Source organism: Ambystoma mexicanum, chromosome 3p (assembly GCF_040938575.1).
Source record: "Ambystoma mexicanum isolate Mex_15411 chromosome 3p, UKY_AmexF1_1, whole genome shotgun sequence".
NCBI classification, from domain to species: domain Eukaryota; kingdom Metazoa; phylum Chordata; class Amphibia; order Caudata; family Ambystomatidae; genus Ambystoma; species Ambystoma mexicanum.
The window spans coordinates 60,040,164-60,184,342 of NC_090925.1; positions in this window are offsets into that span (position 1 = coordinate 60,040,164).

Below are 144,179 nucleotides of genomic sequence, written 5' to 3' on the forward strand. Positions count from 1 at the left end.
TGAGAGGTGGGGTGGATGGAGCCGCAGCTGCTCCTGCAGCCTCCCCAGCCTGCCTACGCGGGGCAGCAGATGACCTAGCTGCCCCTGATCCACGTGGCCTGGTGACCTGCTGACCTGGAAGTCAGCCATGGAGTCACCCTGTGCCAGGTCTGGTTCCACAGTGGGCTGGTCCAACAAGGGCTGAGCATGGATGGTGTCAGCCACATTAACCTCAACCGGGGGGGCATGGATGTCCCTGACTGCTCCTCCACACATGGGGGGCTAGGGGCACCCTGCAAGTCACGGCCACGTCCCCTACCGGATCCACCAGGGCCACCACTTGGGGCTCGGCCACCTTTGCCACCCTTAGGGCTTGTTCGCCTCCCAGCCATGGCACTGATGTTATTGTGCGTATGGGAGTCAATGTGAACTATTGTCCTGGGCAATTGGGGGTCAAAGGGGTTGGGTACCAGATGGTAATCATACCCTAGTGCTCTAGCAAGGCTGTATGTCAACCCTGGGGAAAGATGACGGGTCACGCAACGCACAGGCACCCCAAAAAAGGGAAGTGAGGTGCACTCAACCCCTCCTAGACCACGTGTGTGGAAAAATAAACCTGCACTACGCTGTGGCACCCAGAAACACAAGAATGAACATATGCGTGTCACACGCAGCCTAGAATGACCTCTGAAGGGGTACGCGACACACGGGGCAAGCACAGATGTTAAATACGTGCGCGACTCACCGTCTGCCAGGAACAAAAGCGTGAAAAATATGCACGTGTGTGCGTTGGCAACACCCGTGCCAAAAGTAGAATTGTACGCTGTCTAAGGAGACAGGACAACAGTAGAAGGGAACGCTGTTTGAGGAAACAGGCCCAGGAAAAAGAGGAAAATAGAAAAAGCTGTCAGAGGTAACAGGGACTACGAATTTGAAACGCTGTGAAGTAAATCGCGTGTGAACCGACAAGAAGTACAGATTTCACCCACTCGCTCTCCACGAAAAGCATGCACAAGGAAATGGTGTTCTACATGTACCTTTTATACACACGTCACAGACGCGCATACGCGATGAGGCCATTTCCACCAATTACATGCTTTGACACTCAGACGTGTATCTTTTTTTTTACACGCGCCATTCTATACGGCCATGCGCATGACGTCATAGCTGCGCATGGGGGCCTTTGGGCCAATGAAATCGCGTATGCGTGCAGACGTGCTTACGCGCGAAGGGCCTTTCCTCGAATTACACGCAGACGTGCAGGACTTTTCACTTGCCAAATCACTCCGTATCAAGCTGGCCACGCGTAAGCACACGGAAGACCACACTCCTGCCCAGAAAGCCGATTTACTGCCCCCCAGAGTCCCGAGCACGCTCCCACTTGCCATCTGCTGCTGCCTGACTGCCTGCTGCCCACGTGCCCTGCCATTTGCTGCCTGCACATCAGCCAGGGGTGCTGTTGCTGTGACCACCCCTGCTGGAACCGAAGACTCCCGACTGGGATTCCATCGCTCCACAGTCCAGCCCCAGGACCCAGTTGTCCACCCACTCCTGCCTCTGGGGTTGCAATGTCGGGCACTGCAACATCTGGCACCACTGACAACCCCCGGCCAGAGAGGCAGAGGGGCACCAGCTTCAGTGCCAGGGAAGTTGGTGTCCTGGTGGAGCAAGTCCTGGGGCAGTATGATGCCCTCTACGGAAGTGTGCTTGCCGACAAGGAAGGACAGACTCGGATCTGGACGGACATCGTGACTGCCATCAACGCGGAGGGGGTGGCAGTCCGCCACTTCCAACATGTCAAGAAGCGCTGGTAGGACTTCAGGTCCAGGACCCTGAACAAGGCCCAGCACCTCTTGAAGGCAGCGGATGCTAAGGGGCGCCGGGGCCACTTGTCGGAAGATCAGATGAGGGTCCTGGAACGCATATCCCCAGCGCTCCACGTCCAGGTCCTTGAGAGGCAGACCCGTCTGGAGTCAAACGGTAAGTGTACAAGCATCATGATTGTAAGCTGTGCGTGTGGTGATGTGCCAGTAGTGTGCCGGTTGCACATCTGTTTGTATGGGGCCGAGTATGGGTGGGGGTGTACAGGACTTTGAGGCTAACACATGCGAGGGCTGTCATGTGTGAGACATGGATGGTGCTTGTGTGTGTAGGCTTGCATGCCAAATGCAGTCGTGTGGGCACACATGTTTGGATGAATGTGTATGTAAGTAGGCATGTTTGTGATGTCACGCATGTATGTTGTTTTCAGCTACATGTATCAGCACTGTGTACATGTGCATGTGTGTGTATTTGACAAGGGTGCAACAGTGATGCAACATGGATGCATGTGACAGAGGGATGTGGAAGCCTGATTGGCAGATGTGACATGGATGCCCATCGGAACACTGCGACAGTTGGCTGAGGTGTACACATGCATGCAAGCGTGGTGGTGTGCGTGCATGTGTAGTGCACTCCCTGTGTTGCATGTGATGTCTGGCTCACCTTTGTCTGCTCATGCTGTTGTATGTGTATGGTTGGTGCTGGCAGTTGCGATGTGGCTGTGGTATGGCTCATGTGTGCAAGTTGAAATGACATGTGTGTTGCCAATTGTGATGCCATGTCTGAGGTTTGCCAATGCCACTCATGTGCAACTGTCATGTGTGTATGTGTCCATTGTACAGTGCCCTGATGCCTGTGTTTTATTTCTCCCTGTCTGCAGCATCAACTGATGAAGAGGGCGGAGAAGGTGCTGTGGAGCACAGCGGCGGTTAGCGCACCGCCAGCCGGAGACGCAAGGCCCGGCTCCCCTCCTAGGTTGTGATCTCGTCGGGGAGTGAGGAGTCCGGTGCCGCGTCCCAGGCCGCAGCTGCCGGGGGGAGGTCCAAGAGGCAGAGGTCGGAGTTGGACTCCTCGGCAGCAGAAGGGGCAGCTGGGACTCCACAGGGCCCAACGGGGGAATATGGCACAGAGTCATCCAGGTTGGTGGGGGGTTTGGTGGAGGAGGAGGCTGTGCAAGCAACAGAGATGGGGTCTGGAGGTGGGGATTCAACTGGTGCTAGTGGTGCAGTGCAGGACCAGGGACAGGAGGCAGCACAGGTCGCCGCGGAGGTGCCTGTGTGCAATCCTGTCCCTGATCCTGTCACTGCATCATCTTGCACCAGCAGGGTTGCCTACGTCCAGACCCGTTTTCAGGCAGGGGATGAGCTCACGACAACTGGCCTTCCTCTGCCTGCGGAGGTGGCTATCCGGGTCCGGGTTGAGCCTGTCCTGACTGGTGTGGCGTTGCGTTAACGGGCCATGCGAGGTGATCTGCAGTCTTTTCATGAGGAGATTGCACGTCATCTCGAATGGCTCGTTGACCGCGTCCTCCGTTTGATGGGGCTTGCTCAGACCCCCTCCTCAACTGAACCCCCTATGCGCCAGTCGTCCTCCGTGCCATCTTCCCACCCATCAGTCACATGGGTGCCGTGTGGAGCTGCCTCTGACGGTGCGGCCAGGCTGGTGGAGGAGGCATCCCTGCCAAAGTTGGGAGTCGGACGTCCAGCAGGGGTGGCCACATCAACGACTGCACCCCAGCCAGCGGAGGATGTGCAGGCAGCAGGAGGCAGTGCACGGGCAGAGGCGCAGCAGCAACGTGGTGGGAGCCATGATGGCTCGAGGCCTTCGACATCGGAGGGGCAGGCATCGGCTGGAGGGCAGGAGGACCCAGGACGGGAAGTGTCTTCCGTGTGGCAGCGGTTGGGCCACGCCATAGATGCGGAGCGGCAGCGGGTGAAAGAGGCACGGCTCACGATGGTCAGGTCAGAGAACTCCATGCGGAGGGCCCTGAGGCGGGCCGAGTGCCTCGAGGCAATCCGTAGGGAGTTTGGGGTGAACATGTGGATGGCCCTGCGGACCCTCGGGGCCATGGAGGAGGACCGCCTCCGGGACATTGAGCAGGAGTTTGATGATGCCCTGGCCCGGAACATCCCAAAGTGAGCCGTCGGACTAGCCCGCTGCCCTTGTAAATAGTTCTGTAGTTAGTGTTAGGTTTCCTTTGGTTTTGCATTTTTTTTTTAACCTTTTGGACAATGGGCCACATTTATGTATATATTTTCTTTTTTTAGGTAGGGTTATTAGATAGGTTTCATTTCTTCGGTTGGGATCATGGACCCTGGATTGTTTATCTGTATATAGTTGACTTTTGGATTTTCATTTCTTTTTATGATTTCCCCATGGAGCAATGGTTTTTGATTTTAATTTTCCATTGGATTTAGTTTTGTGGACTGTGACTTTGGACACCTTTCCTTTGCATTATGATTTGTGGTTTTGCATTATTTCACGTACCTGCTGGGTTTTCTTGTTAAAATGTCCATTATTGTTTGTTTATTTTTGATTCAATTTATGTTGCTTTTAATACATATTTTTTCTTCAGACTTCAATGTGTAGTATCATCTCATTGGTTTCATGCATATCATGATATGCGTTTTGACATTCACTGACACCCATTGGGTGTATGTGAGGGACATGTGTTCATTTCCAAACTTGCAATTGTGGTTCTATCATGTTTTTGCCATTTCTAAGTGGGTTGATGCAATACTCAGGTGGATGTTTGGCATTTGGAGGCTGACCATAAGGGCCGGGGATCTAGATTGTGGTGACATGTTGGCTGGGGGACATGAGTGGGGGTCTGGTGGAGGGTGCCCCTGCACTGCTGGAGGGTGGGGGTGCAGGGAGACATGAGTTGGACATGAGTGGGGGCCTGGTGGAGGCTGCCCCTGCACTGCTGGGGGGTGGGGGTGCAGGGAGACATGAGTGGGGGCCTGGTGGAGGCTGCCCCTGCACTGCTGGGGGGTGGGGGTGCAGGGAGACATGAGTGGGGGCCTGGTGGAGGCTGCCCCTGCACTGCTGGGGGGTGGGGGTGGTGGGAGACATGAGTTGGACATGATTGGGGGCCTGGTGGAGGCTGCCCCTGCACTGCTGGGGGGTGGGGGTGCAGGGAGACATGAGTGGGGGCCTGGTGGAGGCTGCCCCTGCACTGCTGGGGGGTGGGGGTGGTGGGAGACATGAGTTGGACATGAATGGGGGCCTGGTGGAGGGTGCCCCTGGATGCTGGGGGGTGGGGGTGCAGGGGGACATGAGTGGGGGCCAGGTGGAGGCTGCCCCTGGATGCTGGGGGTGGGGGTGCAGGGGGACATGAGTGGGGGCCTGGTGGAGGCTGTCCCTGCACTGCTGGGGGGGGTGGGGGTGCAGGGGGACATGAGTGGGGCGTGGTGGAGGCTGCCCCTGCACTGCTGGGGGGTGGGGGTGCAGGGAGACATGAGTTGGACATGAGTGGGGGCCTGGTGGAGGGTGCCCATGGATGCTGGGGGGTGGGGGTGCAGGGGGACATGAGTGGGGCCTGGTGGAGGCTGCCCCTGCACTGATGGGGGGTGGGGGTGCAGGGAGACATGAGTTGGACATGAGTGGGGGCCTGGTGGAGGGTGCCCCTGGATGCTGGGGGGTGGGGGAGACATGAGTGGGGGCCTGGTGGAGGCTGCCCCTGCACTGCTGGGGGGTGGGGGTGATGGTAGACATGAGTGGGGGCCTGGCAGAGGGTGCCCCTGGATGCTGGGGGGTGGGGGTGGTGGGAAGCATGAGTGGGGGCCTGGTGGAGGCTGCTCCTGCACTGCTGGGGGGTGGGGGTGCAGGGGGACATGTGTGGGGGCCTGGTGGAGGCTGCCCCTGCACTGCTGGGGGTTGGGGGTGCAGGGGGACATGTGTGAGGGCCTGGTGGAGGGTGCCCCTGGATGCTGGTGGGTGGGGGTGGTGGTAGACATGAGTGGGGGCCTGGTGGAGGCTGCCCCTGCACTGCTGGGGGTGGGGTGGTGGGAGACATGAGTGGGGGCCTGGTGGAGGGTGCCCCTGGATGCTGGGGGGTGGGGGTGCAGGGAGACATGAGTGGGGGCCTGGTGGAGGCTGCCCCTGCACTGCTGGGGGGTGGGGGTGATGGTAGACATGAGTGGGTGCCTGGTGGAGGGTGTCCCTGGATGCTGGGGGGTGGGGGTGGGGGAGACATGAGTGGGGGCCTGGTGGAGGCTGCCCCTGCACTGCTGGGGGGTGGGGGTGATGGTAGACATGAGTGGGGGCCTGGCAGAGACTGCCCCTGGATGCTGGGGGGTGGGGGTGGTGGGAAACATGAGTGGGGGCCTGGTGGAGGCTGCTCCTGCACTGCTGGGGGGTGGGGGTGCAGGGTGGACATGTGTGGGGGCCTGGTGGAGGGTGCCCCTGGATGCTGGGGGGTGGGGGTGGTGGTAGACATGAGTGGGGGCCTGGTGGCGGCTGCCCCTGCACTGCTGGGGGGTGGGGTTGTGGGAGACATGAGTGGGGGCCTGGTGGAGGGTGCCCCTGGATGCTGGGGGTAGGGGTGCAGGGGGACATGAGTGGGGGCCTGGTGGAGGCTGCCCCTGCACTGCTGGGGGGTGCGGGTGATGGTAGACATGAGTGGGGGCCTGGTGGAGGGTGTCCCTGGATGCTGGGGGGTGGGGTGGTGTGAGACATGAGTGGGGGCCTGGTGGAGGCTCCCCCTGGATGCTGGGGGGTGGGGGTGGTGGGAGACATGAGTGGGGACCTGGTGGAGGGTGCCCCTGGATGCTGGGGGGTGGGGGTGCAGGGGGACATGAGTGGGGGCCTGGTGGAGGCTGCCCTTGCACTGCTGGGGGTTGGGGGTGCAGGGAGACATGAGTGGGGGCCTGGTGGAGGCTGCCCCTGCACTGCTGGGGGGTGGGGGTGGTGGGAGACATGAGTGGGGGCCTGGTGGAGGGTTCCCTCTGGTGGCTGGGGGTGCAGGGGGACATGCGTTGGTGGGCAGTAGTGAAAGGTGACATGTGGGTTGGCTGGGGGGCATGGCCATGGTGGATGTGGTGCCTGCGTGACATGTGCAGGGTTCACGTGTGGTGCTCCCCGCGCACCCCTGGAATACACGTACCCTGATGGAATCGCGTGTGATACTTCCTGCGCACCCCTGAAATACACGTACCCTGCTGCTTTTGCGTGTGATACTTCCCGCGCACCCCTGGAATACACGTACCCTGCTGCTTTTGCGTGTGATACTTCCCGCGCACCCCTGGAATACACGTACCCTGATGGAATTGCATGTGTTACTTCCCACGCACCCCTGATGTACACGTACCCAGGACAATCGCGTGTGGAACTTCCCGCGAACCACTGAAATACACGTTCCCTGCTTGGCGTTTGCTGTTTGGCAGCCCTGTGAACTGGTCCAGGGTTAGCGCAGCCCTTTGCGATGATTTTGGGGATTTTGAAGGCTTTTCCTTGCGCGAGGGCGTTCTTGGGAGCGTAACTGGCGCTGCTGCAGGGTCGCTGCGCCACTCTGTGCCACGGCTGGTTTCGGAGGCTAAAATCCATGAATACGCTGTGCGATGAAAAGGATTTTTTCGCACGCGGCTGGCGCAGTGTATCGCACGGGGACACTGTGCGCCAGCCGCGTGCGCCATTTTTGTGCGAATTTCTATGAATTACCCTGTCAATATATACAGTCTCTAGGACCCAAGGTAAAGCAGGGTGCATAGGAATTCCTTAGTCGCCTTTGGTGGATCGAAAGCATTCGGCTGGACTTTTATACTTTTTTTCTGTTGTTCGAGTTATGGTTCAAAGGAGGCAATCTCGCTGGGATGGAATTCAAGCACTGCCGAGAGGTTCAAGGAGATGACAGGAGGGCCCAACAACAATCAAGTTCAGCAGGCAGTGGTTTGAGATGGCTCAGTTTGAAGCTCTTGATAGGCATCTGAAAATTAAACAAAGCATGACATTTTATTGAAAACTGTTGATGGGTTGAGTCCCCCAGAAGCGTCTCAGAAATTGAAGGATGGCTTCAAATAGGCATCTCAATTGTGACTTGGAGTATCTCGATGAGTCAAAGCATGGACATGGCTGGTTAAATATCAGCATCTCAAGGTCACTTCATCAAAAGCTCAACAAGCTTGCTTGAAAGTGTCTTGTATGCAGTTGATGTAATGATCACCAACAGCAATGCCAGGGCTAATTCCTTTGGACTTCAAAAGATGCGGGGATGAGGGGTGGGCTCAGTTCAGGAAAGCTACAACTGCTTCAGCCTCTTCAGCTCTTTCCAATGCAGTGAAGTATATGAAGTCACCTACATGAACACTGTACCCTCATGGAAGTGAGTTCCTGGTCCAGGGGTCCTTATTTGCAGTCAGGCTTCATAGTGCTTTCACCTGTAGTCACTTTACTCCTCAGAGATCATTGAAGGAAGACGCTTTCCATCCTCTGATGAAGGCCTTGCTCCTCTGGAAGGGGTCTTTCAACTGTTCACAGATCCAACAAGAATCAATTGAATAGTGGGTTAAGGGGTCATATAGAATAGAAGGAAGACAGAGGATTGGTGGATTTTCTTTCCACTGCAAGAATCCAATAGGAACTAGTTTTCAAGGACTTGTCCACACCCGTATGGTGCAGTTCTCAGATGCCTCAGTCCACAGGAATTCACTTTGGGGCTGAGAACAGCATGATGGGTAATATTCAGCATAGTGGAAACAAGCTTTCCTTGATCATCTCTTCTTCGGTACCTTATTTCTTCCCACGCCCAACCTCCTGGAGACCACAGGGCCTCTGTCACTGGTTACCTTCCCTTGAATCATCTGTGCATTGGTCAACACAATGGTCAGATAGCACTGCAATTAGAACGCTCGCTTTGATGTCTTTATTGAGCCTACTGATGCAGGTTTGAATCCCGGCAAGGCCAAACTCAGCCTTTCATCCTTCCAAGGCCGATAAATTAGCACCACGAAAAGTGGGTAAGCATCGCTCAGATGCCTGAGGGTATATATAAATGCAAATTATTATTATTATGAATGCTTACAAAACAGCCAGCCCAACTGTTGGTTTGTGAGTCTTACTTGATGCAGAACAAAGGAGCCACTTGCTTGCTACTCAGAAGAGGGAGAGGGCATACCCAGCAAGAAATGTTATCTGATCAGCCAATGGTTTATAGCCAAGGGTTGGTAACAAAAAACAGTAAAATCAGTTAACCAAGGGTCGGTAACAGAAAACATTGATACCAGAAATCACCAATACATCATTAATTTCCACAACAAAGTATTCTTCTTTGGTAGGATATTGTTTGAGATTTTGTTCCATCAAGTTTGTAGGATAATAGAACACTGCAAGCAGATGCAAGAGGGCCATGGACATTCCAATGGCAGTTAACAATGCGCTTTATATATTAAAAGTAAATCCCTATTGCTGTCAATTGAATTTATGCATTAAGAGGCTTTATTAATTGATAATAAACACTTTCCAACAATTTATTTAACATTATTAATTTAGTAGGGATACCATGGAAGGAACCAATCGACAACTGTACATTATAAGTCACTTTTCCTAACGCCAGTAGGTGTCTTGAATGATAGTACATGTGTGCAGATTTTATGGCACGTGCACATTTTCTCTGCTTTATGTAACTTCCCAGCTAGGTAGCCACATTGCCCAAGAGCTGCTGAGATGTCAAATCGTGCACAGCAAAAGTATACATAGGTGTCCTTATATGGAGATGAATCCCATAGGTAGTCATTCGCACCTGGGTAGACACCACTAACATCCCTCTTTAAGAATGTCTTATGAAAGTGAGGCTCATTAGCAGACCCCACTCCCATGCAGAATCTGTTGAGCTCTGGATGTGTTCAGAAAACCCAGAAAGATTTCATCAGGCAGATGCACTTCCATCACACCTGTTGAAGGACACAAGTGTATGTTGGTTAGGACCCCAACGTAAATGCCTAGACGGTGGTTGTGTTTCTCTTAATGAAGAGCTTGGTACAGAGATATTAGCATCTAGATGATATGATCCTCTAGGGAATAAGGGTATTTCACCATTGCCATGTTTCTCATCATCTTCCACAGCCTGCAAAGAGTGTCTTCAGGGGGCGTGGCTTGGCAGGCGCAAGATGGAGACATGAATCTCAACGCCCTGCCGACACCGCCAGACAATATGCCATAAAGATCCTGTCATATGCACAAGAACACTTGCAGCAATCGCCTTCGGAGTGCCCCTGCAGTGTGCAGGCAACCTTTCATGCAGAACCACTGTCGTGAATACCTGACCGACACACCAGAAGGAGAGAAGGGGCACAAGCACGCCATTTTCCCCGCTGAGCTGGCGACCTGAGTTGGCGGAGAGGGGGAGGAGCACCGGTGCCGGAGGGGCAACAGTGGAGAAGCGCTCCTGGTCCTGGGGAACGGCGGAAATGAAGTGAGGGACACAAAACTGCCCACACGATCCGGCGGTGCATGGCCCAGAGGGAGTTCTGGCATCTGGTGGTGCCGAATGGACTGGCCGATCATGGAGGTGACCCCCACACAGCAGCGAGAGGTGCTGCACAAAACGACAGGAGAGTAAGTGCCAGAGCGGGGGAGCACCATGGAGCTGTCCCACGACACAGCAAAACAAGGGCGCAGTGGTACAGCAATGGACCTGACCACGCGGGAGGGTCTGAGGCGGCAGTTTGAAAGGTTGACCCGAGATAGTGAAACAGAGAGACGCAGGCCACAAGAGAAGGCCCACCACCCCACCTCCCTCCCGTCTGGACAAAAACAATATTGTGCCAGGACCTGGGGGCAACAGCGAGAAACAACTCCTATAGTGGGCATACTGGTGGAGCACACCAGACCTATCCAGACGAGAGGATCTGGGCGGAATCAATCAACACCCTGTGGGGCGGCAAGGCAGCGTACAAGGGCAACCTCACCCCCAGCAGAGCAGGAGGGGTGTACAAGCAGGAAGACCTATGGGGCCACTTGGGAGAAGACGGCCCACAGAGCAGGAACACTATTTGACGTTGGAACCAGAGAGGGGTACCCCTACAGGGCGATAAGAGACAACATAAGAACCACCCTGGGGCCACGCTCCCTGGGTCTTGACTGCCCATGACTTAAGGGAGAGCATCAGAAAAACAAGTGGAGAACTTACTACGTTTACTTCAACCTATTGCCAATCTCACTGTTACTAGCCCAGACCCTGTAGAATTAGTAGAATTATACAACTACACAATTAAACAAGCTACTGATAAACTAGCTCTGTTAAAAATGCGTAAAAGTAAGCCCCAAGCACACCTAAACTCTTGGTTAACCCCCAATCTTAAAGCCTTACGTAGTGAAAAAAAGTGCAGAATCTTTATGGAAGAATAACCCTACAGCGCTGAACAAGGAAAAACTCGCTAACATTTCTAACAGATACAAATCTGAGATCCTTCAAACTTATAATGACAGGATCTATTAAGCCAACTCAAGTACTAGAGACTTTTTCATCATTTTAAGAGAGTTGGAGTCCCCAAAACCACTGACAGAAACCTGCTCCAAGGACAAATCTTCGTGTACAAATATTCAAACCACGCTCCTGAATATTTTTACGCTTTTACAAGAGAAAATAGAAGCCAAAAAATAAAAACTCTCAGGGAACCTGCCATTACAGGAGTCGCAGACGATTCCCACTAAACCATGCAACCCCTCCAAATTCACCCCGGTATCCATCCACGATGTAGTGGACCTAATAGCCACTCTCAAACCATGAAGATGCCAGGGGGACATATGCCCGGCTCCAATAATTAAAGAGGCAGCTCAGGAACTAACACCATTCATTGCTACTTTAATAAACTCCTCCTTCGACACTTGTTCCGTCCTGTCCAACTTAAAAGATGCTTGGGCCCTCCCCCTCTTATAAAAAAGAAGCCTGGACCCTAACATCCCAACTAATTACAGACCCATAACTACTGTGCCATTCCTCTTGATAATTCTAGGTAGGGCGGTCCATCTACAGATACACGCCTACCTTGAAACTAACAATCTCCTTGGTCTGCGACACTCAGGTTTCAGACCTAAACATGGCACAGAATCTGCTTTAACAGACTTAAAAAAATCAAATGGACGAGCTAAAGTACAAAGGGAAGCCTACCCTCCTTCTCCTACTGGATCTCTCGGACGCATTTGATTTAGTCACGTCAGCTGCCCCCCCTATTCTTTTTCTCTTTTAGAGGCGGAGGCACAACACCTGTATGGATTTAATAAGAGGTGTGGATAAGGGTAGGCGGTTCAGAGCAGGAAGGGTGCTTTGCCTGCCTTGACACTGAGATCTCACTCGCCACACTAACACACAGGTGTGGGATGAGAGGTCTCGGTGAGCGTTGGTTGGGTTTATTGGTTGGGGGACCGGTTTGGGGGGAAGAACTGCGGGAGAAGGTGAGGGGTCGATAGGGAGGTGGGCGGGAGCGGTGCGAGAAGGTGGAGAAATGGTCAACAGGGGCACATGGTTAGGGCCTGGTTGGTTGAAAGTTAAGGTAAAGTTTTCGAAGCAGACTAAGATGACACTGTGGGGCATTTGGGGAATGTCAATAAGCGGAATGGTGAGGTCTAGTTATTCTAGTGGTTGGAAGTTATGGTTCAGCTATAAGGCAGCCTCAGACATCACAGTGGGGACACAAAAGGGAGGGGGCAAGTATGGGGGGCAAAGAATCAGGTAGCTATGCCGGATATGCAGGGTGATGGATTGACAATCAGGACCTGGAATGTGCGGGAATGGGTAAGAAAGTTTAAATGTCAGCCAGTGGGGGGTTTCTAAAGTGACAAAGGATACAGTTGGCCCTGCTACAGGAAACCCATATGGTGAAGAAAGATTTGGAACTGCTTAAGAAGTGGTGGGGAGGGATGGAGGTAGGAACGGCTTACTCAAAGTATGCTAGGGGATTATTGATCTGGGTGGCAGCAGGGGTCCTGATCCAGGTGAACAAAGTAGTGACGGATGATATTGGGAGGATGGTGGTGCTCTGGGGGATCATGGAGGGGAGGAAGATTTGTGCAGTAAATACCTACGCCCCCAATGTTGAGGACAAACAATGCTTCCCATCGGTGCTACATTTACTAGGGGATCACCAGGAAGGGTTATTTGTGTGGGGAGGTGATTTTAACTGCCTACTAGACCCAGAACTAGATTGCACGGGAGGTGCGGTCAAACAAAACAGCAGAAAACAACATCCTTGCGAAAGGTGGTTAGAGACCTAGATTTGGTGGAATTATGGCGACACTTGCATGGACAGGAACAGGGCTACTCTTTTCTTTCTGGGGTACATGGATCCTACTCGCACCTAGATTATATCTTCGTAGGGGTGGAGAGCACGCACAGATTTGGTCAAACGTCATACTTTGGAAGGGTCCTCTTGGACCACTCACCCTTAGTGACACACCTGGAGGGAATGGAGATTTTCTGTCCAGGCACTAGAGGATGTAGCTTTTAGGGAGACTCTACACAAGGAGAAAATACGCTTCTTTGAGGAGAAAGAAGGGTCAATAGAGGGACTGGGGACCCTGTGGGAAGCTCTGAAGGCAACGGGTAGAGGGATATGTATATCCAAGGTAACAGGGGAGAGGAAAAGATTACAGGAAAAATTGCGGGCACTTGAGGGGACAGTAGCCAAATTGGAATAAGAAATTGCGTAAGGGACAGAGAAAGGGAGGGAATTGGCTGACGTTTTAGGGCCCTACTGGGGGACACAAGATGCCCTATCCAAATTCGATGGGAACAGATGGGAACAGATGGGATGTGCGAATACATGGAGAAGGGGAGAAGGCAGGGAGACTACAGGGTTGGTTAATTCATTGGGAGTAACCCCGATTTATCATCACACAAATCAGGGGGGGAATCGAGAAGATAGTCACCACACAAGAAGGGATCAACAAAACCTTTTGTAGCTTTTATCAGTCCCTGTACACAGGTGGGGAAATAGAGGCAGAGGACTTGTTAGATCTGACAGAGCTACCAACCGTAAAGGGGGAACTGAAAGATAGACTTGAGGAACTAATAACGGAATCGGAAATAAAGGGGGTGTTTGGGTCCATGGGTAAAGGCAAGTCTCCAGGGGGTGATGGGTTCCCGGTGGAATTGTACTGCCAGTATGAGGATCTTCTGATCCCCTGGCTATATGACAAAGCATTTGAGACAGGATCTCTCCTAGCCTCTATGAGGGAAGAAGTAATAATGGTCATCCTAAAGGAAAGGAAGGACTTGTTGGACTGGTTCCATGCCATTTCATTGCAGGATGTTTTTTCGCAGGGTTTTTTTCACTGGGTTTGGTTCCACCCCAAACCCCCGATTTTATTAAAAATGTGATGTTTTTTTTTTAAAAGAAATTCACAGTAAAAAAACCTGCGAAAAAACATCCCGCGACGAAAGGACATTGTACCGTTGGACTGTGCATCCTACCGGCCAATTTCACTGCTAAATGTGGACACAAACATTTTGGGCAAGGTCTTAGCGTCTAGACTGTCCTCAGTAGCTCCAGTATTGATACACCGGAGCAATGTGGATTTATAGAGGGGCGCAGCACCATGATAAACTTATACCGTCTTCATCATGTAATGGACCAGGTTAAGGATTCCGCAGAGGAAATGGCGGTGGCCTCCTAAGATGCCATGAAGGCCTTCGACTCTGGAATGGGAGTGGCTGTTTAAAGTATTAGAAGCCTATGGGTTTGGAGAGGACATCAGATGGTGGTTGTGACTCCTGTATAATGAGCCAGGGGCGAGGGTTAAAACAAATGACTGGGTGTCAGCAGAGTGGACATTAGGAAGAGGGACGAGACAAGGGTGCCCGGTTTCCAGGATACTATTTGCACTGGTGGTGGAACCACTAGCATGGTATCTTATGAGGGAAATGAGGGAAACAGGGAATGAGGCAGGGGGGTTAAGACATATTGTTTCCCTGCACACAGATGATCTACTGTTGTATGTAGGTAAGCCATCGGTGAACGTTCCAATATTGTTGGAAGCATTATATCATTTCCGGAAACTGTCGGGCTTATACATAAATAAAGGCAAGTCTCTGTTATTCCCACTAGGGGGGCTGCGAGGCCGGGACCTCGGCACACTACTGGACTGGGGGATACTGTGGGATGTTTTCACGCATTCAAGCCCTACAACATCGCTGGCAGCAGAAACATTAGAGCGGCCACCGGAAAGCATGCTGCTTGCCAGAAATCATCCAAAAATGCACAGTAAAAATCAGAAAAATAGGCTGCCACCCACTTTTGTCTATATTAGTGAGCACAGGAGGTCACTGCCTAAAAACCACCATTGGGCTAGACACACAGTAGCCTGAAACCATTTGGGAATAGCAATACTGATTGCCAAAAGCAACCCAGAGCTGTTGGGAATTCATTTTCTTGATGTCAAAAATTGCTAAAATTCCGGCTCACCAAAACCACTAAAAAGGTCCCACGTCCTTGTTGGGGGTTCAACATCATTCTGCCGCAAGAATCTACATGAATCTGAGGTCCACAGAAGTGTATCTATATTTGAACAAAGTATATTTTGAGGATTCCTTACTGTTAAGACAACTGTCAAAAACAGGTGCAGTACTGGTGCTCGCCACTGACTGGTGCTGGTGATCTCAATTGAGACAGGAGACCTGTATTTCAGAAGCTAAACAGTAACCTGAGTTAGCTGAGACTTCAAAAGGCTTGCTTTTCTATGAGAACTCTTCACACTTAGTCTTCTCAGCAACAAGGCAGGAAATCGCATGGTCCTGTTAATCAGATGGAGAGTGGCACCCTGGTATGCTAGCAGGAACACAAGACAATGGATTCTTTCATTTGATTAGGATATGCTGATTTGGGTGTAACTGTCCACACTGCTCTAGGAAAAACAAGACATGTGACCTCTGAGTCAAGCCAAATTTCTAGTGGCGGGCACAAACCAATGGGTGTACTGAAGTGAAGGCAAATATATGTTTTATAAGAATACTGATAACTAATTGTAACCAGCTGATAGAAATGTACAATTTTGAGATTCTTAAAATGACACCTTCACTCATAGTTGAAGACAAAGTTGGACGCTGTGGGATGTTCTGAGTCCAAGCCCCGTAATAATTAATATTGTAGACACTGGGTTTATACTAGAAAAAATGAAAACATACAGTAATATGCGCAGAGCCCAGAACTTAGACTCCAGATAGACTCCAGAACCAAACTCTAGAACTAAACTCTAGAAAATTGGAGAAAAGAGGCCTAATCCACAAGCTGAATCCTTTTCAAAGGCACCAGAATCCAGCAGCCTAACCAAACTATTCAACAGCCTTGCCATGCTGTTCGCTTCTGGCCCAGAACCCCGTGCCAGAACCGAGATCCAGAGAGAGCAGTGCTGTATCCAGACCGACCAGACCAGACCGCTGTGCAGTGCCGATAGCAGACCAGAGAGCGTGCTGTGAGCAACTAGTGCCTGACCGCCCGGTGGCGAGAGTGCCGTCCCAGGCCCATTCCAGTCCAAAACTAGGAGTGATTATCCAGTCTAAGAACTGTACAGAACCAATCTCTTAGTCTAAAATAATCTTATTTAAACCATTTCAACCTGTCCAGAACTGCATAGAAATCGTGTGTCCATTCTGTGATTTCAAATCTGTAAAAGCGTCATCTGTCATTCTGAAATCTTGACTTTATTTTTGAAAATCTACCTCCACAAAAATGTCTGTATCTTTTGAACCGCACGTCCTAGAAGTGAAATTTAACTGTCATTTTAAAGCGAAGATCCTAATCTTTCCAACAGACCCAAAATCCCAAATTCCTTATAGTTTTTCCCTAATCGCGCTTTACGCACTCGGAAAAAGTGCCGCAAATTGAAAAATGAGCTCCTGTCAAAATTGCTGTCTTTTGCTTGCAACTGCTGAATTTCGTTTTCAACCTGATAATCACTCATGAATCATTTTTAGCATAATTTTCACTACATTGCAATCACATTTAAAAGTATTTTTGCCTGTTTAAAAGCAAACCGGTTTTCTCTAAGCTTGCTGGGGGGAACTGGCATTTGAACTGCATTTTGATTGTATCCCTGAAAACTGTGTGCTCTCCTTTCCATCTCTTTATATTGCCTAAGGGGGGGAGTGAGTTGTCACAAGGGAAAAAGTGATCATATTATCTCTTGCTGAAACCATATCAAGTTTATTTTTTTTGCTGCATTCTTTCCCATCTTACATTCCCTTGAAACCATACAAAGCATTCTCTGCTACCTTATTCTTTCCATACCAACTCCTAAGTGATTAAATAATCGTGCTATTGTAATATTACCCATTGTTGATCAGTATTATATTCATAAGCGTGCTATCAAATATTAATTTATTCATAAAATTGTGATATATATATATTGTCTTATTCCTCAAATAAATATTTTAATTTGCAAAACAAACCTACTTCTTGGCTCAGTGAGGTCAAGGGGATTCAACGAGAGGGGCGTTATATAAGGGTTCATCATCCAGATTTAAGAACTTGACATAGAAATATATAAATAAGGGCTTCCATTGGGCACCCCAGACTAGGCATTGACTTAGTTGGATTGCTGGATTGAAGTCACCTACAATACGGTGGGAGGGAGAGTCGTTCAGGTATCTGGACATCCAGGTTTTCCATAAGATAGAAGACACGTTTGTGCACATGTGTAGAGCCCTATCGGGAATAGGGTAGTCGATTCAGTTTTGGAAGAAATTATCGATATCATTGATGGTGAGAGTAGCACTGTGCAAAATGGTCATTCTCCCAAGACTCCTCTACTACTTCTCAACATACCCTATAGTATTAAGAAAGTGTTATTATATTATATATTATATTATAGGACACAGGAAGAAGGAGGGTCTCGTTGGCAACATTAAGACACCCACACAAGGAAGGAGGCCTCAATTTACCAAATTATGAATGGTACTTCATGGTATCACAATTACAGTCAGTACTGGTGTGGGTAGACAGCATGGGGGAACTTGTGTCAAGCTTAATAGGAGACTTCCCAAACCACCGGACGGGAGTAGAATTGTTGTGGGGCGTGGTGGGAGGGAAAGGATCCACTGTCATATTCCAAGTGGTGTGAGAGGTCTGGATAAAGCTCCAGGGGAAAGAACAGGGGTTGGGGCTGTACAGTGCAGACATACCATGGAGCGCAGACCAAGAATTATGGACAATAATACAGGAAATGGGGTTTAAGAACCTGATGGACAAGGGTTGCCAGACAGTGGGCGATCTGTTCAAAGGAGGTAAGTTATTGCCGTTTGAAGAATGGAAGCAAAAGTATGGAATGTCGAAGGGGCAGTACCTCACCAATGGGGCAGGGGTTAAGCGATTGGCATCCAACTGGTCGGACATTCCGGAGGAACCCACAGTGAATTCATTACTGCAGTAACTCCTGGTGGGAGGAGAGGGTAGGGCCAAGGTCACCCGACTCTATCAAGCAATAAAGGGTCTATCTCCTTTGGAAAAGTTGACGGTTAAGGCCAAATGGGAAGGCAACATGGGAGACCAGATGCCAGAGGCAGATTGTGACACAATGGCCCTCATTACGACCCTGGAGGTAAGTAAAGTACATTACCGGCATGGCGCAATTAACGTGTCCGTGCTGGGCCGGAACCGTAAAAAGCGGCACATTACGACCCATCGGGCACGAGCATTGCGCCATGCCGGTAATGTAAACTGCGCCATGCAGTTAATGCCCCCAAAACGGCACCTACCGGCATCGTATGCCGCGCAAGGTGCACTACTGCCACCCCGGCCACCGATATTAGCGGTGACCGCAATTAGCGGTGACCGTAAATGAGCGGAACTGGAAGTTGTGTCATCGCGGCGGAACGGGAAAGAGCACGGCGGCCATCTTCAAAAACACAATCCATTGGCATCCTCCGCAACCAGTGGACATCCAAGAAAACGCTGCTGTGGTCTTTTCTACCCAAATGACCAGACCGGCAATCACAAAGAAGAAGGCCATATGGGCCCCAGTTGCACAGCGGGTCAGTGCTGTGGGAACAGTACCCCGCAACGCGAGACAGTGCCGTAAGTGGTGGGATGATCTCCGGCTCCGCGTTAGGAGCATCCTGTCTGCCAACAGGAACATGGGCATGGCAAGCGGCGGAGGATCAGAGCCCCCAATAAAATTACAGCCCTGGGAGGAAATCTGTGCCACTACAATCGGCATCAAGAGCATTGAAGGGGTAGGAGGAATGGAGAGAGGAGCCCCGACATCAGGCGATGCAGGTAGGTGCCTCAAATCAAGCCATGCAAAAGTCACTGAAGTCCATTCATGTGAAGCACAATCTTGCCCAATAGTGTAAATACAACACATCAGCAGAAGACTGCCTACAGCCATATCTAACCTCCACCCTGGACACATGCAGTATGCACACCCTAACTGTAGGCACCCACATACCCCCATGCTACTTCCACACAAAAGGGAGACAACCTGTATGTCCCTGCCTCGAATGTGCCGCATCTAGTAACCAAAATGATGGCAGTCATCACAATGCCCACTCAATGTCTGCAGACCCATCAATAACACTTTCCCTCCTTTGATCCACCACAGGCTCCAATTCCGACCTCGACGAGGAAGACACTACTGCCACCACACCTGCCAAGAAGGCCAGGACCACAGTGCCAGCACACCAACCCTCCACCTCTGCTGTACAGACCAAAACCCCACAGCAGCCCAAATCTGTGGGAAAAAACACAGGACAGGGCACTGACAGGCACCCCAGCAGGCAGCAGGGTACCAGCAGCAGCAGCAGACATACCCCGACTGGTGGCCACAGAAGGGACTGGTCCTGCAGGAAGCAGCGCAATCGGGGCAACTGCTGCCATTGCAGCTTCCTCTGACAGTGATATGGGGAATGATGAGGAGATCAATGTAGGACCCCCCACTGCCCACCCTCATTCCCCCTACCTCTCCCAAAGCAGCCAGCATGAAGATGCCACACAGGGGCAATTAGATGATGAGGATTGTCCAGGCTCTCCATGCTCAGTGCAAGATGTGCTGGAGGTGAGCAGCCCAATGGATAGACCACTGGCAATATCCATGGCCCAGAAAAATCAACAGTCGGAGGAGATCATCACACGGCAGCACCAACTCTCCTCACTCCTGACTGAGCATGTGGCAGATTGTGGGGGTGCAAGGGCAGGAATCCAGCAATGCGCAGAGACAGTGAAGGCTGCAATACAGTCCTCCACAAAGGACATCTGTGCTGAACTCGCCGTGGTGCGGCACGTGATCTCTGAACTTGTTCAGTCAATTAGGGACATGCGTCCCAATGAGCAGCCAGGGACCTCCTCGGCTGCCAGTTCAACACCAAGCAGCCCCGTCCGCTGATCGGGCAGGAACCTGCGGAGCACAGGCAGGGGTGCCCTGGGGGCCAGGGGATGGGGCTGCCAATAGTGGCCGCCCAGTGGAGAAATCAAACATTAGCCACTTCATCACAGACTTCCTCACACCTTTGCAGGGAGTCCAGGGCAGAGGGGGGAGGGGGGTGTGGGTGTGTTGGGGAGTTCAGGGGGGAGGGGGGAGTGGGTGTGTTGGGCAGTTCAGGGGGAAGGGGGGAGGGAGGAGTGGGTGTGTTGGGGAGTTCAGGGGGGAGGGGGGAGTGGGTGTGTTGGGGAGTTCAGGGGGGAGGTGGGAGGGGGGAGTGGGTGTGTTAAACCAAATCACATTTACAATACACTTTTCCTTTTTGTACAATTCACATGTGTGGACATTGCTCATTGCGTATGTGTGATTTATTGGTGAACAGTCCCCAGTGTCCATATACCAGACACACACAGTGCCCCAATTGCCATCTCCATGTGACACCCCCCATCGATGTGTGCTAGAAACATTGGTTGATCAGAGTCCGACGCATTTGATGTCCCTCCTGTGCATCGCTGCCTCCCTGAGGTGCTGCCCCATCCCCACCCTCCTCATCCTCATCGTCAGGTGGTTATAGTACTGCGTCAGGGGGAAGGGCACATTTCATCTGATGCACATATTGTGTAGCATGACACATGCCATGACGATCTTTGCCACCTTCTCATGGCGGTACAGGAGTGCCCCACCAGACCTGCTGAGGCAGCGAAACCGTGCCTTCAGTAGGCCGAATTCCTGCTCAATCACCACACGGGTACGTGTATGTGCACGATTGAAGTCCTCCTCATGCTGGTTCTGTGGGTTTCGGACTGGTGTAAGGAGCCACCTCTTCAGGGGACTCTCTGTTGTTTTTTGCCGGAGGCGCGTGTAAACCATTGAGATGAGAGAGCGCAAGCCATATCTGCAGGCCTGAAAGAAACCGCGTGGAGTCGAGCGGTAACTAATGCTCGTACCCTGTGTGTACCTGAAAGATTGATTCTGTGACAGCGCAGAGCCCGGCAAAGAAAAGTTCTGCCGAAATCGTGTAGAGTCGAGTGGTAATTAATGCTCGTACCCTGTATGTACCTCGAAGATTGATTCTGTGACAGCGCAGAGCCCGGCAAAGAAAAGTTCTGCCGAAATCATGTGGAGTCGAGCGGTAATTAATGCTCGTACCCTGTATGTACCTCGAAGATTGATTCTGTGACAGCGCAGAGCCCGGCAAAAAAAAGCTCTTCCGATAGACAGGACCAAATTACAACGGAATTTCCTTAGTGGGACCAAGTGCCCATAGAAAGAATGAAGGCCATAACAATATAGAGGACTGACATTCCGGATGATTGCTGATATACTGAGACATTGCACACTTGATTGTGTGACAAGTTATACTTGTCAATTCTGTTTCCTGAAGAAAGCCTTATCTATACGACTAAGTGTTATGAAATAAGGAAAAGTCGTTTAAACATTAAGGCTGGAAACGTATTTGTGCACGTCGACACAAACAAAGTGGGGACGCCTTAGCAAAAACAATACCAGGCTATTGTAAAGTCACCCATTGTGTTACTAACATCACTATTGTCTGACTAGCAAATATTATGTGAACACATCACAAGATTTGAACTATTGATTATATGTCTCTTTTTTATTTGTGTTGTTTTATGTATAATGTGTTCTACAATTGTGACCTAATGGTCTGTTTTTATGAGAAAAATATAATAAATTGACGAAATATGTTTTGCTAGAATTGAGCCTACCATCTCTTTATATTTGCTAAAAGATTGATGGTCTGTGATCACTTGTATCTGGTGTGAGATCCAGTTATGTTGACCTCTGGTGAGGATATGTAATGGTAGTTTGTTGGAAATCCCTCTTATGTTTTGCTATATATCTGGTCCTCGTCCAACAAACCCCTAAAAAGAGGACTCATGCTGTAAAAGCGTGCTCATTATTTTTGTATATACTATCACCTGTATGTGGGCAACAATGTATGTGTCAGTCATGACATCTAATTCCAAACATGACGTGCCAACATGGCATGCATTCAACTGTTACTTTGTACCACTTTTAAATGCACAAATGGATTTACACTATGTGACCGGTATATGTGTATTGCTCTCATGGACTGTTTTTCATGCCAACAACCAATGTATGCATGGGGGTCAAGTGCCTTGTGAGTGCCCATCCACTGTGTTCGTTCATGGCGTTTGTTTTGGTGAATTGGCACGTGTCCTGTGATATCAACGCTCACATTATGGCAACATTGCTGTCAGCCTCATGATGACCCCAATGAGCACTACTGATGTTGATAGGGACATTTTTGGGGCCTTGGTGTCTGTGTAATGGTGTATTGATGTTTCTGTCCGTCATGTGCCTCCTTTGTGCACATTTATGGGGGACAGGCCTTTCAATTGATGTTGTTTGGTGCCGTGCATGTAGGTGCATTTTGTTGAAGTCAATGTGGTCCGAATAGGTACAATGCACTTGCAGATGGTTGTGTCATGGTTGGGACACACCTTCATTCACATGGTAGGGCTGCTTACATCGGGCATTATGTGTACAGGTGTCAGCTGACGTTTGTGCTGCTTTAGGGTATGAGCTGGCTCCATTGCCTCTGCTACTCTCAGCCAGGTAAAGTATGCATCCTTCCCCCCCTTTCAGCCAGGTAAAGTATGCATCACCCCCCCCCCTTTCAGCCAGGTAAAGCATGCATCACCGCCCCCCCTTTCAGCCAGGTAAAGTATGCATCATCCCCCCCTTTCAGCCAGGTAAAGTATGCATGACCCCCCCCCTTTCAGCCAGGTAAAGTATGCATCATCCCCCCCTTTCAGCCAGGTAAAGTATGCATTGGTACGTCAATCACCTACCCACTTCACATTTCCATGGCCATGACATGAGACTCACCGAGTAGCCAGGATCTTGGCCCTGCATGTCGCTCCATGTAGCGTGGTATTGCGGAGTTCCTCAGGACCATTGAATCATGGGTTGATCCGGGGAATCGGGCACAACAATGTGTGATGATCCTGTTGGAGTCACAGACCATTTGCACGTTGATTGAGTGAAATAGTTTACAGTCGCGGTACGGTACCTCCATGGCATGTGGGACCACCAATTCCACATGGGTGCAATCGATGGCACCAATGCAACCAGGTATGCCGGTTAGTGCATGGAAACCCACTTTGGTGTTTGCAATCTCCTGGGCAGACCGTGGTAAGGAAATGTGGTTGTCTGTGTGCTTGAGGAGGGCATCGAGCACTTGGATCAGTGAACGCGAGAATAATGGTTGTGAAATGCCATGCAAGTGCCCCACTGTGTGCTGGTAGGTACCTGTGGCCAGGAAGTGGAGCACGGACGCTACCTTCAGTAGGGGGGGTGGTGGTGGGTGTTTCTATCATGCTAACGATGTTGTTGTGTATCATGTGAACGATGGTGGTGATGGTGTCCCAGTCCAAATGGTACAAGGTATGGATCTGCTCAGCGGTGAGGTTGAATGGACTGGCTCGGATGCGTGGGATTGGGAGCTGCCTGCGTGGTGGCACTGGCTGTGCTGGTGGGGCTTGCTGGCCCTGCCTTGCCCTCCTTCTCCTCCTGCGTCTCCTCTGTGCTGCCTGTTGTTGTTGTAGTCATAGCACTTGCATTGCAATCAGGTCCTCCAGCCCCAACATTGCTAGTCGTATTGGAATCATTGTGGAGTGTGACTGGGTGTGGGAAGGGGTGGGGTGTGCTCTTTTTGTACTTGGTGAGTCTGTATTGCCTCCACCTGTGCTGATTCTCTGCACCTGTGGCAGCTGGGAACACTGCACATGGCCATTTACGGTTGGTTCGCGATGGCGGAATTAGCACCATGGCGGTAAGGTACTTAACGGCCTTTGCAATGGCGTTAAGAGCATGTTTGCTTGGTTCGTGATTTGCCTACCTTTGCGCGATGCCGGTATTTACGGCGTGGAAGGACGCGTGCGCGCGAACTTGGTGCTGTTAGCGGCACCGTTAACCACGAAGCTGCTAACAGCACTTTTGCGGGTCATTATCAGACCTAGCGGACAATGATGCCGGTAATCATTTACCGGCATCGTTTTTCGCTTACCGCCGGGTCGTAATGAGGGCCAATGTGGGACCAGGTCAGGAAAGTGTCGCGGAATGCTAGATTTCAACTCATCCAGTTCAATGTACTACACAGGACATATGTGTCCCCAGTCAAATTGCATTTAATGAATAGGGCCCTGAGCAGTGACTGTCCAAGATGTGGGACTGGCCGGGCAGGGTTCTGGCACAGGCTATGGGAATGGACTATTATCAAGCAGTGCTGGCAGGCAATGATCCTAAAGATAAACACATTACTGGGTTCCAACTATGATTACAGCCCGAGTGTCTGTCTGTGGGGGTTAGTCCCGGGAAGGAAGAGACATAATGTAAGGAGACGGGAAACCCGATTCATGTGAATACTAGCCAAACGCAGGGTGGCCATTGCCTGGAAAAGACCGCAGGGCCCCTGCTTGTCACAGTGGGAGGCAGATGTACTGAGGCGGGGAATGGCTGAGGTGGATGCACTGCAACAGCAACAAGATCAGATCTGGGGCTAGAAGACGAGGCAGTGGTGGACTGGAGCCGGCTCCTGAATGAACTGAAACCCTCAGTGGACCTGAAACCTCCTTGAAGATATAAAAGAGAATGTAAGACAGATGAGAGAAGAGTGGAGGGAGGAAACTGGGAAAGAGGAGGACTGGGAAATGGGGGAGAAGGTGGTTATTTGCTGGGCTGTTGGAAAATCTGGATTCCCTGGAAAATGGTGGGAAAATCATGAAAGGGATAAGAAATGCTCCCCTCCTGGACTATGGAAATCCCCTTTCTCTTTTAAGGAGATGCAGGTGTCAATGCTGTACTGTTACTTGATTAGGGTCTGCTTTTTCTCTTGTTTGTTATCTATGCTAAAAAATGTAATTGAAAAATTGTTTGACAAAAAAAAGAAGTGTCTTCAGAACTGTAGCAAGAGCATGAACTTAAACGGAATAGGTAAGAAAGCTAGCAATTGTGAGTGAGATATAACATCATTAGCTTGACTCCTAAAACTCTTAAGCATGTTATCATGGAACATTGTGTGACAGTGTGTGTACAATTAAACGCTGCCTAGCCTACCCATGAGCATGGTAGGCAGCGTTTATACATTTGCACGGCAGAGTGCAGGGCAAAAGGCTGTGTATACGCATGCATATGACCAAATTCCATTTTTTAGCAAAATTAGCTCCTCTCAATTCTGATCCATATAACAGTATTAAATTGTAATTTCTTGTCGACTTATGCACTTACATTTCAGCTTGAACTGCAACAATTATTTGACGCCAATTCTTCATCAGGATGATAGGTTCTGTGTTTCCCACTCAATATGGGCTCTGAATGGATGTTGAAGGAAGACTTGCTCATTCATGTATCTGTTCAATCAAGATTAGAAGGTTTAATGCTCTATGGATGCACAGCTCATGTAGGTTCTTAGATAAAAAATCAATATTCTGAACAGCGCTGCGTCTGGATAGTGTACATTACGTACAGTGCTGTTTGCCTATGTAATGTCCACCGTGCCACAGCAGGAAGAGGTTCCTCTTCTTCCACCATCTAATCCTCTAACGGCCTCTCCTCCATCCGCTGTGGTCGGTCCACCACCTGATAGGGCCCCACTGGAGGCGGGTGCTCTGCCTGAGATTCCCCCTGACCATGTGTCCCCCTGTCCTGAGTAGTAGCCCCACACTGCTGTAGGCCCCCGCCCACCTTGACAGCATCCATTCCAACCCCGCCTTCCCGGGTGGTTGGTGGAGTCAGCTCCTCCCAAATGAGGAACATGCCCTCCTGCTCATCCAATGCTTTGTGCAGATGTCTACATGAGCCCCCCCCGCCTTCTGCCTCGGTGCGGAAGTCAATGCTCTCTGCTACTTGTCACCACCTTGGACTCCTTTGATGGCCCTGTTCTTCTCCTAATCCTGGGACCTCGCCCAGTGCCCCAAACTCCCCCACAAACCTGAAGGATCAGTGATTCTCTGTGGCTTTCTAGAGTGCTCAAAACACGGCTCCAAAGCCCCAAACTCCCACCAGACATCCTCCCTGTGTGAATCTGCCCTGGCAATGTCTTCCCTCACTGGGGTGCAATACACATAAAGGAACAGAAAGTGAGGTGTGCCTCATATAGGGGTCAACCTTCCTTTAGGGGATTTGTAGGCTCTGATTGGCTGTACAAACTCAACAAATTATCCGAGAGAGCCATGATTAGGTTCAGGAACTCATTATTAGTCAAAACATCTGCTGCTCCCGATTGGACACAGATTCTGGGATTGTCAGTGCCAAAAACCTGCACCGCTCTCATGGTAGTTATTAATCTTCACTAAAAGATGTGTCCTCTACTACCGGCCCTTTTTTGAGGAGTTTGACCAGGCCTAGCGGAGAGGCCCATATTGCACAGACATCCTTGCCTTTTGTTGGGGAGTGAGTAGACATTGGGCAAGCAAGTAGAAAGGGGATAGGTGCAGACTCAGAGCCAGAGAGACAATCCCCACACATTGAGAGAATTCCTTTTCCAATTGTTAAGAGGGTTGCCATGAGGTGCAGATGGTACTTCCACAGCCTAATGTTGTGTGGAAGAGAATTCAACTGCACTCAACAGTGAATGTTGAACATATGTCTGTAGAGTTGAAAAGTGACTGAAAAGGGATGAGAAAGCAATTGAGGAGATAATCTAAATAAAAGGAGCTAACACTGAGCCCATTTAATGGACCGCCTGTAGGCCAGTGATAGCACAAAGGTGTGAGCTTGTGATCTTGTTGAAACATTCTCTGAAGGTTCATTGCATCTTACATATGTGCAGTGTACATATAAATCTCTGCCAGGTAGGAATGGGCCCTTTGCTTTATTCAATCGTCTGTTATGGATCTAAGAGAGCACAACATGGAGGCTTATGGAAACGAAAAAGAAATCAATCATTGGATCCAATGTCAATAATAATGTGGCTGCATAAAGTACACACTGCAAATGTAACACTTTGAAGGGAATGTGAGAAGATAAAAGGAACCACCCTAATATTATACCTGATCGCTCTGTAAACTTGCCATCTTGTCATGGATGGCTGGGGTTTGATGATGCATTTTCTGGAGCAGCTCTTTAGATCCGTCTCATTTTGGAAAAGCACAAAACAGCAGAAATGCATGACTATAGATCATGGAAATGCGGCCGAGCAAATTATTACAATTACTGATCTCATTGGACTATAAAATGAGATGATGCTGCCTGGGAATAGATGATGATTCACTGAAAGATCATGTGTGCTTCAGTGCTGGGAGAACTTTGCTACCCATCCAAACTTGGATTCTCCACATAGTTACACAGCAGTCACCGAAGCAGCCAAAGTGCATGATTGTGGCACGCGTTCTGGAAGGAAAACGGACAAAATGCCTGTGGTACTGTCTGACCCATTGGAATGTGACTCTCTCCGCATTAGTTGTAAAACAGCAGGAGCAGGACTAAGGAACAGAACAGCAGTACAGCGAATACTAATAGCATCTCAAACAATTACAGTCAGTCACCACTGCAGTCAGTCACTAGAGCTATGACTTAATTGTTTTCTTTGATCCTGGTAATGTTGCTCATGTTTTTGTTGATAAGGGTTTAACATATGCCTTTGTTTCTGTTTGTTTCATTGCTTGGTTGATTAGTGGGTGTATTTGTGCATCCGGACATTGGTATGGCCGCGTTGCCACTGGATACATCACCAGTGTTTGCTCCCTTTCCCACAATTCCTCCTACCAAATCCCTGACTACAGCTGGAGAGTAGTAGTCAAAAACATTTGCTGAACCAAAGGTCTTACAGTACACATCAATACCACATCTAAAATAGAGGCTACTGTGCAGAGATCTGACTCCTGAATCAAGCTCTTTTGCCCCAAAACACAATCAGTGCTGTATGCAGTTGCAACTGTCAGATATTGGGGAGGTTTTTAATTAAATATAGTGATGATATCTGTTACTGAATATTCCATTCCTTTCCCCCACATCCACTGACCAAAACCCTACCTGGTCAGCCTGAAACATCAACCATTGACACTGGATTTAAGACTCTGCTGGACAACCACCACACAGTGATCACCATAAAACAGAAAGAAGGACAGCCAAAACCACATCTTCAGCAGCTACTCGCTTGAGAGGCAAGTGTCCTGACACACACACGCGCACACACACCCATGTCAGTACCTAGTTTAGTATATGACAATAATGTCTTCAATGGAAAGGCTGCAGTTGACTATACTGCAATTAGCAACAAAGTAACACACTGACATGAATGTTCTATGATGCCCCAGAATGTTTGGCCTGATGTGTTATCAACATAAGCGGGCCGCTTCTGTGACAACCATAAATCAACAGATCACCTCAATACCACGTACAGCTGTCTATTGGATTGGTGGATGGGCTGTGTGTGATCATCTCATGATCACTTTATTACGTGGAGACATGGGAGTGCCGCTGCCATTTTTTAAAACATGCCACATTCATTGTTAACTATACCCACTTGGCATACCAATTTCTGCACCATAACAGGGCCGGCTCAGCCAAATATTTACTTTTAGAACTGTGACAAATCTGGTTGATGTGCCCCTTCTCCACAGGAGGAGCCACCCCTTTGGGGATGGAGAGGTGAGCCCGCTCCTAAAAATCCTCCGTAGCGGTATGAGTGGGATAAGGACTCCGGACCAGAAGACTGTGTCAAATGGTATGAGAGCAGAAATAACTATTGTTAATTCTGACTTACCACCATCGAACAGTGATACTTCATTGTGTTTTTCCCAAAGCAATGGTGATTTTAATTTGGAAGACACCATTGATCAAGAACACGCCCCTTTTTACTGAGGCAAACTAAAACCAAAAAGAAATGAACTGAGAACGGTCTCCTACGCAGAGAGGAGACTGAGCCCATTCAGACACGTACCTCTGCAGAAGAGACGTAGTGGAGAGGCGCTGCAACTCCTGATCGCGGAGCCAGTGGTGGTGTGGGCACAAGCTGAATGCTAGCCAAACTGTAGACGAGGGACCAAATCTGACCCTCAAGTCCCCTGCAAGACACTCGACATGTAGACAGAGAAATGATAGATGTGCCTCACTCTTAGGCCCATCACCACAATCATCAATATATGTTGCAGTTTTGAAAAGTGATATTCTCTTAGACAACCATTCAGACCATACCCATGCTGATGGCCCACTTAGGCACAGGAAGAACACACATACATATCTCTATAGTCATATCTTTTTTCCAAAGCTGAAACCACAAGATCCAAGAATTCATACATTTAGCTTGCACATGCTTGACTGCTACCAACAAGGAGTGTCCATAAGGAATACTATAGAAGTTCTAAGTCTCCGAAACGAACAAGAAAGGAGAGACAGATTCTGACAGCACAGACAAGCTGACATGATTGCTGCAGCTCGAGGCAAGTCGAAAAAGGACATCCACTCAAGGCCAAAGTGGGAGCAGGATAATTCCACCTACTGGGATAGTGAGCCACCGGCAGAAATTCAGGCTAAAATCCTCATAATTACAGACACAGAGGCTTCATTTCGTGATCTAGCAACGCATGACTGAGACAGAGAAAACTGTTTGCAGAGAACCAGAGAGAAGAAAATACAAGTGTTGCCCACAATTTGTTAGCTGACTACACTCTCACAGGCTTGGGTGATTAGAGAATATCAACATTAGAGAATACTTTGCATCTCCAAGTTCTTTCTCTTTACCTTGAGGAGGTACATTCAGTCTGAGAACTGTATAGGGTCCCAGGGCTGGGAGAACACATTCTGCCCAATCAAAATTCACCTTTCACGTGGGGATACAATTTGTTGCAAGGGCCAATCATATGATATGATATGATTTGGTATTTATAACGTGCCTGTACACAAGTGTTTCTAGGTGCACCAAGACAAGGAGGGGGAAACAAGGGAGGACAAAATAACGATCTTACTAGGCCTTGTGTCAATCAGATTGTGCAAGTGCGGGAAGAGGGAAGGGGAAAAGTGCCAAGGGGAAGGGGGAAGTGCAGTTAACTTGCAAGTGCAGCCAACGGGTGGCTCATAAGTGCAGAATAGGGACTGTAGGGTTGCATATACACACCCTTAAGTGCCAGGTATGCCCGGAGGCAGTCCAAGGGCATGGACATGCAGGAACCTGGGCCCTAGTTCAGAGGGTGACAACAGTGACCAGTGCCCGGAGCAGTCAGGTGCATCAGCAGGGGAGAGGAAGTGAGAAAGCAGTGTGAAAAGGAAGGTCTTGAGTTGCTTCCGGAACCAGAGAGAAACATTGCTTAGCAGGATTGGTGAAAGTAGGCATAGTATCATACTTAGAAGGATTGTGAAGGTAGCCAATGAATTGTACTTAGAATATCTCAGAGGGAAGCCAACGTATTGCCCTTATAAGCATTATTGAAGCTAGCCAATGTATTGCGCTTAAAAGGACTTCAATGGTAGCCAATATATTGTGCTTGGATGAATTATGAAGGCAGCCAATTTATTGCACTTTGAAGAACATTGAGGATAACCAAGGTACTAACGAACCGTGTTCCTGCTCCTCTCCGAAATACTGTCAAAGTAAAACACACACCCAAGGGCTAGGCAAACTACACACGAAACACACACACATCCAACATAACACACATTTGCAAACAACAAACAATCCTTGATACTGGGCCTTACCCCTCCGGATACAACAAGCCAATGCACACAATCAAATCTCATTTATAAAGCTGACACATACAGACACCAGTGTCTCCTGGTTCTGCAAGCATCAACAGAAGAGTGCACCCTCTATCCTATTCCTCTTCCCTCAATAACGCACCCCGCTCCTCTTTCTTACAGAGCCACATGAGAGCCTAGAGACAATACTAATGGTAACAGAGAAGGGTACAAGTCAACATAACATATCCAAGTTGGGGAATCCAATGAACTTATTAGAAGCAAAGATACCGAAAGAGACAAGGAAGTCGAACGGGGCAAGCACCCTGTACAAATCAAGTGAATCGAAGATAAACGTTGTACATCCAAGTTAAGGAAGCCAACTAACGTATGAGAAACTAAAATGTCGAAAGGGACAGGAAGTCTGTACAAACCAGAGTGAATTGAAGAAGAATACTTTACAGCCAAGCCAGGGAAGTTGGCAAGGTTACAAGAAGCCAAGTAACCTGAATGAATAAGTATCAGTGAAGGTGTGAGAAAGAGAGAGAAACACTCTTTATTTCCAAGTTGGGGAATCCTACTATTTTATGAGAATCGTAGATACTGAAAAAGACACGGACGTCGAAAGGGGAAAGGGCCCTCTATGAATCATATCCAAAGCTAATACCAAACCAGGAGTAAGTCTTCAAGAGAACCAGAAGACTTTAGAGAGTCCGACAGCCAGAGACTTGTTCACACAAAATTTGTAAAAGTAGCATTTGGATTAAAGAACTTTTTCTTTTGTTAAACCAATGTCTGACGTCAAGGCCAAGGTTGTTTTAGAACAATTATCTTGATATTTTAAAAGACTTATATTGTTGGGCCAGGCAGAAGTCCAACTCCGAGACTGTGTCCTAGTCTCCACCTTTCTGTTTCTTTCCTAAAGTGATAGGGCCAGTTAGGAGGTAGGATTTGGACCAAGTACTTTTTATTTTGATCCTTAGTTTTAGTCTAATAGGTAGGGAACTTCTCTCTTAGAAATAGGGCAGGAAAGGCATTTTTCTTTTAATTTAAATAAAACATTCTTACACAAAGTCACAAAGACAAAGTCATCTGACTCCTCCGTCTGGTGCTCCACAGAACGATTGGTTCATACTTTGTCTTAGTCAAATTAGTTTGCTTTGTTCTGTGTCTATGTCTCTTTTTAGCCTGTTGTTTCTGTTGGTGACTAGTAACTGGTTCACTTTAAAAATGTCCATCTCTGTTAACAGTTTCCTGTGTTGAAAGTCATTGCTGGTTCCAAGAAGTCCCTAAATGTTTATGGCTAGGATCCATCTAGACATTGCTGTGAAATTGCAGCAAGCAAATCACACAGGAGACCACATACTGGTCATGAAATACACAGTATGTAGTGTTTTTTTGTGTGTATGTATCTGTGTTTGCATAGAAATGGATGCTATCCCCCACTACACTCAGGTTGGTATTGCACAGCTCTCCGATGTCCCCTGGCTATGCATGAGAAGGCCATTCAGTCCTGTTTTCCATGTCCCATTTCTTTTTCCTGCCCGTATGTCAGGGCTTGGTAGGGGTTGACACCGTCCTCGGATCTGCTTCTGCTTGGTGACTTTTTACCTGCAACATCTGCTGTGGCTGCTGCTGACCTTCGGATAGCGTCTTAATTATGGCCTCCATGGCGTTCTCACAATCTCACCGCTGCCACCACTTGTGGGAAGTAGAGAGCCAAACACAAGGATGGAGGTATGAAGCACTTACTTTTATTTGATGTATTGCAACCAAAGAGGCAAAAGCTTTGGTTCAGAAACAAAAAAAGACAAAAACAAACTTCAAGGCAGTCTCTTAGAAATTTCCCCAGGGTAAGGGTTTTTCATAAGTCTTCTTAATTTTCTGCTCCTGTTGATTTTCATCTTAATAGGGTATTCCACTCTATCAGCGTCCCCATATTCTGCCTGTAAAGTAAAGTAAAGAAACAAACGGACACATTGTATCATTTCTATCAGGTGTTATCTTTACTCGGTACACAGTAAACCAATCAGGGCTAATCCTCTACTGTGGGCCAATCCCATATCTACCCTGAAAGGTTCCACCCCCCACTCCATGGCACTGGTGCTTCCGGGCCTTGGAGGTATGAACTATGCCTGCCGTGACAGGATCTGTGGACCTTAGGATACAACCATGTGTCGCTTATGGGGTAAGTGAAGGTGTGTGTTTTCCATTTGTTATTGGTCTACTGCTATACATGGCCAACTTCTCCTCATGATCGGGTCCTGCAGCATCTCGAAGCAATAGACCCCGGTCCCTGTCTCCTTGCCTATGCCTTTCAGCCTCTTCAGACTGCCCTTGGGGAAATACTCCTCATGAAAAAACAAAGCTGGTGGAGTTATGTTATGTTATATATATTTATAAAGCGCATCGTATGCCCAGAGGCATCATGGCGCTACACCTTAGAGGAGAGAACCGACTGACTGCAAGGAAGGACTAAAAAAGGAAAGTTTTCAAAGCCCGCCGAAAAGAGAGGTGGGCCTCAGTATCCCTCAGAGAGAAAAGGAGGTTCCTGTCTTGGCTGCTGCTACAGAGAAAGACCTCTGTCCCACCCGTGACAGCCTAAACCGCAGGAGCTGGACAATCTTCAGGGATTCAGAGCGAAGAGACCTGGCGGGTACGTAGGAACAAAACCTTGATTGAAGAAATTCAGAGCCTCCATTGTAAAAGGCCTTGTGAACCAAATACAATGACTTGAACATAATAAATTGTTCAACTAGAAGCCAATCAAGCTGGCGTAGAAATGCTGTCATATGTGCGCCAAGAGGAAGATGGAGCAGATGACAAGGAAAAGCAAGGTACAATGTATTACAGTAATCAATATTACTGATAACTAAAGAAGAGACTACCGGGCATTAAACTTCAACGGAATACAGGGAAGAATTTTCTAAAGAGTCTTCAATTTAAATTAGGCCGAATGACAGGCGGAGGACACCTGTACGGCCATGGATAAAGAGGATGACATTTTTACCCCTAAGTCCTTCACAGAAGAAACGGGAAGGGGAAAAGGGCTGAGGCTCACAGGCCAGAACTCAGGGGTGCAGAACAGAGAGGGGGAACCAGTACCCACCACCAAAACCTCTGTTTTTCCCCATTCAATGTGGGCCAGTTGAGACCCATCCAGTCACCCACTGCCTGTAGACAATAACTCAAACGGGCCGCCGACTCAGGTTGAGTAAGGTCGAGACGCACAATAATCTGTGTGTCATAAGTAAACGAATAACACAAAAACCTTTGTGCGTGAATGATGACAAGCAGGGGTCGAATGTACATATTAAATAAGGTAGTGGACAGCGAGGAGCCCCGAGGGACTCCGTACAACAAACAAACAGAAGGAGAGAAAAAAGGCAGCAAGGAGACTGATTGAGAACGACCCGCCAAAAAAGAGGAGAACCAGGCCAACACCTTACCAGAAAGGCCGGCAGGGGCGAGACAGGCCGCCAGTGTGGGGTGGTCAACGGTGTCGAATTCAGCCGACAGATCCAGCAGGATAAGGGCACCCACCTCACCCAGGTAAACCAGTCGCGCCAAGTGATCGATAACTGAATCCAGCACAGATTCCATACCTCGCCCACGGCGGAAGCCTGACTGAAAAGGATCAAAGAACCCAGATGACTCAAGAAGTGTACTAAGAATAGGGGCAACCAAAGACTCGAGCAGTATCATGAAACAGGACGAAGGTTGGAAAGGACAAGAGGGTCCAAGGCCAGCTTTTTAAGCAGAGGGATGACAAGAGCATGTTTGAGGCTATCAGCAATCATGCCAGAGGAAAAGGAGTCATTAACAGCACACGTTAGCAAAGTAACAACGTCATCAGACACATCTTTAAGAGTAGAAAGCGGAATGGGTCACTGGGAAAGGCTGACTTTAAATTCTTTATAGCCGCCAAGACCTAATTATCTGAAAAGACTGGGAAATCAGACCAGAGACACGTAGCAGTGTCAGAGATGATAGGAGGGCAATGGGAGGGAACGAGCAGATGCGCATAAGGGCAGATCAAGTGGTCGAACTGTTGTCGACTCCACCGGCCTGCCTTTGGGTCTGTGTCCTTGAACAGGGTGAAAATATTGCAGCTGACCCTACCGTATCTCCATCCTGGTTTCTTTTCTCAGTCCGTCTCCTGAGACGACCGTACACAGGGTGATCACATTTGAGGTGCAGCTGATAGTTTGACTTCTTAGAGACTACAGAGATGTGAGGAGAGAAGGAGAGGACGGAGTTGATGATTACACCAAGGTTCTTCTCACCTCACAGGAAGGAGCAGGAAGAAGGCCCACAGTGGACGGCCAGAGAGAGCGGAAAGGAGGGAGCGGGTGTCTCAATGAGGAGGACCACAGTCTTACTGGCATTAAAGCAGAGATCATTGTCGGCACCCCATTCCTGGATTGCGGCCAGACAGTCTGGTATGAGATAAGAAGCAGAGGTGGCTGAGGGGAGCCTGAAAATGAGCTGAGTGTCATCCAGATTACATTGAAAATTGAAGAAGAAAGTATCGATGCAGTGGGCAAGAGTTGCCAGGTAGTGGTTAAAGAGCCAGGGAGAGAGGTTAGACCCTTGGGAACACTGCACATAGAGAGAGCAAGATAGAAGAGAGGATAGACAGCCAGTTGGACCTGAGACGGTTGGTCACTGAGAAAGGAGGTCAACCAGGCCAGGGCCTGATCAGTAATACCAAGATTGGCACGGAGGCGATTGAGCAGGATGTCACATGTCTTTTTTTGTTTCAAATCATGTATGCTGTAACATAAAAAGGTTTCAACAAAACAAGAATACATTTATATTTTGATTTCAAAAATTCTCTGTTGATCAACGCTAATAATAAGTTAAGCATATAGACAGAGTGTGGTGCAATCACAAATTGTGTGAGAGTTTTGAAGTTAGGGGTAACCAGTTTTCTCTTACATATATATATTGTGCTATTCACTCCCTTCCTGTCTTGAAACTGGTCCCCCAAAAACAGTACCCATATGTTCTATATCTGCAATGAACATACATGGTCACTGTTATGTGCTAGAACTGGAATCACTTTTAAACACCATATAGCAAGTTGAGAAAGGCAGATAAGGGGTAGTGCAAGTCAGTCTCCTGAAGCAATCAGTCACTTGTGATACTAACATGCAGGCATAGGGCAACATGGAGAAAAGGAGACCATGGGGCTAATATGACTGAGCCGAGCTCCTAGCGACAGAATAAAATCCATTAAGACTGGACAGCCCAGATAATCAAATCACCATCAACCGCACAGCGGATGAACCAGGAAAGTCTGGTACAACAGGGGTGGGGTAGTAGGAGCCACACACACCTCACTGGGGCCTTAGCCTCTGCCAGAATTTAACAGAAGGGCTGAGGTACTAGCAGCAGTGGAGGTATGGAACACATGGCCTCACTGGGGTCCAGCCACCGAAGGCCTAGTGGCAGAGCAGATACAGTGCCTTCCATCATGGTGCCACAGCACACCAGGCAGACAACACAATATATATGGGATGTCCCAGGAAGATAGATTTGGGTGTTCAGAGAAGGAGGTTCTGGCAGTAGTTAGGAGCAAGCACGAGATTTGTGAAGAAGGATGTGGAAGGATTTTGGCAAGAGACAGTGAAGAGAGGAGGAGGTAGGAGATAAGAAGGCGAGAAGAGACATCATATGGAGATAGGAGGGACAGATCATCTCCAAAAAGGAAAATACAAACAGTGAAATATATCTCAAATGGAACACAGAGGCACAGTTCCCAAACTCATTTCTTTTACAGTGCTCGGTGAAGAATCCGGTGGAGTCATCACTGATCTCCCGGCAGTAACCTCCTCCCATGTGGCCAGGGGATGGCAGCCGCTACCTGATCCTGACCTGGGGGTGGTAAAATGAGGGAGGATCACATGGGAGACATGATATCCCCCATTTTTCTTTGAGGATAGTCTTCCCATACCCAAGATCCTCATGTCTTATTGTCATTCATCTACACCCCCCCTTTGAAGCATAGGTTAAGCCTTTATCCACATCAAATGAGCCAAACCTTCAACCATAATTAATCTTGGGTTGGCATGTCAAGAGTTGGGTGTCTCATTTCTATTTGGCAAGGAAATTCACAGTCAACTCCCTGGCTGTTTGTGATTCTGTTCTCTTGGCTCCGGGTGGGTTTTCCTGGTTGCTACGACGTGCCTTTTGGGAGTTGTCCTGAAACATAAAAAAAAGAGAACATGTGCCCGAATGAGTATCAGGAGGCATCACGTGACAGAGTGATAACATTCATGACATTCAGGACACCTCAGGGGTTTGAGGGATTGGGCCTACCCCACAACTCCCAATCCTTGTGTCTGGGTCAGGGCTGGCTCTGGCTTTTGTCCTGGTGAGCATCCTTCCCCAGGTTGGGAAGGGTCCCTTCCCCATGACAAGACCATGACCCTGACCCTGTCACAAGAGACACAATATAAAAATAAATACAAAGTCAGCAGCACAAAGAAAAAACATGTTCATTCGTTCTGTCAGTAAGGACGTTGTCTTAGACTTTTATAACTGATAATGAGAACTAGGACTGTACCGACGTCAGCCTTGATTCAATATTCGACCAAAGTGTGACTGAAATGTAGCTATTTGTCTCTCTACACGCTGATTTACTGACTTGAAGCTAAAATCCACTTTCTACAATTAGCTTTTCACAGTTTGGGAGATGAAACAAAATCACAGAGAGGGGGACTGCAGGGAGAGAAGCTGATGGATCCAGATCCAAATAAGATCTTTGCTTCTTGACAGCCTCAGCCTCCATAGGGAGCATCCAGCCGCTGAAGAAATAGGGGTCAACAGCAGGAGTGCCCGGCAGCAGGTAGGCACTTTCACTGATAAGCAGGAGTGCCCGGCAGCAGGTAGGCCCTCTCACTGATAAGCAGGAGTGCCCGGCAGCAGGTAGGGACTCTCACTGATATCTCTTTCCTTTCCCATCTTTTTCAGCCCTTCTCACCTTCACTGTTGGCCACCCACAGCCCAGGACATGATCGGCAGCCAAACCTAGATCACCCAGAACCCCCAGATCTCAAGAAATGATAGGTCGAGCTAGCTTTGTATGTGCCACCCTTCCTCCCAATAGATACATGGGACCACTGGCCCTTATTCCCATTGCCCCCTGTTACAAATGGCCTATTTTCAGAATACTCTGAACAATGAATCAGTGAGTAAAAAGGGTCTTCTTTTCTTTTATTAGGGAAGTCTAACTGTAAAGCCCACGATTTGCATACTGGAGACAGTTTAATGAAAAAAATGTCCTGACGAAATAGTTCATGGGGAAGGGATACAACCAACAAATGGGGCGGTACAACTCTTGATTTGACTGCTCAAGTCGAGGGTCCTGCCTTACAATGATTACCTCTCTGCATTGAGCAACAGTTCTTAATGTCCTTTCAGTCCCTTGGGGCGTCCCACTTCGATCTGTCTTGATGTATCACCGTACTGCTCTCAATGTTGCTGAGACTCACCAGCTTCGCCCAAGTGGGCCCAAGTGGGCACACTGTTTGGCCTTTGAGGTGCTTATCCTGGCTTCATTAATGAATGAGTATTATAAGTTACTTGGATCTTAATCCCCCATGTTTGTTGCTCAGGGTGGCGGGTCGAGGTAAGAACCCCCCCACGGCCCCCACCACTACTGCCTTTGTTGGGACATGGGTGTTCAAGAATACAAAATGTGCTAACCATCCACGGAGCTCTATTACTGCAGTACCAGAGTTTCCTGCACATCTCTTGTGCTTTCAGATAAACTATGGGTCTGGTGCTTCCTAAGCATCCTCAGGTTCATCTTGAACTCGTAGCCAGTGGTGAGGAGCCACAAAATTCCTGGTTGGGGCTGAATCATATCTGGTCTCCTGCCTCCCGACTCCCCAAAATCCAGAACGCATACTGGGAGGCCCGGTCTCACAACCCAATAACATATAACCCTTACCTGCCATCCCAATTTTGGCAGATACGGTTCCTGTCTTACTTAGTTTGGACTTACAATGTAACTGAATGAAGGAACTTACCAGTAACTTACTTGAAGTGTCTGCAGATCCTCTTTACAACAGAGAGTATGGGTAATATAGATGCAAGCACTGTGATTAAGGGTCCAGTTTGGAAATTGATGCAGCCAATACGTTATCCTAAACATAAACTAATAAATCATCTTCATTTTTTAAACAACAATCTTCCTCTCTTATGCAACAGTGATCGTCATTTAATCACTTGGATCAGCAGTTTTTTCAATACATAAAGGCACGCAGCAGATCTAGGGACAGCGTGCGTGTGTGTGACATGTAAAAAAAAGGCATTATATAATTTGTCATGTATGACCTCAAGAACACACCAACTCTTGACCCTGTTCAAGGGTTTTTATTACAATGCTAGAATCGGGTCTCACTAAGGGCCGGCTCTCTCATCTCATGAGAATTTTCATGCCAAGGCAAAAGCATATCTAAATACTAAGATGCTTACTAGAGACTGGAAATCTGGCTCACTGATCGTGAGGGCCAACAGGTAATTACCTTATCTATCTGGCTTCCTTTGGGAATGTCTAGGTAGACGCTTACAGGCTCTCACAAAACCTAAAAGATCCTAAGTGGTGTCCTTCAATCACCTAGGTCTCAATTAACCTTTACCTTTCACACTCTTGTACTCCTCACCCTGGGGATCTCTTCTTCCTTTTCTTACTCCAATTCTCCTCTTTCTATCCCTCTCTACCTTGCTCTGTCCCTCCTTTGTTCTACAATTTACTGTTACTCTGCCTTGCTCTCTTCTGATTTCCCGACTATTACCATCCAGTCTCCTCTCTACTCTCCCCTCTATGACTCTTGCCACTTTCCTTCTCGCTCCACTACTACTCTCCCCACTGCATTCCACCCTCATTTGCGCCATCACTCTTCTTTCACACTTTTACATAGTTCACTCACTCACATGCAACCCCCTACTCTTACACTCAATCTCTTCACTCCAATATCTCACTTTGGACACTCTCTTTAAAATCATCCTCCAAGCTCGGCGGCACTGTTCTTCTTCCTCCTTGGTCCATCGCCTTCTCCTTTGACCTCACCTGAACAACCCAAACTGTCCTGCTTCCTGTGTTCCCTTTTATGCTCCTCCTTCCCCTCCCATTGGTCCTGGCACCCCTGGTTCCTCAGGCCAATCAGTAACTTGTTCTTTCCCCAGGATCGTGACATACAGGTCTGCGGCTTTAAAATGCTTCTGAAGCCCCGCCACCCTCCTCAAACACAGGACCAGAGGAGTTCCACAAACAACGTTCTCACACATGTGGTCTTCAAATGTGGGTCTACTGGAGGTCTCCAGTGGTGGCAAGACAACATCAAACTGTCCAGAGCACTGTCAAAACTCAGGAATGATCTGGAACACCTACATTTAACATTTGCGTTTTAATTTTAACGTTTTTCAGCCATTAATGTGACAAACATGAAACAATAAATAGAGGAGCAGAGAGAGGTGTTCAGGTGTGACACAGTTAATGACAAGAGGGATAGGGGTAGATTCACCACAAAGCAGGCAAGAACCAGTCCAGGGTCTGCGGGGGAAAGCAACTGGGGGACCCAACCCTTACATTTCTGCCAGTTTATAAATTGGAAGTACATATTTGCCTCACTACATGAATTTACCACAAGATGCTTGCCAGTCTTTTTCTCTTATTTGCAGAGAACAGGAAGTAGAATGGGAATGTAACAACAATATCCCCTGATAACCAGTGTAAAACATTGTCTCCCAGCAGCCCAGAGCCTGCGACCTGATGATCAGGCAGAAGCCCATCCGTCTGCCAGATTACATTACCACAAGAGAAGTAGCAGAGCATGAGCACCAATACATGTTCTGCAGGCAGTGCCAGCTAATTCGCATAGTGCTGCTGAGTAGCAGCAGTGAACCTTCATATCCAAAGACATCCAGCATAGACCACCAGAAACTCTTTGGAGGGATTCAAGCCATCATCACAACAGTACTTACCTCTGGGGGCATAGGAACAAAGCCACATAACACAAACTCTAACATTGCCTGTACCATTCCGCCATCTCCTTTGCCAGGCCACAAGCACACCCTGAGGAAGTCGGTAGGGTTTAGCCCCCATTTAATGCTTCGCCAAATGCAACACCATCAAGGAGGAAAACAGGCAGAGCGATTGACTAGGGAATGTGAACCAATCTCCAGATAATGTGGGCTATAGAAGACCCCACAGGAAGCAGGAAGGTTGGGTTGCCTGGGTGCGGCCAGAAGAGGAGATGGTGGTGAGCCAGTAGAAGGAAATCAGGAGTACCAGAGTGGGGAGACATGCTGACTGCAAGGGTATTGCAGTGTGACTGTGTGTGGGGCAGGATATTAGACGTTAATGTGACTTCAATGATACCGGGTGAAAAGAAGGTGTTTCTTTAGTGGAGTGGGAGGAGAGCAGTAGGAGTAAACAAGTCATGGAAGTAGTAATCCTAGTGAGGGACAAACAGAAGTCATGTGGGGGACCAGTAGTCATGTGGGAGGAAAAGTAGTGAGAGGAGGAGGTGTTGCAGTAGTAGAGTGGGAGGATAAGTAGAAGAGTTAACATCAAACTGTGGTGGCAAGAGGGAGACAGAGTGAAACATCAGATGGGCCGAAGGTTGGTGGGAGGAGGCAGGAAGAATAGGAGGGAAAGGTAAATGTTGTCAGGTAACTCTTTTGGAACAAATGGAAGGCACAACCCCACTCCTCATTAGAACACTAACCTGAGCGAGAGTATGCAAGGTTCCTGAGAGAGTCAGATAGCCGCCACATAGGGAAAACTAAGAAAGTAGGGGTTACTGTTTGGTAGAACTGACCTGGAATATGGAATCTGGGTTAGGAAGGAAATGTCACGTGAGACGAGAAAAAACGGGTACAGCTTTGGTGCCATTTTCAAAACCCCTTTTTTCCAACTCGGATACTACATTGTATTAAATGTCCATCATTTCATTGAAAAATCCCTACAGTAAACTGCTGTGAAAATCAAAGAAAAACAGTTAAGATCCTTGAAACCTTACAAAGTCTCTGCAAATTACTACTTCCATCTATGGCACAGATCTCAAGGAGCATGAATCCCTGCAGTGGACAGGTCATTGGGCAGCTGCAGCTGCGCGCCCTAGCCAAGCAAGATTATTTGAATAGGTTTTATTTTCGTGGTGAGCAGAAAAGCAGGAGGGTCTTAGTGGGATGGGGCTCAGTTCCAAGGTCCAGTTGGCTTGAAGCTAGAGTAACTTGGCTTTGGCTAGCCCAAGCCCCACCTGGCTCACACCCCTCCACTCATAGAAAGGGCAATAGCTGTCTCACCTAGTGGCTTGCCGAGATCCCCAGGCTCGCATCTTAATATGTCACATATTTCTTTAGTTGTTCCTCTTCTCGGTTTACACGGGGTCCTTCTCTCTTATCACTACTTTCATTGGTTTTGTGGTCAAACCCAGTCTCCCTCTTTGGATTGTTTAGGATTTTCTTTTTTGACAACGTCTCTCTCCTGTTCCACACCACAAGGGGCATTCTCTTAATTAACAGTTCTCTCTGATCTTCCTCACCTCTCCAATTCTCCAGTTAATCTTTTCTTCTCTCTCTCCACCTCTTTTTGCCCTTATCTCTTCCATTCTCTTTTCCGTTCTCTTCTACTCCACCTTACATCACGCCCTCCCATTCATTGTTAAATTGCATTTCCCCTCCTCAATGCACATACACTTCTCCCTAGTTTTTTTCTTTTCATGTTCCCCTTTAGTAAACCAACCTCTCCCACCTCAGCACTCTGCAATGCTGTTACCTTCTTCCTTGCTTTGAGCAACTTCCTTACCTTCTCTCTCATTCAACCCTTTCCCATGGTGGGCAACCATCCCACATTTTGCAGGACTGTCCCATTTTAAGGGCTGTGTTCTGCATCGCATGCATACCATGCCAAGGAACAGTAAAGGTCACAACTTTGCTTGTCCGTCCACAAGATCACACCATTCCGAGTACTCTGCGCTAACACTTTTGCTTGATATTATCATAGGCAGTCTGTAAAGCAGTCTGTAAAACAACTTTTTCTTTTGTTTTTTTTATTGAACATTAAAGAATGAATCAAAAAACATTCGTAAAATTGTGTTTTATACAATAATGCAAGAATTGTAACAGTATATTAATGTCTTGATAGACAGAAATTAGAGAATGGATAAAAACAGCTGAATTGAATAGTCCAGGTCAAGCACAAAGAGAATAAAATAATCGATTACTGTCAAGTGATTCGCATGTGAGTGGATACACGATTGAGTTTTGGACAGACATGGGGACAAATGAGAGACAGACATGGTACACAAGGAAAAAGGTGATGGGAGAAAGGATACAGGATATAGGTTTTCATGTATAGTTAAGAATATTGCAGTACATATTGTTAATGATCAAAAATGCATGTGTTACAGGCATCAGAAATTCCATGAAACATATGCAGACATATTATGAGGATCCAAGTAATTGATAAAGGGAGCCCATTTCAAGTTGTGTTTGGGGACAGTATCAAGATACAAAGCCATACAGTGTTCAATTCTATGTGTGTGGCAGATATTGTTCCTGAGATGTTTTGAAAGTTTTTCCAATTGGCAGTAATGAGCTTGATGGCAATAGCAATAAAGATGTCAAATAGGATGGGGGAGGAGAGCGATTTGTCCAGTTTGACAGCAATACTTCCCAGAAACACATTTGTAAGAGAAAGAGGATTCCGGATTTCTTGCCATAACCTGAATACAAACTGGTAATCATAAAATATATGCTTTGTAAGAGCTTGGGGTATTCCTGCATGACCTACAGTTGCAATCTGATTCAGTTTTAGCTTTTGTTTCTTTTAAAGGTGATGAAGGCTCTATGCATGAAGAAAAAGAGGTTTTGAGTGATGTTGGCTGAGGTGGAAACACATCTGATCTTGGACCATAGCTGAGACCATGTATGCTCATCGAAGATTCTACCACAATCAGTCTTCCATTGGGATTGTACGAGCCACTTGATTGTCGGAGAGTCGGCCGTGGCCAACAGTTTGTTGAGTTTGGCAGCTCGGATGTCATGGGTTGTGGTCATTAGATGTAGTTTTGAGGTGTCAGGAGAAAGAACGTTGTTGTCATGAGCTTAAAGGCCATCAATACAGGCGTTGACCAGCTTGTTGTAGAAGGTAAAGTCTGAAAGGTGTAGAGAAAATGAATTCTTGTGGTCCTGGAATGACGTTATGGTGTGATCTTGCACAATCTTACGGATAAACCTAGTACCCTTGGAGAGCAATAACTTCCTATGTAGAATTGTGATGGACTTGTTATGCCACAGATAAGGTGATCATTCCTGGGATGGGTATTTGATGGATGAGAAGAGGAGTGCTCTTAGGGCAGATATGGAGGCTTTGACCAGTTCTGAGGGAGTAATGGAAGAGCGATTTGAGAGAAGAAATATGTCAGCAACATTATGAGGGGAAACAAACTGTTTTTCAATTACATACCAGGAGGGAGGGGGGCGTCATTTAAATCAGATGGGGAACACCAAACAGCAGGCGCAGTGATTTAGTTTGAAATCCGGAAATCTGACACCACCTCTTTCATAAGGGGTCTTGAGTATGTTGAGTGTAATTCCTTTGCTTTTGCCTATTCCCCAAAGGACGTTCAGCAGAATTGAGTAGATGTATTTGAAAAATGTAGTTGGGAGTGGTACAGGAATATTTTTGTAACTATTATATCACAATAGGGGAAAACTTCATCTTAACAGTGTCCAGGTGACCCCACCAGGATAAATAAAAAGGGGACCAGCTGGAGGATAAATCGTTAAGCCTGATGAGTAAGGTGTCTAAATGCATTTTAATAGTGCTGCTAACCAAGGAAGAATAATGTAAGCGTAAATATTTGAAGGCGTTATCACACCATTTGAAGTCAAAGACAACCCATTCATGTTTAAGGCAGTATGAATTGAGATGTAATTGCTCTGATTTGTCTCTTTGTCTCTGTTGAGTTTATACCCAGATACAGGGGAAAGATCCTGTAATCTAGCAAACAGAAAGGGGAGGTGTTGTTTAGAACTTTTCATAAGAATGAGAATATCATCCGCAGAGGCGACTATCTTGGTTTCATGCATACCGGGCGCAATCCCAGGGATATTCTTATCAGATCGGATGAGTTCTAAAAGGGGTTTGAGGGATAGTACATATAGAATGGGGGATAGAGGGCAACCCTGCCTAGTTCTTCTTAGTAAGGAGGAAAAGGATGAGGACTGACCGTTAATACATATGGAGCATTTGGGATCAGAGTACAACAGTTTAACCAGGAAAATTAAGCCCTCACCACAGCAATGCCATTGCAGAGCTTGGAACATATAGTCCCAGTTGAGCCGATCAAAAGATTTTTGCGGCATTTCGGGCGAAGGGGGCATTGCCCAATTTGTCATTTTTGTCCTGCAAAATAATGTGCAGGGAATTAAGTAGGAGTCTAGCATTGGCCGAAATATTCCTGCCTTTGACATAACCTACTTGGTCGGATTTAATGAGATTGGGAAGGTAGGATTCAATATTTTGGCAAAGATCTTACTTTCGACATTTATGAGGGATATGGGCCTATTCTTTTTGGGTAGATCTAGATCTTTTTCAGCTTTAGGAAATAGGACAAGGAGGGTCTCAGAAAAGGTACCAGATGAAGAGCCTTTAGAAATAAAAGAAGAGTAAAGGGTTTTGATTCTTGGGGATAAGGAGCTGGAGAACCAATTACAAAATTCAGTGGATAGACCGTCAGGTCCTGGAGTCTTTCCTTTCCAACCCCTTGATGGCCTGTATGATTTCCTGCATAGTAAGGTCACCATCCAGGCCACTCAGATCAGTTGATGGGTAAGAACGTCTATTAATGTTATCAAAGAAAGATTTGAGATTGCCCTCTGGGACTGGAATCTCTGGAGAATATAGGTCAGTGTAGAAATCTTTGATCGGAGGGATTTGTGACGATGGAACCGGAGGGGTTTTAATATGGGAGATGAATGTTTTCTCTTTCCTTGCTTTGAAATAGGAGTTTAACCAGCTTTATGGGAGGTATGGTCAATTTTGGATTTGTATTTTAAGATAGCACCAGCGGCTCGTTCAGTGAGTATTTTCTAAATTTGAAAGCGTAGGGACAGGACGGTGCGAAGGTCTGCATTCGAGGAGGAGCAGTAATTTTGCTTTTCTGCATTAGTAAACTGGAGTTATAGGGAATCAGGTCTTTTTTGCATTGTTTTTTTTTCATACTAGAGAAGGAAATTATATCACCTCTTATGGCAGCTTTAAAGGCGTCCCAGTTAGTGGTGACGGAGGTATCTTCATCTAGATTTTATGAAAAAAAATTCTGTTGGAAGGACATGAATAACTGAATGAATTGTTGGTCCAGAAGAAGAGAGTCATTGAATTTCCATCTAGAGGATGGCTTTTTAATGTCAGAGAGGTCAAAGGTAGTTATGACTGGGTCATGATCAGATATAATAATGTTAGAGATGAAGGAGTCAGTAATGGTATTTGTAAGGGATTTAGTTGTGAAAATGTAATCATGGTGTGATAGGGTATAATGGGGCTGTGATAAATGCACCACCTAATATTAGAGAAAAGTTTTTTTTTGTTCCTGGCTATCTTGCTGTTTAGGTTTCAAAGAAATTGTTCTCACACACTGTTGACTGTGATATAATTTTGCTTTTATTTATGCAAGTGTTTATTTTTGCAACTGGTTGGTTTTCATTAAAATTGTGGTATACATATGGTACATTAGGGGTTCTCAAGTCCCCTTGTTTGTCAGCCAACACGTGTTTCGACCCAGAGGTCTTTATCAAGGCTATTGGTACCAGTGAGTAGCCCCCTGAGGGGTCTTGCTTGATGAAGCAGGTCGCTTGCGCTATGGTTACAGTGGCTCCAGTTGGGCCTTGTTATGCCTGCGATGGGCATCCTGTGTTGTCCGTGCACAGCTCCAACAGTGCAGTGGCTCCAGATGGGCATAACAAGGCCCAACTGGAGCCACTTTAACCACAGCTCAAACGACCCGCTTCATCAACCAGGACCCCACAGGGGGCTACTCACCGGTACCAATAGCCTTGATAACTCGTATCAATTTGCAGAGACAAAGAAAGCACAATTGCGTGAAGAGTTTCTTTATCACTTCTGAGGGATTGACATAGAAAATGTGTGAGGAGTTTCTAATGGCTTGCTGAGTATGCAGTGTTCTACGGGACTAAAAGGGAAAGCAATTTACTTCCTTTCCCATAGCAGAAGGCAATGGAAGAGAATCACTCAACAATGCAGTTAGATGTTATGAAACACATAGTAATATTGCATCAATGGTAGAGCAGCTGTGGATACGCCAGCAAGTTAATCAAGACTGGGTTTTCCATGCCTCCCTAACCTGTATCCCCTCACTGTAAACCTCTATATCCCTTTCCTGCCAAATGTACCTTTAATATATTCTTTTAATTATATCCATGTTATTGTACCCTATAACTATATCCCCTTGATGTTTTGTACTCAATTCCTTCACAACCAAATTATGACACGCATGGATCCTTACATACATATTAGAATAATTTTCACCCCCTTGCAACAGAGACAGAATCTCCCTGTGTACAGAGATAAGCGCCCCCTTAAATGGTGTAACGGGGTGCACTTTTAACAGGTCAAACCACAGCATTTTTGCCGCAATTCTTTGTTCAGGCGACATTTTTGCCGAGATTTTATCACTGCATACCGGGCCATTTAACAAGCTGCTGCAAGCTTCTTAATGACAACTAAGACTTTGGATCATATCTACCCCATCCTAAGAGAATTACACTGGCTAGACATTCCAGCCCGGATATTAATGCCTGGGCACCAGCCTACCAACTCGCAAAACGTGTGGGCTCAGGCAGGCTGTGCTCCTTTAGGAGCCAGACGATTTTGAGGCTCAAGACTGAACTGGTACACAAAGCGCAAACAGGAAACATGCCTTCCCCTTCTATGCCGTCAGCCTACTGGAACACTATAGTAGTCGCAATCAGGACAGATCCAATGCTCCTGCACTTCAGGAAGGAACTCAAGACCCTGCTTTTCAGGGATGTTGAACAGAACCTTAAATGGAGAAGAAGCTGTAGCTGGGGCGGGCGTTCCTGGTAGTTCCAGCAGGCTCACGGTTCCTGAAGCGACTGTCAGAATGACATGAAGTAGGAAGACTGGAGGGTCCTGCACTACCCAGGGAAGAAACCAGCAGCAGAGCAAAGCATTGAATAAAAGGTGCGCTCCTTAAAACCCGAGCAGGGTCCGATCTTCCTGGCTATCCCACCCACTGTAGCTCTGTACAGTGAATTCGACCAGAAGAGGGGGTCCTGGCTTGGAGTTTGGGTGAACTGGTTGGTAACACCAGCTCAAGGGAAGAAGATTCTTGGAAGATCCTCTCTGTTGTTGGAATCTGAAGATTCGGACCAGCAGCAGAGCTTCACCGGGCGGTTCAGTCGTGGTAGGGGTCCTCTTCTGTCAGCTTCTCTTCGGTTCTCTCGTTCCAGTGGCGACTCTGCTCTTCCAGACCCAGAGACCTGCTTTTTATGCAGTTTTCCCCCATTCACTCAGCCTGGCTGTCAATCACACAGCAAGGTGGTTGTCCTGGCGGGGACAGTCACCCTGCCAATCAAACAGGATTGCGACTTGGGTTAACAAGGGAACCCATGGCAGGTGTCCTAAAAACCCTCCCTCACATCCTGCCTACCCAGACTTTCAGGCGCCTAAAGGAGGGCTTCTCTGCAGAAGCCCGCGAAAAGACGGTGAACAAAGGAACCAAACCTGGTTTGGCGCATAGAGACAAACACAAGAAAGACTTTTCCAAAAAGAAATGGCGACTAAACCCAGCCGGGACAATATTAAAAACAATATGGTCAAGCGGATTTAAGTTTGAGGCTACCAAGATAGCCTAAAACAATACCATGGTTGTTTAAGATAACCGTGGTAGGAAACATAGGGTAGTTACCACTGCCACCAGCCAAGTCTTAATGGAAAGGGAGAAAAACAATGCTCCAAGCGAAGTAGACAAAAATGGATAAGTATTAACCCTTTCCAGTACTCCATGTAAGATGGTGTGTACTGTGTCAGTGGATTTAAAAGAGAGTAGTAAAGTTAATGGCAATATAACATGTTCTGGGGCACAGGAGTCTGAGTTGGGAAGTCTAAAAGACAACCCTGTGTCACTGCACTGAGAGTGCTGTGTAACACACAGTAAAAAGATGATGCTTCTGGAGTAGGTGAGGCTCCATAGTCCCAGAACACAGACAAAAGTAAAACACACTCAGCAAAACACATGTAAGAGTCGGAAAAAGGCTCACACTCTTACCAGGTGAAAAAATAAATCCTAGAAATCCAGCAAAGCTGCTGTGGGACTCACTATGTAAGGGAAATTAGCCATACTTGAGAATTCTCCCTAACAGCCTCACAGTGATAAAGTTTCTAATGGGGAGGCCTCGCAATGGCAATGTTGCGGAGTGGACGGTCTTCAGTGGCAGTGCCTCATAGTCACAGAACACCATAATGGCAGAACCTCACAGTGGCGAATGCCTCATTGTGGCAGTAGGTTCATAGTGGCAAAGACCCACATTGTCAAGGCTTCATTGTGACAATGGTTCAGTGGTGGTGGTTGAGGAAGCCGATGCGATTGTCACTAATCCGGATTTGAGGGTTTCTTTGATGGATGGCGGGCGGACTGGGGCCTTGAGGTAGCGTAGCAATGCCTGTCCTAATATAGCCACCTGAGGATCATCTGATGGAGATGCACAGATCATACAGCCACGGAATAGAAGTAATGCGAAGCGTGGCTGTGGAAGCCACATTTGTGGATTATCGACAAAAGTACATATTTGGGTATGGGACATTTCTGCACATCGGGCACTTTCGTGGTAGTCCTTTCCCAGCAGTAATACCCACCTTCCACCCATAACTAGCGTGTCATGCACAGCCATATGCTATCATGTGAATCGGTTACCACAGAGTGGCACTTTCGTCCATCATTTACCTTACTGCCTTGGGGGACTTACTATTTACTTTGACATCCTCCAATCCTTTCCCCTGTTCTGTGGGTGAGGGTGGTGCATGTGTCTCTCTATTGTTCTGGACTACAGAATGTGTGCACCAACATCATTATTGGCGTGCTGATGTTGATGCAATGGTATTTGGAATGCTGTGTGACATATGTTTTGGCTGGTTACATGATGACCTTTGCAATACAGGACCACTATGTAGTGTCATCAATCTGGACTTTGAAATCCTGGTGTGGATATATATGTTCTCCTGCACCTGTACTGTCCTGCTGAGTGAAGCACCGAGATGACACCCATCTAATACAGGAAGTCTTACAAGATGCATGCCAAGGTAAGTAAAGTGTGTATGCTCCCAAGGGTTTGTGCGGTTTCTGAACTGACCTCTGCCATCCCTATTCCACAGGTGAATTCTGGGTAACAATAGGTTTTGCCGCTGAAGAAATGGTCGAATACGATTTAATTGAATTTTTTTAAACGATTTCTGACGCAAATATAGGTTAGGTGGTGGGTGGGTTTAGGTGAATAACTAATATGGGGAGTTATGGGGGTTTGCGGGGTCTCCCCCCCTCATATTTTTGCAGCAGAGTAAAACAAACAAAAAATAAATTAGATGAAATTGTTTTCGAATAAAAAAGATTCGACCAGATCACACAGACCTGAAGGTTGGGCCCAGGGTGTTGCCCACCTTCTTATCCCAATCTCTCAGCACCAATAACTTCATGATTCCACCACCAGATGCCATGGACATGTTGCACTTTCTTGATACAAGGTGCTAGATCCTCCAGCAGGTAATTCCATCGTTTGGTGCTTCTTGCCCTGTGTACGGCTGCGCAGAAACAGCTGCAACCATATTTGCTATGTTCTGCCAGATTGGTTTCTTCTTGCCAGCAGAGGTTTTATAGCTCTGACTTTCGAAAGGTCAGGGTGCATCCGTGATGGCCCCATCCACAAGTACATGAACTTCACTTTCCTGAGTCTGGAGTGGACTCCAGATCCAACAGAACCTCTTTTGGTACTCATTGTGCTTGGATGGCACGTTCTGCGGAAGGATGGGAGTGGACTGGATTCTTTCCAGCATGGCCGCCAAGCAGGATGTTGTCATCGTCACACCGGAAATTGACTTTTTCCCTAAAGTCTGTCACCGGAAATGGTATTTTTTAAGAAGACTGCTTCAATTGTCTCTGATGTTAATGGTCTGTTAAATACCATTACTGCTGCCATGGCACAACACTCATAATTCACTCGGTGTACTGGCAATTCCTCTAATCGAGGTGCTATTTCTTTCTGGAGGTCTTCTCTGCTGAAAATCGTCCAAACTCATAATCGAGCCATTGGTCTTACCCCAACATTTCTGAAGACACTTCATTTGACACTTATTAAGAGGAAGGGATTTAGAAACTGGGGGAATTCCTAGTGCTGTGAGTTCTTGTAAGGGCAAGCCGGCCACATTCATCCACCAATTTCTTTATTGCCACAGGCAGGGTTTTGAGTATAGGGCCACGTGTTAGGTCAAGCTGCATATCTGTGGCCTTTGTTAATTATAGCTTCAGAAATCTAATCCAGAGGAACCACTAAAACTCATGGGTAGCTGAGGCTGACCAAGGTCAAAGCCTTGCAATACAGAAACTTGGTACAATAATACAGTAAAGTAGATCACCTTTCACGTGACTAGGCATGGCCACCTGCTTTGGAAGGTACATATCCAGAATCCCCTTAAATGTATCCACCATGATCTGAAAAGGAGGAGTCTCCCAGAAAGCTGTTGGTGGACACCTCGCGGATATTCAATAAACATCAAATCAGAAAAGTCACCTTGTCGCGGTAGGTGGAAGGGGCTGGCACTAGTGTTACTGCGCAGGTCCATTGGGTGCGTCCGGAGTATGCAGGTGTACCACGTGAGCAGTCAGGTTTGGCCATGCACAGGCCCCCACGTAAGTCAAGAGATGCTATGGCAAATCTAGGTGCACACACACACCCTCACACACATACACACAGACTATTTCTTTGCGTTCCACCATCTGTAATGACGGTTTTATAAATGATCATCGTAAAAAGTGGCAAAAAATAAAAGAAAGTGAGAAACCAAGTGTGAATGCCTAATCAAATATCGCTCCCGGGACGGATACGGTCAACAGTATGATCGATCTTCAGCGTCACGTAATTGAATTCACTGGAATATACATTTTGTACCGATTATGTAATAACACAGGTGGTGGTATTAGTATTCATAATAACAACAACAGCCTCAAACATGCTATTGATTCTAGAAATAATAACGCAGAGTAACAGGTTATTTATAATGCGCTTAATTCCCCAAGGTTTCTAATCATGGATCGGGGATTGAACCGTTGCCCCTGAGCTATCTTCCCGGGTCAAGGGGAGGATAGCTGTGTGTGGAGTGTAGAAAGCTCTCAAAACCATTTTATCAGTGGCTTCCGTGTCATTTTTACTTCAAAGTAATTACTTCAAAAAATCAATTCGAATTTGTATATTAAAAATTTGGTGGGTTCCCCGGTTCCCCCTTGCCGTACAGTAGTACCCCTACCACAAGCCCATCCACACTCCTTGTAATCCCTTAACCCACAACCCCCTATATAAATTGAAGTGTTTTCAAAGTAATTACTTTGAAGTAATTTACTCCAAAGTAATTATTGTCGTAAAAACACGGGATATCTATGAATGGAGGTCTACCCAAGCCTTTAATGATCAAGTATTCTCACATTGTTTGTTGTATCCACAGGAGAGTGGAGGGATTTCAAAGTGCCTAATTGGGCCCTCATTAGACAGAGGTAGGAGGGAGTCCCTGTAGTAATCAGCCAGGCCTTCTCAGATCTGAACCTCAACAGTATAAATATCACCCACAGTTTCCACATTTGTATCAGCACAACCACCTGTGTCTGCTTGTAAGTGTAAGGTAAGTGGCCCTGCAATAAAAGGTAGGTGCTATTTTACAATAAGTCATTTTTGTTGATGTAAACACAGCTGCTATAATGGAGACTCTTGGAGGCATCAAGTGCGTTCTTCTTAGGTTCCTCTTATTCAGTTACATGAGATTTGGAACAGGACAGGTACTTGAAAGGATAAGAAGGGACACAAGAGGAGCCCCCTGGCTCCCGCCACCCAGGCTTTCATCTCCAACTGGCTGGGGTACAACCCCCTTCACACACAAACATTCTACTCACTCTCCCAGCATTCTCTCAGTGACATCATGCACTCATGCATACAGGAAGGCACTACACAACAACAACACTCTAGGACCTGTTTGGTAGGTCAAATTTGAAACAAATTGACAGGAGGTTTGATCAATTTCAGTAAACATGGACTAGGTCAAATATGCAGGACACAGGAGGAGCCAGGCAGGTGTTTAAGTGCCTGTAAAGTGAACCGGAAGCTACTCCTAGTGCTGCAGGTGGCGGGAGGTGTGAGCGGACAGCACTGCACCACCCGTCATAATACTAAGGGCCTGCCTATGGATGTGGCATACTTCCTGATGCGCAGTGAGCTCTCAGTAGTACTGTGTACCGCGGCACTGATTAGCAGACTAGATGCACAGCGCAGGGAATGAAGCATGACCAATGGCCCTGACCTTGTTTATGCCTCTTGCTCCAAAAGAGCTGCATTAGAGGAATCCCCACGAGCCAATAGACTGGTGCAGGCACGCGTTGAATCACTCTGCTTCTGCCGTATCTTCTGCCAAACCACACGATTGTGATAATACTGCACCTGTTGACACAAAGACGTGTCTATATTCGTCTGCATTACACTGTAAAGCACCAGGGAACAATTGTAGGGACATAAAGATGCGGTAAACTTAGCATCAGCCAAAGACATGTTGCCACTCTTTGTATGTTTGTGTTTATTTATTTTATGGGGTAATTACTCAATGAAGGCCTAGCTCGAGAAGCTGCAGGAATACAGGCAAAAGAACACAAGTTACAGCAGGGCTGTGCTACACTGCAGCTAAGCACCAGGATCAGTAATTAGGGATGCAGTGGGGTTAGCCGGCGGGTGGGATTGTGGTTCTCTACGACTCTGGCATCTATGGTGGCTGATGGAACTGTTCCTTGAAAAAGAGGGGTTTGAGCTCCTTCCTTATTTTCATGATGGTGGCTGTGAACCTAATATTGACACATATGACGTTCCAGAGCCTAGGGCCATCGATCGAGAATGCCTGATTCCACTTGATTTTGTAAAGTGGTCCTGCCGGATTCAAACTTGTCACCACAGGTCAAAAGTACCAGAGGCAAGAACTTACCTTGCTGAGCTATATGAATGACAAGCAAGCTGCTGTCCCTCTCTAGCTGTTTCTCAGAACAGAGCTTAGAATAGCACAATCATCTCAAACCTTGGCAAGCTGCAATCTGTGATGGTTCTTTAATGTTTGGCACCTTGTGAGTTGCAGTCCAAAAGCACCAGTTGAACAGCACTTGTGTGTTGCTGTTGGTGAACAAAATCCCAGCACAATGCAGAAGTCATGCAGAAGTCATGCAGAGAATCCGTGCACACAATGTTGCTTTGCTTAAAGGAACATTGGGCCTCATTAGAAGTTTGCCGGTATCCTGGTGGTTTTACTTCCAGGATACCGGCAAACTGTATTACTGCTACCAGCACTCTGTCCGGCGGCATTACTGCCGGGTCATAAGTGCTGCCAACGGATGTAAATCCCCATTCCATTGGACTCCATGTGGTTTTTGTCCGGTATTACTGGCACTGGTTATTCCGGTGCCGGTAAAACACTGGCTTTTTTTAAGGTAAGGCCCCTGACTTATCTCCAGCCCGTAGCTGGTGGTAACACAGGTGCCAAGCGGCAAACTTATAGTTGGCCGGTTTCGTAACGTGCCAGTATATTTTAATACTGGCACGCTATTACTGCATTGGCCAACTAAAAATAAGCCCCATTGACACAACACAAAGGTTGTTGCAGCGCTGTAAGTATTTATTTTCTGAGACTCTTGCAAGTGTCTGAACTTGGATGAGACCACACACTTGTCAGAAAAAGTGTCTCCTTTACGAACAGGGTTCTAAGACACCATCAAAATAATGAATTGCCATGAGGGTCAAAGCATAACAAGTAGAAGAGGACAGAAATTAAGGCCATTACAAGGAGATTTAGATCCACATCAATAGATTTCTTCCTTAATTTGAGTCCATTGCGTTAGTATTCAAGACAAAGTAACAGGGATTAAACCCATGCGAACATATCCAGCTAAATTACTAAACAATTGCTTCCAGGCTATTCTACCAAATCAAGTTTTGCCGAATTTCCTTCAAGGTTCGGGAAAGGTGGTTCTGGCCGGGCTGGGCCTCCGGGTTATGTATCCTGTATACACAGATCATGATCAGTCTTGCAATCAAAGGCAAGAAGTCGCCATCAGATGTTAAACATTGGCATTGAATTGAGTTGATTAAAAAGTGTTTTGTAGTTGTATTTATTCAGGCGTATGAACAAATTGTTGACAAACAGTGCAGTCAAAGCTGCAAAGCTGAACAGTGCATTAATAGGAATGTAGCGTCCATCATCACAGGATACTAGTAAGTAGCAGGAACCACACTGGAGCCACCAGGTCCAAAGTGGAATGACCTTTATTGTAGTTACAGGGTAATAGATAGGGAAAAAGGACACCACCCACCAGACAGGATCCCATACACCAAAACAGCTCAACCAAACACTTCAGAAACAGTAGCACATTTGCAACCACCCAAGAGTACATAACACAGTGCATACCTAACATCCCAAACCATCCAAGGGAAAATACCACCACGTATCCAGGACTGTCACTTCCGGATGTCGAAGCTGCCACCTTCAAGCACAAACCATTCACAACTACATTTGCAACCATCACAGCTACTCACCTTCCACCCTGCCACTTGGGGTCTTGGGCCTGCCACTTGGGGTCTTGGCCCTGCCACTTGGGGTCTTGGGCCTGCCACTTGGGGTCTTGGGCCTGCCACTCCCAAAGCAGTATCGCAACCATCCACATAATTCTCATAACTAGCTGTCTGTAACCGGACTGCAATGGAAGTATAACCTAACAGGCACCACCCATTCTCACACAAATATCCTGTCACCAGCAGAACCAAACTACACACCTGCACAAGGAAGGCAAAGGATGGAAATTGAGACTGGGTGCAGGGAGGTTTTGGTGTGGACAGAAGATGGCGAGCATGAGAGCGAAGAGGATATCACGACTTGGGTGGTATTAGCCCTACCGCCGAACTCCCGGCGCTAATGGCGCCGGATCACGAGTTCGGCGGTAAAGTAAATCCCCATTCCCCATTGAGCCCATTCGGGAATGCCCCATTCCCCATTGGGCTCAATGGGGAAAATTTGCGCTCTTACCGCCGGCGGATTTCCCGCCGGCGGTAATAGCGCAAATTTTCAGCAGATTTCCTCCCAGCTCAGAGCTGGGGCGAAATCCGCCAAAGTCCTGATTTGGCGGACCCTTAAATCCGGCGGTAATAGCGCTACCGCCGGATTTAAGGGTTACCGCCAAAGTAGTGATGAGGCCATAGACAGGTGCCAGACCATAGATGCATTTCAACATGATGCAAGACGGGAGCCAAGAAGCAGGAGAGAGATGGCAAGAGAGAGACGGTCTAATAGATGTTCAAGGAGGAAGAGGGAAGAGCAGACAAGCAGCAGAGTTATCCTTGGAATGAAGAGGGGTGAGATGAGCTGCAGGAAACCCTAACTAAAGAGCAGAGAAATAGTCCAGTCGATACAATATAAGAGAAAGAATAAAAGTTGAATTAAAAGAAAGAAAAGGATGGGTGCAACAAATGTTATAGCGATGAAGCAACAGGTACGAGCTAGAGTGAGGGCAAGAGAGGAATTGAAAATAACTCCTAAATTCCCAGCAGAAGTTGAAAAGATAAGGGACAGAGGGGAAGAGAAAAGGGAAGGGATGGAGGGGAAGAGAAAAGTGAAGGGACGGAGGGGAAGAGAAAAGGGAAGGGACGAAGGGGAAGAGAAAAGGGAAGGGATGGAAGAGAAGAGAAAAGAGAAATGACGGAGGGGAAGAGAAAAGGGAAGGGATGGAGGGGAAGAGAAACGGAAAGGGACGGAGGGGAAGAGAAAAGGGAAGGCATGGAAGGGAAGAGAAAGGGAAGGGACGGAGGGGAAGAGAAAAGGGAGGGATGGAGGGGAAGAGAAAAGGAAAGGGACGGAGGGGAAGAGAAAAGGGAAGGGACTGAGGGGAAGAGAAAAGGGAAGGGATGGAAGGGAAGAGAAAAGGGAAGGGACGGAGGAGAAGAGAAAAGGGAAAGGATGGAGGGGAAGAGAAAAGGGAAGGGACGGAGGGGAAGAGAAAAGGGAAGCAGGAGAGAATGTTGGAACGTTAGAAAAGAGGATTTATGGTATGTGACATCTGTAAAGCCATTTCACGATATAGGGATGCACTGTCGGTTTTCTGTAGTCTGAAAATAAATTGTGCCTTACATAGCAGGAAAATAAAAATTCCTCTGTCCGAGTTCACTACCACTGCAAGATTATATCGCTAACAGTTATGATATCCCTGGTGGGGAGTATTATGTATGTGTTTGACTATATTTATTATTTATTTTAGTTTTTATAATGCGCCAAACGCCCGTAGGCCTCAGGTTATGATAGTGACTTAGTGTTTGTTGCTATAAGAAACGCATTTGGGTTGTGGGACTCGGCAACTATTATGGGAATACTGCACTAAAAAGTGTAGTGAGCAGAGTGGGTTCAGATGTGACCTTCTATCCCGAAGGAACAGATTACAGTTGTATGCTATGTAATAACTATATTTTACAGGGCTATAAACTGGAAGCTGCATTGCAGAAAAATAGCAATTTCATTTTGATGAAGGAGAAGTAAAACATTAAAATATGGCATGATTGAGAGAGAGGTAGAAAAGAGAATTAGAACCCGGCGAGGGGTGGAGGGTGGCGGCCTCACAGTCAATGAGGAGGCTGAGAACGGGGTCTATACCACAATGTAGAGACCCGCTCTGATCCTCAACAGAGCGGGGGGCATCATCCTCTCACCGGGATCAGGTAAGTGTGCTCTCCACTCTATCCCTTTCCCCACCCCCCCTTTTCTACATACCCAATCCCAACTCATCCCTGCCCCACTTACCTTGTACTTCCTTGTCCTTTGCCTGTGTTGGGACCAGTAGTGTTCCCGGAACGTCTCCGGCTCGAGAATGCTTGCCATGGAAAGGGAGAAGCGAATAGGTGCAGTTCCCTTCTCCCAGATCCATGGTGGCCATCTTTGTTTTTAGTTTTTTTCTATTTGAGAAATGGTTAACATGCCGTTTCTCAACCCAAGAAAATACACTATTAGTACCCCCGGTACAGCAGGCTAATAGCAATATAACTCTTGCATAGGGCAGTACCGGTCAGGTAATTCCCCGGGGCTCATGCTAAAGCCCTCTCTCGGGCTTGTAACTGATTTCCCACAGCATTACCTGATAGTAATGCCCCCCCCCCCCTTGGGTTATGTTGCTTAGCTAGGGTGGGCCATACGTTTGTGGCTGTGAGGGTAGGAGATCACAGCAGTCATCATCTTTAATGATATCCATAAACATGACATTTCCTGTCAGTCACTCGGAGCAAGAAGATCCCAGATACCCTTGCAGGTAGGCACGCGATTACTTTGAGTGTGCCATCTTTCTATGATGAGACACAATACTAGTAGCAAAGAGAAAATCCTTCAATCGTTTAGTGGCAGGAACTGTCATTCGGTGGCTGTAACCGAGTGAGAAGAAATACTGGTAGCTAAAATATATTCATGCAATTGATTGAGTGCTTAAGTGCCAACTGTAAGTGGCACCTATAAACCAACACTGTTTGATTGCAGTACAGCTAGGAGGTTGACAACACGTATGGGGGCACACATAGTGGGCATCACTTGGTTATTTACACACCCATTGATTGCCCTTGGCAATGCTAATAAACATGGAGAGCCCCACCCACTCAATGCTCCTCCCCACCCAAAACACATCCTTCTGGCATCTTTTTGAGCTTGCTCTACAAGCAGTAACTTCAGACGTTGGTCTACTAGTCTTATTCAGTGGTCGAAGTGTACGAAAAGAAGTATGGCCCCGCTCCCAACAAACCCCATTGCCACATCCTCTCCCACGCACAATACAAACCCCCAAACACATGCGTCTGCCGTTTAAGGGAACGTTAAATGCAGTGCACTGAAAAGTGCAAGTTTCAACTTCTTCCTACACTTTTATTTCAAAACAAAACCATTCCGGAATGGTTTCTTTTTCAAACAAATGTACGGGAACATTAAAACCTAATAGAAAAGTAGATGAGCACCGCTCCCAACCGCACAGACCAGCTTCAACCTCTGGTCTTCTTTCTAAACAGTCTGGTGAGAATGAATAGCTTAGGTTCAGAGGTTAATGTGCCACTGTTGCATTAAAAAGTCTTAAGCAAGTATACCTTCAGCAAATTGATTTATATCCATTCCGTGCACTCAGGTCCTGTTAAAAATAAGCACTGTAAAAGCCAACATTTGTCTTGTGTATCGATATCAGATAGGCATTTTCCAGACACTGCTATCATATGCCCAGGCAATCAAACCATTTTCCAGCTGTTGCCATGTTATGGCCGGGTAGTACTATTATGGCATCGCCTAGTAAATACCTATCCCATGGTTACACAAAAGGCAAAGCTATTAGCTTTGCCAATGCTTGTTTTTGCAGTGGCGGGTGCAAAGGCAAGGGAAAGGATTTAAAAATCAATCATAAAGGGTTTCGCAAATGTCTCAAAAAGAGAGTCCGATTTTAAGGAACTTCACAAAAGATGCACACTAAATAATAAAATGTAATAAGTAGGATATGAAATGTAAAAACATCACAAAGAATTATCTGAATGTCTTATGCACAAGCTCTACTGCTCTCTCCTAGTATGTATCACCCATATTCCTCTCTCAAAAAGCATCCACAGTGAACCTGGAAAGTGGGCAGAGTGCTTTTTGTGGGTACTGTTGTATGGCTCCTAGCGGGTCGTGTACACAGTGCGCCTCCCCAGCCCCACAGATGACACAAGGCACCTTGTTCTCCGTCCGGGCTCCGCGCGTGCTCTGAGGCACCATGGGACATGGCCTATTTATTATCTTCCACATGTGATAGAGTTAGTTCACTCTGCCGCGTGTGTTATTTAAAGAAACACCACACTCCTCCTTTTTCATAATGAAACAAATAATGAACTAGGTTACCACATACACACTAGGTAATTAAACACACAACCAACTTAGTTATTCAGTCATTTACAACAGCGGCCAGTGTTTGGCTAGTGTGTCCAGCACATAATGCTCCAAGTGAGCAGGTCTCCCCCTACCAGCACGCTGTGGATGCCGCAGGCCCCTTCCCAGCTCTGCCTCTCCTCACCTGCATCCCCTTGCTCCAGGGGATTCGGAGAAAGATTAGTGCCACCACCTTCATCAAACTCTTCTGAATGCCTCCTTCCAGGAGATGTTCCTGGCTGGTCGATTCTCCTAAGAAGCTTGCATTTCTTGTGACTGTTGCCGTTCCTATCGGAAGCAGTTACCATGGATCCCTTCACAGATACCACATCCATGGGGTGGGGTTCATATGGCAAGGACAGTTTCCCTTGTGAGTTCCTTTTTCTCTCACAATCACTTCATCTCCCTGAACTAGTGGATTTGGTCTGACTCCTCTTCTCACATTCTGACTCTCGTTCCTGGATCTCCTTTCCTCTGCCACTCTGTCGTCTTTGATCATCGCTGGTTCCCAGTCCCCTGCATCTGGCAGAAGATCTCTCAGACACTGCTTGAACAAAGCCTCTGCCGGAACAGTGGGGCGTTGTCTGAACCTCCCTCAGGAACTGGTAGAGGGCCCTACTGAGAAAATGGGCCTCATTACAATAGTGGCAGTCCGGAAACAAGGCACCCTTGTTTCCAGACCGCCACATTCCTGGGTCTGCTTGCCGGAGCCGCTGTGCCCGACAGGCCAGACCCTGCCGGGTCACTGTCACTCCCATGGGACTCTATGGGAATGGGGATTTACAAAATGATCACGCTTGACTTCCTGGCCGCCGGACTTGGAATCTCCTGTTGGCACCGGAAAGTCAGGCGCCAGTAATTTTTCACTGACAGGGTTACCACCAGACGCGTAATGAGGCCCAATGTGCTTGGCCGTGAGCGATCCGGATCATCGTGTTAAGGGATCTCTGTGTTAAGGGTTCTCATGAATCTTTCTGCCTCCCCATTTGCCCTTGGCCAGTCCGGCGTGACCTTCCAATAGTGTATTCCATACTCCTGCATGAGTTGCCAGAAGCTTTCTCCCTGTAATGGTGGTCCATTGTCAGAGCACACCACAAAGGGAAAACCATTAGTTCTAGCACTGCTGCCACGTCATCGAATGAAACAGATTCCAGGAACTCCACCTTTGGATATCTCAACCACTGATCCACTGCCACCAGAAAGTGCATGTCACTTCCAGTGGAGCCAAAATCCACATCTACCATCTCCCACAGTTAAGTGCTTTGAGGCATGGACTCAACCATAGGCTCCCTATGTGTCAGGGCCACCGCCTGGCACCATACGCAGCCTGCCACAAACTCCTCGACCTTTCTTTCCAGGTCACAAAACCACACCCTGATGAACCAGGTGGGCCAGCTCAATCACCTGCTGGATCCTACTTCAGGTATCACGATCCTGTGCCCACATAGTAGCAGACTCAAATCAGCAAAAGGCAACTCATCACAGGCTTTCCACAACTGCTCCAATGTCATGTGTTAGGCAGAATCATATGCAGTACATTTCGGGAACACCACACACAATTAAGACTACAAGTGTAAATACAAATTCACCTTTGGTACAAGCCTGTACTACACAGTAAAAGTGGTAGCCGTGGCTGAGCAGCCTGACTTATCTCAAGAGTAAAGTGAGCAGTATCAGAAGTTACACAAAGAAAAGAAATTGCTATGGTTCAAACAAACATGGACTCAAGGTTTCTGAGTAAAAGAATATACATTTATTTACACCATCAGTTATAAAACAGTTCACTATTAGAAAGCAGCAGAAAATCATAATCTTAATATACTACACACCACCCAATTCATTCTGGACAAGTTAAGCTCAAAATGAAGTGTGAGAAAAATGGCACTCCAGTAATTTAAAAAGGGAGGGAAAGACAAAGTTATTCAAAGTCAAGCAGAATCAACAAGTAATAGGCAAGGAGCCAATGTTAATGGTTCAGAGTCTTTGCAGAGGATCACACAGTTCAGAGTAGTTCGCGGTTAAGTCTTTGCCAAGAGTTCAAAATGAAGTTGGTCAGAGGAAAAGTTATTCAAAAGAGTAGAGAAGAACAAGCCTTCAGAGAGGCGAAAGATTTAAAACACTTTCACTGCGGTCGGATGGCACGAACGACCAGATTTGAACAGTAGTTTCGATGAAGAAGAATGCCGTAGCTGAGGCGGTAGTTCCTGCAGGCTCACGGTTCCTGAAGCGACTGTCAGACTGACAAGAAGGAGGAAGACTGGAGGGTCCTGCGCTACCCAGGGAGGAAGCCAGCAATAGAGCAAAACGACAAATAAAAGGAGCTCTTCTTAAAAGCACAAAGTGACTCTCTCAAGCTGGCACAGCAAATTTGACCAGGTTGAAGAGTGAGGTCCAGGGGCTTTTGTGAGCAGGTTGGTCTCACCAGGCTCAAGGGGAGAAGACTCCTTACGGATCTCCTCTGTTGACGAAGTTCAGACGATTCGGACCTGCAGCAGGGCTTCACCGGGATGTCCAGTAGTTGCAGCAGTCGCCTTCCTTCAGCTTCTCGTTGGCTCTCTCGAACCAGTGGTGATTCTGCCTTCCAAGTCCCAGAGACCTGTTGTTAAGCAGTTTTCCCCCATTCATACAGACTGGCTGTCAATCACACAGCAGGGTGGCTGTCCTGGCAGGATAGTCACCTAGCCAATCAAACTAGAGTGCGATTTGGGTCTCCAAAGAGACACTGCGCAGGGGGCCTAAAACCCCTCCCTCACATCCTGTCCACCCAGACACTCAGGCGCCTAAGGAGGACTTCTGTGCAGAAGCCTGCCAAAGGATGGCAAACAAAGGAACCAAACCTGGTTTGGCGTGAAGAGTAAAACACGAGAAAGACCTTTACAAAAAGAAATGGTGAATAAACCCAGCCGGAACCAAATTAAATTAAAAGGGGTCCAGCGGATTAAAGTTCGAGGCTACCACCATAGCCTCTAACAGTACCGAGGTTATTTTCATAGCTCGCGGTAAAATAAAAATGGTAGATACCACTGCCACCAGCCAAATCTTAGAGAAAGGGGAACAAAATAATGTTCCATGAGAAACAGACAAAAAGGGATAACTATTAACCCTTTCCAGTACTCTATGGAAGATAGTTTGTGTTTGTACTGGGTCTGTACATTTTAAAAGACTAGTGAAGTCAATGGAAACTTTACGTGTTCTGGGAGACAGTAGTCAGTCCCAGAAAATGGAGTTTAGCAGGCAGTAAAAAGATGATGCATATGGAGTATGTGAGACTCTATAGTCCATGAGCACAAAATGTACAACACATAGCCAAAAACACATGTAAGAGTGGGGAAAAAAGCTCACACACTTCCAAGTGAAAAACATAAAGCCTAGAAATCCAGCAAAGCTGCTGAGGGACTCAGTAGGTAAGAGAAATTAGCCATTCTGCAGAATTCTCCCTAACATCATGCGGGCCTCTTGAGTCCTTCTGCCAAGGCCTTCCAGAACAGTCTTCCACTCCCCTCTTTGACGAGCTCCTCTGAGAATGCTAAAGCACTCATCGTCTCCTGACGCTTTCTCCAACTCCTGTATGGTCATGGTGTTAGGAGTGGCGGATTGGATGATGACTTTCACATGCTTCTCAGCCTCATCCACGTTGCTCGCCTCGTCAGCTTCCCTGTCCTGGGGGCATCTTGTCAGATAGTCGGCTGTATTGTTCACACTGGGTCGGTATACTAGCAACACTCCGTATTCCAATAGAGCCAGCATCCACGCTCAGTGCTTGCCATGATGGGCAGCAGGGGTTTGAGGTCTGTCACAATGTCACGGGCCTGCTCAGTACATATAGGCGAATATGCTTGCCCCCCCAAAGCACTGCATGAGGTTCACGCTCAATCTGCAAATATCTTTCCTCTGTATCCGAGAGGGCACGGCTGGCAAACACTATGGGACTCACTTTGCCCTTAGCATCCACCTGTGTCAGAACCGCCCCGAGGCAGAATGGACTTGCATCAACTACTATTTCCGAGAGGAAGGATGGAACAAAAAATGCCAACATGTCTTCACTTGTGAGGGTTATCTTGATGTCATCCAATGCAGCTTGTTCAAGAGGGCCCCACTTCCAAGTGGCATCTTTTCTCGTGAGGTTCCTCAATGGCAAGATTGCTCATAAGTCGCCCTCAGTACTTTATCATCCCCAGGAAACTGCAAACCTCAGTTACTATCTCTGGGTGTCTGAATTCCATGATGTCCTTGACTTTGCGGGGATCAGGCGACACACCACCTTCCTTGAATACAAAACCAAATAATTCAATATTGGTCTTCAGGAACTCACACTTCTCCTTGTGGAGCGTTAGGCCCATGACCTGGATGTGCTCAAGAGTTTTGACTAGTCGTGCCTTGTGCTCCACCTCCGACGTTACGAACACCAAGATATCATTGCTGATATTTATGTACCCGTCCAGGTCAGCCAAGGTGCCTGTGATGATGTTTTGAAACACCTTGGCGGCAGATGACGCATCAAAACTGAGACATTTGTATCTGTACCGGCCTTGGTGTATCGTAACTGTTGTAATGTACCTGGATTCTGGATGTACTACGACTTGGTGGTATCGAGCCCTCAGATCAAGCTTTGGGAAAATCATTGCACCCTGCAACTCAGCTATGATGTCATCAATTGTGGGTGTTAGATGTCTCTCCTTCTTTATTGCTTTGTTGGGCGCAGCATGTGCATGCAGATCCTGACAAAGTCAAGTTGCTTAGGCTTCTGAGCAATGACAATTGGTGACACCCAAGGCATTGGCCCTTTGACCTTCTCAATGATATCAAAGCTGAAAAGATTCTCCAGCTCCTTGTCCACCAACTCCCTTAGATGAAAAAAGGGACCCTCTGATGTTTCAGGGCAATAGGTCAGATGGACTTGTCTATGTGTAGCTTAATCGGCTCCCCCACCACCCATAAGATTCCAGCGAATACGTCTGCAAAGCTTTCCAACACCTTGTGTACATCCTCCACGTACACACTGTATGCAAAACACATGATCCCCAGAGCCTCAGCTGCAGCTCAGAAGGGTGTTTGCACTCACGTCCATGACATAGAAACTGGCCTTGATTGAACTGGTGCCATGCTCCACTTGTGACATGAATGCACCCAATAGTGGGATCGGTTGTTCCCCTGAAAAAGTGAGTATGCATGCTTTTGGATGCTTCAGTGAGGGGGGTTCCTTCATTGTGTCATAACATTGACAGAGCACCTGTATCCACTAACACCAGAATTGGTGACACATCCACGCGCACCATGCACTTCGGCTGTCTCCTGGCCTTCGGTTTTATCACGCTACATTGGAAATGAAAAAGATGTTCTCTTCACCGCCGTCTTTCTCACTCTCTTGGCTTTCTCCCTCCTCCTCCTGGTCAACGAGGGCCTCATTCGGTGGTGGCTGCTGCTTGAATAATCTAGCTGTGATGGGACTTCTCCAGACCACCACCGGGAGTGGAGCTCGGCACATGGGTGAATAGTGGTCAATATTCCCGCACCTCCCACATGCCTTGCCCTTTGCTGGGCATTCCGTTGGGTGTGGAAGATCATAACTACAACTTTAGACATGACTCTGGTGATCTGCTGACTCTATCCTTCTTCTCTATCCTACGGCCCGCCAGGCCCCTCTCGTCCCTTGACCGCGAACATATCACTGCGTCCATCTTGGTAGAATGTGTATCTGCCACCTTATTGGAGTGTCCAAGTTAGAGGATATAATACAGTGTTAGGCTTGGTTCCCTCCGCACTTGGCGACATAGCTTGCCGGAAGCACACCCCTGGATCAACTGGTTATGAATCAGGCCCTGCTCATTCTCCCGTTAGCAGATCGCTGCCATGCGTCGCAGACATCCATGAAGCAAGTCTAGGGATTTGTCTTTTTGCCTTGCGTTACACATCAAAAACCTTTCATAATCAATGTTAGCAAGGGGCATGAAGTGTTCTCTGCTGCATCTTTGCTGCATTCTTTGCTGCATCATAGGAATTGTCCACCGGCTGCAAAGTCTTAAGTATTTGAGGCAACACCGGGCCAGCCAAGTACAAGAGGGCCGCCACTGTGCTCTCATCGCCAGTCTCCCCTGTGGCCGTCCAGTCAATCCATGAGTTCCACCGCAGACCCAGGCTGGATGGGGCCCCTGAAACATCAACCTCCAACATCAGGGCCAGTGCACCATGTTGGTGTGGTGCCCACACTCCCACCTGCACAACCCCTGCAGCAGCAGTTCCTCCACCATCCTGGTCACCCATCATGTGGATGGCACTAGCCGGCAGCCAACCTTGTGTATGCTGAGCCACGCTCTCCTCCTACATGTGATTCACTGTGCGCATGGGTGCATGAGCACCGAATAAAACCAGGGGCTATAACCCACACAGGAAAGAAGAGAAGAAAAATTGGGGGGTTCACCTCCTCCACTGTTCAACACAAGTTCACTGGCCAGGACATTCCCTCCTCGACACACCTCGGTCTGCCCCAAACAACAATCCATACTTGTGCCCAAGACAAAGTGTCAGGACTCCCTGTGTCGTCTCTCCAATTGCCGGCAAAACAACATCAAGAACATGGAAAACGTCAAACTCGTTCTTTCCAGCTTCTGTAATCCTCTTATTACACTTGTTTTTAAATTGTCTCATGGAGCATCCCAACATTTCACCAGGGAGATGCACAAGCACTCCCTAGGGAGCCTCAACCTCCATGACTTGGACAACAAAATGGCGGCCGCTGCACTGCATATATCGGCTCCACAGCTGGTGAAATCATACTTTCCCCGAGTCAAAACTCGGATTCACCGCCGCCTAGCCCAGTGAGTCCTTGCCGTAGCAGACAACCTCTTTGTCGCTCATGTTGCATGGCTCCTAACGAGACGTGTACACAGCGAGCCCCACCTAGCCCCACAGATGACACAAGGCACCTTTCTCTGTCCGGGCTCCGCACGTGTCCTGAGGCAACAAAGGACATGTCCCATTTATTATCTTGCACATGTGACAGTTAAGTCACTCTGCCGCGTGTGTTTCTTAAAGGAACACCGCAGGTACCAAAGCTCTGTAGCAGATTCTGGGGCTGTGATAGGCCTGACAACTCTCTTTCAGAGGTTCAGTGGTTCTGATTGGCACCCCACAGAGCTTGCACATGACTTTGGGCAAGACTTTAACCTGCCTCTGAATCGTGCCTAGTCACTCAAGTCAGCCAAATCCCAAATTCGGCTCGAGAGTTTGGTGGGTGTAAACATCACCGAGTCATAGTAGGAAAGCACTGATATGTGAGACACTTAAAATGATAGTCTGGGCACTTTGTATGATATCCAAATTATCCAGCTTGCTTATTCAAAAATGTTAAACATTTCACTAAACACCTTTTATTGACTTGAAAGCTTTCTGGATGCCATAGTTTCCTTCTTCAGACAATTCCCACACAAACCAAACCAGAATTGTATCAATAATACACAACGCAAAGAAAGGGACCAGTTCTTAGCCCAAGGCTCGATAAATACTAATAATCGCATTCATGATAATGGTCAATGCCCGTTTTGCCCTGCTTCTAGGAGCTGTAATAGCATAGAACATGTGATGGTGCACAGTGTGTCGACCTCAGAACAATAAATGGCTGAGTCAGACCCGTGACTGGAGGTGTCACACGTATACTAGAAACAAGCCGTTAAATGATTCATTTTAATGTTTAAATAAAAAACATCAATACATTTGGGACTTGGTGCTTGTATAGCATTTGTTTACGCTGTACTTCTCAAAGGTATGTACTGTATTGATTGAAGAATCAAACATTGAAATAGACTTTTATGGTAGTGTGCAGGCGCTGAGCCCACTGTGCTTTCCTGTGGGCGAGCTATGCAAAGTTCCCACATTGTCATTTATTTATTTATTTATTTATTTGGATTTGTAAAGCGCACTAGCAGCCCAAGGGCATCGAGGTGCTGTTGCACGAAATTGTCTTAGTTACAGAGGGGTACTTGGCTCTTGGTTATAGTGAGCATGTAGCCTCGCAATAATATGCATGTGAGACACTGTCTGTTCCAACTGGAAGACAGTAGGTTACGCGCATTTACACGTGTGACATTCTGTCACACTATCATTCCTGGTGCATACATCGTGAAACAAAGACTCAGAAATGTGGTTGAAGGTTCAGGAAGAAGTAGCAGGATGTGTCTCAAGCCTACTCCTAAAAATAACATTTCACATTTTTCCTCAGGACAGCAGAATTTCACACAATAGACACAAGAGAACCCCGTACATAGTGCATCTATTTGTCTTCAGAAAATAAGCAACCTTTTTCTGCCCCTTCAATCCAGCTGTTAACTGTAATCACTTCATGTGTGGTGTGTGACAAAGTCTCCTCTCACCTGGCCAAAAAGGCAGATTGGAGGGCCCTAGAGCACACAAATCCATTTAGAGGGGATATCGGATGTCATGAAATATAATAACAGTTAAAAGTCTGGCAAGAAGTGATAGAAGTAATTTAATTCAGCACGGAACTCGGTACATACAAGGAGAGTAGTTCCTAAGAAAAGAGGCAAAGGAGTAGGACTGGCCAACTAAAGCCTTGGTAGGCAACCCCGGATAAAAAGTCACATGAATTACTTTTGAGGTTGGCACTTTTACCAACCGCGGGCGGACGATCCGCAAACCCAATCTGCACAACTGTCAATGAGTCACCAGATCGGCGCTAGCCTGCGTGAAAATATCCAATTGCTGTAGTCTATATACCTGCCCATGAAACATGAGAGAACTATATCTTCCAGTGGGGCTCATTCACCATCTACAAACTGCAGGTGCAGAGATCACCAACATTCACCAGAGCAGGCAGAGTCCCTAACACAAGCCCAGGAACGGACAACCGCCTTCTTGGAAGAGCCTGACTCTAAGATGGCGTCTCCATTAGTTGCAGCCTTAGCACGTGGGGCTCCAGTGATTAGCACACCTGCAGCAACTGATCCTAGCAACCTAGGAAAATACAGAAAAGCAGAGGAGGACATTCACATGAAAACTAATACACCAATTAAGACTTAACCTGTCCACACCTTCAAATATAACCTATCATAAAAGCGGGCTAAATAGTGGATTCTTTAGCTTTAAATCCAGGTGTTATGTTTCTTACGTTTTTGAAGGCTCATGAAAGATGTGGTTTGTCAGTGAAAAGGTCAAGGGTATTTCCCTCCTTGCAATCCTCTTCGGTCTTGCTGTGTTCCGTCTTGTATTAAACTGCCATCTTGGAACTGCTGCTTCCTCGTGTGCTTTACCTTGCTCAATGTGTGCTTTCATACTCCACCTTTTATCTGTGTTGGCAAGTGTGATGGACGTCAGGTGTGTGTAATGATCAATAATTGTCAGACCCTGCCTGACCATTCTAGTGAGACATGTCAGTTATACGGCTCGGGTGTTAGTCCGTTTTTTTCCTCACAGTGAGTTGTTGGTGAGAAAGTATTCATGTCGAAAAAGGGGGTCAGGGGTTGAGACTCTACGTATCCTATGGGAAAAGGTGTTACAGGAAAGAGGATACCGCATCTCGCCGTCCTGTGTACCACTTCCACTTCCCGAAGACCCCCCATCCAGGTGACCCTCCCGCACTGGTCCACCCCAGGAACTGGATCCAAAAGCGATGGCCGTGCCCTGTCTTCCGGGATGACAGATCCCCGGGGACTAGTGGATGAGACACCTTCAGGTTTCTCACAATACGCCAAGTCCAAATGTTCTTAGGCCTACAGGCTGGGAGTATCATAGCGACAAAGTTCTCCTCCCTCTCTCTGGTATAGACCATGTCCCTTATCCCCTCTTCACAGGTTGGGCCGATTTCGATTCCCTCTGTCGAAGGATACCATTTTTTGCCACAATACAGGCAAGGTTAAAAAACCTTCATCAAACGTTATCAATATCCCCCAACAGATATTTTATAGTGGACATAGTAGGAGGAACATCAACAATATCTCTTAATGTTTCGGCCACACTTTTCCAGTTTTGGATCATGGTTTGGCAATTCCAGAACATATGTATTGAGTTTGCTGGAGACATACCACATTTCACACAAGCCAAAGCATTTCCAACAATCACTAATAGTTGGATCAAGCAGATTTAGGTGATGGGAATTGATGGGAGTTGTGATGATGTGGGTACATTATGGCTAAATTCAGGCCATTCTACCAAAAGCTTTGCAGAATGTGGATCTCCGAGGAATATGACATTATCAATTTATTATATTGTACCCTTTAAAAAATATATCATCATCTGTAGAGTCTGGAAAAGAATTCTACCTAAAAATGTGTACTCATTTCTTGGCGGTAGCAACAGAACGAAGCTAGCAGTGCCCATGTGGTGCCTATTATCTTGCAGTCATCCATGTCTGACTGCACTTTCGGCACTTAGGACCCCGGCTGCCAGAGGGAACGCATCCCGGGTGGGTTACTGTTGCTGCTGTGTGGGGCAACTAAGCAGGCTCGTGATCCGATGGCTGGTTCCAAGTTGCAGGCTTTTGTGGATTTTTACTTGCCCACTGTTTCTCAAACACCCATAGATGGCACAGCTTCAGAGATTAGACCAGTGTTTCAAATCTGGAGCTCACCACCCATGCCGCAGCGCAGGGATGTTGCCGAGTCTGAAAAAAAGATGCTACGCTAATGTCGGGACTGCTGGGATTCAGGGCTAGCTCACCTTTTTGGTTGTAGCCCCTGAGCTTCTATCCGGAGCTACAACCAAAAGACCTGGGGCTATAGCCCCCTCAGCACCCAACAACCTGCCCAGAAACGCCTCTGCCGCAGCTTTGTAAGTATGGGGTCAACAAACATCAAACAAAGGACGCATCAATGTGGGGCGATCCTTGGATGGGTGGAGCCTATTAGGTAATTATCTCATTTTTGCCGATGCCCTTTACCGCCTCTATCTTTTTTTTAAATGGTCCTCTCCACCCAGAGAAATGATTAATGCTCTTTCCTCACTATTTCCTTAAATACACTGAAGACTTTTCTTGGTTGAAATATTACAATTTCCCTGCATCATTTTAAACCGTCACTAGGGGAGGTGGAGGAGTGGTATCTGCCCTTCAAAAAAGATTAGGAGATTGTGCATATGTTCATGTAAATGTTAATTGGACCTATAGCGCACAGCTCTGCCATTTATATGGTCTCCAGGCACTCAAAAAATAAGAGGATGTGATGGGAGTGGAGGGGGTGCGCACAAGCGCATGAGTGTTGTGTTGGTGGTTTCAGTTCAGAATAAAATTGTCACAATGGGGTTTTATTTCTTGGTGGTATTGGTTGGTTGAGAGTGCAAGCCTGCAAGGGATGCTTTTCTGTGTCTACCGTGAGGGTGCAGTGACCATGTTCCGATTGTGCGTGCAATTGGAATGGTGTGCGGTCTGCTGTTTGGAGTCTGTGTGGGATTTGCACTGGCAACTTGAGGTTTGCAAAGATATATAGTGTGTGACGTGTTTGCCGAAGTGTGGAGATCGCTGTTGTGTAGGATTGAAATGCTGTTACATCATGAGTTGTGCAGTGGTCTCTTCCACTGCTGTGCCAGGCCGCTTGGATTGCATGGCCATGAAGTCCTGATAGGAGAAACCAGTGGCTTTGTGCTGTACCTCTCTGCATGGCTAGAACTGAGCATATCTTTTTGGCTAAGTTTCGAGCTTGTGTGGGTCAAACCAGCATGTTCTCAGTGCTTTCCTAAAGGTCATCTGCTCCTCTATTGTATGTATTCCCTTTGGGAGGGTGTTCCAGCGTTTTGATTAGAGGTTCGAAAAGGTTGATATGGCTTAGACGGTCTGATTAAAGTCATTGATTACTTTGCTGAGGGATCATGATGAGGGAGGGTGCCTTCAGAATCAGAGATGTGGAGATGAATGGTGTGAAGCTCTTTGGCCAATGAAATCATGGCTTGTGTAAAGATTGCCCTCAGGGCCTTGCACTGTGATCATCGGTTCCGTTTCATGTCAATTGCAATCTGTGTTTCGGATTCATTCTTATCGCATTCATTGGGCTGATTGCCTGGACAGAACATCTGGTTGATTTGAGGACTTAGCGGGCACATGCACTGCTATTGCAGGCAATGCAATACCTTTTAAGAAGAGTCTGGCATTCCATTTCCCGTGTATTTTCCTTCATAATGGTTGCGTCAGCAAGTAGGATCTGGTCTGCGTGTGTCCCTGGCATTAGAGCAACCTCCTTCTAGAGCCTGCCCTCTCGCCACCTGTTCCAATGCGTGGCAGCTATCCGCCTGTATCAGCTTTCACACTCCTGTGCCCATGCTCCACATCCCAAATACTGCACTCAGTAGGTTACACTGGCCTTACCCTGCTCCCAACTCACCACAGTCCAAGAAAATGTACCAGGCACTCAAATGCTCCCTGGGGCCACATAGCACATATCCTGCAGTAAACAACCCACAGCCCTGTACACAATCATACACCCCACTCCCATCTGCACTTGCCCTTTTCCCTGGCACTGGTTGCACGCCATCTACAACCACGATCTACCCATCACCTCCGGCTCACTCTGACTCCACTCCAAGTGCAACTACACCTCATCTCACTCACCACACACAGCACCCTCCCTATAGCACACTAGTCATTGCCTACCTGGCGGAACAGATTATCCTCCCGTAGAAATGCACGCAGCGTATCTCAAAGGAACCACACGCGTGCTCAATCACCCCACCCTTGTCAGCACCCCTATCACACCATAACTATGTCGGCACAAAATTCCCTGCATTCATGGGTCCAACAGTGCTCAATAAACATGGCTTAAGAGTGCTACACAGTACCCAGATACAGAAATTCAACATCATTCACACATGCCAGGGGACCTTTGGCATGGGATCAGCTGCCACAGTCCGAAGGGCATATAGAGCCCACAATAACACTAACATGCTTGCAAATAGGTCCACCATTGTGGTGGTGTGAGGACATGAAAAGGACTTGGCCACTTTGTAATCATATGTGCCAATTCTAGACAGAGACCACACGCCTGAGATAACAGACATGTTTCAGATGCACTCACGAATGGCCTGTTTGGACGCCACCATATCCTGGCAATGATCTCTGAAGGCCATGACACACATCAAATGCAACTAGTCATGCAATGTTGAGTGTCCAAGCTTGATACTACCATGATCAACATGACAACAAAAACACGTAGATCCACAAACAGGCGGCCACTTACTGCATGGTCCATGGCCACTCCACTTGCAAAGCCAATCATCCAATGATTCTTATCATGGCCATGTACCATCCATTACCTGTAATCCAACATCCCAATGAGCACTGCAGACAGATTCACATATCTATCTTCAAGTGGATATGTCAGCATCATAAGCGGAACATAAAGCCACACACAGAAATCTAAATGCACTGCAAGAGTAAGGCCACATACGTGTCAATATGCCACGGCCCTCAAGACACATTTGATGCCACCTCAGAAGAGTGGCATACTCGAAAATTGTCATTGAACCTAGTCCTTCTCTTCCTCATCCCAGTCCTAATTTATGAAGAACTCCCATCTACCCTCAGACACTTCTCTAAAAAACAGCTCATCCCTTTTTCAATTTGTGTGATCCAACCCCAACTACCTCATCCCCAGGAGGGTTCAGAATGGATGTGTTATCCATCACCCTAGTATCATTCATCGGTTTGACATTTGGCTATGACATCATCATAAGTTAGGACTGGGACAAAGAGAAGAGTCCATGGGGATAATGGCCAGATTATGTCCAGGTAATCTCCATAACACCTAGTGCTGCATTTCCTTGTCACAGTCCTGACACTCTCTTCTCCCTCCCTGGGTACATGGAAGCCTCATCTCCTAAGGTATTCGAATCAGATGAGGCTGGGTTAGGCAGCTATTTTCTAGATCTTAACAGAGGCCCTCCTAAGTCATGACTGCAACAATTGAAAGAGAACCCCGTAAGAAGCAGCCACAGTTTCCAACAATCACCCCACCCTTGTCAGCACCCCTATCACACCATAACTACCGCACACACATGATACACTGACTAACTTGAACCACAGTATCACCTCTGTAACCAACACAGTAGACAGTTAAGAACACACACAGTTGTGATGTGAAGTGCACCAGCTGTATCAGTGTACCCTCCAAAGAGACAAAACACACTATTGCCCTCACTCAGGGTGACATCCTCAGTATCCAGAAGCTCAGCATAAAAAAGCAAATACAACTTTGGTACAGGCATAGAAGCACCAGTTGAATCGAATTGACAACCCATACTGTAATGCATACTTGCCATAAGTAGTTTCTTAATAATTTGAATCCTTTATGCAACACCCTAACTCACACAATAAGCCATCCATTTATCCACTCGTGCACAAACTCTGGTGAGGTGTGAAATGTGGACACCTCTTATCATGCACAACATGTTGGGCTATACTTGTAGAAACAAGTAGAACAGGTAAGTGTGTAATGTGCAAATATACAACACTGTGATATATATGTGTGCCAGCTCTAAGAGGCTCATAAGACAGAAGAGCAATCAGAATACCCACCAAGGAAGAGAAAAATATCTGTGTCTCTGTGTCATACTTGTAATGTGTCACAGATCACCGTTTGGGCTACTACACTGACATGTTAAGTCAGCTTCTACAGCTCCTGACATGTACGTCATGTCTTCCACAGCTCACAGCACTACACATGTTCCAAAGGTCCAATGACCCAAAGACTGTGATACAGGAAGAACCGGGGGAGCAAGAACCGGGGGCCTCAAACATTTGGAGGCCACAGTAATACTGACACGGTTGCCCAAGAAAACAACCTCCATGGACTCTTGAAAGATCATCATAGTCCTCACCACATGAACAATCTTCTCCCCAATCTCAAAGCCCACCTACTGGAGCAACTGAGTAAGCAGTCTGCACATCCCATGACTGACATACATGCACTGTCCATTTGGCAACGCCAAAGGTGGAACCATTCGCATCTCACCCCACAACTTCTGCGGTGGCAACAAACAACTATTTACATCACATGCTTGTAGTGTTTTGGCAAACACAGATTTGGTAAAAAGTTTCTTTTGTAAGGGAATCTGCAGCGCACACAGGTCAACATGTAAAGCATATGCCCTCATACATAATGTGAACGTTGGTTCCATGGTTATAGATACACAGCTTATCTTAAAACCATGGAGTGTGTGTTAAACTATCACCTCCTTGCTTAGCTGGTTAACATTAGAATGAATAGCTAACTATGACTGGAAAACTGGGCCAACCAGAATGCACCGTACTCAGTTGATCCAAGGTCAATGAGTATAATTTACCCCAAAGTTATAAAGCAGTGCACTGTGGAAATGGTTTTAAAAGCAACCCCTAACTAACCCCAGCTAACCCCAGCTCATATGAGAGGCAGGAAATATTGAATGGGTGAATCTTAATGATGATGTTGTGTGGTAGGTCAGAAGAAAGATGCCATATTCAAATGGTTTATTTCCAAAACAATAAAGAAAGGGCCTACGTCTCCCTATCCTAAGTGATTTCCTACCTAACACACTAAACTATGGTGCTCGTCATCAGGAGTAAAGTCTACATGAAAAGTCTTTCCTGCACCAGAAACTAGTATAACTGACCCTACCACTAGTAGTACAAACAAAAGAACCAGGAGAGTGACTCCCTTCTCCTGGTTGGCTTCTTGTCAAAGCTTTCTTCAATATGAGAGTTTGTTTTAAATAGTCTCTTGCTATTTCTCACTACAGACTCTTCCATTCTTTCAATGGGCTTTTCCAGGTCCTGGTGTCCCGTTTCCCTGGATTCTTTAGACTCCTATCGGGGTTCTCTCTGGTGATTCTCTGAGTTTCTGAATGTAAATTCTACTTCACAATCCATTTATCTTTTTGTATGATTCATACACAGGATATTGACCCAACCCTCTATTCTTAGGTTTGTTTTCTCCACACTGAGATATCTAGGTAAAGTCTCTGACTCCTCCTCCTCTTTTTGTCTTGCCATTCACTGGGATGATTATGATAAGTCCCTGCATGAATTTCACTGCTCTGGTAATCTCTCCTTTCACTGGGACGAGTTTCATGAGTCCCTGAATGTGCCTCACTTATCTCATGGTCTTGCCATTCACTGGGACCAGTATGATGAACTCTCGAATAATACTTCCCCTTCTGACTGTGGTACCTCTCACTGAGATAAGGGAGCTCTCTCCAATGTTATATTTGATTCACTCCTGGGGTCTTCCTTCGCTATTTTTTTCCACACTGAGATATCTTGGAAAAGTCTGACTTTTGTTACTTTTTTGATATTGCCATTCACTGGGGCCATTATGATAAGTCCATGAATGAGTTTCGATCCTCTGGTAACTAACCTTTCACTGTGATGTGTTTGATGAGTCCCCGATTGTGCCTCACTTTTCCTGTGGTCTCGCCATTCAGTGGGACAATTATCATAAACTCTTGAATAATTCTCTCCCTGTATTGCCTCTCACTGGGACGAGAGGTATTTATTCAATGTGTATATTTGATTTGCTCATAGGGATAACATCTCTGTCCCCCTTTACATCTGTGCCTCGTTTCTGGGTCTCCATCTCTCACTGTTACTTGCAGTGAAAGGAGTTTGCGTCACCTGGTCAGCATTCTACTTTCTTCTTGTCTGCTCCAAGCGGCTCTACAGCTTCTCTCTGGCCTCTCTTCCAATACGTTACGGTATCCAATGCTGGTATCGCCGATGAAATGTTTTTTCACCTGTTCCCCTTCCAGGCCACCACCTTTCTGGATTGGTACCCTAGTCAGGTTCTTGTTCCCTGGACAGAATTCCTCAAGTTCGTCTTTGGCATCTTGCCTCTCCGGCACACCAATGTTAGGGCTCGACTCTGGCAGTGCTTGCGCGTCCCTCCTGGGACTTTTACAGGCTTTGTACAGTCTTTCAGGTGTACCATGTACTGCAGGTACTTCTCTGTGATAGCTGTTCCTTTGTGCGCAAAACATCAACTCTCTCTGTCTCCCAGCCACATCGATCCTTTCGGTTTGGATCTCTTGCGTCTCACTACCTTGTTCTCCTGGACCTCCTGCTTTTGTGAGGCAGTCCTGGGGCTTCCTTTCTGTTTGGGCCACGTTCATCATAACTCTTCTTGGCTTCTTCGTCTCAGTGATTGACAGACAAGCATTCTTTATTCCTCTTAGGTTCTTACTCTTCACAGTACCAAGCTGATATTTTTCCTCTGGCACAATAACATAGGAAAGAAGAATCTAGTGGTCTGTCAATTAGTTAAGTGGTATTGGAATTTCGGTGGATAAGGAGAAGGGAGTTCCTCACTGGAAAGGGAATCCTTATCACCAAGAGGGGATTATCTCCCTGTGAGGTCTCGCTCCCTAGGGCTAATGTTGCATTGCAGGCTCACCTCCCTAATCTCACATGAAGGGGCTCACCTTTGGGGCAAGTGACTGAATCCCTTGATTCCTCACTGCTGGAAGTGAGGCTTAAAGTGAACTTAAAACTTCGTAAAATTGTACCTTACTCTTCAAATGTCCTATTAGAAAACATGCATATGTGCATTCTTGTGAACTTGGATCCTTGCAAGATTACTGGCATTATGTGAAGTGTTGCAACTAAAATATTAAAATCATACCTTTTCAACTATACATTCTAGAGACATGGGATGAATTGGTACATAATTTAAACAGTGAGTGCCTCATGAAATTGTAATTTGATATGCTCTGAGGTGCACAGAACCTATACTAATTGTATAATTACTCTTCCTAAACTCTGTAATTCTGTGATGTCAGATGTGAGGGGGAGGGTTTAGGGAAAAAGAACCCAAAATACATATCCTCCCATATTCTGCCTTCATATGGTACATAGCTTATAAGAAAGGAGTGGGTGTTGAACGTATCATTTGCCCATGGGTCTGAAGACCAATAACATACACAGCCCGTGAGGTATTAGCTATATTCACCCTCCACTTATGGGTGGAGGTTTCTGGGTATTTAAGCTCAAATATATAGAATGAAAGGACAGTTTTGGGAAAACAGAGGAGCAAGAGAACCTCTACGACAGCAAATGAGCAAATTGGATTCCAACTGGACGTAGCTTATGGGCAAATCCCTTTAAAGAAAACATTTTCTCAAATTGTATTGAATGCAGAGGCCTTTCCCGAAGCAGGACCAGATTACCTGAGAGAGATTGGTGCGCAGACTCAAGGAAGAGCTTACCTCATGGAGCTGCCTGGTTTAGACGGGAAGTGGCGGTGCATTCCCAACGTAATTCAAATCACATGTTAGATATGTTTCTGCCTTGTTATTTAATTAAAGAAATGTTTATTACAAACCAGGTTGTTTCTTTTTTCCAAGTATTAGGGCAAAACTGTTACACAATAAAATATCAAATTGAGTGTTGTCCAAGTCTGGAAAGTGAAGCTCAAAATAATAACTTTAATTGCGAGCATCGTCCTCGCAGGTGGGTTTTTAAGCTTACTTGGATAAGGTGTCACCCAATTGATATTTTATGGTCTTGATGGACTGGAGTGTAATTTGATGACACTTACTAAGTTGCCTTGTCTCTTCCCATGCATTGAGTTGGAACTTCTTTTTATATACTGGTTTCCATGTACCAGGAGATGGTCTCAATATCACGTTTCTTTTTATTTTAACTTGCACTGTTGCAATTTTGTATCATCAACTTTACATTGTTATCCTTACCATCATTCAACAACTTAAACATTGAGTACACTTTACATTCATGATTACAATACGTCTGAGTCTTCTACCCTTTCACATATGTGTGAGAGGTATTGCCTGTATCTGCCCCACATGTCTCTGGGGCGGTTTTGCATGGGTAATAGAGTGATATATACTTCTTGATAGTCATTCGCCCATGTCATATATTTTTCTCAATCACTCTTCGTGGGTGGTTCTTTACATTTCCACTGCATCAATATTACTTGCTTTGCAAGTAATAAACTGAGATTAAGCAACTTGCGCCACGTGAGGTTCATTTTGCTCACTGTTCCCAGCAAACATATACCTCGATCCCACACAATGGGCTGATCTGCCATTTCATCCAGTGTGCTAAATATGTCTGGCCAGTATTTAGATAATTGCGTGCCTCCTCACTCCAACATCTGGGGCACTTCCTATCTGCCGTAGGGTATATGCTCTTAAGCCTAGCCGGGGTATGATGAGTTCTGTGTAGTACCTTACGGTGTATCAGACGGTATCGTGAGTTGCAACATATATTCTTCGTCTGTCCACACATCTGTGTCCACTGCTTGTCCGTAAAGGTGTGGCCTAGATCATGTTCCCATTTCCCGCTAGCATCCGGGGATGGTGCCTCCGTGGTCGATGATACAATTTTATATAATGTGGAAGCAGATGCCTTTGTGGCATTTGCGGTGAATATATAACATAAGCCCAGGTGTGCCTGCGGTTCAGTAGGGAATGTTCCCCATACATTTGCGATGGCCGAGCGCATTCATAGATATTGTAACCTCTGAAGGGGGTTGTCCCCTACGGTCATTTTGATCCCCTCCCAGCTGACCAATTGTTTATCTGAGAATAGGCCCCATAACGGTTTATTTCTCTGGTCCCCCAGTGTGCGGGGAGTGTTTTATCTTGTTTTGGGGGAAGGTAGGGTGCATCCCACAATGGCATATTTGGATTGTATAACACTGCATGTCCGGGTTGCCCCCCCCTTCTGGTCCAGGTGGTGCATGTTACCTGTGCCGGGTTAGTGGTGTTATCGTTTCTGATTTTCACTTCTGCCGCTCTGTGTAGGAGCTTTGTCGAGCCCAGTGTGTGTGTTTCGATTGTTGAGTGTGGTGCCTTAGGGCTTCCTTCTATCCAGTGTATCACGTAATGTGCCTGTGAGCATTGTGTAGTTCAAGGTACGCACAAGTTTTGCCGTGCGTGCTATTTCTACGCCTAGATATTTTACCTAGTTGGGGGCTCATAATAGTCCATGATACCGGAGGGTTCGTAGCGCTATATAAATGCCAAATTATTATTATTATTATTATTATTATTATGTAATACTGTGGGTTTTTGGTTAGCCTCTGTGATGGGGAACATCTCGGACTTGGTTGAGTTCAGTTTCAGACCAAAGTATTCGCCAAATTCCTAAACTGTGTGCAGCACCCTCCCAAAGTTAATTTCAGGATTCCTCAAAAACAGCATTATATTATCTGCATATAGAGTGATGATCTCTAATTTGCCCGTCTGAGGGATCCTGACCTTGCTGTATCTCACTCTCAGTAGGTCTGCAAGTGGTTCTATTACCAGTGCAAATAGGAGGGGTGATAGCGGGCAGCCCTGCTGTGTGCCTCCCGCCAACTCCAGGATCGCAGATAGGGTGCCATTGATGCATACTCTGGCATACGGTTGCGTGTAGAGTATCCGTATCCAGCTTATTAAGTTTGGTCCGAACCCGTAGTTATTCATCACCCTGAACAGGAACGGCCAGTAGATGGTATCAAAGGCCTTTTGCATGTCTAGTGCTAGTGCCACTCCCTGCGTGTTTATAGGGACCGATGCTAGTATGTTATAGCAGCGGCGGATATTTGTTGCCGTGGATCTACCCAATACAAAGCCCGCTTGGTCTTCAAGGACCGGTTGTGGCATCAAAGGATTCAAGCGTGTGGCCAGTATCTTTGTGAATATTTGCGCATCCGTATTTATCAATGAAAGCGGTCTATAGGATCCGCATTCCTCGGGTCGCTTCCCGGGCTTGAGCAGCAGGATTATAATTGCTTCTCGAGTTGTTTCAGGAAGTTAGCCCATTTTTAGGGCCTCGGTCCAGACGCCGTGGAGTCGGGGCACCAAGACCTCTGCGAATTCTATATATAACTCGGCCAGAGTCAAAGCCTGGTGCTTTCCCGTTTGGCAAGGATTTAATGGTCTCTGTTATCTCGGTCTGCGTCAAGGGGCATTCCAAGGCGTCCTTCGTTTCGGTGGACACGAGTGTGGTGGTTTTTTTTGCCAGATACCTGTCTGTTTCCCCCTCCGTGGCTGCACTTTTGTGGGGGTATATGCCAGCTTAGAAATCGTAAAAACTTTTCCTATTTCATTCTGGTCGGTGACCACTACTCCATCTGCCCGTGTTATATATGGAGTGTTTGTGTTTCCTCGTTCCCCTCTTACCATCTATGGTAGGAGTTTGCCGGGCTGTTCTTGCTCACCATACCACCTTGTGGCGGCTGGCCTATCAAAATAGCGTATCTCTCGCTCTGTCACTGTTCTGAATTCCTCTAGTTGGATTTAATATCTAGCTTTGTCTGTGCCTTGGGGTTGGTGTCATATTTTTCCTGTAGTTTGGCTATGTTTCCCTCCCTTCTCCCCAGCTCCCTCCTGGTGTCCTTAAGTACCCCAAGCTCAGTTTACATGGCAGTGCCTCTGATATATGCTTTAAAAACCTGCCATGGGATTGCCGGACTCTCAACGGAGCTGTCATTTTTTTCAAAATATTCGGTGATATGTTGGGTCATGCTAGTCTTGTACACATGATCTGATAGTGCAGCTGCCTTAACTCAATGGGGGTCTTTGCAGGGAGACCCTGGGAATGTGCATGGTTATCAATATTGGATAGTGGTCTGACAATGTTCTAGGCAGTATAGATGACTCTGTCACCTAGCCCAAGGCCCTCTGAGACACCAGCCAGATGTCAATCCCCAAGTGCATATCATGCACGGATGAGTAGAATGTATATGCTCGCTATGATCCAAGCAGCGACCGCCATACATCGCGCAGGTCTAGGTCTGCTATAAGCGTGTGTATCAATGGCCTGCGTTGGTGAGTGTTCTGGAAATCTCCACCGCTAATTATGTGTGCTGTAGGTTATTTGGGTCATTTCTGAAAAGACCCCAGTGTAGTAATCAGGGTTGTCTACATTTGGGCCATACAGATTGATGAGTAGGACTTCTACTTCGGCTAGTTTCCCATGGACCATCACATATCGTCCATCTGGATCGCTCTATGTCACGTAGTGTGTCAATGGCAACCTTTTGTGTATTAGCATTAGTACCCCCCAGACTTTGCTAGATTAAGATGTATAAAAGCGTTAGCCCACCCCAGCGCTATCTTGTCCACCTGGTATCCCAGCAAGTGTGTCTCTTGGAGAAATACAATTCGGGCTCCAATTCTTTTGATGTATGCCATTATTTTTCTTGCTTTCACCAGCATCCCAAGCCCTCTTACATCCCAGCTTATTAAGTTAACCCCTGTTGGGTTCTGCTCAGCCATACTCAGCGCTATCTCTAGTCAGATCAACTCTATTCAAGTGTCCCATTGATTTCTTGTGTGTCCAGTCTATGTGTGCCTGTGCATTTTTAACTTTAACTCCCCAAACATCACTGTCCTCCCACCCCCACCCTCATAGTTCCCCGAACTTCAGCTATGTATTTTCTTCCACCCCTTTCACCCGCATTAACATATTCATGCACCCGCATTGGGGGGGTCGCTTCTGTGGCAGCCGAGGTCGAAGACCATAATATGACTGCCATTAAGGTTTCCAAACTTGTTACGTTACCAGTACACATGATAAACTGAGGCATTTTGTAGTATATCACTTTCTTCCCAGGGAAGTAGTAGGCTGTAGTTGGCCCCAAATGTAGCCTTGTGTCTACTGGTCCATGGTTCGGCTTCTAATCATTTGCTTCACCCGTCTTGTCCATGCACCAGTGAAGTGTTCTTACTGTTCCCTTTGACACCGGGTGTCTGTTTGGCTCGGGTTGGGATGTTAGTCTCCACAAATGTGGCGGCTTCTTCTGGGAAGGTGAAGAAGTATGTTTTATTGTTGTGCTGTAGGCGAAGTCTGCTGGGTACAACATTGCGTAGGGAATCATGCGTTCATGAAGCATTTTCGTAACGGCTGTGAATGACCGTCTTTCTTGTTGCACTGCCAGCGTGTAATCCGGGAAGATCCGAATCACATTGAATCCCAGCTTAAATTCCTGTTTATCTCTTGCAGCTCGTAGCACTAGGTCGCTGTCCCTAGCTGTGATCGGTTTGGGATAACAGCCTGCTTTGGGCGCTTGAGTTGGGTAGGCGCCGTGAAAGCCATGCGGTGCGTTTATGGAGAGGTTGCCCGCCCTGTGTGTGTTGCGGGTGGTTCGGGCTGACGTACCGTCCCATTACACACTAGCCCACACAGCCGCCTCTCAAGTGTCCACAGCTGGGTGTCGAATTAGAGAAAATGTGGATTAGTGTGCTTATGTGGGGATAGCGCTTATTGTGTTTTAGGTGTATGCACCCCTTTTCTGTGGCTTACCGTCTCCCTGCCACATGAAGATGCAGTCTAGTGCGGGCGTTGCTGGGCTTCATGGTGCGTGTCCTCCTCATAACGCTCGCTGGCAGGATGTGTCGGGGAGATCCGAGCAGAGGCTCCCCCAGGCCCAGAAGATCTGATTCTTCAACATGCTCAACAGCTCCCTCCCTCAATATCAAGGGTTTGAGGACAAGGTTGGTGGGATAATGCTGATGTGATAGCCCACTATCGGCTTGCTGGATGGCATTACAAATCTTGATTGATTCCTCCAGGGAAGGGTGTCAATGCTGATACACCCATTGTTGTATCGAAGAGAAGGGGGGATGAGAATTGAGGAACTGTTGGAGGGACATTTTGTCTCGCATTGTAGTGGCTTTAGTAGTAGGTAGCCTTTTACTGGCCAGATCTTTTAGTTTTGGAAGCTATTTTTGGGACATTTCCTAAGGTAATCGTTTGAGGCTGCTAAAGTTCTGCCTGAAAGTCTCGCTAGCTAAACCCAGGTATTCAAGAATAGCTGCAAACAGCCTACTTCCTAAAACCAATACAGGGTGATATAATCACCGTAGGGGCACATTGGCGGGCTTAGAAAGTACCTCAGTTCCAGGATAGTTATGGGCTACCATGGGAAAATATGCTCAAAGAAGAGTCAAAAAGGGTTTCAGTGGCAGGGGAAATTCAGAAGAAATCCCTCTGGGAACAAAAACATATCAGAGTTCTAAACAATAAGAAGCAAAAGAGCAAAAAGTCCCTAAAATGTTTTAACGCCAACCAACCAATAGTCAACATCCTTCTCAAACTCTCAGCCTATGGCTCCACTGGCCATGCTATTGTCCTAGCAAGGTATGAGCATCTCCGACAGAGCTCTCAGATGGATTGAATCCTTCCTAACAAATCACACGGACACAGTAGACATGGGACAATTCACATCCAAATCTTTCCCTTTACCATGTGGGGTGCCTCGTGGGTCCTTACAGTCCCCATGACTATTTAACAGACCTACACCCGACCATTATCAGAGATCCTCAACCACTTTGTTATTGGATTTAATTTACATGCTGATGACGCCCAATGAGAATTCACCTGGATGATGACCCCAAATCAGCAATTTAGTCATGAATGGTCAGAATCCAACTTTGCCTGCATCCAATTGATCATCCTCAAATGGTGGCCAAACACAAGTATCAGTGGCGAAGAATCTGAGGGGGACATTCAGCTAGGATCTCACTTTCTACAAACACGTCTCAGCAACAATCAAGAGCTGCCATTTCACACTCAAAACACCAGAGAAGATTTTGCTTGAAGTGCTAGGCCACATCCCTTCTGCACGAGACCACAAGCATCCCCAGACATGTTTCGGCCTCATTGGACGTCATCAGTGAGGAGTAGGTTGGGTCTCTAGGCCCAGCAGGCACAATTGATTCTAAACCTTCCAGCCATCACATCTTGTCTTTTGTATTGTAGCAACCTCCTTCTCAGTATCCTCAGATATGAAACTAAAGGGACTCCATCAAAAGAAAACAGAGAGGCCCGTCTGGACTTTGGAGTAAAAAACAAGATCAGAAATCCAGAGTACTAAAGAGCCTTCATTGGCTCCCAACCAATGGGAACGAGAATTCAAGGCTCTCTGTATCACTAGGCGAGCAGCCTGGTACATTGGCCTGAAGTATCTCATGAGCCGATTCTCCAATTACAACCCTAGAATATCCCTGCGATTGACCACCACTGAAGAACTTGTCCCCAATCCTTCAAATCAAAGGAATTTTGGGAAGAAAAGCCTGACCTGCGTAAGGAACCCCCCTCCTCTTCATCTGAAATGAGATTAGCTCTCAACCATCTGGAACTCAGAAAAATGACTGTAAACCGTCATGTTCAAAAGTGCGTTCCCAACCCACGAAATGTGAGCCGCCACCACCTCAACGTAGGAATCTCCACTTATTGACCTCCCATGATTAACTAAAAATGGTGTGCATGTAACCAAGCCCGGAATGTGTTGTCCAGCACAACACTTGAACACTCTTCAATGTTGCTCTTCTGTGTACCATCCTTGAAGATAAACCCTCCTCACCATCAACCCTCTTGTAAACCCTCAACCTTGGATGGTAAACTCTCTCAGGTATGTTTTATACTAGTGACACTTTATAAAACACTGATAAAAATATACATATCAAAAATACTGACTACAATTATGACTGAGCAATGCCACACACACACACACACACACACACATAGAGGCGAAGCCTCACCCTACAACTCCTCAGGGGATACTTTACCAGCAATTGTGTCTTAGAGTTTTCCTTACTGAAAACATGACAGCAAGGGTGAGAGGCAGTAATTGTCATGCTAGAGTGTAGTTTTGGTGCAATACAATACGGAAAAAGTATTTTAGTGCAAGGGCATGGGGCACAAAAGGTCACATGTATGTGCAAGGTCCTGCTAGTGAAGGTCATGTAAATTGTAATCCAGCTGTGGGTCAGTAAAGTTCATGTTGAAGTGCAGGTGCAGGGCAGTCAATGTCAGGTTGAGGTTCAGGTGCAGGACAGGAAGTGCCACTTTAGATTATAGGTGTTGGCAAGTAATGGCTATCTGAAGTAAAGTTATGGGGCAGCAAAGGTCACGCTGAAGTACCAGTGTGTAGAAGGGAAGATATTGAAGTGCAGGCGCTGGGCAGTTAAGGTCATATTGAAAAAACGGAATGGGAAAGTAAAGGGCTTGTCAATGTATATTGCACAAGGTCACAAAATAAAGGTTTGGGGCTGTTCAGCTGATGCGGTGAAGTAAAGGTGTAGTGAAGTAAAGGTCATAAAGTTGTGAGCACCTTTAGTGCGGAGGACGAGCATGCAAGTCCTTTTTGCATAGATGTGCATACTACCCCAGCAGTGAAGGGGTTAAGGCTTCCTGTGCAGAAGATCCCATTCTTTCTGATGGATTCTGTACATAGGATTACCCTTCCAGGTGGAATGTTTTGCATTCTGAGCTTCAGATTCTTGTTACACTGAATTTAGAGCGTCAGATTCTCTAAAAAGGAGCGCAAATGAAAAAAGTGCAAAGGATGCGCTTCTGTCTTTTCCGCTGATTTCAGAAATGCACAGGTCATCTTATTGTCAAAGATGACCTGCGCATTTCAGGGGGTGCAGGAGAGTAGGACACTGATGCGGTGGCCAGTCCCCTTATGCACATTGCTGTCGGGAGCGTGCTCCCGCCACTAATTATGACTCGCTTCCAGCATTTCACAGAGACAGACCCTTGCTCGGGCCTGTAACTATGGGCCCCGGGGCATTGCCTGAAGTGGTAATGCCCCCGCCCTGCTCATGGCCTATTGCTTATTTAAGATGCAGACAGTGAGAAGCCATCCATGTCTTAACAGCAGAAAGACAGGAGGATACAGTATATTGACGAGAGAGAGAGAACAGGGAGATTTGGGCATCATCAGCTTAAAAATGACATGAGAGATTGAAGGACCTGGTGAGAGCAGAAACAGGAATAGATTACAGCGCGAACAGAAGGGGGCCAAGGGCAGAACCTTGAGGGACACCAAAGGGAAGCTGGAGGGATGAGGTGAGGTGTCCAGCCCAAGAAACGGAATAGGAACATTTGATAAGATTCAAACCACTTAAGAACAGACCCAGAAAGACCAACTGAAGTGAGAAGAAAAAAGAACAGTGTGATCGACAGTATCAAAGGCAACCGAAAGATCAAGAAGGATGAGAATTGAGGATAGTTTACTGTGCCGAGCTGCGAGTAACGAATTTGAGACATGTAAAAGAGCAGATTCTTGTGAGTGGACAGGGCAAAGGCCAGACTGGAGAGGGGGAAGAAGAGGGTGGAGGTGAGAGAAGGATGATAACAGGGAGTAAAGGAAGGGGAGAAGGGAGATTGGTCAAAAATTGGACGGCAAGGAAGACGCAAGAGTAGGCTTTTTGGGAATAGGGATGATGGCAGCAGGCTTGAAAGGTAGAGGAAAGTGCATTCGAAAATAACAGGTACTTTTTATGTCTGACATGTTTGCAAAATCAGTTACAATGTGTAGAATTTCACTCACATTTCCTGCACTTTTAAGTGCAGAAAAATCAGGTCTTTCATGGTAGACAGTGATATAATCAATCTGCATAACGTTGACCGCAGGAATTTAGTAATAGTGACAGAAAATGTCGTTCTTCATTCTGTTTACTAAAGAATATCGTGGCCAACGGTTGGTGGGGGAGGACTAGGAGGGGAGGGCGGGGGCTTAAGGGTTGCCCCCCTGGAAGGGTTTGTAAATCAACTGCCAACTTACTTTCTGTGAATGTATGTATTCAAATTCATTTTCTTCTGTCATGAAACCTGTAAACAGTGTCCAAGAATGACTTCACAGTTTAATTTGCGATGCTGCATGTTTTTTTTCACTGGCCTGAAACTCAGTATTTCATGTTAAATGTTAAAGGTATTTGTACCGCCCACCGTCACCAACGGAGTTGGTACCCAGGCGCTCTGGCAGATCTGCAGGGGAGAAGGCGGGATGGGTTAGTAGGGTGAAGAGGCAGTAGGATAGTGAGAGGAGTGGTGTTCTGTTGGTAGCTTCATCTCGGTATACACTGTGCACTGAGCTTTGGTGCGAGGATCGGAGCGATGCAGTCCTTGTGTGCTGCTGGTGTGGTTTATGTGTTGTTGCGGTGTGGTGAAGTGAATGCGGCTTGCGGTGCGAGAGGTGGTTGTGTTAGTATGTGAGTGAGTTAAGTATGCAGAAAATGTGAGCTTTTTTGGTTAGTGGGTTAAGTTATGCAGCTAATCATCACAGTGTGGCCGAATGCCTCGATTTCTGGAGTCCTGCACGGTGAGAAACAGCTAGATTTGCGAGTCCTGTTAGTGCAGTGCAACCCGAAAGCAGGGCTGGATTAGTGGGTCCGTCATGTAAGCTAACCACTTCAGACCATTGGAAGTGTGGCTGTAACGCTCTTTCTCTTGGCAGGCTTCTAAAAGGGTCCAGTTCATGGAATCCTTTGCCCGGTTCAAAGTGACTTTGCAGTGCTGAAAAGTGATTTTGCAATGACGACACAAACCCTGATTCATGGAACTGTGCAAACTGTATTTTTGCAGTGTAACGTCAGTGCATAGTCATTTTTGCAGTACAAAATGACTATGCACTACAAAAATACACTTTGCACAGTTCCATGAATCAGGGTTTGTGGTGGCAGTGCACAGTCACTTTGAACCATGCAAACAATGCCATGAAGTGGGCCCTTTCAAGTGTTCACCTCACTTCCTAGTGCAGGCTTGCGTCAGTCTCAAGTGGCGCAGTTACACATTTCCCCGCGGTTTTCAGTTTCACTGCTTGTTTAATCATGGTATGGCATTTCTCTGTGCCTTTCACTTAACGTCTTAAAAAAAAAAACATGTAAGAAATAACCAATATTTGATTTCCCAACTTCCAGCACATCGATGAATTGCAGATATTTTAAGAGCAATATTTTTAATCGTGCATTATTTTTATCTGCGCACAATATTTAAGCACCCTTCATTTTTTCAATGCAATTTCTACAATACCGTTTTTTTAAAACGTTAATATCACATACAACCGTCTTTCATTTCATTTCAATTTCAATCAAAGTAACAAATGGCTGGTTTAATTGTAAAATGTCAGGTTACCGGGGGCGAGATATAGAAAGTGTCTCTAAATTTGTAATCGGATGCAAAACTGATTGCCAACGTGCTCATTCGAATTTGCAATTTATGAACGGCCCAAAAAAATAAATAGCAACGTTTCCATTCAACTGTGAAAAAAACAAGGATTCGCAATCCGAAGTTAAGGAATCGCAATATGGAGTTCACAGATCGTATGTCCACAAACTTGTAATCTGCAAAGCATTGACGCTTTATTTGTCTAATACATCAAAAGCAGTTGCTATCTGAGAGAGTGGAAGATTGACACATGTTGCACTGCGAGGTGGGTTGTTTGTATGTCTGGCCCCAGCGAATCAAGAAGTAGACATGATTTCTGAGAGAGGGGTCTTGAAATATCAACCTCAGTTGCTCTGCGCCCTGTGGAAACTGGTAATTCATGGAATAAATGTGCATCGAAAAAGGGGAGCGCAAGCGTGAAAATCACAGCGCACGCGTGTTAAAGCCGTGCATACAGCCATTCGTCGATTCATGGAATGCGCTTTTCGTGTGAACCCTGGGATGTGCGCCAAATACGTGGGTAGTGCACGCGGGTGCACACGTCACCAAACGCCGTGCGCGACGCGCACAGGGAAAGTGCACAACATGTAGCGCACACAAGAAAAGTGGGCGGAACACAGGGCGTAACAAGCGGAATGGGGAACAACGTGTGAAAATGTGGGTGTTACGGGGGAAGTACGGGAAGTAAATGCTCGCAACGGCCACATGCGCGCTAACAACACATATTCATGGAATCGAACAGGGGAATCCCGTGGGCCAAAAAAGACGTGCTAATCCATAAACACGTACGCCAGCAGGAAGCAGGCATTTTTTTACGCAGGACCAGCCTTTATGGGATGACTGATGACCAGGAGTATGGGAGGTACAAGTTTCCACCACTAATAATCCTAGAACTGGTCAGAGAGTGGGAGGATGACCTCACATCACCCACCCTGTGCTCCCAAGCACTGAGCCCCTTGGAAAAGGTGCTCAATGTAGTTCACTTCTTGGCTACTGGGTCATTTCAGCGGACAAGTGCCATAGTTGGGGGTGTCTCACAGGCCATGCAGTCACTCTGCCTACACCAGGTGTTGGCGATCATGACTGCACACCCCTCAGTCCGCAGGCACTCAAGTAAGGACTGATTTCAGGGTAACCTTTTTAAGGAGGCTTTTATTATTCATATTTTATGAGGTGCGGGGGAGGAAAGGAGGGTTTTGGCACAAAAACCCTATGGTAGACAGGAACAAAGAAGAGGACCCAAGATTGGAGTCCTCCCGACACCTGCACACTATGGGTACACGTAACAAAGGCGTATAATTCTTAAGTAAAATAGTTCAAAGAAGAAGATACCCGGAGGATACCCGGAGGACGTGTTGCAGGAGGCAAACATGAGATCTAACCACCTGACACAGGAGGATCTTTTGACACCAAAACCAAAAAGCGACTCAAATCCTCTTATGCATATCTCTAAATATTCACGACAAAGCTTTCAATACAGAAACATTGGAATATTATCCAAAGTGATGAACATCTCAGAGATACACTTGTAAAGGCAGAAATACCTAACAAAGACAAGCAAAGAACTCTTCAGAACAAAAAGATGGGTACCTTCCGCTGTCTTAACTGCACTTGCTGCAATAACGTGATTAAAGGGGACATGATCTCTCACCCACAAACGGGGAAAGAATTCAAGATTAAGGGCCTCATTACGAGTTCCAACGGTAGCCGTGCCTGCATTACAGGCACGACTACCGCCGAACTCGCATCCGTCACCGTCACCCGCGAATGGGCACTTACCGGCCCATTACGAGTTGAATGGGTCTGTAAGTGCCCATTCGCGGATGGCGGTAATGCCGTGCTCCTCATCCCCATTCTGCCCCATAGGTGTAACAACCACAAATCACCAGTGGCGAGACATTTTTTGGAGCCAAGACACAGCATTGCCCAATTGAGATTTCAAGCCATTGAAGTTGTCAAAAAACCACAACGGGTGGCAACTACCCAATGATATTATTCCAAAGAGAAAAATACTGGATATAGCTTTTGGACACCAAATATCCTCTGGGGCTAAATGAAGAAACATCTTTGAACTGTTTTATTTGAACCTTGCATAACCATACACCACTAGCATCATTGACCTTGTATAGATATACATACATCAGCTTTACAGTCAAACCCTCAAGGTATAGATTGAGTTGACATACAGTTCCAATGGTTCTCCTTCTCTAAGTGCATAGCATTTTGAGCCCTCTGAGTTTATAAAAATATACATTCTGATGAAGATGAGCATCCCCTTCTTTAATAATACACTATGAAAGTCTACTATATGTTATGTCCACCTTAATGAATTAACCATGAGGACCTCTCTAGGCATGTTTAATGTCTACTAGATAGCTCCCTTTGTTATCTCTATTACCACGAAGGTACATATGCGCACACTCTGTACAGTTTACAGAGCCATATATATTCCTATGTGGTTATATTATGATACCTGCAATATACTGCACTAGGTGTACATACATGAGGTCAGTCAGATCACGTGGAAATGTATGTCTATAATATATGCCTTGATTAAGTTAGCAGTTCATCCAATAGGAATGCTCTATCACAGGGGTCCCCAACCTTTTGTTAGCAATGAGCAACAATTGAGTGTCAGATGAAATGGTGAGCAACTTCAGCACTTTGATGTAATTTATCGACATTCAGTCAGTGGTAAAATGATTGGAACACATCATAACTGTACTAAGCTCAATAATGCTACTAGCACTGTTAATTATTAGTAATTAACAGTAATCTCATCCAGGTTTAAGCCTAGTCCCCGTAATTCATAATGGCCTTAAACATCATTTGACATTAAATTGGTAAATTAAGTGGCAACAGTGCATTTCTAGGCACAAGTCCAGGAAAATTATTCAAAAACATTGCAGGATGTAACAAAATATTTGAGTGCTTGGAATTCTCTCCCAGGAAATGTTCAAGCGATTTAATGGCAAATGTTTTTAAGCACGTTTTAACAGTAGCATTTACTCCAAAATATAAAGGCATATTTTGGTGCTGCCCCATCTATCCCTCCAAAGGGATTGTCAGGATCTTTAAGGGCAAATTGTGTATTTTTAGGAGCACAGGATGAGTAACACTGGACATAATATGGTAGAATTTAAAGAACATTTCAACCAGGCTTTGTGTGAGGGGAGAGTTATCCACTTAAGAAATCTAGCGGAAAATAGTGCTTTTTAGAGCACTCAAGGTTTGTTACATTTAAGACAAGTGATTAGGAATAAAAAAAAAAAACTATTTCTGATGGATTTGGGTACTCTTTGCCCAAGCAATCCCCTGGGAAATATAGTTGTAAGTGGTGCATTCTTAAGCATGCTAGTGGGCAAGTAACATTGTTCACAAATTGGAACTTTTGAAGACCACTTTACAGAAGGGGTGGGATTCTTCCTTCATATTGTACACATATGTCTGTGGTTGTATATCTCACTTGTTAAGTGCACTCTCTTGACATGGGGTCAGCTTGCATTTCGCATTTTCATACCTGTGGCAGGGTGGACTTAGCCATTCATCGCTCGAGGTTATGGATTCAGTACATTACATTGGGTAATATCCGTTCTTAAAGAATTTAGAAGCAGGAAGAATCTAGCAAGAAACACTATACTAAAGTAAAAATAATTTCTATGTCACTAAGAAATTATTTTCAGTAACGTAAGTGAATTGCAATAGGTAGCTACACCAATTAATTGTGCACAATTTGTAGTTCATTCCCCTTAGCAACCCATTAGTCAAATGCCATATAAGCAAAGCATCATTCAATGTGAATTTTCCCATCAGGCACTGCAATACAAGTAGTATGTAACATTTGTGCCAATTGTAATGCATAGGGCCAGCAAACACAAACTTCACATGTAAAGAAACTGGCATAAGCAAATTGTTTAAGAAGGAAAGTTCGAGCATGCATGCCACTTATTTGCCCAATATTTGGGCACCAGCTGTATAAAGGCACAGAAGTTGGTAATTGTCAGCAGAACACAAACACAGGCATTTGGTTTGATTATTTTTCCCAATAATGCACTTACATACTGGAAAGAAGAATCAGAAGATGAAAATGTCTTCACAAAGATTATGCAATTATTGTGGAACATTTTGGACCAAAAAATTGCATTTTGGCAACAAATGCAAATCATACATGTACAGAAGAAGCTTAATGGAACTTCCTTGACAGTTGGACATTCAAGTCACTTATTTTCTTACTCATATTCGTACTATTCGACGACGATCCCCTTTGCTGTCTACCTGAGTGCAGCAGGAGAAGGCTCAGTTGGCAGCAACATTATCTTTTTAGATTGTATTCTTTATCCAGCCAGCGATGCACCTCATAGTGTACCAGAGCTCCAAGTGGCATAGAACTTCTAGAGTGCTAAAATAGAAATTGTCTGAATAAGGTTCGATTCAGTGGGGAGGCATTTTGACTTCTGCTTACAGAGCAGTACAATGGGTATTCACATGGATGGCCAGGCCAGCTTAGTTTCTGTGCTTCAGGTTCTCTTCAATCACTGGGGACTGTCATCTGAAGCCCCAAGGGATTCATTTCTGTAGCCACCCCCCATGCTCCCTGCACCCACCTGGCCTGTCCCACCACTCAGACCACTCTACTGATGCATCCACAGCTAAAGCTTCAACAACTAACAGTATGTCATGCCTGTCAAATAGAGTAGGCTGATTGGCTAGCCTTCCTGTACAGTTCTGGCTCAGGGTACACTGCCATTGTTGTCTCATCCCTGAATGTCCATCTTCTTAGCCTCCACACAATGACCCAGAACAACTGGCGAGCAACATTATAGGGTCCGGAGAGCAACATGTTGCTCGCGAGCTACACGTTGGGGATCACTGCGCTATCAATACATCCAGTCAGCCGAACAATATCTTTTGTTGTCTTGATTACCATTTATATGCTCTAAACGCACTGATTTTTATTTTTTATTATTTATTGATTTGGTTGAGAATCTCAACCTTTCAATATAAAAGACAGAGAACCTTAAAATTCATTAACAATTCTTAGTAAACAAAATAAAACCAAATAAAAATAAAGCAAATTAAACAATTACATGATAAATCACAACATTTCTAAAATTTGAAATTTAAAATAGATATCAAAATAGGTATCAAACAAAACAGACCAATAAAAAATACATTGTCTAAGCAAGATAATGATTGATGATTCATTATAGTATACAATTTACCCTTTAACAGGTTTACATTTTCATTCCCAAGCTAGAATCATCAAGTCTAAGTTCATTCAAGAAATGTATTGTCGCATAACCAATTGATTTTGAGTTTACATGAAATATATATTTTCAGAGGTCTTTAGCCTCCATGTGTTGCTTATGCCCAAAGAATGCTTTAAAATATTTAGTTCTTCTTTCCACTAGCTTGGGGCATTCTGTTATGACATGTACTAGGGATTCAGTTTCGACATTACACAAACAACATAAAACATTTGCATTGGGATCCTTGACCCATTTTGCTGTAACTAATATGACATGCCATAAATTGAATCTCAGACGCAACAACCCTGTACGATGCAAAACACTAGGTGATTTCAAAAGATTGCCTCAGTAGTACCATAGGCCTTGAGCCCAAATGGGTTCTGTTTAAAATGTTGATATTTATTGCACAGTTCCCTGGTTTCTATCCAGTCTATTTCCCACATTTTGCGCTTGGCTTTGTTAGGATTTTGACACAGCAGGTTAACTGATATATCTCCTTCCTGCATGAATTGTTTTGCCTGCTCGCCCCACTTCAAAATGAATTCATCTTTAGGTGCTTGTATGTAATTGGCTAGATGTATAAGTAAGCCATTCTGATGCTCTTCAACAATACATTTCCTATACAGTGTACAAACTTTCCACTTATATAAAGCATAAATGGATATCAACCCTAGTTTGTGTCTTATCATGGCTGTCAGAGTAGATACTGGAAGATTTAACAGTGTCCTCCAAAACAACCCTTCTTTCTTGTTCCAAAAACTGTTTGGTTTAATCGGTTTGGTTTCGGCACCATATAGTAAGATTGGCAATGCTTTTTGTTTATAATAAGCTATCAGAGGGGCAATAGTAAATCTGCAGTATTTGCCTTTGACAATTTTCGACTGTGACATCAAATTTTTCCATTTTATATCCAAACTATATTCATATGGGGTGTCACTTGGACTATTATTGATGTTAATCCCCAAATATGTATATTCATCAACCGCTTCAACTGTTTCACCATACATCGTCCAATTAAGCTTTTTGCAGCGGTGCTTACCATTACCAAATTGAATCACTTTCAATTTTTTTTTTAGTATTTATGGTCATTTTATTTGATACTGCATAGTTTTCCAAAGCCCCTAACATGTTACATAGACCCATTGGTGTTCTAGACATCAACAACAGGTCATCGGCATACAAGAGCCATTTTACCACAATAGGGCCTAATTTCGGAGAGTCAGTGACAATATCAACGAATGCTTTGCCGATATTAAGAATAAAGAAATTAAAAATAGAGGATGCCAGTATACACCCTTGTTTAAGACCTCTTGAGCTACAAATTGGGTCTGATAGCAATCCTTCATTATTCAATCTGATTTGCAATGTTGTATTAGAGTGAAGATCTATGATCCATTTTAATATATTCCAGGGGCATTCGCTTTTCATCAACTTCATCAGCAAGAGTTCCCTTGGAATTGAATCAAAGGCGGTTTTGAAGTCGACGAAGGCAATGTACAGGGGTAATTTTAGGCTCGCTTGTTTTGCTATGATTTCATTTATGCATAACAAATTAATCCCTGTACCAAGTCCACTCAGAAAACCAGTTTGCCATGGATCTCTCAGCGCTCTCCTATCGAAACAGGAATTAAACTATCGAAGCACTAGGCGGGCAAAGATCTTACCAGGACAATCTAGGAGTGCAATCGACCTATAAGAGGCCAGATCTGATCTTTGGCCTTTCTTATATAGTGGAATGAGGATAGATTTCTTCCATGACTCCGGGAGGCGCCCCGAGCGCATCACCTCTCCAAATATCTGCATTAGTATTCTTGACCAGATCTCAGGATTTGATTTGAGCATTTTGTTAGTGAGTCCATCCGGACCTCCTGCCCTCAAGCTACTAAGTTTCGATATATACTGCAATATATCGTCCTGGTCAAATGTAATTTGATGGTCCCAGTTTCGAACTTCCAATGCACATTGACTATTCAAAAATGGAGATTCATATATCTGCAAGAAATATACACGCCATGATTCAGCCGAGATGGAATTGAGCTGAACCGAGTTCTGATCTTTAAATGTGGCCTCATTTAGCAGACTACAAATTTCAGCCGAGTTTTTAGGTGCGATTTTTTTTAGCATAAGTTCACTATCTCTTTGAAAGCATAAGGCTTTCCTTCCCTTTTGCCAGTTTTTGTATCTTATGCGAAGTAGTTTGGACTTCTGTATCATTTCTTCAATGGGCAACTGCTTTAACAAGCGTAGCTGGTATCTTAGTTCAGTTTTTTTATTTTTCACCTCTAAGTCAAACATATTGGTATGTTTATAGCCACGACCTTGCACAGATTCCTTGACAGCAGCATATTTAAGCATGGATGATACATAGTCCCTCCCCGAATTGTGAGACATTTGTTTACCATAGCCTATTAGAGAGGCATTCGACCATTTAAGTCGATTTCTTGCATTATTTACACTCATATTACCATTTGTTTTCCCCCAATTTTTGATCAAACTTTATTTTCTTCTCCCACTCCCATTCTAGGCAGAGTTGATGGTGATCACTGTTACCACTAGGTCTAATATTCAGGGACTGGACTATGTTCATCATTGCCTTATTTACATAAATATAATCAATAGTAGCCTCGAGGAAACCATTATGCCAATTGCTCACCATGGATAGGTCTCCTTGCACCGAACCATTCACCATAACCAATTGCATATTTTCCATGCATTGACTCCATCTTATTTCCTCAGGTGTTAGTTTCCTTCGATTCTTACGAGCCAAATGCAGATTAATGTCACCCATGACCAACACATAGTCTATATGCTTTTCTAATGCAACTCTTATACCAATTTGCTCTAAATAGGCAAAAAAGGAATCTGGAGATAAGTGGGATTTCCCCCAATAGATATTAACTAATATGATAGTATGGGCTTCATTACTTAGTTTAACGAATTGCATAAAGGGGGTACCAGAGTTCAGATTTGTGACTTTAAACTCTTTTGATTTTTTAATCGCAATGAGAAGGCCGGCCATGGGTCTCCCTATAGGCAACCTAATGGCAGGTTCTAGCAATATTTCATAATCATTCCAAACAGGAGCTACTGTCAACCATGTTTCCTGTAGTACTACAATGTCATATTTGTTCAATTCAGAACCATGCGTGTTGTTAAAGTGTTTGAAACCCCGGGTGTTCCAGCATACAAGGTTAATTTTTTCTTTCGTTATGGGTTGTTATGTTTGGGCAGGTCTTTCTGTCCCAAAATTTGTTTGATCCCTACTATTGGAACCATGTATGCGCATGCGCACTGAGTTCATAGTTTCCATTGATCGATCATGTCCGTTTAGGTATTTAATTTGGTTATATCGTGGAAGTGGAGTCCTTTTTGCTCAATACCGAATCATGGCGCTCCATCTGGGATTCATATACTATGCATGCCGGTCTGTATATGCCACTATTGGGATTGAGTGATACCGCCCCTTCTCCAAGATGTCTACCAGGTACTCGTGAGGAGCGTAGCCCCTCTTCTATTTTTTCTACATGTTCCGTGCTATAGCTCTCACTAGCACACCGTCAGTTTCACAACGTTCCTTGGTATCCATGGAAACGGTCCTCGTTGGAGAATGCTGCCAGCTTTCGATGCCACTGAGATTAGATATGGTCACTAACCCTTCTGTTTGATTTAGTCTACTCAATGCTTTGTGATACATAGCTCTCATATGACTCATTTTCCTTGTTGTTACAGAGTGCAACTACTATCGATTTCTCGAAGCTGATTGCCTTTGTACACCCAGCTCCATGACTTCTTGTCGTTTGCTTGGAAGCATACTACACTTTAGGAACCTCTGCCACCGGTCGACACAAGGTCAGTTACTCGTTAGGATTACAATGAGTTCATGCTTACGAGTTTTTGGAATTGTCTGCCTTGTTATTTTCACCTTTTTAGGTGATAGCTTGTCTATATATTATCCATAGGTGGCCAACTCATCCTTTGGGTCCACAAACTGGAAAACAATCCACTCCACACGAGGCACTCCACACAGACAGTGTGCGCGCGTGCAGTTTTACCATCTTGTCTTCCTATTTTGGACTTCATGTGAGTCCCTTTTGGTTTTTTGTCTTTTGACAACTGAGTCTACCTCTTCTCTGATTTTAAGCTGTTGACAACCTTGGTCTTTACTTACCAACCATACACTATATGTGTATTCATTGGGCCAGCTCATTTGCTACCATTACTACCCATCAGTACTTTACACGTTTTCTTTCTCTCTTCAGTGTTCCTGGGCTTACACAATTCCTCTCTGCAGGATTGATTTTCCTGTCGTTAACAGACTCTAGCAACCTACTGCAGTGTTCGTACACCATCCACTCTATAGGTAAGGTCCCTCTCTCTTTACCTTTGTGTCTCAACTATCCAATAGTGGCTATATACAGTCCTTGCTCCGCCGTTGGAGGGGTTTCTCCACCCTCCTAGCCACTTATAATGACTAATGACCTCCCCATGGATATTTTCCATTGTTGATTACTTGTTATTTTGTGCATTGGTCTATGGATCCTCAGTGTTTGTATTGCTTGCATTTAAACAGTTTGCCCTTGTCACTATGGATATATGTCTCTAGTACTCATGTGACCTTAAGTATGTAGTAGATTAGCTGGATGTGACTAGATCTAATGGAATATTTCTTCATTTTTCTGTTCTGCTTTTCGTCACACTATTCTCCACATCAGGCTTTTGAAGAAGAGGATTGACCTCGAAACGCGTCAGCCTATAACAGTGGATTTTATGTTATTTGTGATGATGTAAACAATGTGTTGCTTTTTGTATTACTTTTGCTTCGATCATTTTTTAAGAATAAATGGGAGTTCACCCTCCATCTACTTTTTACACTATAATTAGTTAAGTGTTTCTGGCCTAACTAGATAGAATATAGCTCTAATTTACTACTCGGCACATATACATGCCCAGAACACCTGCAGAAAGGCAGGCCATCGTCCAGGACTTTTAAGGGGTGGCACACCTCCCCAAAGTGCTAGGTGCCATTGATTTGTACCCATGTGGCTACGTCCTCACAGGGCCACTGAGCACATCTATCGAAACCGCAAGCACTGTCATTCCATCAACATACAGGTTGTATGTGATGCCAAGGGAATCATCGTCTCAGTATATGCCAACTATCCGGGGTCCAGTCATGATAGTTTCATATGCCGAATGTCACCCCTAAACCGGGACCTGGAAGCTAGGAGGCATGGCGACACATGGCTATTTGGTGAGTACAAATGCGTCTGCACATGCATGCATGTCAGACACTGAGAAATGGGAAAACCCAACTAATGACAACCATTATCACCTCCCCAGGGGACAGTGCCTACCCTCTGAGCACCTACATGATGACGCCAACACGGAACCCCACCACACCACCCGAGGTAAAATACAACACAGCCCATATTGCAACCCGGGGCATAGTGGAGTGCACATTCGGAGTGCTGAAGTCACGCTTTCTCTCACTCGACCGCTCTGGTGGGCAGCTGCTACATGCGCCCCCAGTAGTGTGCAGGATCATAGTGGCAGCATGTGTCCTGCAAAACGTTGCAACCCGGCGGGGCGTGCCGGTGGACATGATGGTGCCCCCACATCCTCAACCACATGCACGGCCGCTGCGCATGGGAGGTGAAAGGGCACGTGGTGAGGCTGCCCGTACCGAGCTTGTGGCAAATTTCTTGACCTAAAATCCCACCCCTGTGGAGTGCACACAGGCCTGGCACATACCAGATGACAATTTATGATGATGACAAAAGGGACAGTCAACTGTCACAACCATACCACCCTGAGATTGTTTACCTGGAAGTGCTTCATTGTGTGCATCCCTAGCTACTTAAACGCACCCAATGCTGTGTCAGTAAAAGGCACACATTCATGCAGCATGAAGGACTACCCCCTTGCAAAATACTACAACTAAATAGTGGCATGTCACCCAACCCCTCACTAACCCCATCTCAGCTACCCAACACACCATGGCATGGCATGCTATGTGAAAGCAACCAAATGCATGCACAACACATGACATAAGTGTCACAAAGTGCACTGTCCCAAATGTAAACAGGCCAGAGACAATTGCCTCTCACTAATAAAAAAAAACAGCGCACATGAACAAATACATACCAGCAAGCCAAAACATTAGTATAGGATCCAACAGTGGCAATGTATAACAGTAAAAAATGAAAGTAGTGCAAGTGTTGCAACCTGACAAAGGCAGCACATCAACCCCTTCCAACTGCAGTGTGTTGCTGGAAGGCAAATGTGGCAGTGTACTGCATACAACATGAACTGCATCTGCAATGGAGAGGGGCTTGTTAAGACATGAATAAGCTACATGTATATATGCAAAAAGTCCTGTATGTAATACTATGTACAAATCAACCATGCAGTGGAGAAATGAACACCAATCCCCACTAGGGATGTATACACAGTTTGGAATACAGACTGCCCACACAACTTATGGGAGCCCAATGCCTCTCTGTAAGTTACTGTCACTTGGTCACACCCTTTGCGAGCCCATGGAAAGGGGAAGCAGGAGGGTGGTGTGTGTCAGGGACCCAAGTTTCTAACCCAAAGACAGGTAAGCCTGCATGTGCCCAGCTGGAATACACAGTGGATGCCTACGGGAGCCACACAAGCAACACACTGGGGGTCATTACGAGGTTGGAGGTAACCATGGCGCTATTAGTGCCATGGCTGCCTCCAAAACCTCAACGACTCTGCCCTGGTGAATGGAGCTATTACCGCCCCATTCCAAGGTTGGTGGGGGCGGTAATTCCCCATTCACCAGGGCCCTTCCCCATTCCCATTTGAGCCCCAATAGGGCTCAATGGGAATGGGGAAGGCGCTAATAACTGTACCGCAAATTGGGGTACCGTTATTAGCTCTAAGGTCCCTCTGCGGGTCCTGTCCTTAATGCCTGGTAAAACCAGGCGTTAAGGGAGGACCCGCAAAGGGAACTCGTAGTAGGGTGGTAAGGGATTACCGGTACTGGTGCCCTTACCGGTACCGGTAATCCCTTACCGCCCGAGTCGCAATGAGGCCCACTGTAACATGAATTCACAATCTGAAAGAAAATGGTTATGAACAAAAAAGTAAATTCAAATTAAAAAAAGAAAAAGAAAAAGTAAATGAAAAGTAAACCAAATTAATAAAATAACAAAGTAAAAATCAGAATACAATTTTAATCAAAAGATCAAATGAAAATAAAATAAAAAAATAAAAAAAGAAAAGAAATTCAAAATAATGAATAGAAAAAAAGAAGAAGCAAAAAAGATAATACATAAATTCAATTCTGAATGAAATATGACAAAAAATTAAAAAAAAAAAAAAAAATTGTTGACCGGGGGGTGCGGGGAAGGGGAGGCCACCCAGGAGGGAAGAGGTACAGGGTGCACCCCAACAATCACATGTGTGAATGTTGAGAAAAAAAAAACCCTCAATGGGCTTATGGCCTGCACCGCTACCTTACAGTGGGAGAACTGCAGTTGCTTTCATCACCCTGTGGTGGTACATTAGAAGGTGGGCGTGATATGGGAGGCAGACCACGCAAAGCCCTGGCATTCTCCTCCATGGCAGCAAGCATGAGGGTCTAAAAGGTTTGGTTCTGCAGGATGATGGTACGGAGATCCCCATGCAACACCTCACGGGTAGCACACATTTCTGCCTGCAAGGCCTCGCGTAATGCCCGAATCTCCTCACGGGTTGCCTGGAGCTCAGCTGAGAGTGTGCATGTTAGCTGCTCCAGCTGCTGTTCTGGCCTTGTACACTGGGACACCTCAAGTGCACCCATAGTATCTCTGAGGGACCTGTGTTCTAACCTCAGGGCATCCCTGTGGGCCTGTGACTCTACAGATATGGCTGTGCGCAGGGTCTCCAGTCTATCCCGTCGGTCCCTGTTGGACGACAACATGTCCTCCCTGTGTGAGCGGCACATGGACTCTGTTGCCTGCTGCTGGAGCTCCACCTGCCTTTCAGGGGGGAGAATGGAAGTGGCCATACGATCCATGGCCTGAGCCCTCATCTCACATGATGCCCCCTGTTGTGCTGCAATAGTATATATGGAGTTCTCCCACATAGTATTGCCTGGTAGTGCACGGCCACCGCGTTGGCGGGCACCGCACCTGTTTGGGGCAAGGTGATGTTCACCTTACTGTGCTGGCACTGCCTGAAGCTGCAGGACTGCATTCCTCCTTTGATGTGCTGGCCCAGGAACAGAAACAAATATAGCGGAGTGTGACCCTGCATCAGGCAGACTTTCCAACACTGAATGGCCCATAGTGGGGTCTACCCCCAGTGCAGGTGGGTTGGACAGAACAGCATCCCTGCCAGAAACACTCACCTGTGACGGGACATTTGTCTCAATGTCAGATTCAGCACCTGAGCTGTAGAGGTCTGCAGAGGTGTACCCAGTGACACCCGTGGACAGGATGGTCTGTAGGAGTAATGGATTTTCACCCACCACCACCCCACATCCTCCACTGGTGCCTGGTTGTGTCTGTGAGTACTCCTGCCTCTGCGCCATCTCCTCCTCCTCAACAGCATCTAGTGCCTTATCACCTGCAAAAACATAAAAGAAAAGTAATGAAGACAGGCATGAGCAGCATAGCCCACACACATAGGCATCACGAGGTACACATCGAATACATAAATGACAAATGTCACACATGACAATAACTCTGGCATGCATGCACTGGCAATTAAGTGGAAGGGGAGCCTAAAAGCACCCACTGAGGACTCCAAGATGGGAAAGCAACACATGTGCTGCATGCTGCATAGCACCGGCATCACACATTACCTGTGAGTGGCATGGACAGTCCACATACATGACACATGCCAGCACACAGATGGCACGTCGCATAGCCATGGATGATTTGACAAGGACACCCAGATGGTAGCAAATCAGTACTGTCAACCATCCATGTGAGATGGACATCATGAAATAGAACATGCAAAAGAGTGTGACAAAACACGCATGTGCCACACGCTGCAACAAAGCCACTGTTCACTAATGCAGTGATGGTAGGCACATCGATACATCAATGGCTGGTCACTTGGACATGACAGAGGACAATTGTCATGTTGGACATTCAAACAGGGCCCTGAAGTGATTGTGTGTAGGCCATGTGTAGGTGCACATTACTCAATCAGCCTGATTGATGAAATCATTCCCATAATAAGTAAACAAATGTGGGGCATTGTGGGGTGTAATCTATGTCTGAAGTGTGTTACATTTGGGGCAGAATGGCACAAAAATGTGTGGTAAATATGCAAAGGATTTCATCAATTAGGCATAATGAACAGGAAAACAGCATGAACAATGTTGTGGCATGATGGCAGTTGAAGGGCAAGTGCAGTAATCAGGTGCAAATTGTCTTCTGCGGTCAGAAGGGATACTGTAAATCCCAAGGCCGGGGGATGGTTTGGAGGCACCACATGGGTGACCCATAGCAGTCATGACTACACAGCCTCACCTTGCACTCAAACAGAAAGCATCACCCAAGCATCATACACATAGTTTGCACACACATGCATGGCCACACACCGGACATTGCCTCAAGATCTGATAGGTCTCCCACGCCTTGGATCTGATCCTCTGTGATGAAGCCATCAGCGATTGACTCATGTTCTGTGAGTACTTCCTCCTCTGGTGGAGACCCACTGCCAGTCACCAGAGTAGAGGCATTCTTGGAAGCCAGCTTGTTTTTTGCTCTGTGTTTGAGGTCATTCCACCGCTTACAGCAATCATCAGCTTTGCGCCTCATAAATCCAAGGGAACTAATCTGGTCCGCGATGCACTGTCAGTGGGCCCTACGTTGAGCAGTTGTAGTCTTGCACCCTCCAGTCACCAGCATTTCGCAGCAATGGGCCAACACGTGGCCCACAAGTGCGTCTGGTTGCACATCATTGAAACTACGCTTCCTTGACGTGGCAGAGGGGGGAGCCGTGTCTGGGGTCCCAGCCTGTACTGCAAGAACACCCTTCTTCCTCTTGAGAGGTGGTGCAGACTCTGAGTGGCTTACGCCGCTCTGGTTGGTAGGGGCTGAAGCACAGGTGGACTGGGCACTGGAAGTAGTCAAAGGCACGATGACCAAAGGCTGCTGTGTGATGTTGGCAGGACCAACCTCGGTGTGATGGACTTGGACCAACACTGTCCTGGCTGGGTGACTCGGAGCTGGGGTGGGTTGAGCTGCAGCTGCCCTTGCAGCCTCCTCACCCTGGCTACTTGGGGCAGCAGATGACATTGCTGCCCCAGATCTATGTGGCCTGGTGACAGCATCATTTACCGCCACACGTGGCTTTGACTTGGTGACACGGAAGTCGGCCTGTGAGTCATCCTGTGCCATTTCGGTTGACAATATGGGCCGGGTTAACAAGACCTGAGCTGGGATGGTGTCAGCTGCAGCTCCCCGACCCATTGGGGGGCATAGGTGTCCCTAATTGGTCCTCCACACACTGGCCTCTTGGGCCACCCTGCACATCCTGGCCACGTCCCCTACCGTGGCTACCTCTTGGAGGTTGGCCACCTTTGCCTCCCTTACCACTTGGTCGCCTCCCGACCATGGCACTGATGTTCTTGTGCGAATGGGAGTTGCAGTAAACAATTGTCCTGGGCAATTGCGGTGAAAGGGGCAGGGTACTAGATGGAATACGTACCCTAGTGCTCTAGCAAGGCTGTCTGTGACCCCTGGTGGAAGATAACGGGTCACGCACTGCTCAGGCAACCCAAAATTTTTTTTTAACGTGCATGCGACCCTTGGTAGCCCATGTGCATGGAATAAAGAACATGCACTACGCGGTGGCACCCAGAAACACAGAAATCAGCGTACGCGTGGTACACTCAGGCTACAATGACCTCTGAATGGGTACGCGACACACGGGGGCAAACACAGTTGAAAAATATGTGCCTGACTCACCGTCTGCCTGGAAAAAGAATGTGAAAAAGATGCGCGTGTGCGCGTTGGCAACTCCCCCGCCAAAAGAAGAACTGAATGCTGTCTGAGTATACAAGGAGTACGAACTGGAACCGTTGTGAAGTAATCGCATGTGAACCGTCAAGAGGTACAAGATTCACCCGTTCGCTCGCCACAAAAAGCACATACAAGAAAATGGCATCCTACGCGTACCTTTTAACCCAGCCCACACGTGCAACGTCACTTATGCACGTACACGCCAAGGGCCTTTCCTCGAATTACACGCATGAACACGCGTACGTGCTGTTTTTCCACATGCTGATTCACTATGCACCCGTCACGAGGGAAACGCCCGCGTGTGTAACGTCACAGACGCGCTTACGCGCTAAGGCCTCTGAATTTCTCGAGGCCCCTTTCCTCAAATTACACGCTGACGTGCAATATTTTCACGTGCCAATTCACTCCGTATCAAGCTGCCCATGCGACAACACACAGAAGACCACGCTCCTGCCTAGAAGGCTATTTTCCTGCCCCCCAGAGCCCCGAGCCCGCTCCCACCTGCCATCTGCTGCTGCCTGCCTGCCTGCTGGTCACGTGCCATGCTATTTGGTGCCTGCACGTCAGCCATCTGCAGGGGTCCAGTTGCTGTGACCACTGGCAACCTCCAGCCAGAGAGGCAGAGGGCTACCAGCTTTAGTGCCGCAGAAGTTGGTATCCTGGTGGAGAAAGTCCTGGTGCATTATGATGCCCTCTTTGGAAGTTCACACGCCGACAATGAAGGACAGAAGAGGATCTGGAAGGACATTGTGGCTGCCATCAATGTGGAGGGGGTGGCAGCCCACGACATGGCAAATGTCCGGAAGCGCTGGGAGGACTTCAGGTCCAGGACCCTCAGCAAGGCCCGGCGCCTCTTGAAGGCAAAGCATACAGAGGGGTGCCAGGTCCGCCTTACCAACATCCAGATGAGGGTCCTGGAATGCATACGTCCATCTCTCCACCTCCAGATCCTTCAGATGCTGACACATCAACCGGTAAGTGTCCATGCGTACTGATTGGATGCAGTGCATGTTGAGGTGTGCCAGGAGTGTGCAGGTTGGACATATGTCTTGAAAGGGCCATGTAGGGATGTGTATGTACAGGGACATGAGCCTGCCGCATGTGTGAGTCACATCAATGGTTTATGTGTTCAAATGCATGATGGCCAAATGCATGTGTGGGTGCACACATGTTTACATTTCTGTGTATGTACTATGGCATGGTTGGGGTGTGACACATTGATGCTGGTTCCACCTTCATGTACGTGCATGGTGTACATGTGCATGTCTGTGTATTTGACATGTGTGCCACTGTGGTACACCATGGACGCATGTGACACCGACATGTAGGAGGCTGATTGGCAGATGTGACATAGTTGCCGAGGATTTCACAGTGACAGGTGGTGGAGATGTACAGATGCATGTATGTCTGGTGCCGTGTGTGCATGTGTTCGGCACTCCCCGTGTTGCACGTGATGTCAGGCTACCTTTGGATGCTCATGCTGTTGTATGTGTATGAATGGTGCTGCCTGCTGCATCATTCCCGTTAATTTGCGCATGTGTGTGGGTTCAAACGATATGTGTGCTGCGTAGTGTGATGCCATCTGTGAAGTTTGACACTGCCACTCATGTGCAACTGTCATGTGTGTATCAGACCATTGTACAGTGCCCTGATGCATGTGTTCTGTCTCTCTCTGTCTGCAGCGTCAACTGATGAAGAGGGTGGAAACGGTGCTGTGGAGCACAGCGGCAGGGATCCCACCGCCAGCCGGAGATGCAAGGCCCAGCTCCCCTCCCAGGTTGTCATCTCTTCGGAGAGTGAGGAGTCTGGTGCCGCGCCCGCGGCCGCAGCTGCCGAGGGTAAGTCCAAGAGGCGGAGGTCGGCGGTGGACTCCTCGGCAGCAGAAGGGGCAGCTGAGACCCCACAGGGGCCTATGGAGGAAGATGGCACAGAGTCATCCAGGTTGTTGGGGGGTTTGGTTGAGGAGGAGGCTGTGGAAGGCCCATGCATGGGGCCTGGTGGGGGGATTACACTGGTGCTAGTGGTGCAGTCCAGGGGCAGGGACAGGAGGTAGCAGAGGTGCCTGTGTGTAATCCTCTCCCCGATCCTGTGACTGCATCATCCGGCACCAGCAGGAATGCCTTCGTCCAGACCCGTTTTCAGGGAGGGGATGTGCGAACAACAACTGGCCTTCCTCTCCCTGCGGATGTGGCAATCCAGGACCGTGTTGAGCCTGTCCTGGCTGGGGTGGTTTTGCGTCAACCTGGCATTCGGGAAGACGTGCAGGGTTCCCGTGTGGACAATGCATGTTTTTTCAGATGCCTCTTTGACCGCGTTGACCTACTAGGACGGTTCACCAGTGCTGGGTTCCTCCGTGTGCTGGACCTTCTACCGACCCCCTCCTCAACTGAACTCCCTATGCGCCAGTCGTCCTGCATGCCATCTTCCTGCCCATGTATCACCTGGGCATCCTGTGGAGCTGGCCCTGACCCAGCGGCCAGGCTGGTGGAGGACACATCCCTGCCACAGTGGGGAGTCGGAGGTCCAGCAGGGGTGGCCACCCCAAAAACTGGACCCCAGCAGGAGGAGGATGTGCAGGCATTGACAGGCAGGGCACATGCATGGCAGCAGCAGGCTCAAGGTGGGAGCGATGATGGCTCGGCGCCATCAACATTACATGGACAGGCATCGGCCAGAGGGCAGGAGGACCCTGGATTGGGAGTGTCTTCCATGTGGCAGCGGTTGGGCCGGCAAATAGATGTGGGGCAGCGGGCGGAAGAGGCACGGCTCACTATGGTCAGGGCGGAGAACTCCATGAGCAGGGCGTTGAGGCGGGCTGAGTGCCTAGAGGTAACTCGCAGGGAGTTGGAGGAGGACATAGCTGCATCCCAGCGAGACCTCGGGGCCAGGGAACAGGCCCGCCTCCAGGATGTTGAATAGGAGTTCGATGATGCCCTGCCTGGGACATCAACAAGTGAGCCGTTGGACTTGCCCGCCACCTTTGTAAATAGTTCTGTAGGTGTAAGTTTCCTTTTTATTTTTTTTTCCTTTGGGGCGCATGGACTATGCCCTGCCTTTTTGTATATAGCTATTAATTAGGTAGGATTTAGGTTAGGTTTACTTTGTATTGGTGGGCTCATGGACCCTTGGATGTTCATTTGTAAATAGTTTTGGACCTGGATTTCATTTTCTTGGACCCATGGTGGAATACTTTCCTTTTTTTAAACTCTGATTTTTGTTTGATGGACGGACCCATTGGAGCCATTTTACTTCGCATTTTATTGGTTACAGCATTTTTTTTTTTTTTCTATTTTGGACTTCCGGACTTGGAATATGTTTTGTTGTTGTTGTGTGTGTTTGTTTTATTCATTTGGTTTGTTCTTCAATACACTTTTTACCTATACTTTACTTGTGTGGTCTTCTCTCATTTGTTTTGTGCATGTCACAATGTGTTTTTTCACAGTCATGTGTCGCCATTGTGTGGGTCTGAGGGACATGTATTTATGGGCATGCATGTTATTTATTTTCTATCATGACATTGGGAATTCAATGTGGAGTGGATGGAATGCTTGGTTGGGTGTTTGGACTGGGGTGGCGTGGGGTGGGATTGGGGTGGCCATAAGAGCCATGGGTCTGGGGTGTGATGACGTGTCGGGTAGTGGGACATGAGTCGGGGCCTAATGGCAGGTGCCCATCAATGGTGGGTGGGTGGGGGGACATGAGTCGGGGCCTGCTGGCAGGTGCTCGTCAATGGTGGGCGGGTGGGGGACATGAGTCGGGGCCTGCTGCCAGGTGGCGGTCAATGCTGGGTGAGTGGGTGGGGGACATGAGTCGTGGCCTGCTGTCAGGTGCCCATCAATTCTGGGTGGGTGCTTTGGGGGACATGAGTCAGGGCCTGCTTGCAGGTGCCCAGCAATGGTTGGTGGGTGGGGGACATGAGTCGGGGCCTGCTGCCAGGTGGCTGTCAATGGTGGGTGGGGGACATGAGTCGGGACCTGCTGCCAGGTAGCCGTAAATGTTGGGTTGGTGGGCGGGGGACATGAGTCAGGGCCTGCTGGCAGGTGCTCATCAACGGGTGGTGGACATGAGTCGGGCCTGCTGGCAGGTGCCCGTCAATGGTGGGTGGGTGGCTGACATGAGTCGGGGCTTGCTGCCAGGTGGCCGTCAATGGTGGGTGGGTGGGTGGGGGACATGAGTCGGGGCCTGCTGCCAGGTGGCTGTCAATGGTGGGTGGGGGACATGAGTCGGGACCTGCTGCCAGGTAGCCGTCAATGTTGGGTTGGTGGGCGGGGGACATGAGTCAGGGCCTGCTGGCAGGTGCTCATCAACGGGTGGTGGACATGTGTCGGGGCCTGCTGGCAGGTGGCCATCAATGGTTGGTGGGTGGGGGGGACATGAGTCGGGGCCTGTTGGCTGGTGCCCGGCAATGGTGGTTCGGACATGAGTCGGGGCCTGCTGGCAGGTGCCTGTCAATTCGGGTGGGGGACATGAGTCAGGGCCTGCTGGCAGGTGCCCGTCAATGATGGGTGGGTGGGGGACATGAGTCGGGGCTCACAAGTGCGCTCACAAGTGCATGGTGCCATGTGGGCTGCCTGCAGGGCATGGTGAGGGATGTAGGGTAGTCCTCTGTGGTGTGTACTGCCTGCAGGGCATGGGGAGGGGGGAAAGGCCACACCCGGGAGGGGCCACAATGCAAAATCGCATGTAAAACTTCCCGAACACCCCCCGAAATACACGTACCCCGCTTGCACAAGGCCTATCGCGTGTGAAACTTCCCACGCACCCCTGAAATACACATACCCCACTCGCACAAGGCTTATCGCGTGTGAAACTCCCTGCGTACCTCTGAAATACACGTACCCCACTCGCACAAGGCCTATCGCGTGTGAAACTCCCCATGTACCCCCGAAATACATGTACCCCGCTCCCACAAGGCCTATCGCGTGTGAAACCCCCCGCGTACCCCTGAAAAACAGGTACCCCGCTTGCCCAAGGCCTATCGCGTGTGGATCTTCCTGCGTACCCCTGAAATACACGTACCCCCCTCACACAATGCCTATCGCGTGAGAAACTCCTCACATACCCCCAAAATACACATACCCCGCTCGCACAAGGCCTATCACGTGCACCACCAAAATGCACGCCACCTACCCTGGGCATGCCCCACAGGCAGCCCACTCACCCTCCCCATGCCCCGCAGGCAGGCCATCCACCCTCGGCATGCCCCACAGGCAGCCCACACCACAGGGGGTGCTTTTTCTATGCAATTTACCTGGCGCAAGCGGGGTACGCGTATTCCGAGGGGTGTGAGAGTACATTTTCACACGTTTTGACTGCTGTGAGTGGGGTACGCGTAGTATTTTCACACGAATACAGTGTAGCGGCCCTTTAAGCTGGTCCATGGTTAGCGCGGCCCTTTGCGCTGCATTGGAGATTTCAATTGCTTTTCCTTGTGTAAGGGGCGTTCTTAGGGGCGTAACTGGCGCTGCGGGATGTTCTCTGCACCAGCGCTGAAAATGGCTTGGAAATTCCATGAATACACGGTGTGCCAGAATGCTGTTTAGCGCACGCGGCTGGTGCACGCTGGCCCACGCTCCATCTCTGCACTGCTCGCGTGCGCTGCCTCTGCACTGAAATCTACAAATTACCCCCTGTCGCTACTGTGTAAGTACAGAGACTTCCCCTTGCTCTGTTGTGAACACAACAACCACCAAGAGCAGACAAAGATAAGGTAAAATTCCTTACTACTTTCTGTACAAACAATGCAGTATTAAGAAACATACTTTGCAAGAACTGGTACCTACGAAAGCTGGACCCACATGTCAGCAAGTACATAGACAATCATCCCAATGTAATTTACAGAAGAGCTAGAACCCTCGAAATGAATATAAGTCCTTCACTACTACCAGAAGACAAAATTATCCTAACACAACATGTCTGCAAACAGCAACAACAGGTTTTAGAAAGTGCGGCCTGTGCACAATGTGCAAATATGCCCATGAATACACAGACCAATTCAAAGACAATGAAGGGACAACCATCAAGATCAATGAGAGCATAAACTGTAAATCCAAAATTTGTGATCTATGCCATAATTCGCATCTGCGGGAAGACCTATATGGGCAGTACAATTCGAGAATTGAGGACACAGGTACGGGAACACCTGTCCTCTATACGAAGCAAAGATGGAACACTACCTTTGGCCGTACACTGGCAAAGACATCACCAAATGGGGAACAAGAAAGACATTGGGCCTCCTTACAAGGTTGGCAGTCCGGTATTAACGGAGCCAGTAAGGCAATACCGGCCTCCATTACCGGTCCTTAGTATTACGACCCTAGACGCCGGTCCGACCAGCATCGACAAGGATCCGCTGTGGTCGTGCACCACCGTACCAGCATGCGCGCACGCGCTGGTGGCATGCCCATAATACCGGCATCCCGCAACAAAGGACATCATGAGTCGCACGGACATGTACATACCGGCATCGAGATGCCGGTAAGAAGGGCCACCATGATGGTGGCTATACCGGCATCGTTGATCACCCGTTAACAGCAATCTGCTGTGCAACCAAGTGCCACAGGTGCACACAATCAGCGCAGGTGGAGGCAATGGAGTCAGGCCCAGCCCAAAAGGAGCTCACACACACACCACACCACTTTCCAAACCAAAATGATACCACCTGCATTTGACATACTGGGGCTGGAGGACATACCTGCACTGCTGCTCCTTGAGCAGGCAGTACAACAGGCAACACAGAGGAGATGCAGGAGGAGAAGGATGGTGAGACTGGCCCAGCAAATCTCACCAGTGCAGGTAGTTGTTCCTCGCAGACAGCCATCATTTCCACGTGTAAGGGCCAATCCATTTGACTTAACCCCAGCACAGATCCACACCCTGTACCGGCTGGACAGGGACAACATCACCAACATAGTGGAATTAATACAGGAAGACTTGGTCAGCTTGATCAACATCCATACAGCCTTCCCCCCTCTGCTGAAGGTGGCATCTGTGCTCCACTTCCTGGCCACAGGCACTTGCCAACACACAGTCGGCCAAATGCATGGCATTTCGCAATCATGCTTCTCTGTTGTGCTAAACCAAGTGCTGGATGCACTACTGAAGCACGCAAGTGCCTACATATCCCTACCACGGACACCACAGGAGGCAAATGGCACCAAAATAGCATTCCATGCACTGGCAGGCATGCCCAATGTAATTGGTGCCCTCGCCTGCACCCACGTAGAGTTGGTAGTCCCACATGCCGTGGAGGTGGTGTACCGCAATCGGAAGCTGTACCACTCCATCAATGTGCAGATGGTGTGTGATGCCAGCCAGATAATAATACATTGCTGTGCCAGATACCCAGGATCTAGGCATGATGCCATGGTGCTGTGGAACTCCTCACTACCCCGCTACATGGAAGGGGACGTCGTACGAAGTGGCTGGCTTTTAGGTGAGTCTGCCCTCTGGGCCATGGGAGGAGAGGGATGGGGGGGTGGCTACATGCATATGCAAGGGGAATGGCCCCTGGGCCATGGGAGGAGAGGGATGGGGGCTACATGCATATGCAAGGGGAATGCCCCCTGGGCCATGGGAGGAGAGGGATGTGGGGGCGTGAAAATATCTTGAGTTATCCCCAGCCACACAGCCCTTACATGTGCGCAGATAATGGACCTAGCCAAAATGCATTGGAGGCCTGGTGGTTTAAATGTGCAGGCCCCTAAGTCATGTATGTCACCCAAGGCTCGCACCATGGCTTGGCATGTACTGTACAGGGCTGATAGTCATGTGGATGTGGCTGCCATTGACGGGATAGTGCATGTGAACTTGAAAGATGTACAGGCTGAGCACATATGGCAACTGAGCATTATCCTTACACATACCTCCTTCTGCTCCCATGCAGGTGATGCTGGTTATCCTCTGAAGGCGTGGCTACTCACCCCTGTCCAGGAATCCGCAGAACAGGCACAAAGAGGACTTCAATCGTGCACATACACGCACACGTGTGGTCATTGAGCAGACGTTTGGCCTGTTGAAGGCACGGTTTCACTGCGTCAGAAGGTCGGGAGGGGCACTCATACACGGGCCTGAGAAGGTGGGCAAGATCATCATGGTTGGTGCAATGCTGCATAACATGTGCATCCGGCGGAACTGACCCCTGCCACCTGACTTGGAGCTGCCACCAACTCGTGAAGTAGAAGGAGAGGAAGGAGTAGATGTTGGACATAGGCCAGGACACGATACACTTGAGGGTTGCGCAGTGCACCAATCGGTCATAGACCAATCATTCTGATGTACTGGGATGCAAAGGGGGCCATGTTTTGGGAACTGTGGGCACTGGGTGTGTGGGTATATGGGCATTATGAAGCAATACATTGACAAACACCCAAGAAGCAATGTCCACTCATGTGATGTTTTGTACACTACAGGTGTTTTAAAGTGATGTTTTGTACAACATGATTTAACACTCCACGCCCCATACACCCCTCCCCCCACACACACCCTCACACAACCCCACACCCCCATACACACACATTACTACACCCATCACCACCCTCCCCCTAACACCCAAAGTCAACAATGGCACAACATGTGTCTGGATTTAGTCCTAAAGAGATTCTGTAGGGTGGCCCTGCTACTGTGGAGCCCCCTTCGGAGGTTGGGGTTGGATCTCTGAGCGCCGTGCACTTTGCAGGGACATGCGCACAGGGCTGGTCTGCCTGCAACTCGCTGGCGTGGTCGATGCGGATGTGCCAGATGGTTGTGTCCCCAAAGCCGGAGTTTTCCGTTGCTCCTTGCTGTCAGCAATCCTGGTGAGGATCTGTCCCAAGGCATTGAATCCATCCCGCACTTGCTGTGCACTTGAATTGGTGGCCTGGATTACGGCCGCAGTGCTGTCGCGGATGACACAGCGTGTTGTCTCCCCTTCAACAAGGTACTGTTTTACATAGCCTTGCATCGCCTCCTGCCGGCCCTCCATCCTGGACAGACGTCCCTCAAGGTCCCGTATAGCAGTGTGGGGTAGTAGTTGGTAGGTTACGTGGTGATACTGCAGGCAATAAGGGGCTGTGCAATGTCAGAGACCACTCTCCATGGCTGCCCTGTTTGGATGAATCCTGACGACGGGTGTCCGGTGGGGTGACCTGCGGGCTTGGGGTTTGACCTACAGGCTCTGAGTGGACGACTACTGCATTGCTGTAATAGTCAGGGTCAGATTCCTCGTCGACACTATGCTATGCCGATGCAGCCATCTCCCCAATTGTGCTTGCAGCAGCGGACTGTGTGCCATCATTGTCCATGCCAGATGTGTCCTCGGCCTTTGTCGATTGTGTGTCCAGGGGTGCAGGGGCAGGTGTCTGCTGGTCCTGTGTGGGTGGCAGTGTGGCTGGTAGGGCACTGGTTGTTGTCCTGCGTGCCGCTTGGCCCATCCTTGGTCAACTCGAACTAGATGGTTCGGTGCCATCAGCTTGGCCCCTTGCCCTTTTGGCTGGTGTTGTGCATTGTGCACTTCCCTGTGCTTCTTCGGTTTCTGCATCCGTACCTGTGGGGGACAGAGAGTGGCAGGGCACCGGTGATGGTGGTGCTTGCATCATGCATGCGTTTGTCTTTGTGCAGTTGGTGCCATGTGATCAGTTAGATGCCTCGCATTGCAGCGGACTGGGTACATGCAAGGTTGGGGGGTGCTGTTTGCAATCATGCAGGTGTTCACATGTACACCATGGTGGCTGCTGTGTGTTGTGACTTGTGTGCTGTGTGACACGTGCAGGTCATCTGTATGTCGGGTGTGTATTCGTGTATCGGCGCGGCATGTGGCATGCATTGCGATGTGATAGTGGTGGGCCCAGCATGTGTATATGGATATGATTAGGTGTGCATGATGGGCCATGTATTGGCTGGTGTTGCTATCATATTTGGAGGTCAACGGTGATGATTAGTTGTCGTGTGTTTGTAGGGACACTCACCTTCATCTGCCGATGTTGGCATGCCAAACTCAGCTCCACCAACTCCTTCAATTGACTCCACATCTATTACTGAGCTGCAAGTCTCCTCCAATCTGGCCAATTTCACTGGTGAGTGAGGTCCTCCACCTGTCGCCAGCCCCTGGCTCCGATTGGCCGACAAGATGTTCAGAACTCTCAGCCTGAGGTCGTCCCAGCGCTTTTTACAATCGCGCACTGTGTGTGCGGTGGTGCCGACTGCACTTACTTTCGGAGCTACTTCTTCCCAGATGGCCTTCTTCCTCAGCTGGGCTGGACGCCCAAGGTCGCTGCAGAATACCACATCAGCATTGGCCACTAGGGTGTCAGCTAACATGTTCAGGTCTGAATCGTGGTTTACGCAGGCAGGTAGTGCCTTTCTGGGTAGCCTTAGACATTTTGTCTGTGGTGTGCTAGGAGTTCTGGTGGTGAAGGTCCAGTATGTGGAGGATGGCAATGGATTGTGTTTTTGAAGATGGCCGCCAAATCATTTCCTGTTCTGGCGAGATGACGTTACTTCCAGGTCCAGTAATAACGGGCCCGTTCTTAGCACTATGTTAATACCGGTACCGCTATTTGGGAGTTGCAGAGGGCAGATGTGTTATGTGCACATTCGTTGATGCTGCTATCTGGGGGTTAGAGGGTCGTTACCGGCATGCCGGTATGGCCGTTACCGGCATGCAGGGGTGCTGAGCCAAGACGGGCATGTTATTACCGGCATGCCATTAAGGGCTGATTTTTAGCGCCAACCTCGTAATGAGGCCCATTAAATTCATAGGATTAAAAAAGGTCACACTAGGAAAAAGAGGAGGTAATAAAGAAAGCTCCTACGCCAAGAAGAAGCATGGATTCCGATCTGTAGAAGTGGGTCTCAACACGGACAATGAGATGGCGGTAGTTCTGTAATGACTATGCCTAAAGAGACAGGATCCAGAGGTCCCGTTGAAACATACTGCCCTAAAGACCATTCTGTGAAACGCAACTGTGTTATAACTACAATTTAGCCCTAATATTGGCATGAAGAAAAATATATATATATATATATATATTACATGGCCACGGTAGTGGCCATGTAGTTATGGTTAAGTTGCTGTTTCCATAGGAAGAGCACTTTTTGGGCGGCTTATAACTTCGCTCTCCCTGGACGGATCCTCACCAAACCCGAACCGCTGGACGGATTTACACCAAATTTGCGGCATGAGCGGCGGCCTGGTCCCAAAAGCGTGCTTTTGTAAATTTGGAGTAAATCTGTCCAGTAGTTTCTTTAAAAATGACTAAAATGTAAGGCAAAAAAATTAGTGATATCTTCGTTCGCTTCGCGGACGGACTTCCCTGTTCGTTCCGCGAACAGCACCCCGATTGGCCCATGGGCTTGCGTCATGTCCGCGGACATGCAACGTGTTCGCTGATTGGACGGCGAGGGGCGTGGAGCGCGTCAGATTTTCTGTGGCGCCCGCCATCTTGTATTCGCAGTCGACTGCGTACAGCGCAGTGAAACGTGGATAAAAAATTGTATTTAGTGCCGTGTGTTGGTTTGTAAGAGTGTTTGGGGAGGGTGGGGGAGTATGAGATAGGTTCAATGCTTTGTTCTTTTATGTGCTAGACCTTTTTGTTGCGTTCGATTTGTCTGCGGAGAACACGGCTGTTCTGACATTTTGTAAATAAACTAAATAGTGGGGTGTTTAGAGGACGGAGTATGTGTCATTTTTGTTCGCAAGGAAGGTAAAAATGAGCTATGAACACTCGCGGTGTACTTAATTGTTCGTAAATACACAAACTGGGGGTGTCCCAGGACGCTGTCCGTATTGTAATCTGTCTAGTTGAATGTGTTCTAAGAACACTCGCAGTGTCCAGAAATGGTTGCAATTACACAAAATGGGGGTGTTCTGAGAACGTTGTTTGTATTGTTCGTTGTCAGGGTGAAAGTGTTTTAAGAGCACTCCTTTTATTCGCTAATAGTACAATTTCCTAAGGGCGTCAACCGACTTTTTGTCCACTAAAGAAACGATAAATTCGGGTGGTGTGCGTCGACATTATGTGATAATCCTATGACTGGCGCTATTGACCTGGCTGACTTGCTTTTGCGACACTAAATCATATCTCCCGCCACTAAGCCTGATATTATCAAAGCATTCATATTCCCCGCCTTTCTCCGTGATGTTACAGGGTGCGTAATGAAACGCGTCCAGTCATCTCCAGAACTACGCGACTTTACACAGAACCCGGAAGACAACACACATTATGTCACAACACAGCGCGCCACAATTCAGAATATGAAACTGTGATTTAAAAGCAAAGAGCAAGATTGTAAATGTTGTAAAGTACATTTATTTGACATCAAATGTTTAGAGAATATTCAGCAATTTGCATTTGTCTTTGTTGTCGATCCGCAAAAGTTCATGTTGAGACACGCGATGTTCCTTTGCGGTACAGAGAGTGTTAGATCAGGTTACAACTCAGTGCGCCACAATTCGGAATATGAAACTGTGGTTTAAAAGTAAACAGCAGGATTGTACATTTGGTAAAGTACATTTATTTCACATGAAATGTTTAGTGAATATTCAGCGATTTGCTGTTGTCTCAGCTGTCGATCAGCAAAAGTTTATTTGGAGCCACACGTTGTTCCTTTGCGGTAGATAGGCTGTTGGTTTATGATAAAAGCAGTAAAATGGTCTCTCTGATAATCGGAAGGTTGCTCCAACAACGAGCCATTAGACCACCATATTGGTTGGTATGTTGTTTGTAGCCGCTAGTACTGCGTAAGGGCATATTGGTCCTTGGCGATTGTCCCATAAAATGGTGAGGGTCATGAAGTCGCATATTTGGACTTGCACCTGGCAGTTGAAGACCCCATCCGCTGGAGTCTGTAAATCGTGACATAGACAAAACGGGGCCACGTACCTGTTTTAAAAAACATAAATTAGTCTCACCAGCCGATCTTCATTAAAAATCATCATTTTATTTATTAGGGCATGAAACTATTTTCTATCGAAGATAGTGCAACAGAGTATGTTAATAATAAAATAATAATATTTTCCCATTCATATAGCGATAAGAACTGTGAGGTATCTAAGCGGTGCTTATTATTAACCACGGTGTGTGGTGCTCATTTATCGACCACGGAAGGATGAAAGGCTGGGTTTGGGCTTGCCGGGATTCGAACTTGCGTTAGCAAGCTGTGCACGGATGTCAAAGCGAGCGCTGTACTCGCTGTGCCACTTGACAGGCTACAGTGAAGTGGCACAGCAAGTAGAGTGCTTGACCGCCTATAGACGGTTAAATTATTTATATTAACCCACTCTGTGTCGTCTGCCTTTTTCAGAGCCCTCTAAACGACAGGGGATCAATTCGGCGGTGATAGTGCGCGGTAGAAAACATTATGCCACTTTCAACAAACAAGTTCAACTTCAGCGGTCTTTAATGCTACGCTATTGTAATTATATTTGGTATAAAAAAATGTAAAGGGTTACTTACAGTACAATTGCAATTCCCATTGTCTACGAGTGGTGCAGTCGGAAAATACGACTCTGCGTGTGCCAACGATCTTTTGCATGGTATGTGTATATGTAAAAGTGGTTTTGTTTCAGAAATTTCATCTTTATCTTCTCTTACGTTTTAGCAACACTCCTTCAAGAGAAGTCTCTCATCACAATCTCTGTCTGTCAAGGTCAAAACACAATACAACCTTATAGTCTGCTTCGTGAGCCTCTGCGGGGCCCGAGAAAAAAATGAAGCAGCTGACCTTCACTGTGAACGAGCATAAATTCTTACTTTGCAACATTCTGTGTAAAGCCATCTGTAGAAGTTGGTTTTTGCACGCCATGTTTGTATATTGTTTGCGTGATATTAAAAAAAGTTTGTTTAAAGGACGTTATGGTTCTAAGTACAGCCGAAAGACCCCTGAAAATAGCAAGTTATGGTAAGCTATGAAAAATAACTTGCGCCAACACCATGCACTGCTAAGACTAACACCCAGGACATCAAAGATGACATCGCAAATGTCATTGATGAAATCACTGATGACATCACATGTGTATGTACTTTTCATGGAATTTGTGTACTAGGGATTTTCATTATAATGTTCCGAAAAAAGTGTCAAGGATATTGCAATAAATATCATACCGTTATTAGTGCTTTGAACGATGCATTTATATCAATAAATAACATTGTATTATGGGATTCTATGTAGTATACTGAGCTGCTAATGGAGAAAGATAGCATTGTGTGCAGAGTACAAGATAAAAGTATAATATTTGTAATGTTAATATGTAGAATAATGAAATGATAATTGTCCTGAAATGTTGGAAAATTCACAAAATGGGGGTGTTCTGAGGACGTTATTCGTATTGTGTGATTGCTTAGCTGTATGCAATGAGGGAATGGTACAGAGAGTAAAGTGGACGCCGTCCGCGGACACCGCGGCTGTTCGTGGACAGGGCGTGGTAAATCCGGGTTTTTCCAGGAAATCCAACATAGAAAGAAGACTGTACGGATCAGCCAATCAGATGTCGAGGTTGTGGATTTGTGTTGAAAGAGACTGTGTGTGGTGAAGATGGCAGAAGTGGAGAAAGTCAGGGTATTGGTGCTCGGAGATATGTTTGTGCATGGTTTACAGCAGTACGCTGAATGCAGGCATGTTGCAAAGAACTTTGATGTCAAAGGAGTGGAGGTGGTGTGGAGCACTGTGCCTGATTGCAATGTACAGGGAATTGTACAAGTTTGTGCGGATATGGCCACGATGAACAGTCCGCATGTGGTAGTTTTGCACTATGGTGCTTTCCATTTGGGCAACGTCAGTGCCCCTACTTTGTTGGCTGATTTGGAACGCTTGGTTCAAGCCGTAGTGAAGATCCTTCCAAATGCGAAAGTAATTTTTTCTGGATTACTACCTAGGGCAATATGGGACAATAGTTCAGTTTTTTGTCCTCAGCAAAACATTGCTAGGTGTGTCATCAACCGAGGCATGTGTGCCTTCATGCTTAGAGCTGGTATGTTCTTCTGTAACAATGAGAATATTGATGCCAGTAATGCTGTTAATTTTAAAGAGGATGGCATTTCTTTATCTTTTAGCGGAAATGCCTTTTTATTTTGGAATGTAAGGGTTGCTTTGGAGAAGGTTATGTGAAGATTTTAGGAGTAAAGTAAGAAAAAAAAACAAGAAAAAAAATATAAAATAACAAGTGTCTGTCAAGCATCTGTAAAAAAAAAAAAAAACGTCTCTTTTCAGAGCCAACTTCAAAGGGGAAATGGGGCACACTATTTAAATTTACATTCACCACGCTCAGATTTTCGATGTGTCCGCGGACATGGCGGTAGTCCAAGGACTTGAAAATCACTACGAGGGGGTTAGTATGCTCTATGTTACATGTCAGGGATATTATGGTTAAGTTGTGTTACTAAAAACCTATGAAATTCAGTGAAAAAACTTTGTTAAAGGGACGTTATGGTTCCAAGTAAAACCACTTATGGTAACATAAGCAACCATAACTTGCGCCACCGTGCACTGCTAACACCAACACCCAGGACATCAAAGATGACATCACAAATGTCATTGATGACATAACTGATGACATCACATGGCTGGCCCTCCCTTTTTATCCTTTACTGACATATCGAAGCCACATAGTTTTCTACAGTAACAGTCAGGAAGTAAAAATTGAAACGGTACTATATTTGTAGACTTGGGGTCCTGTCACATCATATATGAAACATGTACATAGCGGAAGATACAGGCTTGAAAGAGAGGAATCCTTTCTGTGCATGAAGATAATCATTATGGTTATCAGCACTTTGTCATAGTTTTATTTTTATTACTCTACCTTCCTTCTATATGCTCATATTTGTATACATTATACTCACTCTCCATAGAGTGAATGGGAAAAAAATTTTGCTTGCGTCTACAGCCCAAACCGCTGGACGGATTTCCACCAAATTTGGACCAGGAGCAGCGGCTTGGTCCCGAAAGCGTGCTTTTGCAAATTTGGTGAAAATTCGTCCAGTAGTTTTTTTTTAAAATGACCAAAAAGTAGGTAAAAAAAAATTAGTGATATCTGTGTTCGGTTTGCGGATACACTTCCCTGTTCGCTCCGCGGAAAGTGTCCTGATTGGCCAATCGTCTTGCGTGATGTTCGCGGACATGCAAAGTGTTCGCTGATTGGACGGCGTGGAGCGTGAAGCGCGTCAGATTTTTCGGTAGCGCCCGCCATATTGGATTCGCGGACGTCCCCGGACAGCGCGGTGAAACTTTGTTCAAAATGTGTATTTTGTAGAGTGTCTTGGTGTGTAGGAGTGTTTGGGGAGGGTGGGAGTGTGTGAGATAGGATGAAAGTTGTGTTTTTTATGTGTTAGACGTTCTTTTTGTGTTCGATTTGTTTGCGGACATCACGGGTGTTCTGAAATTTTCTAAATAAACTGACTAGGGGGTGTTCTAAGGAGTCAAAATGTGTCCGTTTTGTTCGTAAGCAAAGTGAAACTGTTCTAAGAACACTCGCGGTGTCCGGGGAGTGTTCGGGGGTGTCCTGAGGACACTGTCCGTATTGTTCTCTGTCAAGTTGAATGTGTTCTAAGAACACGCGCGGTGTCCTGAAATGTTTGCAAATAAACAAAATGGGGTGTTATGAAGACACTTCTAAGAACACTCGCGGTGTCCGGGGAGTGTTCGTAGGGGGTGTCCTGAGGACGCTGTCCGTATTGTTCTCTGTCAAGTTGAGTCAGTCCTAAGAACACTTGCAGTGTCCTGAAATGTTCGCAAATAAACAAAATGGGGGTGTTCTGAAGACGCTTCTAAGAACACTTGCGGTGTCCGGGGAGTGTTCGTACGGGGTGTCCTGAGGACGCTGTCCGTATTGTTCTTTGTCAAGTTGAATGTGTCCTAAGAACACTCGCGGTGTCCTGAAATGTTCGCAAATAAACAAGATGGTGGTGTTCTGAAGACGCTTCTAAGAACACTCCCGGTGTCCGGGGAGTGTTCGTAGGGGGGGGGTCCTGAGGACGCTGTCCATATTGTTCTTTGTCAAGTTGAATGTGTCCTAAGAACACTCGAGGTGTCCTGAAATGTGCGCAAATAAACAAGATGGGGGTGTTCTGAAGACGTTTTTGAGAACACTCCCGGCGTCCTGGAATGTTCGTAGGGGGTGTCCTGAGGACGCTGTCCGTATTGTTCTCTGTCAAGTTGAATGTGTCCTAAGAACACTCGCGGTGTCCTGAATTGTTCGCAAATAAACAAGATGGGGGTGTTCTGAAGACGTTTTTGAGAACACTCCCGGTGTCCTGGAATGTTCGTAGGGGGTGTCCTTAGGACGGTGTCCGTATTGTTCATTGTAAGTTGAAAGTGTTCTAAGAACTATCGCGTTGTTCTGAAATGTTCGTAGGGGGTGTCCTGAAAACGGTGTCCGTATTGTTCGCTGGCAAGTTCAAAGTGTTCTAAGAACACTCACATTGTTTGCGGACATTAAAAGTTTCCCATAGACCATAGTTGAAATGTTTGACTCTATGGATGTGATATGCTGCGGTGGTTGTTGCCGGGGCATAGAGTCTTGGGTGCATGGCCATTTGCCCATGCACCCAAGACTCTATGCCCCGGCAACAACCACCGCAGCATATCACATTCATATTTGTTTATAACTTTGGGTGAAAAACAAATGTATAAGCAACAAAGGTATTAGATACTATGGATGTGATGTGCTGCTATGGTTGTCCTTATTATTGTATACTTACTGTTTGGTCTAGTAATGGGAGTCCATGTTTTTTTCTTCATTTCTGTGATAAAAGAAAATAGCATGTTAGTATTAGTATTTTGTAATGACTTATTACATTGTATAAGCAATATACTTTTATTTTTTTTCGACCCTCATATTTAGTAAAGTACAAATCAGAGTCCTGTGCAATTTGCTCAGTTTCTGTATTTGTTGCTAAAATCATTGGGTCTGTGGGAGAAAAAAAAATCCATGTTGGATTTAAAAAAAACCCTTTTCTGTTATGCTACAGTTTATTTGTTTGTTTGTTTTCAGTGTTCACTTGTTGTTTCTGGCTAATGCTTTATACTTTGCTTTGTTGTATTTTTTTTGGAACAGTAACAGATTCTTCATTTGTTTTGATATTATAAAATTTTGGAGCAGTTAGATACCAATTGGCGTATTCTAACTGTCTATTTTTTTAATATATTGTAGTGGTTTTCATTTACCTATTGGGATATTGTTAAATTTTGGGACAGTTAGATACCAATTGCCGTATTCTAACTGTGTATTTTTTGGCCTAATTTAGTGGTATTCATTTATCTGATTAGTTGTTGTAGAATCTTTGAGCTGTTAGATAGCTTTTGGAGTATTCTAACAGTTTATATTATTTTAACACACATTTATAATTTTGGGACAGTTAGATACCAATTGGCGTATTCTAACTGTGTATTTTTTGGTCTAATTTAGTGGTATTCATTTATCTGATTAGTTGTTGTAGAATCTTTGAGCAGTTAGATAGCTTTTGGAGTATTCTAACAGTTTATATTTTTGTAACACAAATTTACTTAAAGGTTTAAATACAGTTTATTTATCAAATTTTGGTTTTAAGATTTTGGTGTAAGATTTGCTGGTAATCTCTGCTTTAGAGTAATGGTACTATCATTACATTCAAACCATCCACATTTCTTTTTTATCTAGGCAGTGTAGTGCCCTGAATTGGTTGTGGCTCCTGCGTGGTAGATTATACCTATTGTTGTGAACGTTTTCTTACCAAGTGATATTTGACCATGTGTGAAACCAGTCAGCTTGCAGTTGTTTTTGGTACCATCTGCATTGTAACATAGAAGCATTAGTATTACGTATTTACTATGTGTTTGTATTACTAACGTGGAGCGATTATCTGAATTGCAGGTAGAGCATAATCTACCATGGTTTGCATTTTGTACAAGTTGCTGAAATAGAATGGATTCACAATTTGGTATTGATATATATATATGAAGCGTTCATTGGGGATTTCTTCTTGTGTCACATTGTTGCAGAGAGTGCATGTATGTTTCCACATGTATGAAATCTGAAAGATTTCATTTATAGGTATGTTTTTGTTTTTCGGTACTTGTAGTAAGTACATTAGAAATTCTTGTGGATCTTCCTGTGAGTTTATAATGAATTTCACAATTCCAGCACAGTAGTCCAATTGTCGTCTTATTCCAAAAACACTATGAGGCCGATTCATGGAATAATTAGCGCGGCGCAAGTGGGCAAAAACGTGCGAATCGCAGTGGAATAGCGAAAATCGCAGTGCAAGTGCGAAAATCGCACGAAAAGCAGCGCACGTCGATTCATGGAAGGCCGTGCGCGAGAAAACCAGCGGATGTGCGATAAAAAAGTGCGCAGCGCACGTTGGCGCACGTTGGCGCACAGGCCATCTAACAGCGTGCGCCAGGTCACAGCGAAAATCGCACAGGCCACAGCGAAATTCGCACATAGCGCGGCGCACGCAATAAAAGTAGGCGGAACACGGGCGTAACACTCGGAATGGGGAACAACTTGCCAAAACGTGGGCGTCACGGGGGAAGTACAGGGCACAAGTGCGCGGAACGCCCACACGCTCGCCTACAACACGTATTCATGGAATAGAATAGGGGAAAAAAGCGCATGCTCAAACCAGCGCACAGGCACAAACACGACCGCCACAAGAAAGGAGGCGGTAGCGTCTCTGCGGCTGTAAGAAATGTGCGCCAAAAGGTGCGCCAACAAATAGCACCTATATACTGCCATGATGAATGTCCCATACTGTGGGCCTCCAGGAAAAATGACGTGCAAAGGGGTACCCACAAACACGGACACCCGCTGACAAAAAATACGTGTGCATGTATACCGGGGTGCGCGGGAAGTGTCACACGCGATTTGCAGGGTACGTGCATCACAGGGGTTCGCGTGAAGTCATTCACGCGATCGGGCCTGGGGGAGCGGGCTACGTGTATTACAGGGGTTCGCGTGAAGTTCCTCACGCGATCGGGCCTGGGGGAGCGGTCTACGTGTATTACAGGGGTTCGCGTGAAGTTCCTCACGCGATCGAGCCTGGGGGAGCGGGCTACGTGTATTACAGGGGTTCGCGTGAAGTTCCACACGCGATCGGGCCTGGGGGAGCGGGCTACGTGTATTACAGGGGTTCGCGTGAAGTTTCACACGCGAATAGCCTGGGCGCGTGAATTTGAGGGGTGCGCGGGAAGTTCCACACGCGATCGGGCCTGGGGGAGCGGGCTACGTGTATTACAGGGGTTCGCGGGAAGTTCCACACGCGAATAGCCTGGGCGCGTGTATTTCAGGGGTTCGCGGGAAGTTCCACACGCGAATAGCCTGGGCGCGTGTATTTCAGGGGTGCGCGGGAAGTTCCACACACGAATAGCCTGGGCGCGTGAATTTGAGGGGTGCGCGGGAAGTTCCACACGCGATCGGGCCTGGGGGAGCGGGCTACGTGTATTACAGGGGTTCGCGGGAAGTTCCTCACGCGATCGGGCCTGGGGGAGCGTGCTACGTGTATTTCAGGGGTTCGCGTGAATTTTCACACGCGAATAGCCTGGGCGCGTGAATTTGAGGGGTGCGCGGGAAGTTCCTCACGCGATCGGGCCTGGGGGAGCGGGCTACGTGTATTACAGGGGTTCGCGGGAAGTTCCACACGCGAATAGCCTGGGCGCGTGTATTTCAGGGGTTCGCGGGAAGTTCCACACGCGAATAGCCTGGGCGCGTGTATTTCAGGGGTGCGCGGGAAGTTCCACACACGAATAGCCTGGGCGCGTGTATTTCAGGGGTGCGCGGGAAGTTCCACACGCGAATAGCCTGGGCGCGTGTATTTCAGGGGTTCGCGGAAAGTTCCACACGCGAATAGCCTGGGCGCGTGAATTTGAGGGGTGCGCGGGAAGTTCCACACGCGAATAGCCTGGGCGCGTGTATTTCAGGGGTGCGCGGGTAGTTCCACACGCGAATAGCCTGGGCGCGTGAATTTGAGGGGTGCGCGGGAAGTTCCTCACGCGATCGGGCCTGGGGGAGCGGGCTACGTGTATTACAGGGGTTCGCGGGAAGTTCCACACGCGAATAGCCTGGGCGCGTGTATTTCAGGGGTTCGCGGGAAGTTCCACACGCGAATAGCCTGGGCGCGTGTATTTCAGGGGTGCGCGGGAAGTTCCACACACGAATAGCCTGGGCGCGTGTATTTCAGGGGTGCGCGGGAAGTTCCACACGCGAATAGCCTGGGCGCGTGTATTTCAGGGGTTCGCGGGAAGTTCCACACGCGAATAGCCTGGGCGCGTGAATTTGAGGGGTGCGCGGGAAGTTCCACACGCGATCGGGCCTGGGGGAGCGGGCTACGTGTATTACAGGGGTTCGCGGGAAGTTCCACACGCGAATAGCCTGGGCGCGTGTATTTCAGGGGTTCGCGGGAAGTTCCACACGCGAATAGCCTGGGCGCGTGTATTTCAGGGGTGCGCGGGAAGTTCCACACACGAATAGCCTGGGCGCGTGAATTTGAGGGGTGCGCGGGAAGTTCCACACGCGATCGGGCCTGGGGGAGCAGGCTACGTGTATTACAGGGGTTCGCGGGAAGTTCCTCACGCGATCGGGCCTGGGGGAGCGTGCTACGTGTATTTCAGGGGTTCGCGTGAAGTTTCACACGCGAATAGCCTGGGCGCGTGAATTTGAGGGGTTCGCGGGAAGTTCCTCACGCGATCGGGCCTGGGGGAGCGTGCTACGTGTATTTCAGGGGTTCGCGTGAAGTTTCACACGCGAATAGCCTGGGCGTGTGAATTTGAGGGGTGCGCGGGAAGTTCCACACGCGAATAGCCTGGGCGCGTGTATTTCAGGGGTGCGCGGGTAGTTCCACACGCGAATAGCCTGGGCGCCTGTATTTCAGGGGTGTGCGGGAAGTTCCACACGCGAATAGCCTGGGCGCGTGTATTTCAGGGGTGCGCGGGGAGTTCCACACGCGAATAGCCTGGGCCCGTGTATTTCAGGGGTGCGCGGGAAGTTCCACACGCGAATAGCCTGGGCGCGTGTATTTCAGGGGTGCGCGGGAAGTTTTACACGCGAATAGCCTGGGCGCGTGTATTTCAGGGGTGCACGGGAAGTTTTACACGCGAATAGCCTGGGCGCGTGTATTTCAGCGGTGCGCGGGAAGTTTTACACGCGATTTCTGCACGGTACGTGTATTTCAGGGGTGCCGGGGAGTCCCACATGTGATTTGACAGTGTGGGTCCTCCCAGGTGTACCCTGTACACCCTCCACGGCCCCTGCAGGCAGCACACACCACAGGGGACTACCCTGCATCCCTGGTCATGTCCCGCAGGCAGCCCACCCAACATGGGCATGCCCCCCAGCAAAGGCACATGTCTCCTTGAACTAATGAACACCAACACATGTCCCCTTGCACCCCCACCCCCCAGCACTGTGGGGCACATGCCAGCAGTCCCCCACCCATGTCCAACTCATGTCTCCCACCACCCCCACCCGCCAGCACTGTGGGGCACCTGCCAGCAGGCCCCCACCCATGTCCAACTCATGTCACCCACCACCCCCACCCCCCAGCACTGTGGGGCACCTGCCAGTAGGCCCCCACCCATGTCCAACTCATGTCTCCCACCACCCCCACCCCCCAGCCACCAGGGTCACCCTCCACCAGGGCCCCACTCATGTCTCCCACCACCCCCACCCCCCAGCACTGTGGGGCACCTGCCAGCAGGCCCCCACCCATGTCCAACTCATGTCTCCCACCACCCCCACCCCCCAGCCGTGCAGGGGCAGCCTCCACCAGGCCCCCACTCATGTCCCCTATCACCCCCACCCCCCCGCCACCAGGGGCACCCTCCACCAGTCCCCCACTCATGTCTCCCACCACCCCCACCCCCCAGCAGTGCAGGGGCAGCCTCCACCAGGCCCCCACTCATGTCACCCACCACCCCCACCCCCCAGCCACCAGGGGCACCCTCCACCAGGCCCCCACTCATGTCTCCCACCACCCCCACCCCCCAGCAGTGCAGGGGCAGCCTCCACCAGGCCCCCACTCATGTCACCCACCACCCCCACCCCCCTGCCACCATGTGCAGCCCCCACCAGGTCCTCACAATCCCCAATCATGTGCGTAATGGTCAGCCTCCACAGCCAAAAAGACCTACCAAGTAACCCATTCACCCACATGGAAATGGAAATCACATGTTACACCCCCAATGTACATGAAGCAAATGAACCCATGTCCGTCACACACATATTTTCAAATTGAATGGGAAAACACACAACATGACATGCATGAAACCAATGAGATGAAACCACACAGTGAACAATGGAAAAAAAAATGTATTGAAAAAAATACAAATGCCAAAGAAAGAAAACTAACTACAATGTAAATGTGAAAAAATAAGCTGCATGTCCGCATAAAAACACAAAACTAGAAAATCAAATCAAAAAAATCATGTCCAAAGTGAAATGTAAAAACTCTCCATGCAACAAAGAACTATGTACAAAAATAACAAGGGTCCATCAACACAACTGAACTAAGGAAACCTCCTAAAAAACCTACCTAAATATCAACTATATACAAAAAGTGGAGCAGTGTCCGTCGACTCCAAATAATAATAAGAACGAAAGGAAACCTAAAACTAAAGAACTATATACAAAGGCGGCGGGCAAGTCCAGCAGCTCACTCTGTGGTGTTCCGGGCCAGGGCATCATCGAACTCCTGTTCGATGTCCCGGAGGCGGTCCAGTTCCATGGCCCCGAGGGTCCGCAGGGACGACGCCGTGTCCTCCTCCAACCCCCTGCGGATTGCCTCGAGGCACTCGGCCCGCCTCAGGGCCCTCCGCATGGAGTTCTCCGCCCTGACCATTGTGAGCCGCGCCTCTTCCGCCCGCCGCCGCTCCGCACCTATGGCGTGGCCCAACCGCTGCCACACGGAAGACACTCTCTGTCCTGGGTCCTCCTGCCCTCCGGCCGATGCCTGCCCCTCCGATGTCGAAGGCCCCGAGCCTTCATGGCTCCCACCATCTTGCTGCTGCTGCTGCTCTGCCTCTGCCCGTGCACTGCCTCCTGCTGCCTGCACATCCTCCGCCGGCTGGGGTGCACCTGTTGATGTGGCCACCCCTGCTGGACGTCCGACTCCCGACTGTGGCAGGGATGCCTCCTCCACCAGCCTGGCCGCACTGTCAGAGGCAGCTCCACAGGGCACCCAGGTGACTGATGGGTGGGAAGATGGCACAGAGGACGACTGGCGCGTAGGGGGTCCAGTTGAGGAGGGGGTCGGAGCAAGCCCCATCAGACAGCGGAATCCGGCCTGGGTGACCTGTCCCAGCAGGCTGACGTGGTCAACGAGCCATTCGAGATGACGTGCAGTCTCTCCATGAAAAGACTGCAGGTCACCTCGCATGGCCCGTTGACGCAATGCCACACCAGCCAGGACAGGCTCAACCCGGTCCTGGATGGCCACGTCCGCAGGCAGAGGAAGGCCAGTTGACGTCAGCTCATCCCCTGCCTGAAAACGGGTCTGGACGTAGGCATCCCTGCTGGTGCAAGATGATGCAGGGACAGGATCGGGGACAGGATTGCACACAGGCACCTCCGCGGCCGCCTGTGCTGCCTCCTGTCCCTGGTCCTGCACTGCACCACTAGCACCAGTGGGATCCCCACCTCCAGACCCTGTCTCTGGTGCTTGCGCGGCCCCCTCCTCCACCAAACCCCCCACCAACCTGGATGACTCTGTGCCATCTTCCCCTGTTGGGCCCTGTGGGGTCCCAGCTTCCCCTTCTGCTGCCGAGGAGTCCAACTGCAACCTCCGCCTCTTGGACCTCCCCCCGGCAGCTGCGGCCTGGGACGCGGCACCGGACTCCTCACTCCCCGACGAGATGACAACACGGGAGGGGAGCCGGGCCTTGCGTCTCCGGCTGGCGGTCGGATCCCCGCCGCTGTGCTCCACAGCACCTTCTCCGCCCTCTTCATCAGTTGACGCTGCAGACAGGGAGAAACAAAACACAGGCATCAGGGCACTGTACAATGGACACATACACGCATGACAGTTGCACATGAGTGGCATTGGCAAACCTCAGACATGTCATCACAATCCCCAACACACATGTCATTGCAACTGGCACACATGAGCCATACCACAGCCATATCGCAACTGCCACCACCATCCCTACACATACAACAGCATCAGCAGCCAAAGGGGAGCCATACATCACATGCAACACAGGAAGTGCACCACACATGTACACACACCACCACACTTGCATGCATGTCTACACCTCTGCCAAGTGTCGCACTGTTCAGACGGGCATCCATGTCACATCTGCCAATCATGCTTCCACATACCGCTGTCACATGCATCCATGTAGCATCACTGTTGCACCTTTGACAAATACACACACATGCACATGTACACAGTGCTCATACATGCAGCCGAAAACAACATACATGCCTGACATCACGGACATGTCTACTTACATACACATTCATCCAAACATGTGTGCACGCACAACTGCATTTGCCATGCAAGCCCACACACACAAGCACCATCCATGTCTCACACATTACAGCCCTCGCATGTGTCAGCCCCACGGCCCTGTACACCCCCACCCATACTCCACCCCATACAAACAGATGTGCAACCGGCACAATGGGGAATGATCACCACACGCCCTGCTCACAACCAGGATGCATGTACACTCACCGCTCGACTCCAGACGGCTCTGCTTCTCTAGGACCTGGACGTGGAGCGCTGGGGATATGCGTTCCAGGACCCCCATCTGTTCTTCCGACAAGTGGCCCCGGCGCCCCTTGGCATCCGCTGCCTTCAAGAGGCGCCGGGCCTTGTTCAGGGTCCTGGACCTGAAGTCCTCCCAGCGCTTCCTGACATGTTGTAAGTCCCGGACTGCCACCCCCTCCGCGTTGATGGCAGTCACGATGTCTGTCCAGATCCGAGTCCGTCCTTCCTTGTCGGCGCGGGAACTTCCAAAGAGGGCATCATACTGCCCCAGGACTTGCTCCACCAGGACACCAACTTCGGTGGCACTGAAGCTGGTGCCCCTCTGCCTCTCTGGCCGGGGGTTGTCAGTGGTCACAGATGGTGTTAGCCCCGACATGACAACCCCAGAGGCAGGAGTGGGTGGGCAACTGGGTCCTGGGGCTGGGCTGTGGAGCGATGGAATTCCAGTCGGGAGTCTTCTGTTCCAGCAGGGGTGGTCACAGCAACAGCACCCCTGGCTGATGTGCAGGCAGCAAATGGCAGTGCACGTGGGCAGCAGGCAGTCAGGCAGCAGCAGATAGCAGGTGGGAGCGTGCTCGGGGCTCTGGGGGGCAGTAATTCGGCCTTCTGGGCAGGAGCGTGGTCTCCCGTGTGCTCACGCGTGGCCAGCTTGGTACGGAGTGAATTGGCACGTGAAAATCCTGCACGTCAGCGTGAAAACCGAGGAAAGGCCCTTAGCGCGTAAGTACGTCAGCACGCATACGCGATTCCATTGGACCAAAGGCCCTCAGCGCGTAAGCGCGTCTGTGACGTGACCCGCACGGGTGTTTCCCACACAGCATGTGATGACAGAGCACACGTGGAAAGACTGCACGTCAGAGTCTCATTGCGTGTGATTGGTGGAAATGGCCGTACACCGGGATACAGGTGCGCTGACGTACTTGCGTGTGTAAGTGTCCGCGCACACCTCATATACACGTACATAGGCCAATCGCGTGTACACGCACTTTTGTCCAATTACACGCGATGAGACAGGTCACCCAGGCCGGATTCCGCTGTCTGATGGGGCTTGTTCCGACCCCCTCCTCAACTGGACCCCCTACGCGCCAGTCGTCCTCTGTGCCATCTTCCCACCCATCAGTCACCTGGGTGCCCTGTGGAGCTGCCTCTGACAGTGCGGCCAGGCTGGTGGAGGAGGCATCCCTGCTACAGTCGGGAGTCGGACGTCCAGCAGGGGTGGCCACATCAACAGGTGCACCCCAGCCGGCGGAGGATGTGCAGGCAGCAGGAGGCAGTGCACGGGCAGAGGCAGAGCAGCAGCAGCAGCAAGATGGTGGGAGCCATGAAGGCTCGGGGCCTTCGACATCGGAGGGGCAGGCATCGGCCGGAGGGCAGGAGGACCCAGGACAGAGAGTGTCTTCCGTGTGGCAGCGGTTGGGCCACGCCATAGGTGCGGAGCGGCGGCGGGCGGAAGAGGCGCGTCTCACAATGGTCAGGGCGGAGAACTCCATGCGGAGGGCCCTGAGGCGGGCCGAGTGCCTCGAGGCTATCCGCAGGGGGTTGGAGGAGGACACGGCGTCGTCCCTGCGGACCCTCGGGGCCATGGAACTGGACCGCCTCCGGGACATCGAACAGGAGTTCGATGATGCCCTGGCCCGGAACACCACAGAGTGAGCCGCTGGACTTGCCCGCCGCCTTTGTATATAGTTCTTTAGTTTTAGGTTTCCTTTGGTTTTTCTTATGATTTGGAGTCGACGGACACTGCTCCACTTTTTGTATATAGTTGATATTTAGGTAGGTTTTTTAGGAGGTTTCCTTAGTTCTGTTGTGATGATGGACCCTTGTTATTTTTGTACATAGTTCTTTGTTGCACGGAGAGTTTTGACATTTGACTTTGGACAAAATTTTTTGGATTAGATTTTCTAGTTTTGTGTTTTTATGCGGACATGCAGCTTCTTTTTTCACATTTACATTGTAGTTAGTTTTCTTTCTTTAGCATTCGTATTTTTTTCTAATACATTTTTTTTAACATTGTTCACTGTGTGGTTTCATCTCATTGGTTTCATGCATGTCATGTTGTGTGTTTTCCCATTCAATTGGAAAATATGTGTGTGACGGACATGGGTTCATTTGCTTCATGAACATTGGGGGTGTAACATGTGATTTCCATTTCCATGTGGGTGAATGGGTTACTTGGTAGGGCTTTTTGGCTGTGGAGGCTGACCATTACGCACATTGTGAGGACCTGGTGGGGGCTGCACATGGTGGCAGGGGGGTGGGGGTGGTGGGAGACATGAGTGGGGGCCTGGTGGAGGGTGACCCTGCACTGCTGGGGTGTGGGGGTGGTGGGAGACATGAGTGGGGGCCTGGTGGAGGGTGACCCTGGTGGCTGGGGGGTGGGGGTGGTGGGAGACATGAGTGGGGGCCTGGTGGAGGCTGCCCCTGCACTGCTGGGGGGTGGGGGTGGTGGGAGACATGAGTGGGGGCCTGGTGGAGGGTGACCCTGCACTGCTGGGGTGTGGGGGTGGTGGGAGACATGAGTGGGGGCCTGGTGGAGGGTGACCCTGGTGGCTGGGGGGTGGGGGTGGTGGGAGACATGAGTGGGGGCCTGGTGGAGGGTGACCCTGGTGGCTGGGGGGTGGGGGTGGTGGGAGACATGAGTGGGGGCCTGGTGGAGGGTGACCCTGGTGGCTGGGGGGTGGGGGTGGTGGGAGACATGAGTGGGGGCCTGGTGGAGGGTGACCCTGGTGGCTGGGGGGTGGGGGTGGTGGGAGACATGAGTGGGGGCCTGGTGGAGGCTGCCCCTGCACTGCTGGGGGGTGGGGGTGGTGGGAGACATGAGTGGGGGCCTGGTGGAGGGTGACCCTGGTGGCTGGGGGGTGGGGGTGGTGGGAGACATGAGTGGGGGCCTGGTGGAGGGTGACCCTGGTGGCTGGGGGTTGGGGGTGGTGGGAGACATGAGTGGGGGCCTGGTGGAGGGTGACCCTGCACTGCTGGGGTGTGGGGGTGGTGGGAGACATGAGTGGGGGCCTGGTGGAGGGTGACCCTGGTGGCTGGGGGGTGGGGGTGGTGGGTGACCTGAGCGGGGGCCTGGTGGAGGGTGACCCTGGTGGCTGGGGGGTGGGGGTGGTGGGAGACATGAGTGGGGGCCTGGTGGAGGGTGCCCCTGGTGGCGGGGGGGTGGGGGTGGTGGGAGACATGAGTGGGGGCCTGGTGGAGGCTGCCCCTGGTGGCTGGGGGGTGGGGGTGGTGGGTGACATGAGTGGGGGCCTGGTGGAGGGTGACCCTGGTGGCTGGGGGGTGGGGGTGGTGGGTGACATGTGTGGGGGCCTGGTGGAGGCTGCCCCTGCACTGCTGGGGGGTGGGGGGGGTGGGAGACATGAGTGGGGGCCTGGTGGAGGGTGACCCTGGTGGCTGGGGGGTGGGGGTGGTGGGTGACATGAGTGGGGGCCTGGTGGAGGGTGACCCTGGTGGCTGGGGGGTGGGGGTGCAGGGGGACATGAGCAGGTGTGCAGGGTAGTCCCCTGTTTTGTGGGCTGCCTGCAGGGGCTGTGGAGGGTGTACAGGGAACACCTGTGAGGACCCACCCAGCCTAATTGCGTGTGATAATTCCCGCACACCCCTGTAATACACGTACCTGGCCAAATCGCATGTGAGTATTCCCGCGCACCCCTGTAATACACGTACCCAGCCGAATCGCGTGTAGAACTTCCCGTGTACCCCTGTAATACACGTACCCAGCCAAATCGCGTGTGATCATTCCCACATACCCCTGTAATACACGTACCCTGGCCAATCGCGTGTAGAACTTCCCACGCACCCCTGTAATACACGTACCAAGCCAAATCGCGTGTGATAATTCCCACGCACCCCTGTAATACACGTACCTGGCCAAATCGCATGTGAGAATTCCCGCGCACCCCTGTAATACACGTACCCAGCCGAATCGCGTGTAGAACTTCCCGTGTACCCCTGTAATACACGTACCCAGCCAAATCGCGTGTGATAATTCCCACATACCCCTGTAATACACGTACCCTGGCCAATCGCGTGTACAACTTCCCACGCACCCCTGTAATACACGTACCAAGCCAAATCGCGTGTGATAATTCCCACGCACCCCTGTAATACACGTACCTGGCCAAATCGCATGTGAGAATTCCCGCGCACCCCTGTAATACACGTACCCAGCCGAATCGCGTGTAGAACTTCCCGTGTACCCCTGTAATACACCTACCCAGCCAAATCGCGTGTGATAATTCCTGCGTACCCCTGTGATACACGTGCCCTGGCTAATCGCGTGTAAAACTTCACGCGTACCCCTGATATGCACGTTACCCGCTTTGCGTTCCTTGTTTGGCAGCCCTGTGGACTGGTCCAGGGTTAGCGCTGCCCTTTGCGATGATTTAGCGATTTTGATGGCTTTTCCTTGCGCGAGGGCGTTCTTGGGGGCGTTACTGGCGCTGCTGCAGGGTCGCTGCGATACTCTGCGCCACGGCTGGTTTGGGAGCCTGAAATCCATGAATACGCTGTGCGCGGAAATCGGTTTTAGCGCACGTGCCTGGCGCAGTCAATCGCACGCGGACACTCTGCGCCAGCCGCTTGCGACACTTTTCTGCGAAATTCTATGAATTACCCTGACAATGTGTTGTCAGGATTGTTTGCTGCATTTCTGTGTAGTACTAACATTTGCAAACACAATGGGTTTGTACTGTGTGAGTAAATGTTGTCAACAATTGGTGGTAATTGAAATAGAATATTCATTGCTACATTTTCATAGCAACTTACACCAACTATATTTGAGAATTTAAATGGTCCAGGTAGTTCTGTATCTAACTGCTTTTTTTGGAGTTTGTCTTCCTTCTTTAAAGAAGTACCTGGTTTACTTTCTCTAATTGATTCTTTTTTGTTTGTGATACTTGATGAAGTATTAGTTTCTCTCTTTGGAGGATTTCCAGTGACGTCCTGTTGCATTTCAGTTTGATTTAGTTTTCTTTTACAACGTTTTAGTTTTTGTGGAACAGAATATGTGTTTAGATGGGGAGTGTATAGTGAGCGAAGTCTATTATATTCTAAAATGCAAGGAATATCAGCGTTTACTTTACTTGCATCAAAGTTGATTAGAAATAGACCGTCAAGTGTACGTAAGCGTGATAGTGCTACGTAGCTCATGCCTTCTTTAAAGACTGTGTTACCAATATCTATCATTGCTTTGTCTAGGGTAAGACCTTGTGATTTATGAATTGTGACTGCGTATGCAAGAGTTAGAGAAAATTGTTCTCTGCGTACATACATATCTTTGAAGAGAAGGAATCTAGCTGTTGAACGTCCTATCCGTTTTACTTCTGAAAGTTTGTCAAAGAGTTTATTGACAAACTGAATTTTGTTGTCACGTGGGTATGTTTGAAAGCCAACAACTGTACCCAGTGCTCCATTAACTAGTCCTTGGTCCACGTCAAGGTTACGTTTAAGCATTACTCTGCAATTTAAGGATAATTTTAACATCTTTTCTAAGCCTGCTGTGTTTGAGATTGATTTTTCAAAATTATTTAGTCTTGTTGTGGCTTGGTCACACATGGGTAGTGTCATATCATGTACATCTAGTTTGTCTGTGGCGCTAATTTCCATTATTGGTTGCATTTCATTACTTAGCATGATTTCATTGAATTTGAAACAGCTTGCATGAGTTGGCATTAAGGCCATACAATTGACATATTTGTGGGCTAATTGTTCCATAACATCTGTAGCACATGCATTATCGCCATAAAGTGCATTAATGTGCCGGGTTTTCAATGTTGCTTCTGCTTCTTTAAAAAGTATAGCAACTCTCAAACTTTTTAAAATGTTGGCATACGTGAGATCTGCAGATTGGCGCATGTTTTCTGTTAATTCTCTGTATTGGAAATGTTGCCAAAGGTTGACATTTCCAATGCTGCCAACAGTTTTACGGCAGAGTTTGTGCCCTAATGTTTTAAAAATAGGTTCACCTTTTCTGGTGTTAATTGAAGCAGATCTCCAAAAACAATAATGTGTTTTCCTGCAACGTGCTCTTCATAGTCTGTTTTGAGTACTTCTTGTAATCTGAGGTGAATCAAAGCTAACATCAGGTTGGAGACCATGCTCACTTCATCTATTAGTAGCATTTTCATTTGTTTCAATACTTTGCATAATTCCATTGCAGCTTCTGCAGAAAGTTTGTAATAGTCTAATTTGTTCTGGTGTTCTACTGGTAATAGTAGTAATCGGTGTAATGTAACACCACCTATGTTGTAGGCAGCTAAACCTGTGGGGGCAGTGACAACAGCTGACAGTTTGTTGTTTGTCAATTGTTGAAGGAACTTACTAATGATTTTGATTAGGAATGTTTTGCCAGAACCAGCTTCACCACTGAAGTACAGTAGTATAGGTTTATAATTATGGCAGGAACATTCTTTATTTTCATGTTTTACGCCATGTGCAATTTGTTTTGTTACTTCTTGAAAAATGCTACTTTGCTCATTGTTTAGTTTTGATTGTAGTATAGTTAAGTCTTCCTTATCTTCATACTGACACATGGTGTTTTCTACTTCTATCATAGCTAATTCTGCCTCATTTGTTATTAGTGGTTCTCCCAGTGGTTCTTGGCTTCCTGTTACAGAAGGTTGACTACTGTCAGGAGTATCCTTATCTAGTTGAGCTTGGAGTTCTTCTTCATGTTGCTGTTCATTGTGCAACATTGTTTTGTACTGTGTAAAGTTTACATCAGTTATAGTGCTTTAATTTGCTTTGAAATCATCCTCATATGAGTCATAGTTATCTAGTAATTGTTCTTCTTTTCTCCATGGTTTGAAGAGTTGTAGCAGGGACATGCAATATACTTCTTTATGTTGAGGAGTCTTCAATGACAATTTGATATGATTAATTAAATTTGGTTTAGTGAGTTTAACTAAGCTGCCTTCAAAGTCTGTCACTCTATATTTACCATTTTTTTCATCGGGTTTCATATTATTTTTGTATGTGTAGTTTTGGGCTATTTGGTATAGACACATGTTTTCCAAAGTATTACTTCTGTTTGGGTAGTATGTGTCCAATACATTGTTTTTTAAAGTGTCTTGGCTGTTGGGATCATGTTTGGCTATTGTTTCTATATCTTCATATGATTTTAGAACTCTTTTTCTAGATTTAGCTGGACCAAGACTTAGCCATACTATATTTTCAGATTTACCATACAATGAAGTACCAGTTAAACGATCAGCTGCTTCATAAGATCCACATTCTCTATGGGTGAGCATTTTTATGCCCAACCTGTATAATTTCTGAGATACTGTTTTATCTGTTGACAGGTCATTCCAGAGGTCTTGGAGCTCTGTCTTTTCTGCTTTAGTTAAGTATGCTGTGACATATCGTGCAACTGCAGTAGAATTGTCTGCAATGTACTGCACATCTATGTTTGCATTCCATAAGTGGGCAATGACTGCATTATAATCATTGATATATTTTTCTTCTTCTTTTCTTTTTATGTAATATGTATTTTTAGGTGACTTTCCTTTAACAGTATGTCTAACTGAAGACATGAGGTTGTTTACTTGACCTGTATTTGTAACTGGTCTAGGGAAACCAAATCAGCATTTGGTGTAGTATTTGCCTTATTTTTTGTATTTGCGACGACAATATTTTCCACATTTGTGTCTTTGAAATTGTAAAATTTGTGCACAAAGATCACTATTTGTGGCTTCTGATGGAATTTGACAAGTGAGATATTTTTCAATAAACTGTAAAACAGTGGCATCACTGTCTTGACCAAATCTAGGAGCATCTTTAATCCATAAAAGCATGTGGTGCTCCTCTGGCTTGGTATTCTTTTCTCCAAAAGAAGTGTTGCACTTCTCCAAGGGGAGGAACCGTTTTATTACAAATAAAATGTAGCATAGCAATGAAGCGATGGTGAAAATATCTTGAAACATTAACAGGATCCAAAGACAAAGTTCTCCAGGTGTTAGAATATCTATGTTTGTTTTGTTTTTATTGGATATGCGTAGGAAATCATGTAAATCTTCCCATGCATATTCTGCACAACTTAATGTAACAAACCAAGTGGGTGGGCCAAGGTTTCTGATCATACAACGTACATCTCCATGACGTTGAAACCAGTACTCTTTAGTACCACGCATATTTGCTAATAGATTTGTAATATTTGATTGTAAAATCTCATCCTTTTGTTGCACTTTCTCTAATAATTGTGTAGCTGTCATATTTTGAAAGTGTGATCCTGATTTTAATATGTGTGCAACTCCGTAACATAAAGTTGCTAGTTCACTTTCAAAGAGTAGGTGGAATATGTATTCCACATTTTGTCTAAATCTGGGATCTTCAGAATATATCCGTAATGAGCGGTATTCTGAAGCTGATATTTGAATAGGTCTATCATCATATCTTCCTACTTTGCCAGTTGGAAAGAGTAGAGGAAAAGCACGTGCTTCTATACTTTTTTCCCATATACTGATTGGCGATCCTTTTGTTTGACGCATTTGGTAAGTTTCCAGTACATCTTGTACGGTGTCATTACAGTGCAAAGGATGAATTGTATACTGGTCTAAAGTATTTGATATTGTAGCAGGATCTAGTAGCTCAAATTGACCAGCTTCTTCTGTTTCTTGAATTATTTCAGTTGTATCTTTCAAGTTTTCTTCAATATTAATTTCTTTGTAATATTCATTATTCTCTTTAAGTTTTCTTCAATATTAATTTCTTTGTAATATTCATTATTCTCTTTAAGATATTGGAAGGCTTTTCTAACTTTATATAAATCTACCAGCTGTTGCCATATTTTTTTGTCTTTTGTAGGTACTCCATTTACTAATATAATTAAAGATTGGTGCATTGGACGTTGCACTCCTAGAGTATGCACATTTTCTTTTAGATTTAATGGTAAATAAACTACTTTTCCATGAATGCCTTTTACCAATTCAGAGGGAGGTAATTTTGCTGTTTTTGGTTGAAGGCGTATTATTGCTTGAAATTGGTGTACTGTTTGAATTATGATGCTCTCATATAAATTAAGTTGTTGTAGAGGTTTTGGTACTGGGTATAATTCCAAATTATTTGTGATAGAACGTGAAGGAGTTTGGTTGTTGTCAAGTTTTGTGGTGCAATAACTGCAAAGTATTAAGGGCTCAGTTATTTCATATTTGTTTTCTGCTAGAAGGTAGAGAGCTAATTCAAACCATTTAGAATCTTCATTGTCTTCTATTTTGTATGATAGGTCCACAGTTTTTGTGTTACTTTTATAAAAAATTCTACGGCAACATACACATACATGGTTTGGTACTTCAGCTGATGTACTTTTAAATTTTAGTATTTCTTTTTTGTATGTGTTTAGCAAAAGGTTGCCATGTGTAGAATTGTTGCTTAATTGGTTTAAAGCTATTTCATTCTGTAAATGGCTTTCACTTCCAAAATATTTTTTCTGGATATAGTGAATTTCTTCAAGTAGGTCTTTTGCTGTACCATGTAGAAGGATGTTATTTAACTTTGCTAGTGCTAAAGCAGTACTTTTAGCATAGTACAGTTTATAGACTAGATTTCTTATAGTTGAATGATGTGTTGATATCCTTTTGATATCATGGAAAGTGGTTTTACAAGTAGGTCCTGTAATGCAGGCCAATGAATGTCCTTGTAGTCCTGCGTACTTGCGCACTGGACAGGTATCTATATTTTGCAGTAATTTAATTTTGATTTTGTCTTTGCTTTTTACATATTTATTGAGGAATTGGTGTAAAGATTTGAAACATTGTTTGGGAATGTTACACATTGACATGCATGGCCATTTGTACACTAGACGTTCTGATTCAGTTGAATGGAGGGGTAATTCTAAGTTTTCAGGGCATATTTTTGTAAGGAGTACTTCTTGTTCCATTATGGTATTATTCACTTTTTAATAACCTCGACCACTGCTATTTATGGCAATTGTATTTGTTTGCTTTTGTTTGTACGCTTCTTCATTAAAATATGGTTCTGTGCTCGTAGTGTGATTCCATTCACCTCCGCAGATACTTAAGAAGTTCTTTCTGTTCACTTTTCGCTTATTGAGACGTCTTTTTTGTAATTTAGTTATTAGTTTTGTTAGTGGTTTCATTTTGTTTAACAGTAAAATAAATACATTTCTTTTGAGAAGAATTGCACTGTCCATCAATGCTTCTAAGATTAATTTCCTACGATAGGTTTTAAGCTTTGAACCTGATTTCTCTCCTGTTTTTATAAGATTTTGAAGGACTTTGTGTTGGTATATTTTGGCTAAAATACTTTTCTTGGTATGCTTACTTTGCACTATATTAAAATTTGAAGAAGTAGTTTTATCTGTACTGATAGGTGATTTTCTGTTAATTGTTTTTTGGTTTGTTTTACATTTTGATAGAGGAAGCGAAGTTGTTGCACTTGAAACTTTTTGTGTTTCACTAAATGAATGTATTAGCTGTTTTGTTTCAACTTTTTTTTACAAATTCTGCCAGAGATGGATGCTTATGTTGGACACCTTTATTTTCATTTGCTCTAATTTTGCGTTGCTTTCTACAGAGTTGTCTTTTGGTAGGCATTCTTTAGGGTCTGTTGAAAAAAATAAAGAAGATATGGGTTGGGGTGTTCTGGAATGTATGTGTGCTGTGTGCATGAGTGTTTGAGTAAGATGATAAAGATGTATGTAATGGTGTGTGATTGTGCATTGGGAACTAAAACTAGTAGGGGTTGGTATTCTTGAATTTATGTGTCACTAAACTGGGGTTCAGATGACAAAAAAAAAGTAAGCTAGTGGTGTGGAAAAGTACAAATAGTAAATGTAATGTATACAATTAAAACAGTTGTTTGTTCTATAATATGAAAATTGTAGTGGTTCAGTTGGCTAATTTGTGTGTCCAAAAATAGAAATTTGTGGGCCATTCTGGTTGTAAATCGCTGTTTACGACATGGACATTTTTGGACAAAATGGGACAAAATCTCTATTTTAAGAAACCAAAATAGCTGGTATTAATGTTATAGTATATTTGATTCATAATATAAATAATATGGTGATATTTTACTTACTTTTTTTTAAAATTAACAGGTAACTTCTTAGTTTTTCTTTCTTCTTCGAATTCGGCTGCTTCTTTTCAGGAAACTGGTCTTCACTGCAACTGTGAAAGCTTCAAATTAGTAACTTTGTTTGTATATAGCACTGTTTTTAATTTAGATATTGATTTTTTTAATTGAAATCCTCAGTGCCTTCTGTAAAACTATTAAACTAATTTATTTACATAAGATACATTGCATCAGTTCAGTGTATATGATATGTTCTTAATGAACAAATTGTATTGAATGACTAACTGTAGCAAATATAAAATATCTTTACTATGTCTTGTGAAATTTATAATATATTAGTGAATACCACTATTTCTGTAAGTAAACTGTTCTAGGTAATAGCGCCTCAATGTCATGTCTAATTTAAAGTAATTAAGTAAATAAATAAATAAAAACAAAAAATATGAAATTGTATAAGTATTTTTATAAAGGTTTAAACATAGATTGTGTTTGCATGCAATTTTGTTTGAATATATGTAGTCTATATATTTCATTTAAAAAATGTTAGTTTAACATGATTTGAGTGTGTGTGTTTAAAGAAAGTAAAAAGTATAAAGGTGTATAAGTGGTAGTTGATTTTAGGAAATTGAAAAAAGTACAGTAAATTCATTTAACAGATTTTACAAGGTAAAAGTCTGTTTGAAAATGTGTTCATCTACCATAGCTCTCAAGTCACACGCTTTTGGCGGGTGTCAAACGCCTTGTAAAGGGCAGACTCACCCGCCAAGCCTCCTGCACGCCCATTCATTCCAATGGGCGTCTCACCCGCTAAAAACAAAATCGGGTGATTTTACCCGCCTGTAAAACAAAAATGGTTGAGAGCTATGTCATGTACTATACAGAAAATATGCATACCTGAAGTTTGTGTTCATGCATATGGATATGCGTGGAGCTGCAAGTAGAAATCTTGAAGATTTGTACAGTATTTGTGGTAGATGCTGCTTGCCAATGATATGACACTTGTACTCAGAGAGATTCAGAGTACATTTGCAGTGCTGATCTATGATGATGCAGTTAGATGTAGAGGTCTTGAATGTGATTGGTGCATGGTCATGTGATTTTTGAGGTACATCCAATGAGGGAATGGCAGAGAGAGTGTAGTGGAAATGGTAGAAGGGCTGTTCATGTTACGATATGTCCGCGGACATGGCGGTAGTTCCAGGACATCGGGAGTTACATCCGGGGATTTTTGGGTTCAGAAGTCATGCACATGAGAATAAGCACTGAAAGGGATTGGTCAGGAAAGTTTGGTGGGTGTGTTGTGCCAGGAGAGATATTTTGAGATACTCTTTTTGCTGAGAGAACAAAAGATAGCTATGGCTGTGTGTTTCAGAAAACAGATTGTTTGGATTTTAGGAGATTCGTGGATACATTGGTTGAAGGTGCATGCAGAAAGCTGTGGAGTAGCTGTAGATCTTGGATTCCCACATGTGGAAGTACACTGGCATGGAGTACGTGGAATGAAGTGGTTGGATTTGCTACCTCTCTGTGCTACTTTGGAGACAGAGCAACATCCAGACATAATTGTAATTCATTGTGGAGGGAACAGTATAGGGCATGTGACTGGAATTTTTTTGCAATTTGCTATGAAAGAAGGACTGAGGAAGGTTATGGACATGTTTCCTAATTCGCAAGTGATATTTTCACGGATTGCGCAGAGACAAATGTGGCTTCGTTCTTCTTCATTTGGTCCACAAATGGAAAAAGCAAGGCGCAATGTTAATAAGGCTGTTTGTGGCTTTCTAAGAGATTTTGGCATGTCTTCTTTTCACAATGAAAATATTATGTTTTGTAGTACATACATTTTTCGCAGAGATGGAGTCCATCTTACTTACTTACCTGGCAATCAGATTTTTCTGAGAAATGTACAAAATGCATTGCAATCTTTTTTGCAATTACAACAACGATTTTGAAGTAGATTTTAAGCATTTACAATTTTTGACTTACAAACACCACCCAAAGGCTCTTTTCAGAGCCACCACTTCTTTCCAGAGAAAATTACAATGTTTGTGATGGAGTAGTAACCCAATTTTTTTAATGTTCGCGAACTGAACGCGGACTTCTTAAAAATACAAAGAGCCCTGCTTCATTTATTTTAACTTCTATTTTTTAACTGGGAAAGGCGGCTCTGAAAAGAGCCTTATTTTTTTTTGATTTTTGTAATTTTGTATTTTTATTGGTTTTTCAGACACGACACAGTAGGAGAGGAGGGTAAAGGAGGGTAAAAGGGGGGACACCAACCACAGGGATAAGAAAGGGCGAGCTGAGAGAGGAAGATGTAGA